We start from the raw sequence: 144,179 nt of genomic DNA on the forward strand, positions 1-144,179 counted from the left end.
AGTATCTGCTGCTGTCTGCTTGCCTGCTAAATTCATTTTGGTGCCACCATTCATTGTACTAAATTTATTCATGAATCTCTGATCCCCGGGAATACACCTTATGATTCTCGGCATTTTTTACACCTTTATCATGAGCTTCAGAGTTGGATTTTTCTAGGCTGAGGGGTTCTGTCAGTTCCTTACAGGGATCCATGTATCTTACCATCCTTATTGCTCTTTTGTGTTGCTTTGTTTCCTCTATGTGTTTTAGTGGAGGGGTAGACTGTGACAGTAGCAAAGTAATCACGAGGCAGGTGAGCTACGAGCTGGTATCGGAGCAGGCAGTGTTCTCTGTTTGGTTCTTTTTCCTGTTGTAACAGTTCACAACTTTTTTCCCCCCAAAGTGGTATTTCATAGAACTATCTAACAGCAAGATCTCTTTCCTAGACAGTTAACTGTCAGATCCGAGCCCATTTTTGTGTATATAGAGTTAAAATTGTTTTTCCTCATGTAAGCTACTATACCTTTATCTACGTTCAATGTCTCCAGCCCTTTCATCTGCCAGTCAGTGCCAGAGGTCTTTCTGCACCTTTACCCAGCTGCTTTTCTTTTTTACTACCTTGGGCAAACGAGTATCATCAGCTGCCTTTGTCACCTCAGTGTTCGTGCTGTTTTCTAAATCGCCTGAGCTATCTAGCATAACTCACTTTTCTTCAGTAGAGTTATGCTAAAAAAGAATTTGATGCATTGGGTGAAACCCTTCTGCGCTGCTGTCAGTGGAGTTTTGTTACTGACTTAAACAGGGTTAGGGCTGGACACGTCAGGCTGAGGTTTTGCCAGCATTTCCTTTATTTGATTTTTAAAAAGATAGAAATGAATGTAAATTGTAATTATTTCTCCTCTTTCTTTTTTTCTTTTTTCCATGGCTAAAAAGTCTTGAACAAGCACAAATTATGTTTCAGAGAATGTAACACACTAGGGGCCTTCGACCTGATTAATAGATACTAATATTTTCTTGGGCTATTCTGCCTTGCACTATGTTATTATCAATAGTTTGCAAAATATCATAATCTTTTTGCCTTTAAGATAGCTAAGGTTTCATTTGTTGCAGTTAGATGGTGGCAAACACTGGTAAATATAAAGTCATTTCAACTATGTAAACTGAACTTACCAAGGTTTGAAAGTTCCTCTTTGTAGTAATACTTAGCACTTATACAGTGTCTTAGATCTTCAACGCAGAGTGCAAACATTCACTAATTAATCTTGACACCCCATAGGTAACCTGGAGTTGCTATTCTTATTTTACACATGAGATGCTAATTTAATATCCCATCCCTGATCAGCTACGGGGCTCTTTGCAGTTCTCAGAGGGAAAAGCTAAAGGCTCCAAATTTCCTTTTTTTTCACACTACCTGTTTTCAAAATTGTCAAAGCCTAAATTCTGTTGCTCCTTCTCACTTCATCACAAGCTGTAAATAAAGACTTTACCTGTTTGGTCGCTTTTGGAAACGTTAGTTTCTTTCTGTTTCTTTTGACAGGATAGGGAGTATGAAACTGTATATGTAATTCAAAGAAGCTGCAGGAGCTTCAGCTATATGGTATGTAACATTCTGTGAAAATGTTACTTTTTTAAAAATTCAGAAAGTGCATAATGACCCATTTTGAAATAGGTGATCACTTGATACTTCCTTTATGCCTTTTTTGGCAAGAACCATAATTTCCCAAATCTGCCTTTCCTTTGTAGTGAGTCATAACTTTGACTAAAATGAATTTCAAAGCTTTTCCAGAGAAAGTTTCCCGATCTTGCTACCACTTAATCTAATATTAACTGCTTTTATGTAACTTTCCTGCTCGTTTATGATTTGAAGTGGCCAAAGTCTACAAGTAGCTTTTCAGTATGCCAGAAGCCCTCTTAATATGAATCAACGTTGTATACGTTTTAAAGCTGCGATTTTAATGCTCCTTTGACATTTCTAGATTCATGCTTTCTGGCAATGAGATGACATGTATTAGTGTGATGAAGAGGAAGACAAAGTAGGAATAATTAATAATTATTGCCGATGAACTCTGAATCCAGGGAGAAGGGTGTTGAGGAAAAAGATTTAGCAGGGGTAGTCATTTGTAATGTGAGCTCTTTCTTTTCCAAATGGCAGGAGACCAGCGTCTTAAGTGGCGCACCATGTATCATTTAAGGGTGAACAAGATTACTTTGCTAGGAGCAATAAACAGCATACATGCTACCTGACTCACAAAATGTGCATGTGGGCTCAGATTTCCAGAGTGATTGCTCAATCGGGGACGCTGCTCAGAAGGCGCATAACCTTAGTCTTCAGGATCAGTTAGTGGACTCTGGCGATGCAGGCTGCTTTCATTATCATGCACAGCTTCAGACACCTGATGTGTGAAGGGCAAGGATAGGTGTCCAAATACCTCACTGCCCCATCTGTCCTGTCTGTTCTGCATCCTACCCAAGAACTTGCTTCTCATTTCTCCACAAAACTGAAACATGTGGTTGTCAAAATTGTCATTTCCCTGTTACACAAAACATGTCATGTGATAGGATCTGATACTCAATTTTGCCTATAGGTGTGTTTCAAGATGGTTTTTCTCTGTTTTATTTCTTGGCGTCCATTAGACCATGATGGTTATAGATAGCTGAGTATTCCTTATGGTGCTGCTACTGATGGTAGAGAGGTGACCTGACGTGCTGTTCTCCATCCTTCTCATCCCAACAGGTAGTGAATTTGACTCCCATTCAGTGACTGGTGTTTGACTTGTGGTGTTCAGCATTTGCATTGCAATCTTTAAATGAGCCAGCAAGCTCTTCTCAGGTGCCTAGTCGCTTCTGATAAAACAAGCATGTTTGTGATGGGTGGCAATGGCAAGCAAAATTGCCCTCTTTGTCCTTTGAGTGCTTCTCAGGCCCAAATGTTTGCCTCTTTAATAGGCACTTCTGGGTCGTGGCTGTTGTATGATGTAGAAGCTGTCAGGAGGAATTCCAGGTAGAAATGAGGCAGACATTCCTAACCAGTCAATCAATTTGAAATTTTCACATTCATTTTATTCTTCAGTTTCTGTTGTCTTGGTCACACACACACACACACAGAGTTGATGTATTTATTCCCTGTACTGTTACTGTCATCTTAAACTGCTCTTTGTCAAAGGCAGTATAGAAATATATATGCTTCAAATTTTGTACAGTAGGTGATCTTGGTATCCTGAATACGTGCAAACATTTCAAAGGAATCCCACTTTAAGAATTGTAATTTAAATTTGCTATTTTTTATTGAGATGAGGGAGACACCCCAATTTAAGGAGAGTTGCCCACAGCGTTTTCCAGATGGCTTTTATATTGTTGACTGTTGTAACAGAGTTATGAGAGCACAGTTATGGTTATGAGAGCAGGATGTCACTCAAGATTATGCAGTTTTTCAGAAACTATCGCAATTCCAGACAAACCAAGTCACTGCTCAGTGCTGCTGGACTGCTGCAGGTTGAGTAGTGTTTAATGCTTAGGCCAGAGTGCAGCTTAGGTAAAGGAAAGTGGCTTTAGCTGCAGTTGAAGAGACCCGAAACCAGCTTGCTAGTAGAAGGCTGGGCTATGTTTTGAGACCTGCTAATGCAGTTCCACTGAGAAGATGTTCAAGATGTAAATGAAGTGATACTCAGATATGTAAATGAGATTGAGATAATTTGTAAATGAGAATCTACATATCATGGGGAGTCAGGGGCTGAACACCTGGGCTGGGTGATGAACTCTTCTATTTGGGCACCTTCCTTCAAAGAAACAATCCTTGTGCATGTGCTCTGTAAACAGCATCTTATTGCATATGCCTAAATATATAGAAGTCAACTGTCCTTGAATGTCTGATTCCTGCCAAGCATAAAGCCAGGACTGACAGGGTATGTGGAAAGGAAAAATGTTGCAATAGGAAGTAAAAGAAGATAAAGCTGCTAAGCCAGTAGGCTGCTGGGATCTTATGTTCTTCCTGAGAGCTTTTTAGAAATCGTGAGTTACAGAGAAGGGGCTAATTTTAGGTCTCTCTAAAGTTTCCTGAAAGTCAAGTAAGTCCTTTCACAGTACAGCTATCTTTAGGGCCAGTGATATCCTCCTTTTGACTCTCCTTTGCACGTGTGTGAAACACTGAGATGGAAGGCACGTTTTGTAGAAGGCTGTCTATCCTTCGTCTTTCATATACCTTGACTGGATTCTTGCTTGAGCCTATGTGCATGTATATTTTTCTAAATTGTTGCTCAAAAACATATACAACCTGAAGCAAAATGGACTGGGAAGGGAAAAAAAAAAACCAAACTTTTTTTTTCCATGGGCCTCTGTTTAAAAAACTTTAAATGAATGCAGTACAGACTTTTTTGTGTCTGACAAGAAGTCAGCTGTGAATTCACTTCAGTAAAGTTAAGTTTTCATGATGAATTGCACTATTGTATAAAGCAATATTAAAAATCAGAAAACCATGTGTGCATTACTTGAATGTGAAAACTACTTCTTTTGCTGTGCAAGCTACTGCCATCCGGAACTTCTGCACAATTTTTTAAAGTCAGATACATGAATAAAATGGCTAAATATCTTTAAAGTCTGATCACATACTTAGGAATTGAATATGGGTTCAGGATTGTCTTCTAATATTTTAGATTTGTTAATGCATAAGATAGAGTTGTCGATGTTCAGAGGACAGTTTTCAATGTGTCTTGCTTGCATGAAGAGAGACGCACTTTTTCCTCCTAGTCTTCTGAAATCTGTTTCGCATTTCTAAAACAAACTGATGTGCTTTTTATTCCTGGGGCATACACAGATGCTACGAATTCAACAATGTCTTTTCTGGCAAGACAGGAGCGTATTAGTCAGAACAAGAGTTTAAAACCTTCAACCCGTAGCTTTCAACCTGCAACCTAATAGCTCTCTTTTGCTGCAAGACCAGGGTATTTGATTCCCTCCCACTGACCGTAACAGTTGAAAGCTTGGTCCTGCTTCCTTTGTGTCACTTCAGATCCATGTCAGACTTCAAATCAAGCTTCACAGCCAGTACAGCCAAAGGAGGCTTTTCATCACAACACCGGAGAAAAAAATAGTGCTCCAATGAGATCAAAACTTGAAAAAGCTTCCGTGTGTGGTCTGGGCAGAGTAGCCAAGCAATCCCGACCAGATCTCCAGCATTACGGTCCATTATTCTCAGCAAATGTTTTCCTGCTGACAAGATGCCCCTTTGCTTCTCTGTGTGTTGTAAACAATTGCTAGTTAATATAGGGTTTAATTACCTCTTCTTTATATTTGGGCACCCATGGGAATAAAAGATCTACTGCATACTTGCAGAAGATATTCTCGTTAGTGTCACCTTAGTGTTATTGATCATTCTGCCATCGGTCTTCTGTAACCTTTGATCCCACCTGTCTGGGCTATAACAGGTTGATAAACCTAAATTGAAAGCACCACCAGCACACAGTCTTATTTTTCCAGCCAAGCTTCTCATAGACTTGAGAGTGAAAAGTTCTTCATCCTCCCTAGCCTTCTGCAAGACTGGGTCCCAAAAGACTTGACTTGACATTCACAAATGCCGTAGATTCACATATTCAAACATAATCTGAGCATTGCTAAAGATGACTAAGTATTGGAAATAATTAAAAATCTCTAATGCAGTAGTGGCATCATTACCTTTTATTGCCATGGAAACTTTTTAATGGCTAGGAGTCCAGACTGACTGGCTGACAGTGGCAGCGGTCTGTTACTGCAATACATCAGCAGTCTCACTCTTGGCACTTGCACACATTATTTGAGTATTTATGGTAGATTTATTTTAGCAAAACTGTAATCTGAGGCTGAAGAGTATAGCAGCTTTGGGTGGCTGGAGACTAAAATTTTTTCGAAGGTTAACTGTGCTGTGCTCATAGTGCACCTGATTACTTTTTGCTTGTTTAGCATGGACTTTGTTAAAAAAAAAACAAACAGGTAATTCTGTGGCCAGTCCCTGTTTGTTTGCAGAGAGGTAGAATGGTCTGCAAGGAAAAAGAAATAATGGCCTCACAAAAACTGCAGGTACATTACATGAACCACACACATTCCCTGGCTTACGTTTCTACGAAAACTCAACAGCTGATATTGGCACTATGGCTACAGAGGTAGTCTAAGTTTCATTTCTCTGAAAACTTTAAAATCCAAATTTGGACTTGACTCCTATAATTTACATTAGACTTCTCTGATATGTTTATTAGCAAGTCTGCAAAATATACACAGGGAGTGTTCACACTTTACACCTGACTCAATATTTATCATACCTTTAGTCTTCTGATATAACGTTCTGTATTTTTCCAAGAAAACTAGATTATTTTTTTTTTACATTTTTTCCCATACATTATTTCTTTGACTCCCGTTTCTCCTTTTTTTTTACTAATGCACAGTTGCCAATTTCCAGAAGTCTTCTCACTATCCTCTGAATGCTGAACTGAAATGATTGGCAGCAAAGGAGTTTGTGATAAAATAGAAATCTCATCTATGATCTTCAAACTGGCACTCCACTGTGGTTAGTCAGATATATACTAGACTGGCTAAAAACCTGGGATGTCAGCAGACATCACTTTTTAGCTGGTTCAAACAAGGAAAGGTTTTTTTATGACTGAGGCATTATACCCTCCATGCACCCCCTCCATGCAGTGGGCGTGCAAGACGCAGGTCAAGCCCTGTGTTGGGTTTTTAATATCTGTGACACTTAAAAACAGCATTTGTGAAACCACGTTCCTCTCCTGATGGGGACTAGAGGTGTGTTTGACAGAAGGCATGAGGAGGAAATAAAGCAGGAGAGAGCTTTTGTTGGTGGGAGTTTGAGGGGAAAGGGTCTACGCCAGGTTTTCGGCTGCAGGACAGTGGCACAGTCTCCATGAAGTCGGTATGAGCACGGCCTTTGATGGTACTGAGTCCCCTGAGTTTCCTATGGGGAGTATAGCTTGCGGGGTGGCTGAGACACACCTGGCAGGGAGGAGGAGAAGGGTTTGATTACATCCAGCATCTAATTTAAGATATTAATGCATTTTCCAATGCAAAAATAATTTTATTATTATTTTACTTAAAATATGTGAAAATGAAAAAGCCTTTTTCAGTAGTGGTTTGTGTGGAATGTACTTGACAGAGGTTAGACTACTCCGGGGAGCTATTTCACCAGCGCCCTGCGCATTACAGGAGCTATCAGCCTTCGGATTATGCACCATGGACTATTCTATGTGCAGCTATTATGCATATATGTAGATATAAAAAGACATCGCCTTGACTTGATAGTTTAGGAATAGTTAATTCTCAGGCATAGAGATGCACTGGAAAAAAAAAATACCTACAGCAAGCACTGCTTGTTTTGTTGAAACACTGCAAGGGCAGGTTTAAAAGCAGATGTTCTAAAATGTGACGAGGTTTCTGAAATCTGGGTAGATAAGACTGTAGTAACATCAATAATAGTTACCTAATATCTTTTGTAAAATGTAATCTGTATATTGCTTGTAATCCAGAATATGTTTCATGATCTTGTGAACATTTCTTAAACAGCCAAAGAACAAACTGCCTACTGGACACTTCTTTCTTCTGACTGATAAGATTTCTAGCATATAGAAGAGATTCTTCTGCAGCCCCTTTGTAAGGACTGGATTTAGGATTACTCTGCCCTGGACATGTGCTGGTGCTCCTGGAGAGTGTCCATGTCTCATCCTTGGGGTGCACAAGACTCCCAGCAGGAGCAAGGCTCTTCCCTGTAGGGACTGCTCCTTTCTTCATGGGCACCTGAATTCACGGCCAGCAGGGGGTTTTTTATGGAATACTCAATTTGTAAGGAAAAAGCGTTTTAAAAAGGCAAATAAAACACAGGGTGAATCATTTTTACCCTGGTTTCCTCAGGACTTTGAAATGCTGGATATCCCCTCTCTACTTGTGATCTGCTCCTCTGCCTCCCCAATGAGATGAATCTGCCTCCTCAGAAGCAGATCCCCAGCTGTATACAACTGTACACAATACGTGACAACATAAACCAATTGGAGAATTCCCCAACAGTGAAATCTGCCTCAAATATCTCCTTCCTCCTGCTTAGCTGTAGGGGAATCATCATGCCCCAGGTAGCTATGCAAGCATACAGATGGGTTTTAGTTATAGAACTAATTAACAATTATATATATGTATGTATTTCCATTTTATAACCAGTGCCACTTGGGTGATTGCCTGTTTGTGTATTGTATCTTTGCAGTAAGGAGGAAAAAAAGAAAAAGGAAGGGGAAGGGGAACATGGGACTCAAGGCTCCTGTATATCAATATTGCACTAATTACTAGTAAAGTAACATCACTAAGCGGTGGGTTCTCCAGCAGTCCCTCAGTATCCAGTACACCAGAGATTTCATTCTTTGTAACTTCTTGATTAATTTCTTAGCATTTTTTTAACTTGTATATTCTTATTGGTGACTTTGAATTTAAAGTACACCTACAGCCAGGATACTAGATGTTGTGGTTTTATTTAATCCTTTTGTCTACGTAGAGTTTATCTGCTTGAAGCATGTTTTTATATTTTTCTAGCTGCAAAATCAATATAGGTATGGCAGAGCAAGCTGTATTCCTTTGTCTAGTGCATAACAGAGCTGGCTGGAGGACAGCAGTCCCTTTTCACAACAGCCTCTGAGATTTTAAAACTTGTTTTCCTTTTGTTTTCTTGTTTTTTAAACTAAAATTACTTTTGAAGTTTTGGAGAAAAAAATGAATTGCTTTAAAGTTCAGTTTGTATGCTTTCCTAATAGTTATGAAAGTTATAGGACAAAAAAGAAAATAAGTCAGCCTGTGATTGATTTACTTCTGCAATACTTTACCAGTGGTAAGCAACTCTCCTCAGATCACAGGCTGCGGTTCATCCAATATATTTTATAACTCAAAGGTCTGTAAGGAGCCAAATAGATTTAATCCAAAAACCTATTCTACAACATGCCATATTATTTCCTCCAATGAATTTCAACTCATTTCTCACAAATTAATCAAAAGAAACTCTTATGATTTTCAGTGTTGATACATGACCCAGTCAAACTGTGCATTGTTTTCAAAAGATACGAGTTTTTTAAAAAAAGGAAAAAAACCAACCTGGCTGGGAGGCATAATGGACTACCATTTGAGTAGGAAGATATTTTAACCTTTTCATTTCACCTTTTTCACCTTCCTTTGATTTGTTCTGCTTTAAATTAACGTATTCTCAAACACAGCAAGTGGTCCTCTCGAAGACAAAAGGGTTTGGGCTTTTTAAAAATTTGATTACAGACCTTCAAATAGATTTTTAGTGGGGGACAAAATAGTAGCTGTATCCTATCATCACCTCTCACCTGAGCCATTCAGTCCCTTGGCAATAGTGATTTTGGGGTAAGAATTTGCAGAGCAGCAGGTTGACTGGCTTTATCTCCTGCTACCTGCTGTCATCTTTTGTTGCATTGGCCTTCATGCTTGCTGTCGCAACACCAGGAAGGAAAGCTTACTATGCAACATGCAGGCAAGCCCTTTGCAGTCACCATTGCCGAAATGTAATCCATGAGCTCCCGGCGTGCAACTGAGATCTGGGGCTCTGGCACAGCAGCACAGCCATGAATTCTGTACATCCATGCAACTTTTCCAAGGAGTCCAAAAATCGCAATATGTTGATGTACTTTTAATACTATTTTGCCTGAATTCACAAGGTTAAAACATCTGCTGTTTCCTTTCAACCTTTGCCAGGGAAGAAAATAAGAGAATTATTGGTTCCTGGGAGTGGAGGAGGAGGGCTGCTGGCTGGCTGTACAGGTCTGTGCAGCCAGAGTGAATTATTCTGCAGGTTATTGAAAATATCTTACTGGGAAATCATTGTTAATGATTGCTGATGGACTTTTGACGAGTCATGAATATATTCTGAATTCAATGCCATGCTGAGACCTTCTTGGTGCAAAACCATGAAAATTGTTCCCGTGGCTCATCACAAGTGATGTATTTGCAGTAGCTGCACAGTGACAGTAATACTACCTGTTCTGAACAAAAGGAAAGCCTCCATTGAGCTCCTGCTTCTCCTTGTCTTCTCACCTCTGCAAAGCAGAGACATTTGCATGAGTAAGTCCATCAGCATATATTATCTGAGGGAGTGAGGGACCCAGGCCTTGTATGTTTAATATTAAAAAAAAATGGGCCTCTGGTTTCTACCTCAGCCTACAGGCTATAGGTGCAAGCCTTTAAGAGCTGTATATTTTTTAATCCCCTGAGCCTTCATCAGTCTGGTGCTGTAGAATGCAGAGAGGAAACTTGGATTTCTTTTTAAAAATTATGTTCTTAATGCTCGACTGGAATAGCACAGTGTAAAGAAACATGGCTAAACACCTTGTTATAGGATGTTTTGTCTCTTCTCAAAGCAAAAGCATGGGCAGTGGAGTGTCTTACAGGAAGGTTTAAGGGATTATTTTTTTTTCATACTTTGTGGGGGATATATGTATGTAATGTTATGATATATTGATTGCAGATAAAGATCAAGATATAATGATTCACAATTTTATAGCCTGCCATAAGCAGAAGACAAGCTTGATGTGCTTGAAGTAGTTTGTGTTGCTAAGGATATATTGTATGGTTGTAGTCCAACTGAGCGATGATCAAGGAATGAATAACTGAAGCTATGTTATTATTCATCAGATAGGATTCCCTTGCCAACCGGAGATAGAAATCATAATTCACAAAGGTTGCCATGTAAGAATTTAGTTTCAGGAATCTAAATAGGCACAAACTGAATCAATAAATGGTTGGTATTCACTGCCTATGAAGAGATACCTTGAATCCAAATTCTTTGAAATATTTTCTCATGCAATAAGATCTTTCTCTTATGTGGGCTCAATTTTACCTGCTGTCTATTGTCCACCTTTCAGCTTAGTTGTGATGATTATGAAGTTGAAGCTTTGTAATGAAACATAATAGAAACTTGAGATCTATAGCGAAAGCTAAGATTAAAGCAGTCAAATGAAAAACTAATTTGAACTTTAAGAAGTTTTCTATGGCTGACTTTCATCCTTCTTGCCATTAGACACCAAACTGATGCCCTAAGGCCTTGTTGGCCTCTTATCCCTTCATAGCTAGGAGAGAGGGGTAAGGAAGTTACCTCCACAAAGTAATTGAGAGCTTGGGTAAGGCAAATTGCCACAAAGGTCTCTGCATCTCCCTGTCTATCCCTCCCACCTCAGATGCTTCAGGGGGTGTTGATATCAAGGAGGGCGGAAGGGCTGTGGTTACTGGTGTGGCCAAGTTCTGTGTGTCACCAATGGCTAAGGAAGCAAGCTACTGCCATAATACTACATATTACTATTTCTTAACCAAATTACATGTTCTGCTTCCACGTTTAACAGATCCTTTCATATTTTCTTCTACAATGTGATCTGGGGACTTAGGATAAACAGAGGGATGTGCTCCTAGCTGCAGAGATGTCATATGCCAAGGGTAAAATTATATTTACAGGAGCTCCTGGGGTGGAAGGGCCAAAGGTTGAGGGAAGTGCGGTGAGCACAACTCAAAATATCCAGGAAAAGACAAGGATAGAACAGGCATATTTTAGGATTTGTCTCTTCTAACAAGCATACTTATCTGTGCAGACTGAACAAGGTTAGGCTGGTGAGATCGTTTGGCACCTTACAGAAACGCATAAGGACAAGCCTATCCACAGGCCAGGGATGAGTTTAGCTCATTCTGTGGTTTTAATTTCATTGCCTGAATCTCAATAAGGAAAGAAAAACCCCAAACCAAGCACTGTAAGTAAGGCAAACCCACACCCCTGTAGTTGCATGTCTTTGCAGCAGTCTAGTGTAGATACTGAAGCAGATCTGCATCTTTGAGCACCTGCCATGGCTGCCAGCCTTGTGCTGAGGACGGCATGAACAGCTGGAAGCCCAGGGATGTGGCTTTCTCCCCTCGATCTGTTGTACTGGTTCCTACACCAGTTAAACCATCCACTGCTGCTGGGTCTGATTCTCCATTGCTGTGTATCTTGTGCAGTCTCTTACTGCTGTGCAGTAACTGTGAATGCTGACCTTCTTGTTTATTATGTGGGTGTAAGAGGCTTTTAAATAAGTAAGCATCATTTCTTTTACCCTTTCCCCAAGTACAGTTTCTCCTGTTCTCTTGCAGTTTACCTCCTCTTGACCAAGAGTAAGAAGAGACTTAGGGTTTTTTTGTTGCAAGCCTACAACTCTCTTGCTCTCCTGCTGTACCCAGCACTCAGCATCTCAGGGACAAGTTGTGCTTTGCATTTATACTTTTTCTGACTTTACTGAATCCAAAGTGTAAGTGGCATTGAAAATCAGCTGCTTCTGGTTAGTTTAGTAATTCTCTTTCAAAGTGAAAACAGATTGTGGATTTACATTCTCCAGACCCCTCCCAAAGTCTGTTTTTTTTTCTCTTTGCCACTGTTGCTGATCAGACCATGATAACTTGTAGGAGAGTTAAAGATGATCTCTATTTTAGTCTACAGCATTTTTCTATTCATCTGAATGAACTTACCAAAGACGGATAGGCCTGATCCTCTTTTACTTGTGTGTGTCTATGGGAATAAATGCTTTGAAGTAAGCAGACTTCCACCGAGGATGAGTTCAGTCCTGCTGGTTTCCTTCCCCATGTGAATGTGCATGTGTGAGAGAATATATATTTATGCTTGTATCTGTAATAAAAACACTTATTTAAATAAGAGAAAGGGGAATGAGTGACAGTAGGTGTTAAGCCCATAAAGTGAGTGACTAGACAAAGGAAGCCCTTTGCAGAAGCCCTGCTGAGCCAGTGCCTGCAGAGCGCGTGCTGCCAAGCAGCACCAGCTGCAGCTGCTTGCTGTGGACCACTGATCCATGGGATGAAGAAGGCTCGAATCAAAGAACAGGAGACAAGCCATGTCCTTTCCCTTTCCACCCCTTTGCTACCCATTAGCCCCCCCCCACTTTCCTCTAACATACATGCAGACATACACACACACACATGATCATCTGTCCTTCTCAGTGTTTCATTTCCAACAAGACTGACAAGGGAAAGAAACCTCTACTGATGTGTTCATTGATAACATATCAGATGGTCATACAGAAACAAAACAAAAATAAAATAACTGAATAACTGAAATAACGAAATTGATAACTAAAAAAAAGATAACTGATAACTGAAATAAGATATATTTCAGGATTTATTTTTTCTGTAATAGTTAGGTGGTCTTTCATGTCCTGAAACACAATAACAAAGAAATATGCAGGTACGTCTTTAGCTGCAATGCTACCTGTGAGTGACTTTCAGGGCAAGAACATTTTGGAACTTGAATTGGTAATTGCTGCTTCAGAGGCAGGTAACTCTGATGGATTATGGCATGACAGAACTATGCAACACTTTGAACACAAGTCTAAGTAAGCTAGGGCATGTATATTGGTCTGTATTTGCTCAATGATAAAGAAAATGTACAGCTCATACTTAATGTACTTTTCAGCCATGCATCTGAAAGTGTTAACAAAGAAAAACATTGTGTAAATGGCCTAATAGCATCTCTGTTTAGGTTTTTGAGCTGTGCAGCACTGCTGGTGGGGAATATATCCTTAGGGCTGTGCATGAGTTGGAATGCTTAGATGCAGTGCAGCTCTGTGTTTCCTCAAAGTTTCAGAGGTGTTTGAACCTGGAAGTGTCTTTTAAAATCAGTTTAAAATGTTACTAGTTTTTTTTCTGATCAGTATTATCAGGATTGTGACTAAACACAGGAGTGTGGTTAAGTAACTTGATTTTTCTATCTTCATGTCTATTGGAGTGGGCTGTGCTACAGTGGTGCTATTTCTGCCTGTTTCAAAAAAAAACAATGAAATGCTGGTTTTAAAAATTTTACTCATAGGACAGAAATTCAGCACATCTAATGGCAGGGTGAGATTTCACTGACTTTACATTGTAATTCTGTGAAGGAGAACGATGAAAATTAAGGCAGGCAAGACAGGCAACCTTAAATTAAAGTTAAAGATTATTCAGAATAAGCTATGCTGGTTTTTGTTGGTCTTCGATTCACATGACGTGAATCTAGTGAAGGTTAGGGTTCAGGGTCAGAGGCGATAATGTTTCTCCAAAGAGTTTTGTCATATTCAGACCACGACTTAAAGCCAGACTCCTCTTGCCACGGACCCGATTTAGGAAGCCTGGGCTGAATTTGTGAGCATGTGAAAGGGGCTTGCATCTGCGCTTCTGCTCTGCAATGCTCAACTTTTCATACTGGACTGGAGAAAAAGGGAGAAAAAAAACCTTAAGTGTTCCTTATCAGCAGAAAAGCAAGTACTGTGTAACATATGGTTCTGTGGGAGACAGTCCCTTAATAACAACCCAGATTTCAAAATTGATATTTGCTTCTGGCAAGAAGTTCAAAAACTGCACTCTAGTGTCTCTAAGTTACTTGTAACACTGGTTTTGGCCATGACTTTCAAGGGCTTTGAAGGACTTTCTAAGCTGTGTCAGGATCCTGAAAAGGAAAAAAAATATATAATTAGTTCATAATCTTCAAACTAAGCCACTTCCTTACATTCCAAGATTTCCCTCATCTTGGAAGAGTGTGATCATGGGAAAGTTGCTATCTTTAAGTTTCTCAGGGATTTTCTAACTAGAGAGAGAGAGATCTTTGTCTTCCATGTTAAAGTGTTTGAGCAAAAATAGTATATCATGGGGAACTTATTATTATGATAAACATTTACAGTTTTTAGAAAATTCGAATCAGTGACTGAATTCATAGCAGTACATATCTTAAGAGAAATGCAAATTATATTTCACTCCTAATATGATGCTTAATTACACTGCTTATCTTCCTTGAAACATTTCACAGTAATGTACATATAAAATGCAATGTCCACTAGAAAGGAAGATTGATCCAGGGAATACTGATGATATCCACTTTAATCAACTATCAAGTACTACTGGATTGTGTCACATTAAGGAGCCACTTGCTCAATGTGCCCCATCCCAGCACGGACTGCTCCTAACTGGCGTGACCTTGCAAGCACCACAAATGGTCTGTCAGCTTATGTCCCCTGCATCATTAAGAACACAAAGGTAATTGTATGTTGCTCTGCAAAGTGTTTGCAGCCACCTCTAGCAGCACAACTGGGGAGGAATAAATCACTTCAGGCTGGTTTCTGAAGTTGCACTGGAGTGACAGGATGCATTTTCATTTTTAGGACACTGTTACTTAAGTATTATTTGGATAACAAATTGACTTAACTCAATTACCTTTAATGAATTCCAGTGCATGTAAGTCATACTTGCCTGAGGAAAAAAAAAAAGCCAATAGTTCTCTAGTTGTGAGAGCTGAGAAGGGATTGATTTCTTTGTCCTATCCAGTGGCCTCCTGGCCCCTTAGTTTTCCCTTTCTCGATAACACTTCTTGACTGGGGCAGCTGTGATGGAGAGTCCCGTGTGCGATAGCCCGGGGCTGAAAGGGCACCCTCCCTCTCTCTGAGGCTCAGCCCCTGGTTAGTTGATGACCCTGGGCAAATTGCCTCGCCTCTTGGAGCCCCACAATTTCTCCCTACAAATTGGAGGCAATAATGCTTTTCTACACTGACTGGTAGACAACAAATCCCTATTTCATTAGCAAGGAGCGCTTAAGAGCTTGCCTCATGCATCTGCATACAGTGGAGTAAATTCTCCCCTCAACATCTATCCACAGCTTCTTCTCATGGTACAGAAGAAAATATGTATGAAATGTCTGGATGAAATAGAGGCTAAACCTAATGTGTTTATAGAGTAGTATTAGAATAAAGGAGAGTGCCTCATGTTTTTCCCGGCACTGTGCAGACTAGTCTATAATGGGTTAGACTGAGGAAAATAAAGTTTGTGGTAACTGTATTGTTCAGTTAAATGTGCCTCCTGTATCTCTCTCAGAGGAGAGAGGCACTCCTTTATGTCATTCATGTTTCTCTAATATGCATACAAATTATACTACAGGTTTTTCTTTTTCACTTCATCCTTGTACTTCAGAAGCGTGTTTGAAGTGCTTTTCTCCTTTGAGAAAAATGTAAGCTCATTTCACTAGATGGCCATGTACATTATTGACAGGTGCCGAAAGTGCAATTCACCCACCAAATAGGCTTCTGCATATCTCTAGTGAAGACCTTTTACAGTTATCTGGCTCAGAAGTTATTCTGGTTTGTATCCTTTTATCCACTGCACTGGGACAAAGATGACAACAGATTTAGTGTGTAAAGCGTTGGTTTTCCACCTCTGGGATTATGGCTCACATCCAACTTGACCCTCTTAAGTGTAATCACTGAAACAGATGGAGATGAGGCTTCGGTGGGCATAAATCTGAACAGTTACAAGGATGGCTTATAGCAATTTGAATTCACTAGACAGAGAAGACAAAATATACATGAGTAATGGGAACCACGTTGAGCACGTTTTTCTGGGGAACACCAGTATGCCCACAGGAAAGAGGAAGGAGTAAAAAGGTTTTCAGAAAACTCACATATTGGGCTGGTGCATGTTTTCAAAGGAACATGGAGCGATGGGTAGGTAACAGGGCTTCCTGTCCTGCATTACAACAACCGAAATCAAAAGGGATTGTACTGAGCCTACGTATGCTTTGCTGTGCGTTGCTTCTGATGATCACAGGGCAGAGGTCTGATTAATAAAACTTAAAGGTACTTGAAAAAGAGAAAAAGGAGTTCAGAACTGAGATACTGAGTGTAGGGAGCAAAAAAGGACATCTTTGATATACTTGAGGCTCTTGGGGCAGCTGCTATTTTTCTCCCTGAAAATTAGCTTTTTGGGAATGTTCAAAGCCTGAATGCTAATGGCTTTGATAAACAGGGTTATCCTTGGATATGTAGAATTATTGCTATTTACTCCACAACTCATCTACCAGTTCCTTATGATCTTTCATGGTTTTTAGTTGAAAGTAAAGTGGTCCAGTCTGTGTAGTTAATTTTTTTTTGCTAGTATCTTTGTGTAGGCCCAGTAGAGAGACTTCTGCAAGTCATCTTTAAAACTGCAAGATCATGTTCTGTGAGGTTTAAGGAGTGCAACTGAGCTTATAAAGGGAGGGGAGGGGAGGGGCTTTAATTTTGCTTTAAATACCTTCAAATACTTGCTACCTGCCTCAGGTAGCATTTTAGGTTTTGTTTAGAGGTTTTTTGTTTTATTTTCCACAGATAGCTTTTTTATTTCCTACCCCAGCCCCAAACTACCACAACTGACTGACTGACTCTGTTTTCAGCTTTTTGGACTTTAATTGCTGGTGTTAGCAATTCACTTTTTTTTTTTAATCCCCTATCTGCACTTTTCTCTTAATCTTTAAATTGTGTTTTGAATGCTGGTGTAATTAGATCAGTAGCTACCAGGTGTGATAAGCTGAAACAGCCATTCAGTCAAGATGAAAAGAACCTAGCTTGGACAGTGTGGGGGGTGATGTGTGTGAGGGTGGTTTGGTTCTTTTTTCCCCAGATATTTTTCAGGTGCACCCTAAGGATAGTATTTTGTTCTTTAATGGTAGTTCCTGAGCCCTCTCATGCATCTGGGGAGCTGGCAGTCTGGCAAAGGTCTCCCGTATGAGGACGTGGTTGAATTCTTGGATTGGCCAACCCAGACAGCTGGGCAGGATGGTGCAGATCTGTAGGCACGGTTACTGTAGGTCCTTACTAGCAGCTTGCAGTTGGTGATGAGAGAGCACTTTGGAAACAGATGGGGAACAAGGATGGGGGACATCAGTGATGGAAAAGAAAAAACAAAAAGCCTTCTTTTTGAAGCACTGTGACATCTATTAGTCCACAAATTGTAGTTTGAGTTATAAAATACATGTAAGAGAACAAGTTATTAGACATTAACCCTCAAGACAGTAACTATCAAGTAAGATAAACAGAAAAAAATCTAAGAGTGAACTTTAATTTAATTTTTTAACATAAGATAGTAACCTTACTTAGAACAGAATTTTGGGACAACTAATTCACCTAAGACTAATACACCTAAAGACTCAGATTTCAGAAGAGTCTAATGCAGTCAGCTGCTTAAAAAGGAATTTATGTGATTGACTTAAAAGAATCCCTTAAAAGCCTTTTGTTAATCCCAGTTTAAAATGTGATGTCACCAATTTGAAACTGTCAGTTTTTCCTTTATTTTTATACAGAAATAGTCTGAGCTTAAAACCACCTGTCTAAACAGCTGGAAAATTCAAAATTGGAATAGATTTGGATAGATCTATAGAATAAATTTTGTTTATTCTATTTATTTGTGTACAGCCAGATTTTCCTATATGTTGGTTTATATGGCTTTACATCTGTAGGCCCACTTTGAGAAATTCATAAGCACTATCCCAAAGAGCACTAGTTTGATCATTAAAATTAGTAGTCTACAATTTAAAGTCTTTTAAGATATGTTTTGTTTCCCGCTGACCCCACTTGTATCTGAAATGAAGAAAAGTTTTCTGAAAGTCATTCACATTGTTCTTAGTTAAGAGAAAACAAACAAATGAGCACACTGCAAGCAATCTGGTGCAATTAATATGAGAGCTGTCAGGGGGGTATATTATAATAAGATGAACTGACAATGCTGTTCAAGGGCTAAACCTACAGTTTCCACTCCAAGGAGGAAAATGACATTTACGCTGATTATAACTTCCTTTTCAATGACAGCCTTCTTTTACGAAAGATGAATTTATTTTGTTTTGTGGGTAGATGAGGAAAAAAACCTGTTCTTTTCCTTGAAGGAGCTGGCTTAGGACTTTAAATTACAATGGCTGAAACATTAGGGAAAAATAGAAAGCTCACAACAAACACCAACCAGCTGCTTCTGCTGTGTATTTCATATGTACAGCTCTATTAGATTGGTTTATTAATACATCTGCAGGTATCTTGCAACAGGGGCCAGATGGCTCAGGAGATGGATAATGGCATAAAAAGGGTTGCAAGTAGCAATCTATTGCAGGTCAGAAATAGCCAAATGATGTTGCCTTCTGACGTCTATTCAGTAACCAGCATGAATGACTCTGAAGAGCAGGTCCCACTCCAGCACCTGGTCCTGTATCACCAAAACTGCCGTGAGTATTTGTCCCATATGAGCAGAAAAAACAAAATGTGTAGAAGTAGTGACAGGTAACTAGGCAAGTGCTGTCTACATGTTAGCGATAATGCTCCTTGGTAGGATGCTGCAGGACATTTGTTTTATTTTGGGGAGTAACAAGAGACCAAGCTCAGCAGGTGACTGTAGGTGGGAGGAAATCAGTGTCCACAGTCGGTTCCTGGGCTCGTACACAGCGGGTTTCCAAAACTGGCATCAAGGGCTACGCTGGAAACCTGCCAAGGGACTGCAGCCTACACTGATTTGTACACACAGTAATATAGTAGGCTGCTTTTTTAAATTTACATGACTGACTCTATGGTCCTGAATTGCATATTGAAGTGCATTCTTAAGGAAACCCTTTTATCTGGGTTTTCTGAAAACCTAGGCAACAAATATTAGGAAAAAATAAGTGCCAGGCTTTGTGCTCGTTCCTCTACTTTTATCTTCTAAAAGTTTAGAAGTAGTTTGTTGTTTTGAATTTATGAGCTATGGAAACTGGTATTATTAGATGACAGCAGGAAAAAATTTGAGAAGTTATGGTACCACAGTCTTAATAAAGCTGGTATAAAATGAGTTATACAGATGCAATACAAACATGATCCTGCTTTCTCTGTTTGATGGGGCCATAAAGAATCACAGTGAGATTCATCATATGATCAAACCTGCAAAAACTCATTTTAATGGTCAGAGCATGCTGTAGGTGTATTTGTCCAGAAACCCCACCTGTGTGTGGATATTACCTTGTCACTCAGGGTAACATGACATAGTTATAATACAATATACGCCTTGTTTCAGATCCCTTGCATCACTCCTGGTTTCAAGCAGCAAAAGTAAAATTAATGGGTCCTGTCTCTCAGACCTCAGGAAGGCAATCCTTTGCCTTTAATCCTTTCAACTGCTTTTGGAATTAAAGGAGTGATACTAACTGTATTATAGGGTTGCACTTGAAGACCTTTTCTGATGTTAGCTAGCCCAGGTGTACCACATAACTCAGGGGACAAATGGTGCATGCGTGTGTGTGTGTAAAGGGTATTAACCACAGCATGAATACAGACTATACACGACTTTGTACCCAGACAAAGGGGGATGTTGCTACCCAACACCGCCCCGTTGTAAGTCTGGGGGTGTGCTTGGAAAAGGTGTTGAGGGTGGTCTAGGGAGGTATCCATGACTCCAAGATAAGCATTTCTCTGATATCTCTGTCTCTTGTAACACTCTAAAGTTATTTGTACATTGTAGCTCAGTTTGTAATAAATCACTCTGATGGCCATTTAGTAGAACAGTGGCCTGTTGCTGTACTTCAAATTCAAATAATTCCCCAGTCTCCCTGCTTTTCAGGGCATCTGTTGAAACTTAAAACTCCTCATCCTCAAATGCTAATGGATATGGCTGTCAAAATAAACACAGAGTCCCTTTCAATCAATTACTGTTTTGGGATTTGTCCACATGCTGGTTCTTGGTGTGTGTTTTTTAATTATTACTTGTTTGTTTGTTAAGCTCTTCCTCATGCTTTGTTGTTGCTAGTCCTGTAGATTATGCTGAAGTTAGAGAATCCTGAAATTTCAAATGGGAGCAGGGACAGGGCTGGATTCTGAGTAAATCCACAATCAAAAGGAAAAGAATGAGCAGCCACAGCTACACATGTGTAATTCTTGAGAATGATTCTGTAAAAGCACATCAGCCTCGCACTGTGAAAGCATAGGAAGCGTGTGTGTGTGTGTGTGTGTGTGCGCGCGCTGATGTACGCTTGTGAAGTCAATGATCTGGTCTTGATGTCAAGCAATAAAGGCCAGATCCTTAACTGGTTTAAATAGATTCACCTCCATAGCTTCGTCAGACATATAGCAGTTTATATTTGCCAAGGATTTGACTCAATATAATAAGTCCAAATAGCTATAAAAATAAAACATGTAGAAACAATAAATAAAAATTAAGACCTGTGTTACATAATTAATTTAAAATCTTCATTATTCCATGGAATGAGATAATTTGACATGAAAATACAACTTTATTACTATAGATAAAAAGGGTGGTTATCAAACTGATTGTTAAGGTGACCAGACAGTAAGAACTATTCAGTGAAACATGAGCTGAAGGACTTGAGGAGGTAAAAACAGTTATTTCAAGTCTAAAATTATACCTGGTAAGAATTCAGGTGGAAGAATCAGATTTGCAGTGTTAAATCTGAATCCAACAAGAATTTGTTTCTACTGTCCAGTGACTTCTAACTTGATCTGCTCAAGCAGATAAGCAATTATCATATCTAAAAATAAATAACTGTTTTGTTTATTTAGCATGCTTTCAGGCTGTCAGAAGTGTTAGGAGTTAGATGTGAAGCAACATCTACCTTAGATAAAATAAGAGAAAGTAGAGCAAGAGGGTCCTTGGCTCAAAGTTAGTATATTTGCCTTTACAAGGTAAGGATCTAATAAAATGCTTTACTAGATTTTAAAAATTTACTTTTTAAAATTCATTTAAAAATTGCTGCAGCTATCCTTCATTCATGCTAGGTGTCCTACCTATAGAGAGTTCTGTAGCTGCCTGTTTAATGTCCTCTGGGTCACAGATGGTCATTTTTTTCTCATCTGATAGCTCCTTTGGGCATGTACTTCAGTTTCCCTTGACTGTTTTTAAGGAAATTCTATTATGTCCTTTAACTTTCCACCTCTCTCTCCTCGCTTGCCATCACTTATCTTCATCACACATCTCTCTTAATTTGCACCAAAATTCACTCTTGCTTTTTGCTATGTATCTCCTCACTGTTCACACATGGTAATGCTTCATTCTTCCACTCATGTGTTACTCGCTCAGTCACTTTTAATGCATGGGACGAAAAAAAGCTTTTCACGCTGCCCGCTGTCAAGTGCATTTAAAGGACTGTATTCATGGCAGAGAGTAAAAACTCTGTCTGGTGGCAATTAAATGCACTAGTGAAGCATAGGAGTTTCCTGACTGCAGGGTCCACATGAGCATAATCCTTCCAAGAGCTGAGAAATTCTTGTCTTTTGCTGGAGCCGTGGGGAGCTGAAAGGCTCTGAACGCTTTGCAGGAGCCCATCATGAAATTTATGGAGAAGCCAAAGAATATTTCATAAGGATGACTTTATGAAATGTTACTCTTGCCTTGTAGGGGCCTGCACGTTTTATGGTGCTGCCTTGTTCAATGCAACACCATTGTCAACATAGGAAGAGCCTTGGCAAAGCATTAGTTAAGAGATAAAAATGGAAAATGCTCTAGTGAGACCTAGATTTTGCTGATTTCTCTGATGCCATGATACAGCAATGGCACTACTCTATGCTTCAGTCATGAATAACCAAAGAAAACTACACATAACCATGGCAGTAGGTGTGCTATAAATGCAGACAGATGTGCTAATAACCTTGCCCCTTCTTTTGGTACATGGGTTGAGATGATTAGTTCTTATGCAAATAGCTGGAATCGCATCTCAAAGTGTGATTTTGTAGTCTGAATTTGTTAATAAGCTAATTGGTATGCATATTAAAAAGGATTCTTAAGGTATTTAACACATATACAATAGATGATTTTCAATCTTTTATCAACTTGGCTGCAATAAAGAAAATCAATTAAATGAAATAAAATGCCATGTTCAGTACTAGGGATTAGTGCTTACAGAGATTTCCTTGCAATAAAACTTTTCTAAGAAGAAAAGCCTAAACTGATAGACTTTGGGGATTTTTTTTTTTGTCTTAACTGTCTTACATATTTTCAGATGTGTTTCAGTTAATTTAAATGTTCCACTTGTGTGTTCCTCTCCCAATCTACTACTGTGTTCACCAAACAAGAAATTCATGTGCTCACCCAGAACAAAATTGTAATCCTTTAAATTACATTGAAATCTTGAAAATGTAAAGAGGCAAATATAAAAGAGGTTTCAATGACATGCAGCATGCTTCTAGTAAATGTGGACCAAGTGCAACAGAATTGGTTCAAATTAACTAGCTCCAAACCAGCAAAATCCTGTTCCACCTTCCTTCCAAAAACTTGCTTAGGATATTCCATGTGAATGAAATGAAGCTGAAACATCATCTTCATCAAAAAATAACCCCATTCTGCTTTCTTCATTCCTCTCTCCCTCAATATACCTTGCTGACTAACAGTGGACAAATAGAGTGCCCAGTGTATTTCTGCACTCAAAATGTTAAATCTCATGATACACTCAATAATATTAATGGTGATGATTGTTCCCTTCTGGGGAGGTAGGAGTTGAAGGAGCCCAGAGGCACCGTGCCATTGTATTTTTTCTGGAGGTCAGGAAAAACAGTTTCTTAGCATAGTTCCTCTATTTCCACTCATTCAGCCATCCACACCAAACAGAAAGATACCCCACATTGGTATCCTTCATACATACAGGGAGGGTTTACACTTAACGTGCACAGACACAGATTTCTGAGCTGTCTTCTGACTTCAGCACCAAGTTTGACCTGTAAATGCAAAAACTGTTTAAACAAGATGGTCCTCAAAAAACAGTTAAGATACCTCAGAAGGATAAATATGCTGCTGGTTTAACAAAAGACTGCAAAAGTTCTGCTGAATGGGAAGGTAGCTGATACTTAAAAAGAAAGATTTGGTAACTAAATTTGCTGCTAAATGTTCCCAGCTGACCGTACGTACTGATTTAGTTCTCCAGTCGAGCCTCACTGAAATTTGTAGCAGTATTTCTGTTGCCTGCAATAGGCTTTCTGTTAGGGGGGGGGGGGGGGGGGGGGCAGAGAGAGAGTGGCCACGCTCAGTGAATGTCCACTAAACTTTCTTTTTTCTTTAGTTAAATGGTGCAGGGGCATGAAGGAACATGCAGGTGCAGGTCCATGCTGGAGCAGCCTGCTGATATTTTCCTCTTGGTAAGTTTGGCTCAACAGTTTCAAGAGTGGATTAAGCTGCTCTGTTGATTTAGCATCCAAAATCTTGTCTATGTTAAAATATTGAACCAAGGTAAGCTAATAGCAATATTAAACTCTCAAAAGGGCCAGCATTCTTTTAAAATGTCTTGGCGGCATAAAAGCCAATCTCCACTGAAGGCAATAGGAGTTTTACTACTGATTTCTCTGGATTTGGGATTAAAATACATATATGTTATTTTATTATATTAAATTATATTAAACCACACATATATATACATTTGGTACCCACAGAATGAGGCTGGATTAACCATCCCAACTGACCAGAGAGTTGCATTTCTAAGAGATGGTTCCATGCCTGAGGGATTCCTATTCAGTACAGTTTATATATATAATATTCAGATTAGAATTGTACTGGAGGAAAGAATAGTGAAACATCGTGATTGTATTGAGGTTGAACAATTATAATACAACCAACCACACTGTTTAAATATTCATTTTTATGAAAGACATTCATTATGCTCTTCATCTGGTAAGTTGCTCTCACTTAAGAATCATTCCAGTGTTCAATCTCTGATAGAACAATGGAAAAAATCATAAAATATTTAAATGCTCTCATTTTGTTTTGGACAGCTTGTATTGACAGTGTATCCCATGCTTCATTTACAACAAAGCTTACAATTTTTGCCACTTAGAGATAGCTGCAGCTCCTCTGAGGCAGAAAGTATTTGCTACTAAGAGTTAAAATGAGAATTGCTGGGAGAGCATAGATTGAAAACTAAAATGCCCTTGACTAGCTTAACATTTTTGAGACTTGCACTGAACCATTATTTTAAGTTATAGGGTAGATAACAACATTTAGACACACTGCATGGCATCCAGCATAACATACAACACCATCCAGCATAATACGTAACACCAGCATAAAAATGGCATGAAATGGGATCCTTGTACATTAAGGCTTTTTAATCTCTTATCTTGCATTTTGTTGTATCTTGTTCAGTGCAGCATCTGCCAATTACTGGAAAACCTAACAGGTACATCAGTAATTTCATGCACTTGCTAAACCACCTATTGTTGAATGTGTGACTGTGCCTTAGACTGAATTGCAGCTAGCATTATTTTTGCTATGTGTCTTAGACACCTGCCCCCCTAGCAAAAAAGCTTCCTTTTGGAAGGGAGCTGTGATGTCAGATATCAGGCTGTGATATCTGGATCACTTTTGTCTTTGTGCTGAAATCCTTTCTGTAAGAACAACACATTATTTGAAGAGAAACTGAAAAAAATATATGTATATTATTGGACAGAGGCTAGCCACAGGAGCTTTGAGGCTTCCTTTTGGATAAGCTCTTCAAATCTGAATTCTTATCTGAATATTTTGAGGAAGGCTGAACTTTTCCAGGCTACATCTGCCTCCATATTCTCTGTAAAGTCTGCCAGGAATATTCTGAATGCAGAGGAGAACCGCAATCACCAGCCACCCTCCATAGCTGCTGAAGACATTGGTCTCAGCTAAAACCCGCCAGCACAGCCTTTAAGATGATGCTGTTTTGGACGTGATGCCGAGAGCTAGCAGGCCTGCAGTGAGTGGGGAGGGGGCTGTGGCTTGGCCCCCACCACCCTGCAGTGCCCAAGGCTGCAGGCAGTGCTGGCTCCCCCTCGAGCCTTACGCTTCAGGGGTGCGGCTGTTGCCCTCTGGCTTCCACCTAACACAACCTCCCCCCTCCGAGCACCTCACGCACACAGCTCCTGGCCATTCACGCCTCTCACAGCCCCTCCAGCCTGCAATGTCCCTGCAGTTGTCACCGCAATCTCATCTTCCAGATGCATCCTCAGGCCCTGTCTAATATCTTAAGGCACAGATGGGGAGTCTCAACACTTTTTCTGTGGATTTATAATGAGCAGAAAAGTTGTAAATGAGTGCAAGATGTATAATGAATTTGACTTCAGCCTTCTCTGCCTTCTGCATGTCACACGTCTTGGGATATAGGCTTTTCAGGGTGGGGCATTGTATTTTTGCCACTGTTTGCATAATGCTTTGGCCAACAGTGCCTTATTGACCTGAAGGTCTAGGTATGGCTGTAACATAAATATAAATAATAATGTAAGCCTCTGAGAAGGTAAGAAGTTGTTTGCCCCTTCCTAAGGGGCAAGAATGGTCAGAGCAAGAATGAAGAGAGCAAGGAATGGTCACAGCTGCTTCAGCTGCATGAACTATTTATCCACAGTGTCAGATAAACAGAGATGAAGGGGCAATTCAGCTTTTGGTGGCCATGGGGATTTTAGTGACAGGAAAAACTTTGTTGACCAAAGCTTTCTTACTCAGAATTTCTTAATGATGCTTTAGGAGCCATTTAACATACACAAACTTAAGATCCTCTCTGTCACTAACCAAATGATAGACAGGGAAAGGATGCTCATTCTGTAGAGATGGAAATGCTTAAGGGATGTTTGTGGAGTACCAAATGCAACATGGTGTTGGACACTTCCTGGGGCTCGAAAGAACTATATGGCAATAACAAATAACAGGAATACTATGCTGAACTTCACTTTGTGAGGTGATATTGACTGAGTATTTCCCAGAAAGAGCTGTTGCAGATAACCTCACAGCATGGAGGATAAGCAGAGTAAAATATGATGGGACCCTACTTTCTGAAATATGTATAGCAGGATGAGGGAACAGAGTAGGACCAGCCACTGGAGGGATGCCTCCATTTTGGGATCGTGCTGTCCACCGAAACCGAAACATGGCAGGATTTTCTGGGAGGGAAGAAGGATCAGCACAGTGGTGAGGGAACATTTGATTATTGGATATTTGCACTGGAGCGTGATGAACAAACCTAACTCATTAGTTTGTCCTGAAACAGAGGGTTGCTTTTTTTTCTTTCACAGATACATTGTCAAGTGTTTTTACAAGCTGCCCGGGTGAATTTTCTTCCCTCCACTAAGCTTTTTTTCTTTCTTTATACACATTACTCATAAATGGGAGAGTACTGCTTATCAAGAGTGCCTTAAAAGCTGACTAGTGAACCCCGCTAATTCTAGATCAATGCACATGGTATCATTTTAATAGGGAGTCTTAGTTGTTTTTACCCAGCCTTTGTGCCAACAACTGCATCTGACAGAATGTTTATAAGAATAATCCATTCCCTGCTTGATACTTTTGCAACACTGACTTATTCAGTAGCAATCATGAAGGATTATTCAAAGCACAGACCATTGGGCAGGATGAAGAACAATGCCTTCACAAATGCAGGGTAATCAATGATTTCTATTTTCTGAGCAAGAATACTTTCAATTGTACTGCAGACAGAATTCCCTCTGGTTGAATAAGTTGCTGAAGTGGAAAATTTGATTTAGCAGCATTTGGTAAGAGTCTCGTAAGTCTCCACTGAGTCATTAGGAGTGGTACAAAAAGTCCGCTTTAGCAGAGAGTTAAATTCTGCCTCCTTCCTGGGTTAATATTGTTGTAAGAGGTTGCAATAACCCTGCAGGTGTTCTCTAACACCCTTCCTCCCCATCCAACACAGAGCAGCCACATGAGCACTTGGTCAAGGGCTCCTGGGGAAAATTGCCCAGGTTTCTAAAATTCCCCAGCTGTAGCTCCAAACTAAACAACCGGGATGCTTAAATATGATGGAACTTGGTTTTATTCTGTTACATAAAGAAGCCCCTAGACTTACTTCACTGATTATCAGCAAGATCAAATTTATGCCTTAAACGTTGTTTGATAAGGGCCAGGTTGACCAGAGATCCAGGAAGCTACGGAGGGCTGATGTCAATTTTACCTATACTTCTTCATTTATTTCTTCAGTACCGTGAACATTATACATGTATATCAAGAGCAAAAGGTTGCTGGATGATGTTCTGTCATGGTTCCTATAGCTTCACTGAGGTATTTCCTAACATGCTAATTATTGTCAGAAAATGCCAACTGATCAACAAGCTCCAAATTTGACCTCACCCAGCCCAAACAGGTGCACAGGACGAGCATTTCCTTGGGAAATGGGAAACCAGTTTTCAAGTTCTCTTACCACTTGACTGAGCCTAAGCTTTCAAGGCCAGCCCCCTGTCTGAATGCTCTTCTGTGAGGGGGGCAGGTCTCTCCTTTTGAGGATGTTCTGCTCTGTATAAAGTAGCTGTTATTTATCTGCCTTGGTGCAAACTTGTGCTGATCCAAACCACTGGCCCATACTGAAGTTACTAGACAGTTTGTTCTCTCTGATTCTTCTTTCACTCACATTTTAGGGGGGAAAAAATAGAAAGATATTACTGTGAAATATTTTGATTGCATCTTGACATAGAAGGCGAGAAAAATATATAATAAAGTACAGGTTGGAAGGGAAAACAATTTCCAGTACATATTTCACTTGGTTATCTTAGAGTTGTCTGGGTGAATTAATATGTACACTTTCTGGTCAAATTAGAAATCTATGACTAACCTGTTGCTAACATTATTATAACATTTCTGGAGGTACAGTGTCATTGGAAAGATGAGTAAATGCGTCCTACAGCTTTTACATCAGCTCAACTGTGGTGGCCCCTTTCTGGGTCCAGCTGGAGTCTGGCACAGAAAGAGAGAGCAGCAAGACGACTCTGCCCTTTCTTCTCTTCCCTCAATGTCACGGTCTGCATTAGCTGACACAGGCTGGGTCCACAACCCCCAGCCTGTGCTCCCCTGAGACAGCACTACACTCACGCTAGCCCCCAAGGCCAGAAGACAAACGAGAGCACCTCAGGAGGAACCTGACTGAGTAATAGCAGTGCCAGCTGGAAAGGTTAAAGGCCACCCACCATTTGCACTGCAGTAGGTTAGCATCACTGGCCTCCCTCAGAGCACAGCCACCAAAAAAAAGCAAAAGCTGACACTTTTAGCCTATTATTTTGAGTTACCAGAATGCTTTAATTGAAGCAGAGCAAGCAAAGCCAATTCAAAACATTATTAACTGTTTGTCTGCGTGGGGGACATCTGGATGGCACACTATCCTCTCGTGAAGGGATACCCAAGCTAGCTCCCTCTGAGCTAGTTCAGGTACTGCGAGTAATATAACCAGACTAGTGTGGCACTCTGCCCAGACTAATTTATCAGTCTTTTCAAAGGCAGGAAGTCTGACAGGTCTGCTTTATTCAGTGCCTCAGTTGTCACTAATGAGCGCTGTGTAACTCGAGCCTCTGAACAGCACAATAATCAATTTAAAACAGCTCTTGCAAGAACTCCTTGAAGTTGAGTTCTCAGCCCTGTTAATGACGCAAGATGAGAGTCCATCTACCTAGACTGGCTGTCTAGATTAAGCTTGCACGGAAACTACAGAAGCACAACGCGAGGTAGAAAACACATCTGCATGGCTGGAAACATACACCCCAGCTTCAGCTTCTCAGGGTCGTTTCAGAAATACCAGGGTTGGCCCACCTGTGCACCTACTAAAAGTCAAAGCTAAGACATCAAGGACTGGGGACAGTGCTCAACTTGTGCTTGAAAAATCCCACCTGCAGTCTGTAATGACCCTATTTAAGCTATTACTGCATTTAAAATTCTTCAGCATGCTGTTAAGTCAGGCCATCAGCAATAGGGCAGCAGAGATGTTAAGCCTCATGGTCTGGCCCTGGCTCTTTGCTTTGACGTTTTTATCAGTTTTTCACTTCTTTTGTGTGTTTAATCTATTTCATTTTCCAAAGCCATCAGCTGTCTACTAAAGTTACTTTCTTTCCAGGCGTTATTACTTTTTTTATTTTGAAATGTTATTGACAGGTATGATGTGGGCAAACTGATACCTAATGCAATAATAAATTAGATACAGCTGAATCCCAGTTTCCTGATATAATCATATTAGAAGAAAGTATTCTGTTATACACATGAGACCCTAATGAAGTCAACACAGCTGCTCATGTGTAAAAACAGCAGAATTTGATCCACTGAGTTCAGCTGGATCTGGCAGCTTTCCAGATTTTCTGAACTGAACTATTCTCGTTTCAGACATCATGGTTACCAGTAGGAGCCAGTAACATTCAAGATCAGAGGGGCACTTCCCAGAGATAGTCCTCTCTAGAGCTGATTAAAATAACATAACCTCCAGAAATATAATATCAACAACTGTATTTACATTCATTGCTTGAGGGGATATTAGTTTACTGTGCATTATATTGTAACATTCAAAATAATATTTATCATAGCCTGAACCAACTCTATGCTCAGAGCCATTTGTAAAAGTCAATGAAAACACATATTAATCTACCAGCTCTATTCTAATGGTTCAGAAACCTGCATCTCCATTCTTGAGCTGTCTTTCCTCTAAACTGAAATTTTAGTTTGTCCCCCTGACATCACTTTTTTCTAGTCTTCATCTTAAACTCAGAAAGACCAAATTGGAATATCTAATCTTTCTCTTCAAGCTCTGCTATGCCATGTCCAGAAGATGGTGACCAATACCTCCCTCCTTCCTCCCATGCTCTTTTTACACCATCTCCATGCACGGCATCCAGGCTATGTCTGCTTCAGAGAAGAGTTTAGGATTTTTTTGTCCCTAAACCACAATAGCAGCTCTAAGATACAATCTTTTTTGCTTCTCTGAATGTCTAATAGGCTCATCTGCTCTGATCGCTTCACATCTCAAGTGCTACAGTATTCTTTTCACCAATTTTGATAAAGGATGTCTTACATGGGCAGCATCTTCCTGAAAATGTCTCCCTTACCTAAGGCTACTTCATTAACTTCTTTCACATCTATCCTCAGATGTGAAAATATACACTTATTTTTCCATAATGCTACAAAAATGTTTAGTCTATTAATGTGGTATTATTCTCATCATCATTTTGGCCATGCATTCTTTGCAGGTTCCTACCTGTTTGTATTTTCTGTGCATTGTATCTTGAAATTTATTTTGACTCCATTCAATAGGATAGAGTGGTTTTATGATGCACTCATACAGTCCCTAGCCTGAAGGGGTTCTAATAACAAGGATTTATAAGCACTGCACAAGTATAAATTACAATGTCAACAGTACCTTTAATCTATATAGAAGGAACAGCAACTATCATTTCAGGGGGTTTTTTTACTGCATACATATTGTCATGCTTGCCACTGCTAAAATAGATATCTAGAACATGGAGCTGCTGAATAGTGTGAGATACTGGAAATGCAGGATGATGAGATAACCTGTGGAAATTATTTTTTAAAAAAAACAAAACAATAATCTTATGACAAAGAATAATCAATACTATGACTCAAGCAAAAGCAACAAGAAACAAATTACTAGTGGTGTTACAAACTTCCACTGTTTTCCTCCACATTTTCATACTACTTGGCAGCCAAAAAGGATGAAACCAATGATAAATTCCACTAAAGTTAGATATTTTGTCTTTAACCAAATGTAGTGGACTCATCATTATAAAAGCTAAACTTCCTGTGACAGATCAGGGAACGGGGGGAAGCAGTTTTGTCCAGGGTATGCCTTGAGTCTGAATTATACAGTAAATTCAACACTAGTATAAGATGGAAAAATGTATCACCACTACTACTATTTGCTGAAAACACATGGGTTCAGTACTTCAAAACATGTAACTCATCCCCACTACTTCTGAAAGACATGCCAGCAGATAACTGCTTTTGGAACTAATACTTTGGCCTTAGAGAAGACCATATTAAAACATACTTTATTTTGTAGGTCTTTCTCAGAATCCTTTTCCTGACAATATGTAAATAAGATGCTAATCGAGAGGTGTGCAGGGAAAACATATTCTGACACGTTGGCACATAGCATTTTCAAGCAATACACAGCACATTTATCATTATGTTAATGTGAGATCCCAAAGGCAGCATTGCCTTTAAGGCATACTTGAGCATGCCAAAGTTTTCCCTTTCGTAGGAGGCAAAATAGAAGATAGATTTGTCATTCATGAAAATGTGAAGATTCCCTGAGTTATGCACAGAAGTCAGAAACCCTAAAATAACATAAAATTTTGCTTTTGTGCAGTGAGATTTTTTCATTTGCAAACCATAAGCAGTTTAGTATCCACATTATTTTCCCCCTTTTAGAGATGGCACAATTGAAGCATAGAGTTTAATGCAGCATTTTTTAAATACTGTTAGTTGGAGTCCCATGCAGTTGGGCTGCTAATGGCGTTAAACACCAGTGGTTTCCTTTTCCTTTTCCTTTCCTTTCGTAACTTATATCTGAAAAGAAGATTGTCTAGATAAACAAGTGAACAAACAACAGTCAAAGAAGACAAGATCAGAGAGAGCTCCTAAAGTGTTTGCCTGAGCCACTTGCTCAAGGTCATACAGCAAGTCAGTGCAAGGGCTGGGAAAAGACTCGTGACTCCTATTTCTCAGCTCATTCCAGCCCTCATGTCAGATAATACTCCCAAAGCTTAAAAGATGTTCCAAATGTCATATGAATCTTCTTTGAAAAGAGATGCAAATCTCAAGGATATGGCTTATGGTAAGGTTCTGAGAATAGCTTTTTCCTGTGAGCTTTATGTGGTGAGATTTAGCTATATTCCTGTATCAGTAAATGTCCCCAAACTTTCAGGTATCCCAAGTTTAATTTGAAGATGTAATTGATAATGACTTAGCCTGTATCTCCCTATGTTTCTCCTTCTACTTCTTGTTGAAAAGCAAGGCACAGAAATAACAATTCAAATATACAAAATTTAAGGTAAAGGAAACCCTTCCAATACAGAACTCAGGGATTTGCTCGTTGAATCCAGGTCCCTACTGCCATAATTAAATATACATAACATGCATAAATACATCAAGAATCATTGTAACATCAGCTAGATGTCTTAGCTTTCTTCTCTCTTTACTAGAAGGCTGCTCCAGAAAATTAACTGTCACTCACAATCCCTAGATCCCAGGCATTTGCAAACTATTAGCTATCCTCAAACCATTCAGCAAAACGCAAACAAATCCCCTCAAACAAAGAACGAGCACTTTGTTCCTCACCTCCAGGGAGAAATTGCACATGACAGGTTCAGAGGACGTACTGGACAAAAGTGCATGGTCCATTTCTATTTTAACCACAGCACCCTGTACCTCTTTGGTATCAGGATGCAGTTTGGTGCTGTTATGAACCACTGCTCTTCCTTCTATTATGTTGCTTAGTGACAACGGGCCCAAGTATCAGAAAGATGTTCTGGATCGTCATGGACAATTACATACCCATCTGCGCCTGCTTACACATTTACGTGATTTTGCTGAGAACATACATGGTGACAAAAACATACCCATTAAGGGGTTCAGATGCCGTAAAAGATAATCAAATTCAAAGTCAGTAAAAACAATAAAAAGCATAAAAACAGCCATATCTTTGTGGCTGTTCATACCTTTAATACCTTAATGTCAATATGAATGTTTCAGGTAAGCTTAATCATGGATCATTTAAATGTGCAGGGTTCAAGTAGGCAACTTTCCCCACAGCGCAGTAAAACTTCACAAAACCAAAATGCTTCTGGTCAGCAGTGCTAAAATCTGGAAATGTTGCTAGTTTTCCTGTGGTCAAGAAAGTTTTTTTGCTTCATCTTATGTAACTTTACTCTGTTTTAATCTTATCTATTTGTGTGTTAAAGGTAGAGAGTGATGGTTTAGAATGGCAAACTTGTCACAGTTAACCAAGCAAGCAAAATCTGCATCTGAGGAATGCAACATTCACCAAGGACTTTGGCTTGGGTTTCTCTCTGTTGCTGGGAACCTTCAATAAAATGGGATGTATTTATGAAACAGAAGAAAAACTACAATTGACATTCAACCCTGTTAAAGCCAAATAGAAAAGGGCACTCTGTTTTAAGAAGTTTATGAGGAATAATGTAAGCATTGAGCAGTGGGAGACCTTAAAAAAGTACAAATAGCCTGGGTAAAGAAGACAGGAATATCTATTAAAAAAAGGAAACCACAAGTTAACAAGATAATTGAAAGCAGAAAATAAATGAAGAATTGTTAGTTGGATGGAAAGCTCACTAACAAAACAAAACAGTAACTGTGACTGACTTTCATTAGTTGTGCTCTTTACTAAAATGAGGCAATTTATATCAGCACTGCTGCCCCAGAGCTAGTTTTGAGCCTTCACTTGCTATTGGCATTAACGGGCACAAGCGGAAAAATCAGAATCTGTATTTCAGGTGCTTCATAGTCTGTGCATTCAGTTCATTTACCTTCATGGCAATCAGGTGAAGCAAACAATTATTTTCCTATTATCCATAATCCTCTTATTTACCAGCCTTTAAGCCAGTGAATTTTTATAAAATTAATTAAATAATAATATAAATATAATATGAGAAATTGAAGTAAGGTTCTTGGGAAGGCAAAACATTAGCAATAGTTCTCCTAGACAGTACTTTCTTTGGAAGCATTGCAGCAGGCATTTTAAAGGACTGGACGAGGCTTTGCTGTGCACATCAGTAAACAAAGGAGGCTGAACATCTGCTGCTGTCTCTGATGGTGCTCAAGTCGCTGTTGTGACAACAGAGAAACCTCCTCCTTATTGTCCCTAGACCTTGCCACCACGCTCAAACTGAACTTGAGGAGAGTACATGTTGTCCTTCACAAATGTTTAGTTGCAGTTCCCTTAAAGGCCTGCTTCCCAAGTTGTAAAACTGACAAGCAAAGGCTTTTCATTAATTAATGAACAATATACCTCTCCTTATCTAACTGCACAGGTAAGTGCCCAACTTCACCAGCGCTAGCTGGGAAGTATTAGCAGCCCAGTCCAAAGGAGCAAAGATTAACTGAGCTTCAGGTGTCAGTGAACAATTCACACTTCTTTCTTCTTTATTGCATTGTATTGTAGATGTTCCCATATTTACAGATGTATAACTAAATGTAAATAATTCAGGAGATAAAAGTATAGGTCAGAAAAGGGTGTCACAAGTTCTCCCTTCTTGTTGCATTACCAGATGCAGGCCCTGACAAGGAAGGAGCCTAGTATAGTAGTATAGCACAGTGCACGTACCCGCCGGTACGGCAACATGAGCATGCCCACAAGCAAACCCACCATCTAAATGGGCAAGGCAGACACAGGTGGGAAAGGTGAGGGCAGTACTGGGGGGCAGTACTGGGAGCTGAACTGCCCAGCTGAAAGGCTGTGCTGCAGGTTAATGACAGAGCCAGGATCCTGAGCCCTGACCACCACGACATCCAGACTCAGGCACACCACTTTCAGAGTCCTTGGCAGAAGTAGCTTTAGGGCTGGCTGGCGGTGATGTCTCTGTGTCACTCACTGTGAGGCTCTGTCTCAGGGCACAGGGGTTAATTGCTGGGAATGTCAAATGAGAAGGGCTAATGATGAGTTCAAAGAAATTTCACTATTGCTACTGAACCGTCTGATTACTTGGGTAACACTATGGGAGTAAAACACTCTAATGCAATCATCATTTTTTTCCAGGGGGTTAATTCTTTTTTATATATTTATATATTTTTATATACAAACACATGCGCACAGATACATTTTCTCATTCTAACAATGCTGGGACATGAAATAAGAAGTCTAGTACTTCTTGTCAGTGCTAACCTGCCAAGATGCTACATCAGCAGCACTAGAAGTGAAGGGCCCCCCAAATGTGTTTTACCTCTTTGTTAGTGCTGACTCGATACTCATCTCCCTTCCTATTATCCAAAACATATATACATTTATAACATGGCTGATACTTCTAGGTCATGTATGTCTAGAACTTTCCTGAATTTTCAGCACTTTTAAGGATTACTTTGTGACATGTTCTTATAAGTAATAATTTTTTTTTCCAACTGCAGCTCTGGTGCCTCCTCTTCATCTGGAACTGTTATCTGACTGCTAATGAGGTAACTGGATGTATCAACGATTGCAACTATTCCTACAGAAATTTTTGTGCAAGTAGTGATTCAGTCTTTTAACATTATTGCTTTAAATGTAACTAAAGAAATAAAACGTTTTTCAAGGAAACATCTGGAACTATGAATAATATCACAAATGTGTCTTTCTGTGTCCACCACAAACACTCAAGTGTAGATTCTTATAATACACTCCAAAATCTATGTGTTTTTCTCTCATATTAAATACCTTTAATTGTTTGCTAGTGAGAGTGCAAAAATAGCCTTTTGCTTTACCTATTCTATTTCAATTAGAAAACTTTTTTTTCATTTTCACATTACTGCATTTCTCAGATTTAATTTATTGCCATGTAATAGGCCAACGTTTAAAAATAGAATGGCATTCAGTCCCAGAACGTATCACAGAAGAGTCTTAGCAAGCAGGAGATGTCTGTTTAATCACTGCTTTGAATTGTTACAGCTACAGCAGGAGAACTATAGGAAGATTTGCCTTAAAAATTAAACCATGGAGAATGTTAGGACTGCCAAAGACCGGCTTTCTAAAGAAAAAAGAAAATTCTGACACTCACAAATAAATCTGTGAATCTGTTCTGTGTGTTTGTAATGGTAATGCTTTCCTGCAGTTGTACAGAGAAGATTTAGGGATTTCATTAAAACCATGATACCCTGATCATGGAGACTCAGATAATTTGTTAGCGCCTTAAGACAGATGTTCAACTTACCTACAGTGCACTCAGGATGCAGCACAGTGTTGCAATACCTTGAACACATACTGTCCTCACAGTCATGATCCACCTCACACTGCTCTGTAACAGAGACTGGAAAACATTGGAAATGGCTACACCAGTAAAGTCTTCTCCTACAGTAAAAGTGAATCCCTTTGTAGTCATTAATGTGGCATTCCTAGTCCAATAGCAGTTCTAAATGTATGGCCAGAGAACTGGCTCACATGATAAAAACACCTGTATTTTAAAACAGAATCAATATTATTCAGTAGCCTGCAGCGGCTACCCTCTGTCCCAAGTAATACATATTCCTAAAGGTGCTCAGATGCTCTAAGCATCTACTCAAGAGGCCCCAATGACTCTGAAAAAGCTGCAAATAATGTGCTTGCTGCCAGACTTCATTTTTCACTGAATTCTGAAATGATTTTGTATCTGAAGGACTTTAGGTATAGCGAAGACTCTTTTTCTTCTGTGTTATACCCATATGAGGACTGTGATAACTATTGGCTTCCTTATCAGAGAAAGAGACCTTTTGAAAGCCTATATAAGCTTCTCAGGATTTACCAGGAGTGCTTTGTGTAGTTTCTCAAAGATCCAGCAGAACACGCAGGATAAAGCTCATTCTCCGGGGAAAGCTAGGAAAGACCTTCTTGCTTTGCACTGCATGCTGGTTTTGTCTTTTTCTTTCTTAAAGTGGCATTAATTTCATTACTAGAAAGTCATCAGGTAGCATATTTATTAATTACACTGTTTATTAGCACATAGGTGTTATCCCTGGGCGAACCTGTGTGTGGCTCTAATAGTTACTACCCAAAAATTCATAGTCCAGGATTAAGTAGAGCAGGCAGCACAGCCATCAGCATAAACCAGCATCCGTCCCTCACTGCTTGCACACTACCAAAGCCAGAAGAGCTTATTCCCAGTAACAAAATTTAAGATACATGATCCATGATGTTGTGCTGGGGCATTTGCTTAGAAGAGGACTACATCAACCCTTACACCCTCATTAACTACCAGGGAATTGTACTTTTGCCTATGCGATGGGTACCCCTGCACAGCACAGTGAAGGATAGACATGTTAAAACAAAAAGACATAGTGAAGCTGCCCCATTGCGGTAAGTACTCGTATACTGTTTGAAGTGTATGAGTTAGTTCATCTATAATATAAATTAATTAACTATTATTATTAATAATAAAATCTGCGGTATTTCTGCATGACATTGTGTTATACTGTCTAGCCAAGAATGCAAAATATTGCTACAACTGAACCAGAATGCTGTAAAGATGGGTGAAAAGCCATCTGCAGCTCCTAATCTACATAAAGATGATGATCTGATGTTGTATTAGCATTTAATTCTCTTGTGAAAATCATGCATCTATCATGTTTTTTTCATGCATAAAAACCGTAGGTTTTTTGATTTAGTCCTAAAGGTGGCATTGCCTTTCCCCATACACACACACCATCCCCTTCACTAGCACCAGTTCTGGCCAACCCTGAACATGCATTATTGCCTCTGGCATGAAATCAGAGGACATAGTTGTATGCACAATAACATATGTGATGACCAGGATAAACTAACAGAAAACTTTGCAAACAAAAAGGTACTGTGGTTTATAGTTAATGATCTGTTGCTGTGACAGCATCTATTTAAACAAAGGTTTTCTTGCTTTAGCTGTAATTCCACTGGTTAATTGGAGGACTTGTGCTTTTTTTTCTTTAAGTATTCACCTCTTCCTTTACAGTGGCTGAAAACTTTGTTGAAACAATTTCTGTGTGAGAAATGCCATTGAACTAAAACCATTTTCTTAAATATATAATACCATTTTTACACCATTGTTTTAGGGGAAAAAAAAAAAGTATTTGCAATAAGTCCAAACATTAATTTGTTCAGCTCTTTTGGAGTATGGATTTTAAACATTTAGGAGTAGGGCCTCATTATGTAGATTCATAGAATGCTTTGGGTTGGAAGGGACCTTTACAGGTCATCTCGTCCAACCCCCCTGCAAGAACAGGGACATCTTTAACTAGACCAGGTTGCTCAGAGCCCCATCCAACCTGACCTTGAACGTCTCCAGGGATGGGGCCTCCACTACCTCTCTGGGCAATCTGTTCCAGTGCCTCACCACCCTCATTGTAAAAAATTTCTTTCTTAAATGCAGTCTAAATCTGCCCTCCCTTAGTTTAAAACCATTGCTCCTTGTCCTGTCACAACAGGCCTTGCTAAAAAGTCTCTTCCCGTCTTTCTTATAGGGCCCCTTTAAGTACTGGAAGGCTGCTACAAGGTCTCCCCGCAGCCTTCTCTTCTCCAGGCTGAACAACCCCAACTCTCTCAGCCTGTCCCCATAGGAGAGGTGCTCCAGCCCTCGGATCATTTTCGTGGCACTCCTCTGGACTCACTCCAACAGCTCCATGGCTTTCCTGTGCTGAGGGCTCCAGAGCTGGATGCAGTACTCCAGGAGAGGTCTCACCAGAGCAGAGTAGAGGGGCAGAATCACCTCCCTCGACCTGCTGGCCATGCTTCTTTTGATGCAGCCCAGGATACAGTTGGCCTTCTGGGCTGCGAGCCCACATTGCTGGCTCATGTCCAGCTTTTCATCCACCAGCACCCCAAGTCCTTTTCCGCAGGGCTGCTCTTGATCACATCATCCCACGGCCTGTATTGAAACCGAGGATTGCCCCGACCCAGGTGTAGGACCCTGTACTTGGCTGTGTTGAACCTCATGAGGTTGTCCAAGACCCTCTGGATGACATCCCGTCCTTCTGGCGTGTCAACTGCACCACTCAGCTTGGTGTCATCTGCAAACTTGCTGAGGGTGCACTCGATCTCACTGTCAATGTCATTGATGAACATATTGAACAGCACTGGTCCCAGTACGGACCCCTGAGGGACACCATTCGTCACTGATCTCCATCTAGACATTGAGCTGTTGACTGCTACCCTCTGGATGCGACCGTGCAACCAATTCCTCATCCACTGAATAGTCCACCCATCAAATCCGTATCTCTCGAATTTAGAGAGAAGGATGTTGTGGGAGACCACGTCAAAGGCTTTACAGAAGATTGTAAGGATACAGTGGAGGAAAAAGATTTACTAGAAATTTTCCCACTGTCAGTGGATGCAGTGTGGCAGGGATACCTTATTTCAGAAGTTGTTGCCTTTGTGAGGAAATATGTATGTGCTCTCTTTGTTTTTAGGAAATATGATTAATGGATCTCTTATAATAGAGGTGAAAAAGTATGCAACGATGCACAGATTTCATTCCTATCTACTTGTATTCAGGAGAATTTTCTGCAGCATGTGTTGCTTCTTAGAAATCTCCTGTAGCATATCCATGCATTCAAGCCACTGAAGGCTTGGATCTCATTTTTGCTATAAAATCCCCATTGTATACCATGACTTTTAAGTCTTTGAGACTGTGCCTGCAAAACAGCTGGGCAGTCTTAAGGAGGTTTAAGGGCTTTAGATTTAGTACTGGAGTATGTGCCCCGGTGGACTTGGGAATGAAAAATGCTGAGCCCAGGCAGTCCCATGGAGCCTTCTGCTGGCACTTGCTCTGAAGCCCCACACTTCAGGCTTTCTCTTATCTCCCACCCTACGGCCAGCAAGGTACTTGAGAAAGGGAATTTTTGGCATTGGAAAGAACTTGGAAATATCATTCTACCTCCTCTGATACCTTCTGAAAAAAAGGGTAAGTCTTTCCTAAATTTGACACAAAGCCAAACCCTTAGCCTTCTTGATGTTGTCAGTGAGTGGAGAGGCAGGGAAAAAGCATGTATTGATTACAGAAGGTTAACCCCAAAGGGACTGTGAAAATGTGTTTTTTCACACAGCTTTAAGAAAAATTGTGTGGGCTGCAGAGATGCTAAAATGTTTTGAAGTTGTAAGCCGTGTCTAATGGCTTTAGTAACATTGCTATGTAAAGTTGGAGCTGCAGAAGTTATCCAGTGTGTATGAACTAGGTGTACATACGAAAGTATGCTCTGTGTGTATGAATTGTGCCCTACGCTATTCAAAAGACTATCTGCTTTTTTCAGTTGTTTAGATACAGGTAATCAAAAAAAAAATCCTCTTATAAAAATGTGGACAGTCTTCTTGTGGAAACAAAGTGGTTTGATATATTGCGTTCGTTCACACACACACTTTTTATCTACGATATAGTTGCAGTATGTATTTTGCCACTCAAAGTGTGTGCACACAGCTTTTTATCTAATCGTGTCTGGAAAAGCTACATTAAAAGTACCACAGGCTTCTGAAGTTCTGTTCAATGTTTTCCAATATCATGTGTAAAAAATGTTCTTGTCTGATACTGGAAGTGATCCCTATCAGTTCTACTTCATAAAACTAGAGCTTTCATTTTCATGCACCTTCACATTCTTCACAACCAGCAGTATTGATATGCCATATAACAGCCTATCTCTAGGATGACTGCAGTAAATAAGTACTACTAAAAATATCACAAAGATTGATCCCTTTTTTCCTGCCCAGTTATCTATGCTCAAATGATTGGATAGTTCCCCTGGGCATAAACACGAATAGCAAAAAAATGCCTTTGAGAACCAGTGTAGAACATTCTGGACAAGAACTGAATTTTGGGGAGAGTTGGGCAAACCTTGACCCAAATTTATACACATTAAATCATTCTCTCCTATGTGAAAAGAGTGCAAGATCAGAACATCTATGGTTATTTAGTCTACCCCGGGTTTTCCCTGGCCAGTTTGCAACAAACTTGGTTTATCACTACCTGAGCGGGCAAGCGGTAGATTCTGACGCAGACTCCACTGGCACCACTACAAACAGGTTTGCAAGCTTATCCTTCAATGTAACGCAGTTTCATTATGCTTCAGATGAGCTGGTCTAATCTGCAATAACCAATCAATAAGCCTATGTGCAGTAGCCTTGATGCGGCAGTTTATGTGAGCTGTTGTACCTGCGTGCACCAGTGTGCTCCGTGCAGCTCTGACACCCTCTTCTCACTGCCCACACATGCAAATAATTCCCAGAAGCATCCAGGACTTTTTAAATGGCTAGTTATAAGCCCCCAGTGCCCAGTAAGCTATGTGAATAGCTTCTGCAGCAATACCATTACTCCTATTGAGTATAGCCTGCTGTGTGAAAAAAAGACATTCAGTCTTGGTGTATAGATTTCAAGTGACTGCATGCATGAATGGTATGGATGTGATAGCACTTACTAGGGATGCATATTTACAATATATGTATGTATAAACATTATCAGGAAAAAAAAAAATACATGCACACCTGCTTGCTAGTGTGAAGACTTCTACAAGTTTGGGACTGAACTATGAGAATTATGAGCATTTTTATTTCATCCTCTTGACTGGGCTTTTCAGATGTACAGAGAAGTGGCTAAGCCACCTGAACTACCCTGTGTCTGAAAAATGGCAGAGGAGAAAAGAAAGAGCCTGGAGAGGAGCTCAGAGGTGAGTTACTTCCAACAGTCCTTCAGCAACATTGACCACCACCTTGTTTCTCACAGCAGCTTTACTCATTTACATGCACCAACAACAGATACCACCCCCTGAAAAAGCAAAAGGATCGCACCGAGTACCTGACTTCTACCCCCCAAGAAAAATACTTGCTCTTTCCATTCAACCAAAGGCACCCAAGCCCAAGGCAACCTAATACCTTTTTTCTTTTTACCATAGGTCTTGGTAGCAGAGGCAACAGACATCTTACCATGCACTTCTTCAAGAAGACAAGAAATTTCCATTAGAAACTTGAGATGGAGGAGCGCTGGGTCTAGAGGATCAGGGTGCAGAGGTGCGGGGGACAGAGGGGTGAGTGGCTTCCCAGGGAGCAGTGTGGGGCTTCTGGGTTCTTCTTTCTCCAAAGAGGGCAAATACAGCAGCAATGCTTTGAGGAAAGCAGAGCATAGGATTAGTGGATTTAGGGCAAACCAACAGAAACAAAAACTGCAGAGATGGACCTTTGCTTAAAATATTGGCAGCATCTTACTTTGGCTTATGTTCCCTTTATTAAGTATCGGCTTTCAGAAAGGAGATGCAGCAGTTTGATAACTTTGGTTTGGTAACAGATCATATAGCACCAATAAAAAGGTAGTGGTGGGGAGGAAACCCATTCCTCCCAAAGCTAAAGCATTCCCAGCTAATGAAAACTGTGACAGAGTCATTACCACCATAGGGGTTCTGATTACATCTGTTGATACAAGATTGATTTTTCTTGGCCCACAGTCAACTGCCATCTCTGCAAACAGTTCACAGCAATACAGCCCGTGGGGGGTTATTTTAGAGCCGCTGACCTAGGCGGCACTGTTTGGTTTACTGTTTTCTCGTGAATGCTCCCAGACATTTTGGTGCCTGTGTAAGTACGGGGCTCGCCAACAGCAGCCAATGCAGGTCATAAAACACTGTAATAGAGGATTTCCATTTCAGCTGTGACTCTGTCCTGAATTCAGGGCGGCTGCCTCTGAAGCACTATACTTAAGGGTGTTTATGATTCAGAAGAAATTTCCAGCCCATACAGTAGCTGCAGCTTTTATCTCTTTGGCTTTGATCTCCTCTGTATTCTCTTAAATGTAATTAAACCTGTCACATCGTTTCCCCCCCTTCTCGCTTTCTCTCTGAAACAAAACATTTATGCACAAATTAGGGACTTTAAACAAAGACAGTTCCAAGGAGTAATAAAATAAATTTGGGACATTTCAGCTCCACCTCATATATCATTTCCCAGCAAACGTGGTGCATTCCATCCTGGCTAACTCCTGAACCAAAACTTTTTATTTCATTTTTCCTAGCACAGTATATTTTACTGCAATTTCTCTTAATGTCTGCCATTGCTAACCTGGAACTGGAAGTGTGAACGTTAATATCCTTCTTATAACACAGCATTAAATGAATTTGACAACACTGGCATCCAACCAAAGCACAAGTCTCACTGACAAACTGCACAAACTCCATCTTGTGGTTTGACCCATTGATTAAACTCATGAAAATTATTTGTAAGGAAACCTTAAATTCATTGAAACTTTCAACAAAGCTGTGCATTATTCAAAGTTTTAACACAGGCTGGGAAGAGTAGGGCTGAGCTTGCCCCCTTAAAACAACTTCATCCAAGCTTAGTGTCTAGGGAGATATGAAGTGCACAATATCACTATGACCCATTCATTTTATTCCCGGCTGTGTATGCAGTTTTGCAAAGCACAAAGAAAAAAAAAAAAACAAGCTACTTTTCAAAGCTGTTTTGCTTTGTCCTGTTAAATCTGAATTCAGACCTCACATTTTTTGTATCTCTAGCAAGGATTCTCCACTTGTTATTAGTAAGATCTTTCCTAGCATCTCTAATTGCAATATCCCATTACATTCCAAGGACTTATGGGTCTATGCTCACAATACTCCCTCCCATCCCATAGCAGCAAAAGTATTACCATCTTACAGATGAAGACCTGAGGCACAAAATTATTACATGATTTACCCACTGTCACAGCAGAATTTTGAAGCGCAGTGAAATTTTATCCCACGCTGAAGGACTGCTTTTACACTGACACTAGTATCCTATGCAATAAGAAGAAAAAAATAGCGTGTTAGGAGAGATGCCTGGTATGATTAGCTCAACTGAATCTAATGGATTACGTGAAAGACTGATGAAACTACTGAATGTACTGTGCTGAGTTTCATTAAAAGTGTACTTGGTTTACAGTAAGCGATGGCTTGCTCAGAAAGACAGAAGCTAAGCTGCTTGTGGTTAACACCATAACAGATGAATCACAAAATGGGATACTTGTTGGGCTGTCCTTTATCTTGCCAGATCATGTGAAGAGTTTCTCTAAAATCTACCTGAACAGGGTGTTGCCAACTTACTAGCCCTGTCCAAGTGACCTGAGCCAGGTGAAGGCAGCCAGGATGTGTTAGACTTGCTGTGCCTGTGCAGTCTGGGTGTGATTGTGTTAGTTCTTGTGCTTCCTGGGACCACTGGGGCAATTGCACGCATCCGAGAGCTTTGAGGCGATTCTGAATGCAGCTATTGCTTAACATCAGTCAAGTGACAAGTCTAGAAACCAGAGATCCTTGATTTAATTAGTTTATCCATGAGAAGATTACAAAATGATCCACTGAGGTTTACAAATACTTACAGGGGAAAAAAAATAGGACACCAGACGTTTCTTCAAGCTAATGAAAGAAGACACTGCAAGATGTTGCCAGTGGACGGGAACGGAAGCTACATAAATTTCAGTGCTTTTAACTGATGCGATTTTTTTCACCTTTAATGCAAGTCTCATGATTTAGGGATTTTTCATAAAGCCTCCAACTGCTGTAATTATTTCATTCCTAGCATCTCTGTTTCCACTAAAAATAAAAATTGATTTCTATCCCTCAATGGCTGCACACAAAACACATTTAAACTATGAACATTGAAGTCTTAAGTACCAGAAGAAGAATGAAAAGATGCCCACACGTTTTTTATGCATGATGTTGGCAATGGGGAAATTAAGGTGGGAATGAAATGCACAACAGTTTTAAGTGAACATGGAAGGTACATAGGAACAGATTGTACAGATGGGTCGCCCCATTACTTGGGGTCTTTAATTTTCATTAATATCTGGAATGAAAGAAAAAAAGTTAACTCAAACTTTTGGACATGCAAATATTAAAGGTGCTTTGGCCTGTGTTGTTCAAAAAGTGTAATTAGATGCCTGTCATTGTTCTTCCTCAACTTTAAAAAAATGCCGCACAATATGAGTGCCAGCACCATGTCCCACTCACAATGCATCCTGGAGAGATACTCTGTCAGCCTCACACTGCAAATATCCCGCAATTCCCCTCTAGTACATTCTCAGAGGATTTGTCACCTTTCAGCCACAGATCTTTGACACTGCTACTTAATAAAAGCTTTAAAAAGAAAAAAGAAAAGAAAACTAAACTAGATGCTCAGAATGAAAGGATAAACAAACAAAACAGAAGCCCAGCATCCTTGAGAATGTGTGACCACTCTGAGTGTTTTACAGATAAATGAAGGCTAGACGAGTGAGCACGCAGCAGTCTTAAAGACAGCACATTCTCTTTTGGGGAAAAAACAAAAGACAAAAGACATATAATCCGGTCCTGTTAGCATACATTGTATAACGTTGTTTTTCGGTCATATCAGACATTATCTGACGTAACAAGATTTGTCAGCAGCTTGATGTGACAGCACAACATGGCTCAACAGAATCTCAAAGGAAGTGATTGTTTTGGATGTGTTTTGTTTAGAAACACAATCTTTTCCCGGGTTCCAGTCTTTGAAATAGTGCCTGGCTGGAGCAGACTCACATTGCTGGAAGACGCAGATATTTTTGCTGTGCTGACAAGAAGATGTTCCTTCTAGACACGCTCTGTAAAGCATGTGGGACTGTCACATGTGTCTCATTAAATGAACTGACATGCTGAGGTAGCAGCATAGGTTATTATTTATAGAGCCCTACTATTTCAGGTATATACATGAGATAGTGCCAAATACTATGCAGGACTATCCATACTTTCCAAAGCTGTAAATTTGGGCACTGAATATATTCATTTTGGAGGCAGAACTGAAAAGGTGAAGAGTAATGAATGAACTATTGTGAACTATTTGTGAATGCCGCCTTAAGGCTCTATTTTGCAGACCACTGCCCATTCATTACATCAAAAACTTGTCCTATTTATCCCATCTAAACTGAAGTTTTCTTGCCCAACGTCCTTGTACTGTACTTGGTCCATTGCTGACATCGCACTCTATGCCAGCAAAACTGATCCAGTAATTACCAAGGACTCATTTGAAGAGAAGCAAGAGCCACGCATAGTTCCTCATTCTCACAGAAAAGCCTTTAGGGCATGCTGCAGAAATAGAGGATAAGGTTCAAAGGATACAAAGAAATATTATTACTTATTACCTTTGATTTATTTGGGTAAAAGATAATGCCAATTCTTCAGTTGTCCAAAGTGGGCCACCATATTTCTAACTATTGTACAAAACAAGTGAGATATCACGTAGGACCTAGGTGGGAGAATATGACTGTCAACTTGCCATGATGTAGTTCTGGAAGGATTATTATCATTTATTAGGGCAGGAAGAATTAAAATAATTGAGATTTATGCCTTCAATCAAATAAGATCTAAATGTAGCCCTTTTTCTTCAGTAACTCAGCGTGACTTAGGAGAGGAAAAGCCCTCTGCAGTGACTGAGGTACGATGTAGACCTATACATTGACAGAAATACCAAATAAGTTTCACAACCTACTTCTGATCACACAAAAAATCAGGTGAAATGCTAACTTCACAGAAAAAAGTTCAAAAGTTATATAGCTTAACCATTTCCTAGTTGACTTATAGATACAAAACACCTTCAAAAGATTGTGAGCAACTGAGAATATGATATGAAAAGTCAGATTCAAACAGTGAGAACCATGTTATACCTGCAGTAAGGGAAAGAAGAAAATGGAACAAAAATTGCAAAATTGAACACATAATATATATTGAATCATCATGGCAGTCAATAATATCTACAAATATGGCATTACCTAGCTGTGCAGACTGGAATGACATAATGAATTGGGAAAAAAGGAAGAAAAAATCCTACAATTAGGAGAGCTATAGCAGCCAAATTTTGTCCGAAAACTTCTCCCATCTCCCTCGACTACTTCTAAAGCTGGCTGAAGAACGCTGGCTATTTTTATAGCTGGCCCAAAGTTGGTAGGAAAACTTCACTCATTTTACTTCAATATTTTTAATTTCACAGCCTTTGGAACAGCTTTTGGGACTTATCCACTTCTTATGAATTAGTGCAGTTGGGATAACAGTCAGCATGTTACGTTGAAGTGTAAAAATAAAACAGCATGAAAATGGGTGTGACAGAAAGGGTCTTAGAAAGCCACCGAGATATGTACAATATGGAGTGTTCAAAAATAGATGAGAGGAGGCCAGGGCCCTAAAACAATACATACACTATGTGCTTCAGCTCAGTTCTTCCATCTTTGCATACTTGTCTCTTGACTGTATTCAGGTATGGTTTATTCCATGTCCTTATTTGTAAATAAAGGAATATCTAAATCAAATGAACCTTCTGTTTCCTATTGCCCTCTGAAGTCCTGAACATCCTCAACACCCACTGGAGCTGAGAAGCCTTTCAAGAGCCTCTCCGTGTACAATAACAGTTATTGAGGTAACTTGCATTGATAATACACAGAAAGTCTTCTTTGTGCAGCCAGCACTGTACCACATACAGTATAAAGGCAGCCATGCCAAATCCTTAATTACATTTGGTGGCTTTTTCTCAAAGGCCTTGAGAAACACTGTATGTCTTATTTGTCAAGAGAGCTCCAATTGTTAGCAAGTCAGATCCATAATTTTTTTATGAGCTTGACGTATTGTTTCTGCTTTCACTGATTAATGAGATAGTGCCCCTTATAGCAGGTCACAAATTGGATTCTGTAAAAGAGGACGTTACAGGTTTACAGCTTTTGGGGGAAAAGAAAGAAAAAGAAAAAGCAAGCAAGTGCAATGCACAATGGGCATTGACCAGCTCTTCCTTTGGGACTCTGTCACTATAGCACCAGGGAACGAATAATCATTTCTCAAAGACTACTGAAATTCTGATCTACGAGGCAGACACATTCAGGGTACTTTCATCAGGGAGCATTTATCCTCACTGAATCTTCCATGCAAACCTCATAAGGTCTTGCTATGTGTCCCACTATATGTAGTGTCCTTGGGAACCGTAAAGAGCTTCCCAGCAGCAGGCTGGCTTTAGGTGCCTCTTCATCACTTCTGAGAAAGGATTACTTCAATGCATTAGTAGTAGCATAACAAGATGGAGAACCTCTTGAAAACACCTCCATTACACAGTATACCATAGCTACTGACAAGGCACATTACCTACATTATATCCATCTGATCTTTCACTACCATGATTTCACTTTTGTGAGCTGTTAAGGTAGGAATTGCTCTTTTCATCTGACATAGTCCAGCAAGTCTACAGAAATGTTTGGTCTTAACTATATGATATGATGGCCAAATATGCTTTCTTTTTAATCACTGTTTGGATGATTTATTTTGTGTACATTCAATCTAATGGGTAAGTACTTTCAAAAGTACACATATTAAGCAGCTCTTGAAAAACCTATACAAAACATGATTCTAAATCTGCTTACAGTACATTAATCAAGTGGCAGAGTAAGCAAATATTGATATGTAATTTAATCTTAAAAACTGTCCAGAAATAAAGACATATGGCTTCAGACAGAGGGTTTCTGTATCTGGCCCTTAGTCCATGATCAAGTACAAAACCCACTGCCTTGTACGGCAGAGAAATTTGACTTTAAGAGTGTGGTGCTTAATCATCTGAACTACAGAGTTGGAAAAATACATCACTAATAGTTTGTAATTAAAGGTGGCATCACTGAGGATGGAGCAGTGCTTCGGGGTAAAGTGACTTAAGAGGAGATAAAAAAGGAAGAGGAAAAAAAGCAGACGCTAATGCCAAAAGCAGCCTCCTGACCAGCACACTGGGTTTGTGCATCCCAGCCAAACACATTTCTAGACAGGCTGGTAATGTTTGCAGTGGGCTTTAGGGTAAGACTGTTAATGGTAGGGTGTTCAACATAACCCCACAAGCCGATCTGAAAACAAAGCTCAGCAACATTAGCAAAATTAACTGCAATAAGTAACTGCAAAGAATGTGCTGCAGGCAGAGAAACATCAACCTCTACTGTGGCAGGAATAAAACACTTAAAAATATCCTATTCCTGCCTAAAAGGAGCCAGTGCTTTAATGATACACCCTGGCTCTGAGTGACCCTGAAATACATCTGCTTTTTCTGCACCTGAGCTCCAGCTGCTCTGCCGTGCCGACCCCTGCACAGGTACAGTGGCTCTTTCCATACGGCTTGTGTGAAAGCTTGTTTAGAAGTGCAACTCCCAACAACATAAATATCTGCTGCAGAAATTCCCCTGCAGCCCCTGGAGAGAACACACTGGTATCCACACTGCTGCCCAAGGAGGACCCATGCTGGAGCAGGTGGATATTCTCTGAAGGAAGAGCTCGTGCTGGAGCAGGTTTATTCTGAAGGACTGCTACCCATGGAGGACCCATGCCAGAGCAGGTGGATATTCCCTGAAGGAAGAGACCACACTGGAGCAGGTTTTTCCTGAAGGACTGCTGCCCATGGAGAACCCACACCAGAGCAGTAGAACAGCGTGAGGAGGAAGGAGCAGCAAAAAGGAGCTATCATGGGCTGACCACAACTGCCCATTCCCCATCCCCCTGCACTGTTTGGCGGGGGGAGGTAGAAGACTGGGAATGAAGGAGTGAAGCTGAGCCTGGAAAAAAGCAGGAGGGGGGTAAGGTGTTGTTTTAGTTTTGCCTTTGGTTCTCACTAGCTAAGTCTATTTTAATTGGCAATAAATTAAATTCATTTTCCCTAAGTTGAGTCTGTTTTGCCCATGATGGTAATTGGTAAGTGTCTATTTCGACTCATGAGCTTTTCAATCATATTTCCTTACCTTACCCTATTGAAGAGGGGGAGTAACAGAGTGGCTGGGTGGGTGTCTGGCTGCTGGCCAAGGTTTACCCACCACACATGCATACTGAAATCATTGTATCCAAGAAAGAATAAGGCTTAAGTTAGAGCCTAGAAATCCAGCTGATGCTACCAGCAACTACAAATGCACGAGGTTCGCCAAATTTCTCAATAAACCTTAAGATAGTTACACAGTTGGAAAAGCAGTTCTGACCAGGTTTTTGGGTAAAGAGATTACAGCCAAACTAGGTCATACCTCCTTTCACCTCCCAAGAAATATAACTGTAAACTGAGTTGAAACTTGTCTTATTTCCTAAAAGAAACAATGATTTGTAGAGAATCCTAATTTTTGCTTTGGTTAAAGATGCCCCTTGAACTGTAACACATAGGATAGGCATGCTCTCCTTTGTCTGGTCAAGGCACTTGTCTGATATTCACATAGGTGAACCACTCATATGTATAATATGGTTTGTTACTTTACTGCAAGCTTAAAAACAATTTACAACCCTCTGAACTCCTGCCTTATCTGACTCCCAATTGATAAATGGCACACAGTGACTTCTGATGTTTACTTAAAATAATTTTATTTCAATACCTGTTACCCTATTGTGAAGGTCAAGACCAAGGTGCATAAATCTTCTAGGGACAGAGAGTGCGTATGCAAAACACTAAGAAGCAATGGTGCTATAGGAAATAAATTCACAATGCAATAATGAGAGATTATACAGTTGAGACCAGTATGATTGATGAGCTTTATCAGAGAAAAATTGCAAAAGCTCTCTGATTTCTTTTAGAAAAGGATTATGGGTATCAAAACCTCAGAATTTATTATTCCGATAGCTATCACGAGAGGTATTTCAAGCATCTTTTAGCACAGTGACAAGAGCCTTCGTATCAGGACAATAGGCATTTCAAAGAGTCAATATGCATTTGGTTTCCTTCATTAGAAGAAAGCCAAATATACACAAATATAAAATATTGGAACAGCAGTACTGGATACGAGTACAAATTAAACACGCTATCCCTTTTCATATGCCACATCCAGGTGAGGACAAAAATCCTTCACTCAAACTAACTTTGCTATTTCTCTACTATGAAGTTCCAAATCTAGGAATGATTTTTCATAGAACCCTTAGGGTCTGCAGGAAACACTATATACAGTTGTCTCGCTAGACAATGCATTTTCTGTCAAGTGTATCCACCAGGCCGTAACAGGAATTGTCTCTGTAGTCTATGTCAGAAGGATGCTTTTCTCTACCAGACTCCTCTGCAAACTAAAACCTTCCTGTGTCTTATTTCAGAGCTGTTGCATTCCCTCATTGCTGTGATTTCTCCTGGCACACACTCTGTCCCATAGTGCTGCTCACCAGTGCTGCTTTGGCAATTGTGTGCATGTGCAAGGCCAGAGAGTCACCTTCCACATACAAAGATTGTAATCATTTCAGGAACTGTGGGTTCCTGAGTGTGTGGAATGGGTGCAAGAAGGCAAAGCCGGCTGCACAGACCCTTGAATAAATTAGAAGAGCCTTAGGGCTCCTAGAGGCAGTTCAAGCAGCAGGAGCTACACACACTCTGCCCCTTGCACTGATGCCCTGTAAAAGTCAGAGCTCAGGATGTCATACTCTCTGGAATGAAAAGTCTTACAATGTCACTGCCCACAACACAAGACACAGTTTCAAAACTGTTCTCTAATTGCACCGTGTCTGGCTCCTGCCTGTCTTCCTTACACTTTGCAGACAAACAGTGGTTTACTTTGAAAAAGCATGCAAAAGGCATGCCTCATTAGAGGCTCAATTCTGCAGCGTGCTCAGGGACTCGGTGCCTCAGAGCAGGTAGTCGGCCGCCTGCAGAACAACCCTCTGTGATGCTATGTGCTAGCCAAAGACGTTAGTGTCATTACGCTCTGTACAAAGTGCATTTGTTGTAATCAAATATGAACCAAAGTTCTGTGCTGCAAATTGGCAATGTTTTCACCTGCAAACTGTAAAGAGAGGCTGCACAAACTGTGAGCCATGGATGAAGGCTTCCTGAAGTCCTTAGAAACCCCCACCCCTTGTTCCCAAAATAACACAAGATGCGAAGCAGCTCTGGCAGAAACAAGGAGAGCAAAAATGAGAAATCAGGTTCCTGAGAATATTGAGGCATCAGTTCTGAATTTGTGTATTTTACAGTGTTAAATATAGCTGAATTTCCTGATTCTCCTTCATGATTTCTTTCTAACCACGCATTCTTGTAAGGATTTCTGATCATCAGTTTACCCTGTCAGTTTCGTTTGAAGTTAATAAGGTATGTCGTGTGGGAACCATAACCTATCTAATCTACTATGCTTCTTTAGCCTGTGAGATACAATACACTGGATTATTACCCATTGACAGGGATCACCATGCAGTGACAAAGGAAATAGGAAGGCAGCAGAAATCAAGACAGGATTTAAAGTAGGTAGATCTGAAAGGTGAAAGGTTGCACCTGGTCTCCAGTATTTCCAGACTGTTGTTTTAAAATGTGTGTAGCTTGTTCATAATTGGAAGCATTGAGATGTCAGTTTTGATTCTGGCTTGTTTTGATGATTGCCAACTATACCGAACATGTTTTTTAAATGGAAAACAAAAGAGAGTGATCATTACTGGCTCATTCACTGGCGCTGGATGTCATTAAATAATTAGCATTTTCCAATCTGCAGAGCTGCAGCATTGACATCTTTTTTTCTAGGTACAGTAAGAGAATCTCAGTAATGCGTGGTTTGTATAATACGTAATGAGTTTGTAGCAAAGCCTCTTCTAGGTCTGCTGTACTGATAAAATGCACCTTAGATGATACAATTGCATCATGCTACATTGCAAAACAGCATCAGTTCATTAACCGGCAATACCTTCCAAACATTTGAATCTTGTTTTACAGGTTGTTTTGGTCCTTTGTAACAAAGAGTTATAAGCTAGAATGAAATAAAAATTGAGATAAATTTTTGCCCCAAATCTGAATTCATATTTTTCTTGTTTTTTAAAGAAAGATCCTAATGAATTTTCTAATCTTGTTTTTCTGATATTATTATTTATTGTTCTGTGATCTTTACATTATTTAAGGATGATATAATAATATATTAATAATTTAGGCCCCTATTCTCCATGTAGTTTTATCTAAAGTGAGTCTAAGCCAATTCCTAATGAACCGTGTTGTTATTTTCTCCGTATTAAGAAATGAAACTGAAATTTCTAAAAGAAACTGATGGCATTTGGTTCCTACGTGCTACAGATGTTAATTGGGATCAAGCTTATGTTGGAGGTTTTGTTTGTTTTTTTCAGCAGCTAGGACTGGCAAGGTTGTTAATGGCAAGGTTGTTAACTGCCTTTAACTAGCAAATTGACTTTACATTCTCTGACATTTTCTTCACCTATTTGTTCCACACTTAATTCAATGGAAATTAATTTGAAAGCGATAGAAGGTAAAGTGTCATTTTCCAGTTGCATCTGATTGTGACTTTTCTCTTTTTAAAGAAGGAGATATTAACTGCCTGTCTCTATACATGCATCTCTTATCTTGACCAAATCAGAAGGACCAGATCTGCCATTGCCTTTCCAGTGCCCCAGGTCCATGGCTGCCTGGTCACCTCCCCACGCAGTTTCGTGGGAAGGGAACGTTCCCCTTCCCATCCTGCTCAGGGAAGCCCACAGCAGTTCTCACCGGCTGCATTAGGCGGACAAACAGCACAAGCATTAATTGCTGTCTACATCCATTTGTGTGCTAAATCTATCTGCTTTCTGTCTTTGGACAAAATTGCATATGAAATCAATAAGCTCAGACAAAATGGCTATAAAAATACAATTCTTTAAGTGGAAGGAAAGTAAATTGCCCATGCTGCTCAGGTAGTTTTGGATTTGTTGCCTGTTTCCATATGAGAGATTTCCTTCCCAATAACTTAAGTCTCAGAAATTATTGTTAGCCAGTGTAAGCCTAAAAGTCTGATGCATTAATCTTTATATATGTTCCCTTCTATTGCCTCTTGCTTTATTTATGGAAATCATTTTCCTGGAGTAATACCATAAGCTATACAACTTGTTTTCATGAGGAACTGAAGTTTTAAAAAATAACTCAAAATAAAACTAGACATGAAATATCATTTGAAAAGCACCACATAACAATTACAAATATTTATTACTTGCTGTAAATATTGCCCCGGTTTCTATGTAGGTGAAGCTTTTTAATACTGCTACAAGCCACTATTTATAACTCTTCTTTATCATTCAGGAGTTTAAAACCTCTCAAGTGCCTCCTCCTTACTTTGAGGATTCACAGGCCACCTGTATCTTTTAACACATCACCCATCTAAACAATAGATTTACATCTCTGAAAATAAACTCAGACTACATGTGAGAGCTTTGCCCACAGCATAGATAGCAGCATTGTTTTTGGATAGAAAAGAATAATCTCAGTTTGTTTATTGCAAAAGTAAAGTAACTAAACTTCACCTGAACAGCAGCAAAATATAATACGAAAAGTCATTATTTACCTCCAGTATCTCATCAGCGATTCTCAAACTGGTTTGATTCTTCAAAACTCACAGTGTGCTCCAAGCTCATATACCAGGGAGCCAGACACTTCATCTTGGAAGAAAAGCATCAGAGGAATAAGTACTGTAGATATCATAGTGTTTACAGAGCCTGGTCCATGAACTAAATAAGGAAGATTATGAAATGTGTGCAAATAAACTGAGCTTGATTTGCATCTGAACTCTAGAGCGGGGTATGCAAATAGCCATCTTTAGGCACTAATGTTGCACCTGCAGGTATAATCAGAAGCACAGTTTCAGGTGTGCAATACCTTTGCTTTTGTATCAATATGTTATTTTAATTTAAAAAAACCTCTAAAACCTGTGAAGAGCTTGATGCTGGGGTACTGGGGGGAAGAGGAAGGAGTGAAGAAATTGTGATTTAGTTGTCATCTGGAAAACTCCCTCTAAACTTTCCTCATTATCTGTCATCCTGTGAAGCATCTCCAAGCCTGTTATTCTGTTCCCATCCACGTTGCTAGCAATTGCACAAGGTAACTATTACTGTAACAGTGCAGTATGGACACCATTTGTATCTCTAAGTGGCATTGTATGCACGTGATGTATTATGTCAAAAATGTATCAGGATATTCTGCAGCTATTTCAGGATTGAAATACTCTAATAGTAAGAGAATATTTTGATCCATTAGATTTACAAATGCTGAAGGATTTGTGCACCTGCTTGACTTAAGCACACAGACCACACTATGAGCAATCTTTTACACTCACAGTCAGGACCGTATGGAAATCCTTGAAAGATCTGTGGTATAAATGATACTCACTTATTCCTCACCCCTGCCTATCCACACTAAAAGGGCACATGCTATTTCCAGAATCAGTTCACTAGACTGCTAATTAAAATACCATTCCCATTAGTGAAACACTGCAAAACTTGAATTTTCTGATTTTTTTTAAATAATGCAAAAAAGTGAGAAATGAGTAAAGCACATAAATTTTCATAAAAGTCACTCAAATCTGATCCATACCCAGCATTTATGAATAGGCTTATAAACAGCCTCAATTCATATTTTTCACAAACAAGTTTAAGCTTTGCTGTGACTGATCAGAAACATGTTTCACTGGCCCCAATCCCTATCTAAACATGCACGTTTCAGTGTTAGATAGCAGCATCAACATACAAATTAATTAGTTCACAAAACACCTCATAAACAGCTCAGAATACGTCTTTTTACTCTTCAGTAACCTTGCCAAATATTTTACAATAGCTTGTTTATTCTTCAGTTGAAAGTTTAGCATTTATTGTCCTGTGTATTACATAAGCCTACTACCCCCAGTTTATGTCATGAAATGGTAGCTAAATACCAGATAGGTCCCCCAGAGATGTAGAAGGTCCATTTTTTGCAGGATTTTAAGAACAAGTTAGACAAAGACCAGGCAGGGATGGCTAACACACAGCCTTTGCAGCAGCTGAACTCGGTATCGCTCTGTTGTTAGCCTGCAGACTGCTAATGGCCTGTGATCTTTAAAATCTGTTTATAAAATAATCGGAATAATAAAAACCACAACCAATCGAATGAACGATTCCTACTTCCACAAGCAACAAATACTTTACACGGAGGAAAATGAAAATATGAAATGTATGCTCCCAGGCCAGTTAGCTTTCCAGATGAGCCTGTAGAAGCTCTCCAGATGAAAGTGTGGCAAGTTTGAGGCTAAACCAGCAGCTCCCATACCCCTGTACGAGAACTATGAACGTTAAGCACACCAGTCCAGCTGGTATGAAGAAACATCTTTTAAAGACAATGCTGGAACATACATCAGAGTTGTAGGGGTAGGAGTTTGCATTTTATTAAGCCGGAGAAAGGAGGAGTGCTAAATATTTCCCAGTGCATATGGCTTCTCGCAGACACTCACCCTGCTGCAGGCACCTGACAAAGCTCAATGGAGAAACCACCTGGGCTGGACAAATGTACATTTTCTGATGTGAATCACTTAAATGTAAAAATCCCAACAAGCAATGCAATCCTGCAGCTGGGTTAATCCTCTCCTGTACCTTGTTTGCTACCCTCCATGACACCCTCAAACCTGGATACACTCCCTCTCCTGACCGACCACCTCTGCTCCCTTTCTCTGTGCCCAGTATCCAGCAGACCCTGTCTACCACTTTGGTGTCCAAGGAAGGAAACCAGCTTGTTTTCTCCAAGCACTTTGTGCACCAGTCCAGGAATACAATATACAACCGCTTGCAAACTACCTAACAGTCACTGAGGGTATGCATGTCTTCATGCGATTCTCAACAGGCAGCATTTTACCACAATCCCATAAAAATACAAACAACAGAGGATTTGATGTTTAAAAGTCTTTACTGAATATTTTTTTTGTTCATTATTCAGTGTTGCCTGCTATCAAATTTGAAACAATTTTGGTTTGGTTTGCACAGCTCCTTGCATGATAGGGCTCTGTTACATGATGAGGATCAATTCCTACATTCTACAGTCATGTAAACAGTAATTAATGACTCGAACAGTTTGTGCTCATCTTTGCAGTGCATTTGGGCTACACAAACATTTTTACAAATGCTGGCAGCTGGCAAAATACTGGTAAATAATGAATAATACAACTTAGTTAATAACAGAAAAACAAACGCATTGGTTTTATTACAAATCAGCTGTTGGTACTTGCAGAAAGCAGTATCTTTCCCCATATTGCTAATTACTTCAAAACATCAAAGGCTTTGAGCACTCTAAATTTCATAGCTTAATTACTCAAATGGAGAGAGATTTGCATTTCAGGTAGACAGACTCACTGGAATTAGACTGCTGTTATCACTTTATTTTGACACCTAATTACAAATAAGTGCTTTAGGTCAGATGACTGGTTGCATCCAAGATCTGCTGACACAGCAGAAGGGCAGTAAAATACGGGCAAAGTCAGTTTAAAGCCATCTTTGAGAGCTCCCACATCTTGGCAAAATTTAGAGTTTTAGATACGCCTGCAATAATCTTCAGGAAGCAATTATTCTAAGCAAAGATTTTGGCATTTCAGCAGCACCCAAGCCACTCCATCTTCTCACCATGCACTTCTACACTCTCTGAATTAGGGCTTGTCCCACTGCCAGACTGCCCTGCCCAGCTGCAGGCATGTACGAGAGCTCTGCAAGTGCAGGGCTCTGCTTGATAACAAGGAAACAAGTATGGGGCAGAAATGTGTTTCTGGGGCATTTTGATCAGGAAATCACAGTACAACAGTGAGTTGGGTTAAAGTATCTATCCCACCTTATGTTTTCCATTTTTAACATGGGGAGTTGGCATAGTCTCCTAGCTAAGGAAAAAAAAAAAGGCGGTTCCAAAGGCAACTTGTAGCCAAATTGCATTTAAAAATTGAGTCCACCCATTGTGTTTAGAGGCACTGCCTTTTAAAGATTAGCTACAATTTCATTTGCATGCTGCAAATTGACAGCCAGCATCCACAGTATGCGAAGTTGCTTAATCTTCCTCTTTAGATGGCAATAACTAGAGCCAGTGGTTAAGCAATGGAAGTTCATTCAAAAGCAACATCTGTTTGCACTTCAGACTTCAAATTGCACAGTTGTGTTTGCTTTTCATCAACAATTTAGTTGTGAAGAGCAGTGGCATTTTGCATAATATTTAAGAATTTGCTTATGTAAAACACAAGAATTACTTGTAAGATTTTGAAAAAAAACTCATATCAAGTCACATTTTCTACATTCTCATCTATATTTAAAATGTATACTTCTAATATTCTTCCACTCCTTGTCTCTTTCTGACCTTTTGTTAGACAACATGTGCTGCTTTGCACATGAAAAGCATTATTTCTGCAAAACTAGTCTTCTTCAGTTCTTTTGGTTTGTGCTGATCCATGGTACACTGGTTTCACTAACTTCTACTACATGGCGCTATAGCATTGATCAAATGATCTGTGCTCATGTGATAATTAGATCCTACAGATTCTGCTTGCTGACTAAAAGACAATTTCTGAGACTATCACTGGATAACTCACTCTTGAGTCCTTATGGCCCAAACAACATAGACTGATATAGTGGCAGTGAGTTTAAAGGAGCTGTGAAAATTATATCAGCTGTGGATCAGGATAGCAACTTCTCATTTTCACCAAGAATACTGAGATTAGAGCAGTGGAGATGCCTAAAGTACAGTGGAGATGAAGGTGGTTCTGAGGAAATTTATACCTGTAACCTGCAGTGGTGATCTGCATGATCCCTCTTGCAGCTTTGCTCATGCTGAAGTAAGGAAGGACAAAACTATAAAAGAAGAAAATAAATTTTGAATTATAACCATTTTTAAAAGTTCTTCAGGCTTTGACCAAGATTTCCAAAGGTGATTAGTGAATTTATGTTTCTCATTGGCCACACAGCAAAAGACCCTGATCTTCAGAGAAGTGCTGAACCACCCAGAATATTTAATATACTACTGTGCGGTCTTGGAAAGCCAGGCCACTCTCTGCATAAAGGTGAAAAACTTAAAAATATCAATTTCATTTGAGTTATACACTCTCCTTTTTCCAGTTGAGTTTTTTTGTTTGTTTGTTTTATGAGACCATTACAGGCTACAGAGAAGGTGCGTGGTGTGGAGCTTCCTTTGTTCACAGCTGTGGGGACATTCCAGCTGCCTGTAGGACTATGACATGGTACAGATTGGGGCTATGTGTGTTAGGTCAATGTCCTTGTACAAAGCTGCAACACTCTCTGGCTGAGTGGCGGAGGAGGGTGAGGACAGGAGCATGCCATGATCTGGTCACATCCCCATCCAGAGCCGAGGCTGTCAAAACCAGGAGAAACAAGAACCAGCAGACACCCTCCATCACCATAAGCAGCCCCGACTCCCTGCGCAGGACTCTCCCAGCCTCAGGCCAAGGCTGTCTGTCCCACGTCTCCCTGACAGCCAGGAGACATCCGTGTATTTTGTGTGTATTTTGCCCTGCAGATCCATGCTTAGAGGGATCTACAGAGTGCAGATACCCTCTCTATAATTTTTTTTATATTGGGGGCAGGGTGTGGCTTTGGGGTATTAGGGATTTTTTAGTTTTCTTTCCGAGGCCACATCATCAAGAACTGGCTAATGAGAACTCAGGAACTATAGAAAACATCTCTCCCCTCAGAGAATTATGCAAGTTTCATGAAATTATCCTTTCTTTCTAAAATCTTGGGTTCAAACCCTGCCTTGCTCAGAAGAATTCAGAGCAAGAACTGGTTAGATAAACTGCTGTGCCTCCTTTCTTCTTCCTAAGTGATAAAAATAAAAATATATGTATTAAAAAAAAAAAAACTAAGACTACAGTTTTCGCTCACTGCAATTAAAAAAACAAACAAACAAAAAACCCACGGTATTTATATTGTTGAATGATCACCTGTCAGGGAAGCAAACAGAGCCCAAGAAGGGTCCATGGGAGTAAAAAAATTTTTCAAATAAGGGGCTTATCGTGTCCTTCCCTTCCGACTTTCCCACATTGCCTTTTCAGAGGAAGAGCTGAGCACAGAAACTGGTGCTTAATTAGGTTTAATTTTTGCTTTGCTCTTGCAGTTCACCTTTAAAAGTTGAGAGCCATTGCTTTTCATAAGGTATGCCAGAAGGTGCTGGAAACAACACTCTATGCAGTCTGTTGCAGATCCTTCCTCAGAGTCAGCAATTGTGCAGCTATCTCTCCACTGCCGTGTCCCTAGGGATTTCTCAAGGACAGGTGGTCTATTTTTCTCTTTACAGTGTCCATATCCATCCTAATTAGTTTCAACCAGGCTATATGGATTAACGAGATCCCCTCAGTAAGAGGCTTTGCAGAAAGGGTGACCTCCCACCCTCCCAAGTTACATGTGTGTGAGCTCAGTTGCAGATATCTGGAGCAGTGTACATGGTAGACCTGCATTCAGAAATGGCACAGGAGACTACTGTAATATTTTCTCTTTAATCTCTAGAAACCAGACACTGAATTTTTCCCTTACACAATTTTATACTGGTATAAATGTCACCAAAATTGACAAAAAAAATTTCCAATATCTCCTGACAGGAGAAAATGTGTCCCTGAATGTACCCTCTGTGGACTTCAAGGTTTTGATGTGCTGCTTGTAATACTCAAATTATCCTGCCTTCTCATTTCCCTATCTAGGTTACCGTATTTAACATGGTGCTATTAATCATATAAACAATATTGACTTTTTTCTGTTGTAATCATTTATTTCAGCCTATCTTCTGGAAGTTTTGACTGTTTTTATAAGAGGCCTATGCTGCTGTGGCAGAAACTAGTTTTGGTTTAATAGGATACCAAAACACGAATGCAGGCAAATTGGAAGCTGTAGGTCTGCAAAGATTTCCAGTGACAATGTTTTAGGAAACTTGATAAAGCTGCATGTGAAGTAGTGTTGTTAGAAGCTGATAAGGATGAAATGCGAAGACAAAAAAGCACAAAGTGGGATTGTTAAATAGAACATACGCGCAGTTCACAAAAAAGGTGACGTTTGAGAGGACGTCAAAACCATGGCCCTGAAGTGAGTTCAGATTTTTGTATTCCACCGTGATTTCTACTTAGTGCTAAGATCAATGGGATTTTACCTTGTCTGTTTTAGAAGTTTCCCGTAACAAAAATGCTGAGTTCTCACTATGCAGCTGATTTTATTATCCTGGCTATTCTGCAGAATAAATCTCCTGAGGACAGATTTTTCTTCCCATTACCAGTCAGGATAACTCCAGGCTTCAGCAAAATGATCCTGGATTGACACCAGTGCCAATCAGATCATGGTATCTTGCCTGAAGGTCACTGTCTTCAGGAAATTTTCTTCTGTTTGTAACAATTTCTATTTTGAATTGCCATTCAGTTTTACCAATTATTAAAAAAAAAATAAATAAATCTTTCTCCTTCCCTTTATTGTTCTTGAAGCTTCTACTCCTTATTCTGTCACCATTATTAAACAAGTCCTCCTTATGCTTTTTAGTAAAGGTACTTAAGTTACAGGGATATGCTTCTTACCTACTTTTGATTAAATAATGCTCAAGTCAAAGCTTACTGAAGACAGAAAAGCTCTCTCTTTGACAAAGTGTATAAAAATTTTATTACTACAAAATACTGCACATATTATGTAAGTTTGCACTGTATTTCCCAGCACTCTTCTTTTACCCCCACCACAGTGGACTGTAACCACATCTGTCTGTTATACTAGATATAATTGAACGTTAGTTTATCTGCATTTTAGCTGTCCTCTTCTGAATCTCATCTAATCTGTTAATTTCAGTTTTGTGATGAGAAGCCCCAACCTGCATACATTTCTGACTGCACTCTTACCGAGGCTGCCAGAAAGCTGTTACTCGGAAAGAAGAAAAAGTTATTTATTTCAGTCACTCATTCTTATCCTTAGCAGGCCAGGCTAAGCTGCACTAGGGACATTTACTTGTGTAGAAGGCTTAGCCAAATGTGGAAACTCATATACCATATTACATCTGTATCATAGATATTACTCCCTAATACACTAAGGATGGCAGACTTGGAGAAATGTTATTTCTTTATAAGACAACTCATTCTTTTTTATATCTATCTTTGTGTTATTTTTGCAACATAACTGTAGAGTCTTTTAACTCTTTCACTCAGTGTACCTCCCACTAAATACACCACAGTGCCATCATCCACTAGTATTCCTTCTAAACCAACAAAGCTGAAGAAATGAGTGACACAGATAATTCAATTGTTAAATATTAATTCTCTTTAAGCAGTCTAAACCAGCCAGTCACCCACGGTCACTCCCAACAGGTCACATCTATCTGATGCTGCACTCCATCCTTGCAACCTCTCTCCTGGTTGTTGGCACACCAACATGCCAGCTTGAAGGTGATCAAGCTACATTTGTCCTACTTTACAGAGACAGTGTTAAGAAAGCAGGAAACAGTGCTGACTGACTTCCCCATCAAGTACCAGTGCTAGGATTCATGGGACACACTGCAGCCAAAGTTTGCCATGAATGAGGGGAAAAAGCACTCTGGAGCAAGTCATGATATTGTAATAACACCTAGTTTGGATGATATAATGCCTTTCATTCAAGTGATACATAGCATTTTACAAGCTAAGTACAAGTACTACTTCACCAGATCGACTGTAACACTTAAGTCATTTAAGAGGGTAAAGTAATGTTGTCAGTAGTTCCTGACAGGAGGTTTTGGGGAGTGACTTAAACTGCCTTTTGAAATGGGATGCAATTAGAGCAAAATATATCAAGAGATATTTGACCAGAACCTGAGCCAAAACAGCCTTAATTTTAAAGAAGATTTGGAAACTAATATCCCCTCTACTCTCCCAGAAGATGTTATTTTACAATGCAGGACAAGAACTTCAAGTGATACATCCATGACAGCAGGCTACAGTATTGCTGGGGAGACAATATACAAAAGTAGTGTGAAATTGGAGTCATACACTTTTTTTCTCCTTCAGAAATACCATCCATTTTGGAAGAAACCATAAAAAAAATGCCCTCTTGCAATGATGCTTTATTCACAGAATATCCTAGGAACCATGCCTGGAGGTACCACTGAAGAAAAATTAAATTTGTTCCTCTGAATAAAAAAGCAACCAAGCTGTAATCACAGCAGTTGCCTTAGTTCATACATTCCAAGATAATTTCTAATACATTGAAAACGCGGTGGCTACAATACCGTTAAGCTCGTGGGTATGTCAACAAGAAATTTTTATAGTAGGTGCACATTTGTACATGCATACATGTGTACCTGTCTACTCACATAAGACAAAAGAGGGGTTTAAGGGAAGGGTATTAAGAAACATGTACTCTTGTTTTTACATTACCAAGATAATATTAAAAGACAAAAATATATAGTTGTTATACACTGGACAACAGAAAAAAAATGGGTATTGCTTTGAGAAGTTCATTGTAAATTCCTGCTTCAAGCTTCTTCTTGCACTCAGTCCAAACTGCCCCATTCCTGTCTCCGCAAGCCTGGGGATAGCCAGCAAACCCCCCACTGAGGGCTCTAGCACAAGTGCCTGACAGCGTGAGAACTCTGCAATAACTTTGACCACTACTTAAAAATATATAGTTATGTCCTGGCAGCATGTACGATGCTGTAAGAAGCTTTTACATGGTGTAACTTAGGTGTTGTAACAAGTTTGCAGGAGGTTTGCAGGTACCTCTGTTGTGATATGCTGCCACTGCAAGTCATCATCAAGACAAGATAACAAAGACTGTATGAAGGTCTTTAAAATTCTGGTGAAAAAGGGCCATGCTATCCTCGAGGTAAAAGCCACCCTGGAGTTAATAACCCTGGATTTCACCTTTAGCTAAAAAAAAAAAAAGTAAAAGCATAACTCTGCCTTTCATTCCCGTTGCTTGACTTTAGATTTTATTTGATTTTAAATGTATGCCTATAATTTGTTGTCTAAGTATAAACTAGATATTGCATATATACTTATTTATGCTGCAATGTAATACAGAGCTGTTGTCTGACACAGCTGATTGAAATCAAATACACCATAAATTTAAAATGTCTGTATTTACTGTGCCAGTTAAGGTGTTTGCATTATGCAGAAGAAATAACAGAAATCATAAACTGTATTTTAAAAGCCATGATACTTTTAACCACGGACGGTATCTGATCCATAAAAGAATAAAACTCCGCTATTTAAACATGAAAGTCCAAATAGTCTTGTTTCTTAACAATCTAGTATTGGTTTCAGTGAAGTCAAGTGTCTATTGGTTTTAATGACTCTTTGACTAGAGACTTTCTTGGGTATTTCAAAAAGTAAAAAAAAAATAAACACAAGCACTTCAAAGGCTGAAAAACAGGTCAAGTCCCCCCAGTTATTTTCTGCTGTATGTCACATCCACATATTTTTTTTCCAATTATTATGGAAAAGGTTTCAAATATGCATCCAACAATTATGAGATACATACATTATACAATGCAACTGTATTCTTTCCTATCACAGACTTAATGCTAAATTAATATCAGGGGAAAACAAAACAAAACAACAAACAAACTAACCAAAAGTAAAACCAAAAGAAAACTTACTAGTCCTGAAATGCGATACGCTTTGTATTAAAAGATTTCTTGAGAAGATGCTGCACACAGAAGATTTCCTAACCACCACAAATGTAACTCTAAAATGAAAGTTAATTTAAATCCATGGACCATCAAAGGGGAAAGAGAAGACAATGTCTCTGTAAACGGCCACTCTCTCCAAGTCATGTGAAATTCCAACAAACATTTATATTCCTAAAGCTACAGAGCTGTTCAAGCTAACCGTGACCTTCCAGATACCTGGGCAACCATACCAAAACCTGAGAAAACACGTTCACCTTTTCTGATACCAGGCTTTGCTGCAAGTTCAAGGGACTGCACAACCCAATATGACTTTGTGCTTTTAAACCTTTTGGTTCCCTCCACATAAGGCACCTGACTCTGAAGACCCAGGAAAATCCCCCAATGCTCTAGCTTCTAGGGTGCTTATGCCTATCAGTGCTAATCATGAGTATAATCTTGAACTCTGACCTGAATTTGAGACCAGGGCCCTTAAGAGGCAGAAATCATATGGGGGATCTTATTCTCCCTGTTCAATGAAATAAATGAAATATCCAATTGAGAAGCTATTGTGTATTTCCCATCTGAAAGCCTAACTCTCATTCACCCATAAAATTGCACAGTAACCAAGATAACACTCCAAATTCCAATGAGAGAGACATACATCCCAGTAGAAGTCTTTTTTTTGTCACATTTCCAGAAATCAACCTTAATAACACCAAACATTTTCAGCTTACTGGCATATTCATTACAAGAATTAAACAAGATCAGCATCCCAACCACAGTTCAAGTGGTTGATGCAGGCTTATAAGAAGTAATGAAAAGTGAAGCCACAGGAAGAAGCATCTCTTTTTATTTTAATTAGGTGAAAATGAAAGATGTACAACAACTCAGTGCATTTCCAGGTCTTCGGGGGCTTGATTGGAAGGCCACCCACTCTAATGATTTCCTTCTGTAATTGCACAAAAAGGAGTTTCCTCCTTATTCATTTGCATCTCTTTCTTGTCCCACTTTTTTCAGTGAGATGATTTAGCACCGGTGTCCACTGAATAAAAAAAAGGCCTGATTAATGTGCAGCAGCTGACGTTATAACATATACATTCATGTTAGTGATGGAAGACCCTCATGTAATTGGATCAGAAATTGAATAAAATAATGAAAAATTTAACACAGCCTTTGTCTTTATACGTTACAGTGGGATGGCTGGGAGGTCAGCAAGCGGGAAACAACTAGGGGCATTTTATATTCTTTTCTGGTAAAAATTTGTTTAACATGGGCCCATGATTAAAAAGAATGTGGTATCCCACTGCGACACAGAGGTACAAGAGAAGGAATAATAAATTGGTGGCATTGACAAGGTGTCATTTATTATCTGCTTTAAAATGTCAGGTCATGTCACTGCACTGAAATATTTTCTCTCTTGATGTGTGTCTTACAAAGCAAGTTCAATGTTTGGCACTTTTCAATTTCAATAAAAGAAAACAGTTTTTAATCTGGAAAGCACAGTAACCAATAGGAAAATAAGGTCAATTCAAGGCTCCTATTTGAACATTTTTTCACAAGCCTCTCAAAAAAGCCTATTCTAAGTGGCCTAGTTCATCATGGAGTCCTGGCTGGCTCTCTGCCCTTTTATTTTTCCTCTTTTTAAAAAAATTAAATATGTTTCTGTGATTTCAATAGCAAAAAGTCAAAAAGAGAGAAACGTTCATTTCTGTAGAACTTGAGTGTTGCAATAAATAAATCAACTTTTCAGTCATGGAAACTATTAAGGTAATATTTCCCAGGCTGATATTAACTACATGCTGGAAATACATGTGGGGAATTAAAATAATTTATGAAATTATATTGATGACAAAATCCATTAAATAAACCAGACATCTCATAGGAGAAGAGAGTGGTTATTATGTTTGTATTTTTTGCATTAGTGGAGAATAAACAGAGATGAGAGAAATCCTCATTGCAAAAGCCTTTTTTTCCCCATAAATCTATCAGAAACATGAAAGCTGGAAAAGTTGGGGAATGGACTGAAAATGACAGAACACAATGCAATTTCAAATTAAGTCACAAATTTTACTCACAGGATGCATTTGTGAAAAATAAATTGAAGACTAAAAATGCTCATCAAGGGTTATGGAAAGAACTGAAGCTTGCTCCTACAAAGTGCTCACAAACACACTTCCTAATGAACCTGAGCATTAGTTACTTCTTTAACCTATTCTCCAAGAAGTACTTTATGTTATTGTTTGGGAAACACGCCAGGAAACCTGACAGGGCTGAGAGTCAGCAGCAGCAGATTAAAACCTAACTCTTTTGATGTTTTTATGAGTAGGTCTAGACTAAAGCACCATGCCTTATGACCTGCCTGGTCCTTGAGACACAAAATAGCTGAGGGTAAGAGTGGAAAAGGAGAGAAAGCACCTTACATACGTACAGGCAGATTTGGAACAGTGGATGACTCTGTTTTGCTGGGGCTGTTGGAGGGCTGGCTATTGCCAGAGCAGTATTAACTGAGTAAGCATCTAGAAAGTGCTGTAGCATTTGAGCCTATGTGCAAGTCTGTCTTTTGCAATGTTTTTCTCTCCTCCATTTGTTTGCACAGCCCTCAATTTCAGGGCAGCATCATTGCACAAGGCTTTGAACCTGCCTTCACAGCCTCAGCAGCAACGTTTGCACTGGTACAAGGGTGTGTTTCCTGAAAACGAAAGGGACAGACTATGAAGATCCCTGGCTTGGCAGGACAGGCATGCAACAAGCCAAAAAAACGAGGGGTGAAAGGGTTTTGCCTGTTCCTTCCCCTGCCCAATTCTTGCTGGATCCTGCTTCCCTAAGTTTTTTTCTAGTTTTTTTTCCTCCATCAGTAAGATACATTCAGCTCATCAGTGCCCAAGTGGATACTAAATCCAGTTTCTTCGAAAGGAAGTTACTTAGTATCTCTGGCCCACTATCTCCACCTGTCATTGTATATTTATCCAGAGGAAAATTTGGAGATACAGCAAGTAGTACCATAGGAATGAAGATTCTAGGGTTGTGACTAGGCTTTATTCTGCTTCTTCTGTACATCAGTAGAAACACAGAATAGCTCCACTGAAATCAGCAGCTGTTCTTGTTTCCTGTCATCCGAATGAAGACCAGATCCTGGTCCAGCAAACCTGTTTCTCCAGTTCAGCCACATCTCAGCATCAGTAATTTTTAGTCTCTCCTTACAACAGCTCCTCTGGATTTATCCTCAGAATTCCAGGAGGAAAACATAGTGGTGGGAGGGTTGAGGAGGAAAACTCAATTTTTAAGGAACAGGGTGAAATTGCATACCAAAAAAAAATTCTATACCAGGTGTGCATTAAAAAATAATAATAATAAACCAATTTGGCCTTGCTTCCTAGGCAATAACTGCTTTCAATGTTAATGGCTAGTTTGTACAACATAATACTGTAAAATCTAATTTATGATCAGCACCTCACAGAGCACACAGCAAGTTCTCTTACATTTTTCACCTTTCTGTAGTCCAGCTAGAATTTTTTTATATCACGTTGAGCTGAATGCCTTGAAGACACTAGAAAAAGCAAGCACCTTGAGTTATGTGGCAATGTTTCACTTCAGCTATTACGGTACAATTGTTTAGACTAGTAGAGTAGTAAATGGCCCAATTGTTTGCAAGGGACTAGGGATAGTCAGGGAGGAGTGATTATTGCTGTTGTCTGCGGTTTAGTAGCTAGCATTTTGATTCGATGCCCAATACAGTTTCATAATTAAAATTTAATTTGTGTGTGAGCTTGCAAGAGAGAAACAGACAGAGAAAATATGCATGCATTGTACAGACGATGGGGAGAGCAATATTTTTCTCTGTGTGTGGACTGGTTCCAGTGAGGGATTCAGGAAGTTTCTAGTGAGGTGGCACAGCAGAGAAGCTCAAGACTGAAAAAACTCTAATCTCTAGGGTTAAGAATCTATTACACTGCATGAAAGATCATCCAAAATATGCGCATAGAGGGCAGGCAGTTACCTAGAACTAGCTACTAGGAAATACTAACCATACAGGTGCTCAAGAAATCTCACCTCTCCAGAGCTTAGGTACCTGCCTTAAGGATGTCAGAGCAATGCCTTCATTCCCTTCAGGATACTGCTCTGGGAATCCATTCCTAAAACTATTAACCTACTCCTTGAACAAACCTACTCTGCTCACTCCTTTTTTACACTCCTGGAGGAAAAGGAGTTGCTTCTATCACTCAGTTTTATTGTAATAATCTAGAAATTGAAGCTACATCCTTTTTTTTCTTTTTTTTGAAGAATGTGTCATGATATTTATATAAGACTTCTGTCATTTAAGTGATGGGATGCTAATACTAAGTTTTCCCACAGGATATATTTCAACAGTCTTATCCCACTTATTGAAATAAGTGCAAGTTTTACCATGAGCAGTATTAGCAAGATCTTACCACTCCTAAACGTAGTGCACCAGGAAACATCTTTTAAATTAAGTAAACCAACAGTAAGATAGTTTACTTTATATTTCAGTGAGAATATTTTACATTACTATTGAAACAGTGAATGTCACAGAAAGGCAGATGACCTACCCTCATCTTAGCAACAGGAAATAAGTTCTTGGCATCACCTGCAAGGAAGCTGTGATGGAGGGAGCTGCTGCCATAGATGTGCATGCTCCACAACTTCCAAAACACGCAGATGCACTCAGACTATCCTTGATAATAGCTCATTCGGCATTAGAAGCAGTAAGATACTGCTTCTCCACTCCTGTAATCATCTGTTGCATGCCCATAAACTCTTTACTTAATAGAAGTTCACTTATAAACTGGAGATCAGTCAGACTTTCCTGCAATATTTTCTGACAGACAAACCATAAGAACTAAAACAATTACAATTTACTGATGTACAGCTATAGCATTGGACATTATTACCTTCCCTTAGATTTATTAGGAGACAAATAACAGGAACACCAGGCTGCAAACTGAATTGCGCAGGCTTCACAGCATACGTGTCTTATCCCGTTCCCCAACACTGACCAGATTATGTCCTAGGGCATGCTCTCTGTGATTCTTTAAGTTCTTAAAAAGATACGTGATTGAGATAATAAAGGGGCTTTGTTTCGGTTTTAATGATAATGGTGATATACACAATTTTTTCCCCTCCTAACTGATTTCAGCTGAATAAGTTACTTTTCTAACATCTCAAACTCCTGTTTCTTTTTTTTTTTTTTTTTAAACTTTAACAAACTTTCTAAGACTGAGAATTAAACAGTGGTCTATGCATCTAGAGGATGCCACTTGCCTGCTTCTACCATTTGCTCAAAGAAGTATTTTTTTAAAAGAATTAACAAGAATGAAAACAAATAGCTATGAACATTGGCAAAAAGGAATAAAAAGGAGTTGTAAACAGAACTGTTGAACAAGTGGCCAAAATTAAAAATTATAGATTTATTTTTTTTTTTGAGAGGAAACACGTCTTTTATACAGATTTCAATTAAATATATTGTTCAGTCCAAACCCAACTATTTAGTTTCTTATTAGGGCTCTTCAGACTACTGAAGTTACATTTTGGCAATTTAAAGTGATTTTGAAACATTTTAGACATTTCATTCCAAAATGGCCAAAATTATGCACTTTGCCTTTCCTAAATTTGTGTTTTCTGCAGAAGTCATTTGCAAATCTAGATGAAATTCCTCCAAAAATTCAATCCCCTGAAATCCTAATACTTAACATATAAAACTGTGCCTGATTGGTTACAAACAGTTTTTTCAGCTTTTCTTTAGTTCTAACAATAAGGTATTTCAAATATTATTGAAAAACGAGGAGGAAAACTTGGATTTGGAAACAAACACATCTAACCCCATAATCTTACTAACATAGCTTCCAAAAGCAACAAAAACATAGTATTTGAACAAACCTGAGATACCTGTTTTCTCAAATTCCTACCGTCAAAATTCCAGAAAAATTTTACCTGAATATGCTATTAGAAACTGGCTATAAAACAGTAACACTATCAGGTGAAAGTAAACAATCTTTTTTTTTCCTTGTAAATAATTTCCGCACCCTTCCTCTCTTAGTCTAGATTTCACAAACAGTAGCATATCTTCTGGTCATTAAAATACACATATTCTTTTCAAAGAAGACACCAAACCTTTGCAGATGATAATCATGTACACAACATTCTAAGTGTTTTAAGAAATATTTTTATACAAATAATTATCCACATTGAAAGCATCAAGCTACAACACACACAAAGGAAAAGTGTTGTAATAAGGTTCTAGCATCATACCTGACAGTTTCAGTCCTAAAGTGTATGAAAGGTATATTAGTTGCATTGACAACGCTGAAATGTGCTCTTATTTTGTAGTATTATCTCTTGATAAAACAAATGCTCTTAAAATACAGCATTTTTTATCCAGATACTGAAATTGGGGCAGATAATAATGCGCACAGTTTCTTATTATTAATGGCCGTGTCCAGTCTATGAATGTACTGACCCTGTCATTTCCATGTTTGCATCTATTTCAAATAGATAACCTGGATCTGGGGGTTTGGTGGCCCTCTCTCCCCTGTTTTCCCTCCTGAAAGAGTTTGCCACAGAGGAGATGCCCCCTCAACCAAACTGGGTCATGGCAGTGACACGGGAGCACTCAAGGAAGCACTCACAAGTGAAGGGAGGCAGGTCTCAGGGAGAAAAACTTGGCATATTGGGAATGTGATGTCTCAACAGAGTACAGAGAGCATTCCAGAATGAAATGCCATAAAAAGAAGTCAAAAAAAGTCTCCTTTTACTGGATCCAGAGCAAGTACCAAAAGATACTGATAAACATTCACGTCTAACTTGGCAATATCCAAATACAGCCTGGTGAAAGTTAAGATGAGTTATTTTTTATTTTTCCTCACCCTCTTAAGTTGCTGATAATCAAGACCAAAAGCAGCTATATTCCATAATTTCATTTTTCAAAACAGAAGCCTACTCTTGAGCAACTTTGGTATTTTCCAAGAATAAAATTCACTTCTGTCAGGCACTGTAAGGCAAAATAATCATTTAAGAATAATGTAATAAACAGCCCTTGAGCTGTACAACATGGGAAAGCTCTTCTTAGTTACATGTTAATTTTTTTTTTTATAATTATCCTTTTTGTTAAAATAAACTAGAGGGCTTGGGTTTTGGCTTTGTCTTTTTTTATGCTAAGAGAAATGACAGAGCTACTACCAACCGGGGCAGAATCCCACCAACTGGAAGATCACAGCCTAAAGGGAAGAAAAAAAAAAAAAAATCACATTTTTGGAACAGATCCAGACAAACTAGTCTGAAGTGAATTCCTTTGTCTTTCATCAGAGCCTAACTGAAGGGCACAGATCATATCTGTCCATAAATTCCTCATACTTTTTATAAGGATACGAAGGACTGACTTTGATCTCATATTAAAATAAATATTCATGAATAATAGTGCTGAATCAATTGAAGAATAACTTGGTCCCAATGACTCTCTTGGTAATCCAGAACCACTCTATTTATTTAAATAAAGTTGTTGCAGTTTAACATTAACACCAAAAAGCTGAGACCTGGGACCACTGGAGCATACCTGCTTAAAAGGTGTCTCATAAGTCAGTGATTAAAGTCTCACAAACACTGGTTTTCCTCCAGAATAATTCCACAGGGTGACATTAAAAAATCTTATTTTGTCCCAGTCTTTGCATAAAAGTCTGATGGCAGCAAGTAAATCACAGCAGGAGGACGGTAATTTAAAGGGAAATGCAGGGGATTGCCAGCAGAAGTGGTTGCACTTCAGTGGATCTCCAAGTGGCTATTGCTACTGTATTAATAGCACAAAGGCAACACAAAGCATACTTGCTGGTGAATGACAAGTACACTAGAGACTCGAAAAACGTCAAAACAAAATGGTAGCAGGATATTTTTCCCTACACACCAAGTGGTGCAGCCCCAGCAGCTGGCCTGCTGAGCGGTCATCTGTAACCAAAAGCGGTGTCTTTCAGCAGATCCCTTAGCCCACAATTTCAACACGTACTGCCTTGTTGGAAAAAGCAATGAAAACCCATCCAACGTTTGCTGCAGCTGGACTGGGTAACAAATATGAGCAGCTATTAAGGAAGGTCGATGAGATGGAAACCCATGCAACCAGAACTGGGGCATGCTGCAAAGAGCCTATAAAAGAACTGAAGCAGCAAGCAGCAATCCCAGGAAGCACGGCACAGGGGATGAAAGCCATTCTGGGTAGTGTTAAACTGCTGGAGAGTGATATCCGAGGGGGATAAGCATTAATGAATCTTTAGACATGGAGGAGTCCAATCGAAAGCTAACTGAATACATCCTGCCAGCTGACAGCAATATCCTACATATCCTGCCACCATGATGAAAACTGTTAGTGTGAGGCCTAAAGAACATTTTCTGCTCAAAGCAGTAAAATCTTAAGTACAGCTGTTTGAGTCCCCAAATTGATAATAAGGTCTAACTGTACCAAAAGCACTCCCAGAAAACACTGGGGCACCTGTGCTTCATGCTGCTGAGCTGGTGGTCCACCAGGCAGGACAACTATTCATCTCATTCTGAATATCCTTATTACTTGCCTTTCAATGACATACATAAAAACACTTTTAAAATACTACAAAATCAAACCACTTTACAATCTACCACTTTACATAAAAGCTAATGAACATCCTAGGGTAATTTGTATTTCTGGTGAGAAAGAGTAAGGAAGAACTATACTGCAGAGGTCCACAACCCCTCCAGACACCATCCCAAAACTCATCAGTGGAAAAGCGTTCAAACAGCTCAGATCCAAGTGTAAGAACAAATGAACTGAAACTAATTCTTGTGCAAAGGGACAGGTCAAGACAGATACAACGCTACTGTGTCTTATTGCCCTAGCCCTTGTGCTAGTCTGACATAGGCAGGTACAATTTAAGCTGAGTGCTGATATCTACAGTCCACTCACATGGATGCCATATAATTTTGCTACCCAGATATTTATAAGGTGAGAAAATGCCCACTTATGAATACAGTCATCCAGAAATTGATTTGCACATACAAAACATGGCAGATGGCACATATATGTATTTCCTGAGCGAGATGAAAAAATACAAAACCAAAACTCAGGAAATGTTATCAGTCAGATCACAGTAGTCTGAATTTTAAAATGACATTTCAAATTTAGCACTCAATTTTCTGCAAGAAGTGGCTTATTTTTTCTTTTAAAAATACATATAAAATTCAAATCAGTTGGTAAGAGAAGTGCCTATTTATTAAAGAGAGAACTCACTTCTTATATGACTAGCATGAAGACCATTCACAATTATGCAAGCTGTCTTGTAAGCATTCATGTTTCAGTTTATAAACCAACCCTGAACTATCTGGGATTAGAAATGAAAGTGTGACAAGAAGAGGATCTCCACTAATGATCTCCATTACAGAAGGCTGCCCTCTGAAAAATCTGAGAAAATATTCATCTGGAATGTCAATCCTATATTTTCGGTTTGCTTCACAAAGGTATCGCTGCTTCCAAAGTCTGACTGGGCAAGGCAAGATATAGCAGCAACAGAGGTAACAGAAATACTTCTTATTTTCTGACAACCAACTCTATGGGGCTTTCCATTCAAGTATTATAATATTTCAATTTCAGATATCTTTGCATAAAATCTTTTACTGACTATGTGAAATACCACTTTAGAATTGTTTGGGCAACAATAGTTTTTATTTGTCCCTTGCCTTTTTTTTAAACAATTTCTGAATTTCTGACTTTTTTGGTTAGTTGTTTGTTTTTTTTTTCAGTCCTGCATTGAAATGAAAATGAAACTTTTACAATATTCAGAAATCAGAACCACAATCTCTCTTCTCTGTTTCTATTGAATGTCAGAGTCCTTTGGTTCAGGGCTTCCCTCTCCCACTTTTCGTCACATGTATAAGAAGTGGCCAGAAATCAACAAAGAGGAAACTAAAGCACACAGAGACTAAACAGTTCTCCAGATATCACTGGGAAAGTCAACTGTGCAGCCAGGAGAAATAATTGATTTCTTAATTCACGCTATGTTGCTTTAATCATTAACAAGTGATGTTCATCCCAAGACCCACGCAAAGCAAAGAATGTGACAACAAAATCTAGCTGAGATATTGTCCATATTTCCATGACAAAGCACTAAATAACACCTGTAAAGTGCAAAGCCGAACAAACTGCAACCGTTTTCATGCAGGGATATGTAGAGTTTGATTTATCATTACCTAACATCTGTTTCTAAGTAAAAAATTAGACTTCATAAAATGTTTACATTCATAAGTAACTTAAAGCAAAATAAATTAGCAAAGTAATGTTAATAACAGTGCAGTTTTAACTAATAGAACATACTAAAGTGTACTGAGGGGAACAAATTACAATAAAACTTTCATGTAAACTTACCCAATGGATAGGAAGAACAATTGTCTTTTATACTTAATGTTTTCTTTTGGATGAAAAATTGTGTAATCCAAGCTTAGATTTTTTTGCCTATGTATCCTTAACTTCAACTTCTGTCTAAAGAAAATAAAGGTTTATTTAGGCTGCAGCCTAGTTTTTCCAGTCTTTTTATAGTTTTCTCTATTGAAAATTTTATTTGAAAAATATTTAGCATTTACAGGTTGTGACTGTACAACAAATCCATGACTCCAACTAGGAATTACAGATCCTGGGGCAGAAACTAACAAAGCTTCACTGAAAGTCCCTGACATGGAGCATTTTGGTATATAGCAGTATTTCTACTTTATGCCTTTTTTTTTTTTTTTTTTTTTGTAATTTTGTCCAAAATCCATGAAATCAGAGAGGAGCTCTAGTGGATGCACATAGTAAAATTTGTCAGCTTGAGATTTATTTCATTTAATTGGAAGGGGTGGGGCAGGGAAAATTCATTTGAAACTAGAATTCAGAGGAAAAATTGCAAATTAGCTCCTGGCTGTCAAAATGCTGCACTCTTTAAAGCTGAAGTAAGTGAACAGTTTCAGGGGAAAAAATAAAAATCATAAGAAAATCTGCCATTTTAATTTCTTATTTTTTCCCCTCTTCAGTCATTCATATACAGTTCTGCTTATAATCTCTCTTTCCAGAAAGGACAGATTGTCCTATTAAAAAGGACACTTCCTCCTTTACTACCAATAGGAATATAATAACATGGCATGGACTCATCCTGAAAGGAAAGAGGCTTTTTTTAGGAGCTCAAAATAAACCAAAGAAATGAAGAAATGAAATTAGGTTCCATTCAGCTTTTTTTTGCTTTTCCTTTTTTAATTAACTTCCTAAATTTTTTTTTAGATTTTTCACTGCAAGCAGCATTTTAAAGTTAAAGGAAAAACAAGCAGATTTCTCTAACATCAAGAGAGAATCATATAAAGGACACTGTGCACCTTTCCAGAGGCACCTGTGCTCAGCAGCCTGAACACAAAATGAGCCAACGTCACTTGGCAAATGGTTTCTTTACTGGCTTTAGCAGAGATCCCTTGGCTCTCGCTGCTGCACTAGGTGTTGTGAATCAGCAATAATGCTGTACTCCTTTTTCTGCAAGTTTTGGTGGTTTATCTTTTCTTCCTTCATAGCAAATGAAGCGCTTTTGAAACAAAGGACACAATCTCTCATCGTGTGTTTGCTGCAGCACTATGGAAAAGGTTAGCCAATTCTAAGCAAAGTGGTTACCCTTTCAAAGGTTTTTTCTAACAGAAACAGACTTTTCTGTAAAATCTGGACAACCTGGGAAAAAATTAAAAAAACCCACCACATTTGAACAGAGAGCAAAAACTAAAACTAGGAGTTTGTCATCAAAGTCTCAATCTCATGGTCATCTGAACCGAATCAAAAAAACCATAATGAGATTTATTTTCCTTAGATAAACCCACCTGTGCACTTCTAAAAACATTTAAAATAGCAGAAAACAACTGTTCCACTGTATCATCATGTCCCTGCCAGCTAGATTAATCTTTGCAGACTAAGACACACTAGCATACATATCATACAAATCCCTCCCCTTTTCCCCCTTAGTATAAGCTAATAAAACTTAAGCAGAGTCATCCAACAAATTGCAGGCCAGCACAGCAGCTGGCTATACTTACACAACTGTTTCAATTTGGCACATCATACTCAGAGTAGGCAATATACAGTCTCTGCATTAATAATGCAACACAATCTTGCAATAGCTGGACCAGCTTTTTTCCTCCTCATTGTTTTTTAGCATCTCAAATTCTCCTGCTTGTTTCAGAGTCTCTTGTGCCTAAACTTGACTTCATTCAAGGATTTTTTTAGGGCACCGTCAAAATCTACCTCCAAAACAGCTGAAGTATATAGCTTCTTTTTTTATGCTAATGAGTTCATTCCCTCCAGAGAAGGTTAACTTATCTACCCAGCAATTCCTTATATTGGTGCTGCAGCTCTAACTCTTACCCTTCCTGATTTCACAGAGTCACAGTGCAAATGCTGTTGCCTTTGCCTTCATGGGGAGTCAAAGGTGTTCCCCCGCCTGCAGGATCCCCTGCACACTGCTGGCAGAGAACTGACTGCAGGGGAAAGCAGTTTCTTCCATCCTTCTCTGTGTTTGTGCATGGCCTGAGAAGCAGGAGGAGGATCACCACGGGCTGTGCTTTGAACCCAAAAAACTGTTTCTGCCCTTTCCAAGGCATTAAAGTAGGATCCCTCCAAAAAAAGAGGAAATATCTGTAAGACCAAATAAAAACCGCAGTATTTTCTCTCTCTATTAACCAAAGCAGAAATTTGCTGCCATAAGTACTACCACTTCCTCAAGCTACTTTGTCACATCCTTTAAAGACTCTGCTCAAGCGTCCCACGTGCTCTTAGCTCCCGTCTTGTAGAGACGACACAAACAGGGACCGTCCCCGCGCAGAGCGCGAAGGTAGGGATCGCTGTCCAAGGTGCTGATGGCCATGAGGAAATACAAACGAGGAGGCGAAATAGTGGAGTCCATGAAGCCTCCGTCGCTCAGGCTCATGTGACAAAGTAACTCCCGCTTTACCCACATAAACTCACAAGCACTGCAACTGAGTTCTTAAAAAACAAGCAGAAAGTGAGGTCTCCAGATATAAGAAAAGGATCAAATTCCATCCCAGCTGGCAGACGATTACTGAAAAAGGGAATTTTTTTTAAAGCAGCTGCAAGCCTAAACAGGATTTACCTGGTAATACAAATGTATCAGAGCTTACTGAGAAAACTGAAGGTAAGTACTGTCTGCTAAGAATATTATCACCTCCACAATATGCCAGCATTACTTGCTATCCCCAGATCAACAGTTTCTTTCCTCTTGTCTTCTCAGAACCCATTTTTAAAAATTCCGAACCCAGGTAACACGCACGTTTTTTCATCCAAAAATTAGGATGAAGGTTCCTAATAGCTGCACACCAAGATCTTGAATTAGGACATGCTTCTGGGGGGGGAAGAACTCCTGAATATTATTTCTTCACCATTTGTAAGAGGTGCTGCTATGCTGTGTATTTTCAAGTTAAAATATGAAACCCTATCAAGATTTCTGGATCTTTAAATTTAACAACAAGATTTTAGATTAATGCCACCGTTGCTTTCAGTAAGAGCTAAATTTCACTCCCTCCCAGTTATATACAAGACTGTTTCAGCTACCACAGAAGTGTTTTTTTTCTTTTTTTAAACTTTTCATTAGCCTACTTTATCATAAAACAGAAGTCATTGACACACCAAAGATCATTGTAATAGGGTTATAATAATGTAAGAACCCCTCAAGACAAACTGCCAAAAGGCAGCAAGCCACCCAGCGATCAAGAACAGCAGCAAGACCTACAAGCAGAAAGGTCATTGTTTTGAGCTATCCTCTCCTTATATAAAACTTCAACTCTCAGCTTCCCAGCCAGATGCCTGCTTTTCTACCATGGTTAGGTTTATTCTATTGTAAAATTCAATTAAACTAAGTCAGCTTCCATCATTCTCAAGGTATAATCTAGACAGCTCCCTCCTGTTCTGGCACTGAGACCTATAGAAATCCATTTTCACTGTGTACGTTTCCTTGACTGAGAACCCGACAAAGAAAGTTTTGCAGAAGTTCAAAATATTGTTATTACTTTGTGGGCTGTGTCATAATTGCTTGAAAGAAAACTCATGACATATTCTACCACTTCATATTTACTATTACATTTTTTCAGTCAAAATGATTACATTCTGCACTGAAACACATAAAAGTTTCTTCACAGACATTCCCTAGATAAAAATAATTTAATGAGGAAAATACTACTGCCCACCTTTTCCTCTAGTGCCCAATTTCACTTTTGTAGAAGAATCTGAAGGAAGAAGTCACCAAATATTTTCAGCAATATTTTTTTCATTTACAGTGAGACACATAGCAATATAATGGAAAACAAGAACTACAAAAAGACCAACATTTGCATCCAATATTCTCTGCTCCAACTGAACAAATCATTTGGTGTTTTCTCTGATACTTTGTACAGAATCCAAATTAGACAACTCTGTTTATTGACCGCTTGACTATCCATATGAAGCCAGAGAACAATCTGCAAGCTATAATGGTCATCTTCCTGTTTGTGTGCATTAATCAGCATCAAAATAGTTTTGCACCAATTACTTTTACCATTATGTTTGCTTACTGAATTTAGCAACTGGAAATACCGTTTTCCTCCATTATATACTTAATTCATTGTAAATCAAGAATGCTCATGTGTTTTATCCTGAAGTTATTTCAATTTACACCAGTAAAACAACAGCAGAATTTAGCTGTCTAACTAATGGCTGCATGGGTTTAGTACTGCATTTGAATGTTACTGCAGGCTTGACGGTGAAGTGTCTTCCTAACAAAAATTATATGAGTTATACTTTGCACAGAGCATAAAGGAAGTATCTTTCACGTGCAGATGCCGACACTTCCTCAGGTCTGCCTCCAATACGAATTCAGTCTGCTCTTCGTAGGTGCTGGACAACCACAGGTCATGAGCAGTGCCCATTTACTGTGACACAGGCTTACTCAGCATAATAATGGATAGCTTGAAAGGCCTTCAAATATGCTCTGTGTGATAATTTTATTAGCTTTATGCATAAAGCTTCAGAAATTTAATTACTGGTCAGGAAAATATAAATACCAATTATAAAACTCGGGGGGGGTATATATACAAGCAGCTAGAATAAGCTGCTAGTTTCACTAACCATGTACTAACATTGCTTCGATTTTAGAAACTTTTGATCTCTTATTTCCCAGAGCTTTCATTATTTCTTGAATTGAGATGGCAGCTACTCACTGTTGCTATCTACTATTTAAGATTGAATATCTCATATTACAAGTGTTCAACTGAAACAAGTTGAAATAAGACCTCTGGGCTGCTGAACCCTCTTGAGGCCCACAAAATAGTAAGATGCACATCACATGAAGCTATTCAGTAAGTCAGCTTTTAAGTAAATAAAAGCAAATACAGCAGTTGTAGAAGAAATAGTAGTAAAAGAGACTAAGTAGATGGCTCTAAAAGAGACTATTTTTTTAACCTACATAAGATTTTGCATAATCTCTTCAGAATATCTTCAGCATGTTTTGAAATATTCTGCTTTTTAAAATGTCACCAATTCAATAATAAATACATGCACACACACAGAGATATATAGGTATTTAATATATACAGGTTTAGGATATTGCTTGGATCTGTAAAGACTGCTTAGTGTGAAATTGATTCAGATTGTTTATACAACGTGGAATAAAACTTTCCATTTTGCTAATAAGAATAAAAAACTAGCCAAGAAAACAATGTATTTCCTTCTCCTCTCCACCAAACTGAACATAGGAGGTAATTCTTTACATTCAGATATTTTCAATCAGATTTGATTCTTTCATTTAAGAGAAAGCAAGTATCAAGCACACCTGGAAACTTAGAGCTTCCAGTTTTATGGATGATTCTTCTTGGTATGCATTACAAAGAAGTACTGGCATGATTTAGCCAACCCATCCATTTTGTAGGACTCTTGCCACCTACCACCTGTAATTTACATAATAGAGCATGTAATTTGAGATGTGCACTTGCTCCTCCCCACATTCATTTTCAGCATGGCACAGTTCACCTGTTAAGTAATAGCAATTCATCACTCTCTGACAAATAGCACAATAAAACTGCTCACCGTGTCTTGCAATGGGAGCCAAATCAAACCAAGAGAAAAAGTCTTGCACTCACGTTTTGGACTAGACACAGACCCATGTAATACCATCACAAATTCAATTACTTTGCACTGTGATTATTAACGACAGAACAATGTAATGAGTCTGAGTGAAGATAAAATTCCTCTGGTTAAGTGAGTCCTTGATGCTGAAATTTCTTTACCAAATTAAAGCACTTTTTCCCCAGGCATTTGGGAGTCTCATTAAAAGCCCATTTAAGCCAATGAGAATCTTCCCATTGACAGACATAAGTTTGAATTAGGTCTTCACTGCATTAAAATTGAAACACGTGGGGGTCAATTTTTAGGAAAAGCAATTTTCTGATACTGGTTTAGAATTGTCTCTGTACCTGTTCACGCATCCAGAACAGATTTGTGTGTTCATATCAAGCAACTACACACAAATGCATATAAAAAAATCTCACTACATACATACATGTAATAATCCAGTCTACAGATATAAATTGTGACAATAGATAATTTTAAATAGGCCTCAGAGTTCTTCCAAAGCCTCTTAGCTCTCATAGGTATGCCCTGAAGCATATGCTTTATTCCTTCCTTTCTCTTATTACTAAGAATCACAAGAATTTTGCACTTAAATTCCCCACCCATAGCTACATAACTTTATCCACAAAGAGCCTACAGCTACATTAAGGAGATGGTTGCCTAAATCCAACTTAATTCCCACTGTGGTGCCCTAATTCCAAAACTGCTTCTCAAAGTCCCCTGTCACTGATCATTTAAGCCTGTACAATCCCTAGACATCTTTGTTTTTGACATTAAAACTTTCCAGGTGCCAGAGGAATTGTGGCTTCCCCAACAAATATTTCTCATTTCCCAGGAGGCTGGACAGGATGCAGTCAACTCCTTTTCCTGAAACTGCTCAACTCTTTCTTAAAACATATATATACGTGTGTGTGTGTGTGTGTGTGTCTCTATTATATGTGTGTGTGTGTGTGTATTTATATATAAAATAAAATCGAGTATTAAGACAGCGAGAGCAAGACTGAATAGGACTATTCAGCCTAAATTAAACCTTAATCTGGAGACTTCTCAATTCCAGTCCCTCCTCTAGCCATTGTTATATATTATTACACAGCATGGGACAAAAAAATCACTCAGATGTTAGAACAGGAATAAAAGTCCTTTTGTCCCAAGCCTCAATAGTTACAGCCCATGGTTATCCAGTAGATTGTAGACATTGTTCTTCTTTGGCCTAATAAACCTTGAATTACATTGAACAGAAGGGAGCAGCTTCAAACCAAAAGTCTGAGTCATTCCCACTCCTACCTCCATCCCAATACCCTACTGGAAATTATGCACAGGCTTTTAATGAGAGAGGATCAACCACTGAAACAAATTACCAGAGGAAGTGATGACAAAATTACAAATTCAGATCAAGATCTGATAACTTTCTGGAAGACAATCTTTAGCAAAAAACCAATATATTTTAGACACACTCAAGGTAGCTGCATGAAAAACATAACTGGCTACCTGAAAGAACTCAAATTGACCCACACAGCCTCAGGGTTCCCTTTTGCTCTTAAGCTCTATGAACTTTAGCATGTAGCATGTGCATTTAGCTAGATGCAGTCAAATCCATGCTGTTTCTAAGACCACTTTCTATATTTATTGCAAAAGTGTTTCAAAAGTCCAAATTACTGCATGAGTTTTTCTGGACTGTATCATGCAGCTAATCAAACCAGATAATCTCATAGGTCCCATTTGGATTAAAATTTCATGCACTGGCTCTTACTTTTATCTGCCAAAGACATTTTTATATCCTGAGCATTTACCTAAAGAAAGTTGAAAGCTGAACATTTGTAATCTAGCTGTTTCTTTACAAATGGCACAGCCAACTTCCTGCTTCCACACAAATGGAAATATCAACTGATCAGAGAAAGGCATCCGAAAAAAGTGATAGATTTTCAATATTCCAAGATTATTTTCAGAAGTTATTCAAACTGGTGGTGCTTTTGGTTTAGCTATATATCTCCTCCTAATGGCAAGTGAACAGCTAAAACCTCTTGCCTCAAGCTGACAATATGCTCTTGCTTTCCCAGATATAAGATCAGTATTTGACTGAAGCTAGTAGACTGTAGTCTGCTATTGAAGTTATAGTCAAAGACAGATCAGCACTGGCTTTGTCTCATAAGAGAGATTTTTACAGCTCCCTTGAAGCCAACTCCATTACATATAATTCACATTTGCACTAAAATTCATAGCCCTTGGAAGAATTTGGATTCACTCGCTGTCCTAAGCATTTGGATCTGATTTGGAATAGCTGAAAGAGGATGTGTTGGCACTCACTTTGGTGCTGTAAATAAAAATTCAAGAGGAAAAGCACCTTTTCCTCTTTCTCCTTTCTTTCTGAAAGTATTCTCTAACCACACAGTACAATGTACATCTTACTTGAATATTATCATAGATAACTGAAACTTGAAAAATGTTGGCAAGTTCTACTCAGGGTATGCAAAAATCTTCAGAGAATTTAGGAAAAAAAAAACAACATAGAAGTAACTAGTTGATTCATTTTGTCTATCAGTTACAGAAAGCAGTGGAGAGAGGAAACCAGTAGAAACTTCAGTATGCCAAATCACATTTGCTGGGTTATTTACAAATAATGTATCACACTCAATAAAACAATTCTGACATAGCAATATCAAGACAAAAAAAAAAAAGGAAGAGATCTCATTTCATCCAAGAGACTAGGTGATCCAAAGTTCTGTTACCCAAGGTTGATAACAGTTACATTCTGCCTGCCAGAAAAATTAGCAGCAAAAAGTGCTCTCTGACAGATCCTGCAAGCCCAAGAAAATATGTCAGGAATGTGGACACACCTTTTTTCAGTCTATTTATACTGTGAAAAAGTCAAATGTAATCTGATAAATAACAAGTTGAAATCTTGCCCAAAACAAGATCGACTTGGATCAGAAATTTTTCTGCAGGTATAATATGGGTTGGATAATTTTCCTGTCTCAAGTGATCTGTCAGTGTACATGTATGAGCAAATGCACAACCTTCTGGTTTGGGTTAGGACTACAGAAACACCTTAAGTCCAGAATCTTTTGACCATAGCTTTGGAAGTCAAAGCTGTATTATTTTACCACAGAGGTTGTTGCTGCATTGGCTTTCTTTATCTGATGAGAAACAGAAAAGCTTCAGATATATAAAAAGCTTTCAGCCTGTTCTAGGAAAATTTCTAACCCAATTTTGTAGCTCTAACATGTCAGAAGACTATACTCAACTCTGCATGGCAGACAAGAGGCAACCTGTAGTCCATTTAAGACCTCAAATGACTGGGGGTGGAGAAGGATGTCTTGGTAACGCTAGAGTATATATTTTCTGGTTCTAGGAGTATTTGAAAGGCACATTTGGTGATCAGGAAAAGGCCCCTAAACCTGGTATAATATTAGATAATCTTCCAAACACCTAAATGCTTATCTAATAACCAAACTGGCATAATATCCATTACTAGCTACTTGTTTTCTTTTTATGAAGGATTTAGGCTTTTGATAGCATCGGACACTAATGCAGTCTAAACTAATACGAACATTTAAAAACTAACATGTTTAACTCCACACTACAAGGCTGTGTTACTTTAATTATTTTTCAAATTTTCAAAATTATTTTTCAAATTTTGAGTTTTCAAATAAATTGATGCAAAACAAGCACACACACCATGCATAGAAAAGCAGTTTGAATTAGTTGTTACCCACCCTCTATAACAGGCATCTATAATAAAAAGAGTTAACAGGTAAAATAGTAAAAGAAAAATCACGCTGCTAGCACATAAATAACACTGTAAGAAGTGTGAGATTTACTTAACTGGCATTGATCAGACAGAACCACAGAGAAGCTGGGTGACCAGAACCAAACCCAACTCAGAGCCATCAAAGATGGGGACAGCTCCCCAACCCTGCTGCTTTTTGTCTGTGTTTCTGCTTATAGGGTGATCTATCCTCTAGGACTGTAAATGCCATGGTACGTCTCCTAGCCCATAGCTTCCTGGAGCAATATTGCCCTTCTCCCCTGGTCCTTGGACATCCCATGTCAAAATGCTGTGAGGAGTGTAATAGAGCACCTTGAACATCCCTCTCACTCATTACCTCTGCACCTCTTGGGACATCTGATTTCCAAATGTCTCCAAAAGCAAGAAATGCAGCCTGCCTTTTACTTTAACCAGGCAAGTAAAATAGAAACAAGGCACCCACAGTGCTATAAAAAAATTTGGACCTTTTCAAATAATTCCATATAAATGGTTTATATATTAAATAATTAATAAATATTTAATTGCACCTTTTTCTTTTCTTTTTTCTTTTTTTTTTTTTTTTTAAGAATTTAACAGGAGAGTAACAGAAATTATAACAGTCTACCTAGAAGCAAGAGTGTGTTAATTTTCTTAGCAGGTATATCCTACTAATGGAATATATTCACAGCATTACCATATCAGCATGTTAATACCATTTGCAGAACTCAATAAGAGTTAATGAGAAAAATAATTATTTGAGAGTGAATGTTGCTTTGGGCTTTATTATTCCTTTCTTATAATTTTGAGCTTCTTTGTTTTGGACTCTGTAGAATGGTAAACTGACTACATCACCAAGTAATTGAATTTCGCTTATTACCCACACACCATAAAGAGCATGCCATGCAGCCAGGACTTACACAATGCTTTTCTCCTCCTTGCTGGATCATTCAAACTCTTTTTGTGGGAATGAGTCAGATCCTGATTACAGGTACTCTTTTGAAATTCAGTGCAAGGTCCATAAATATTGGTAGATATTCTTCATTTTCAAGGGGGTTCTATAATCAAGATAATTTGCCCCATCAACTGCATATTCAAGCAGACTGAAGGCTTGTAGCAGCCTTGAATTAAATAGTAAAAATAATCACATTAAGCCTTGAACTTAATAATAAACTGGTACAGCATTAACATTTTGGTCATTAAACCTGTTTAATTAAATTTAATCGAGCTCTCACATTATTATGACTACAGTAAACTAACTAACCACATTGTCTTGTCCCTCTTCCCCAACCCCCACCAGGAGAAAAGAAGAGAAAGAGGAAGAAGCGGAGAATAAAGAAAAAGAAATAAAAAGTAAAAAGAACAAAGAAAATAAAAAATTCAGTTCAATTTCATCAGAGGTAGACTGATTCAAAAAGTGGTTCAAAAGCACCTCGTATCACAGCTGAGCTTCATGAGATTAGAGAATGAGATCTTTACAGTCAAAGAAGGAAAATATATTACGTCAATTGCCCTAACCTCTGAAATCCCCTGTGAGTGCTAAATAATAACTTCCATTGTATGCTTTTTTGTAACTAACATGGAATTACTTGGTTTTAGGGCATTTTCACACTCCTAGTGGCAAACAAATAATTTAATAATAAATCACAGGAAACAATAAAGAAACTAGCATTTAAATACTTGTTGGACAAGTGTATAAAACATGACTCAGCTGCTTTTTTTTAAAGAGTTTCCCTCTTGTGTATTTGAAATGTGCCTAATTTTATCTTTTGGAAATTCTGCACCACACTAAGTTAGAAATTTCGTTCTCTTTCAGAAACATTCCTAAATTAAAGTGCAAAAGTCAGTCCTTTCTGAAATACAATTTCATTATATAGTATCACTAAGTCAGTATTCACTTTTGCCAACACTGTATAGATTCCCCAATGAAACTACATTTAAAGCCAGAGAACTTACATATCATAGTGCTGAGTTACGACCTTCAATTTTAGTGGCATTTCCACTCAACTAAGTAGACAAGGAAAACTCTGTATGTTAGTAGCTCCACAACTACCCTGACAGGAAGACGACCTGGGCTTTACTTCCTTCCTGGGTTAATTCTTCACACAAAATTATTTACTACCACTAGAAATGCAGTCTGAGCTTCCCCGTTTCCAACCAGGAGCTTAGCAGGGAAGTTGCCAGCAGCAGCACCTATGTGCTTTTCCACAAAAACAAACTGACAGGAAACTGTCAGTTCAACTAAATTTAAGTGTCTGCTTTCCACATTTTTCCATCAAAACAATATCTGGGAAATAAAAATACTTGGATTCAGACATGTCACTGGAGTGTTTCAAAGCAGCTAGAGATGAATTACCCCATACCTTCATTCTTCAGTAGGTGCTAGATGCTTTAAGGAAAGACTGTGATGCCTTCTGGAACATGTAAGTTGGCTGGGGGGGCATAAACAATATAGATAAATGGAGGCATGAGGCACTAAAATAAGAATCCTCTGAGATATCGTGACAGCAATCCCAAATACAAATACTAAAGATTAATATCAGAAAATGAGGGTTTGATTTTTCACCAGAAGTTCAGATTTTTCCAAGGACAGAAAAGCCCAATTTTCAAACAGTTCAAATCATCAAGATTTACAATGTTTAGAATGGATCCTGGCAGATCTCTGTGCAACAAGCTTCACTAGACTTTTCACCTTGCCCAAGTGTTTTAAGGATCTCTGGAGATGTCTCCCAAAGGCCTCGTACTAAGATGCTCATTCAAACCTCAGATTTTTTGTTGTGGTTCATTTGAAGCTCATAAATAGCATACCTTCTGCTACATGCAACTTCACTGAACCACTTCCGATGTTCTTAAAGAAGTTTAAGATTTAGCGTAAAAATTTTCAAAGAGTAAATTCTTTGTATAAAATAAAGATGTGGCTACAATTTCTATCAAAACCTTAATATTTTCTGTCCATTTCAAGATATTATGAAATACCAGACCCTAAATAGTACGGGTTATTTAGCAATTAAGAAAGATTTAAAGCTGGAGAAAAAAAAAAAAAAAAATTTAAAAAAGGTTTGCACAGCTTGAATCTCCCATTTACACTGGAAAAGTTACCATAACATTTTGTTGGCTGCTAAGTATCATTGTCAAAATTGTCAGAGGTGTGGATTGAAAGGCTGTTACCCTAATGAAAATAACATGATTGAAAGCCTTGTCATTCTAGTTAAAAGATAAAGAAAGACTATAATTTTTGCAATCAGTAAATCAAATCTGTACAGAAAAGGGGATAAAGGCTTTTGTTGCAAATATACTGAACCCCTTGAAAAACACAGAACCAATAATAGTCAACAACTGATTCAAACATTTCAATTATCTGTAGAAAACTGCATATTTTGCCAGAGTTCATTTTATGGAAGACAAGGGCCATCACAAAACAATCTAGAATCTATATATACATGCCATCAGATTTAATGAAGCTAACTAATTCCTCTCATAACAGTAGCAACAAACTTGCATTACAAGTGAAAAGTCTTGTTTTCAAACTGCTAAATATCCTGTTCTACTACACAAGCAAGTGTAAGTCTTTTCCTAACTGAAATCAGCTCTTATATTAGATATTTATGTGACTGACTCCTTTCCACTCTACCTTTCTTTTTAGAATACTGGTATGACTAAGATGGGAAAAAACAATGGAGAATCTCAGAAGTGCTACTTGAAATCTTTTTATACAGTGAAGCAAAATGTCACCCTCATAAATATTTATAAGAGAGGATTTCACATTATATGTTCAGCATTGAATGGTGCGTGTTATTCTTATTAATGTTTCATAAACATTTGTACAAAAAACAATATACTTTACTTTGCTTCTAAGTATTAAGTAGAATTATAGCAGCATCTGCTTCCAACAGTTGAGTGCACAAGCTATTCATGCCCTGTCGTAAATTCCATGATGCATTAAGATGCCATTAAACATACCTTCTGTGGTTGTCTCCTCATTTACATACCTTGTAAATCATCAGGTAAAAATCAAGTGAACTGGCGAGTAATCTCCTGCACTCTTCCCTTCTGCCACAGAATCCAGTGCCATCCACATCTTCCCCCATCAGGAGCATCACCTATCAAACCATGAAGTCAATGATGAGAAACTTAATTGCTAAGGGCAATTTGATTTATATTTTTTTAACAAGTCCATTTTCTTAAAGAAACAAAATTTGAAAGCCAAGAAGTACAGGCAAGCCAGAAGGCACGAGCATGGTGGTGTGCCCTTTTTTCCTCAAGGATCCTCATTTGGGAGTCTTACTTCTCTTAAATAAAATAAAAAATTAACTAGAGGAATGAAAAGGAGTTAAAACAAAAGCTTCTTTCTCTTTATGGGGTTTCCCACACACCCACAATCTCTTTAGCATACTTTCCATACTGCCTCTGTACCTGAGAAAAAAAGTGATGGAAAATCTCAGCGTTTGCAGAACTAGAACAAGCCTGGAGGAACATCTTTTTTTCTTGATTTCAGTAACATTCCCTTACTGTTCCATTCCCTCTAACTGCTGAATTAGTTCCTTCAATCCAACTTCTAAGGAGATAGCTGGAAAAGGTTTCCTTTTATGAAAATGTCCAGGCAGTTTCCTGCATTGGCTGGCAGAACAGTTTTGTCAGTGTTGCAGCTGTAACTCCGCTGTCTGCAGACTATATCTCTCACCACTCCAGTAATTCAGCCTCTAATGGTCAGGAGCTTGGAAACACGCACCTGCACCTGGGTACCAGAGTTGGCAAAGCAACGTGCTGCTGGCAGAAAATCCTGTTTGTTTTATTGTTTCCCCTCCAACGTTCAAACATTTCATGCCCTGTAAATTAGTCAGATCAGCTTTCTCTGAACTTAACAATTACTTCCATGCATTTCTCACATGCTTTGCTCTTTCTCTGAAGCCAGATAAAAATGTATACCCTATAGAAACATTGCCCAATATCTTTATTGTGTTGCAGTGACCTTGAAAGGGAACAAGCCTGGTGAACTGCAAGGCCTGAAGTCAGCGACAAAGGAAGGCTGGAGAGGAGGGAGGGAGGGAAGGAGAGAGAGTGGTAAGCAAAACTGAGTGCACATATGCATCCAAGGTGAACTGCAAGACTGCCAGAGGTAACTCATTTATTTCATTTTTAATCTGTCAACTTCCACTGGAAAAATATTTTTTAAACTTAAGAAAAGGAAATAACCCTTTATTTTAGGGTCAGCCTTTCACCTAGCACACACAACTCCCTTGCTATGAGAATGCAGCCCATGGGAGTTCTTAGCATCCTTTCCAAAAGCAACAGCTTCTTAAAATGATCAGATCACAGTTTTTTCCCTCAGGAGGAGAGGGAAAAAAGGGAGGAGGGAAGCTAATAAATAATATGAAGGTTCTTACATTTAGTGACAAACGTTATGAAAACCCCACAGCCCTTTGTAACTGATGCTTCCTTCTTGCCTGTCATCTCTGTTTATATTGTACCTATCAGTCTTTGCAACCCTCAGTCCTTGAACTCCTTCTGAAAGGAATAAAGAGAAGCATCTAACATGTGCTTTATTACCAAACACTGAGACTCTTCTCTTTCTTTAGCCTTTCAAGAAATAGTGGAGGAGGAGGACTGGAAATCTTCTGAAGATTAGAGGAAACAGATGCTGAATTGGGGGTGATAGGTCTGCTATAAACTTGTGGGTTCAGAGAAGAGCCACCAGAGGTGAAATGGGGACAACTCTGCAAACTGAGCCCACCCATGTCAAACAGAGCTTCTGGATGAGAGCCCGTTTCAAGACAGCTCTTCAAACAGGAGGAGGTCAGGTTTGAGTGGATCAGGCACCCTAATGAGCCCAGGTAGACAATGGAAAACCCAGTTTTACAGATATCTCCTGGCATATCAGTCATTTAGAGATGGCTATAATTATTCAGCACTATTAGTAAAAATATTAACTTGAAAGACAGATGAAGACTTTGTCAGCCTTATGATGCTAGTACAGGTATCAGTGACAAGCCAACATCTTTGGGTGCCAGCACAGTTGCAGCAATAGCAACTGCTATTCCCTCTGAGCTGCCATGCAGTTCTGGGTAGACAAGCCGGATAGAGAAGCTTGTTCTCCCACAGGTTATGTTGGGTCACTGTCTCCATGAGGGCAAACCCTGTATTGACCAGTTGGCTGCCTCTGTGCCGCTGCTGAACCTCATCGCCCATTTACTTATCATCTAGAAGCAGATGCTGTTTTCATGCTGCATTCTCACAACACTCAGCTGTTGTCATTATAAATACTTAAACCCTTTTTACATCTTCTTACTCCATTTTTACCAATCTCTCTAAACAGTTTACAGATCAGCCAGCGCTGCCAAAGCTTTTCTGTTACTTTTTCAGTGATTGCTGCTACTGCACCTTTTTATATTTTTCATTTAGGAAAACAGTGAGGTTGTCTGTTGACCCCATTGCTTTTTAACCAGTATTTGCATTGGGAGAAACTGTTTGTGATGCTGAGTGAAAGCGGAACACTGAGGACACTGAAAAATTAGAGCATACATTTGTTGTTTAGAGACTGTGCGGTCACTTCAGCCCCTCCTGTCATTACAGCGTCTCCATGTACTTAGTGTTACAGTCTCATACCGCAACCTCACAGCTCAGAACATTTAAAAATAGATTTGCATCCTAATCTAAATTCAGAGCGCTAGTCTATCTCCATTGAGAAAGTCTTCGGTTTTACTGTTCTATGAAACAATTCTCCCTTTCTAATGTTATAAGCACCTCTAAATATTAATTCATAAGTAGATTAACAATAATCTCTGTATCACTCAGACTAGGTATTTTTAGTCCTAACTGCAAAAGCCAGATCCTGTGATTGCTTACACCTGTGCAGAGTTCAGCCCAATTCAGTCAAAGGCTACAAAGACACAGCAATCTGCCCACATGGCTTTGTTTCCAGCGAACTGATCCAGAAATTACATTACATTTCCAACTCTCTAAGAAAACCACCAATGTGTATAAATAATTAAAAAATCTGTCTAAGAAAAGTGCTCGAGTCATCTTTTTTTTTCTACCTATATTTCACCCAGCACAGTCTGACCATGGTCCATGACTCATGCTCCCATGCACTACCACTGCGTAAATAAGTTATGATTCCTTCAAGCAGTTGGAAAACGTAACTGAATGCAGAAGCACAGCCTAATGTTCAACATCTAAAATCTGTTACTTATTGCCATAAATGCAAACATATATACATATATATATCTACATATATGCATCTATATATCTCTTGGTCTTCCTAACTTCAGAGATTCTTTTTGTGACTGCCTACATGGGTAATTGATAACATAATTGTTCCTTACTTCTGTTTTTTTCTCCAAGAACACTACTACATCTTTTGTGACAGGCATACTGTATCCAGTAAGAGAAAAGAAAAATTTGCTATGATTTCTTTTTTTCCTAGACAAGTAAGCTGAAAAGAATTACTCAAAGGAGGACTGAAATGACTAGTACAAATTTGAAACCAAAACAAAACTTTTTAACTAAGCCAAAATTTAATTTCACTCATATTTTTCCCTGGAGGATTTAGAGTAAATAAAAACATTTTGGAAATGGAAAAACATTTCCATTGCTTTTGTATTTTTTAAAATTTTTTTCCTACTCCCTTTCAGTTTGATATTCAAATAGGAGAGGGAAAAAACTCCTAGAAACAAGAAAGAATTTGTGTACTTATAAAGTTATATTCTTGAGGGAAATGAAACTTTTTCATGAACGTTTCTGCCTCTTGAAAAGGAAAAATATTTTGTCAAGAAAAAAAAAGCAGACAAGTGTTATAAAAGGTACTTCAAGCATATCTCAGTCATATTTATGACTCTGAAATGTGTGCTATCTCAGTACTCCTCCTCTGTTACATTATTCAGCTGCCGACTGTCCTACATTTCATATCCTTTACAGACATTTAACATAAAGTACACTACATTCTGTCATTGAATCTTGCTTTTTTCCTTCGGATTGCCATAACAGCTCTATTTCTTCCCTATTCATCTAGGTATTTGACTAATGCAAGTTACTATACTGTTTAGGAGCGGAGCTCTATATATCTACTACTTTACTTTGCCAATCATTGGATTCACTGAATACCATGGTTTTGCTACACATTTTCCATGGAAAGTCCCTACTAGACATTATGTAAAATCAGTAGATATTCCAAATAACACTTCTCTTCAGTTGTTGTTTTTTGGTTTTTTTTAATTTGGTTTCCTTTCTTTCCCTCTATTGCTTTCAAGCGTCTTCCTACCATTTCCAGTTCTCTCCTTCATGGCACTCACAGTCTTCATGCCAACACAGCTTGACAGGACTGACATATGAACCCTGGGAGGTGCCATCCACTTCTACAGGTAGCCAAAGCCAAGCTGGTTGCATTCAAGAAACCTGTCTTGGTCTGTCTCAACATCCTAGAATGGCTTCCTGTTCCTCTGTCCTTTCTTTTTATACCACCAAAACCAGAAATAATCCTTGTTATAGAATATGCAGAAATACTCTCACCATAAGTTAAACTACACAGAAGCTGTCTTGGGTTTGACTAGACAAACACTGTTTTCTATATCAGACTTGCTTTGTTTATGGCATAAACACAGAGGGTCAAATCTGTCATTTTAATGTGGAAAGCCATTTTGCACAGCACACAGACACACAAACACTTATGGTATGAAATAAATGTTGTAGCCATATGCAGCTTTACTCTCAAAGCAAAAACATCTCCCAAAAGATTACATTCTCAAGTAGCGCGCTGCTGTGATCTGAAATAAAACAGTGTACATATTGTATAATAGAAGCATGATAGCATTCACTTCAGAAGTAAGTAATGTTGGAATAATAATAATAATAATTTGCAAAGTGCTGGCTGCCATTCAAAATTCTCCTGAAACCACTCAAACTGCTTGATTGAATAAACTAACAAACAGCTCCTTTCTTCCTTCTGCTTCCCTCTCTGCCAAAAATAAAAAACAGACAAACACAGTATGGCTAGTGCCTGCATTTCTAATTGATGTCATTCTGACGTAGCCATTTGAATTTTACCAAGTCCAGAGCCCATTTCATAAAAAATATAAATGTTCTCTTAAAGAAAGACCACTTATTATGGTATGGTTTGTGCTAAACTCTTCCCCTACTGGAACCTGGGCTGAACATTAATAACAGATTCTTACTGTCATCTGGGTACAGGTAATGTGATTTATGATTCCTCTAGAAATTCAAAGTGGATAAAACTTTGTTGTAAGTTATATTTTTCATTTATTTCAAATACAATTCTTGAACTTGATGACTGTGTGAGTTTCCTTTCTGCACCTGCTCCAAAATCTTTTAGGAACATTCTGTTTTTAAACCCTATACTACTGCCCTTTTAGTTAGCTATACTGAAAGCAAACCTTTAATAGTACAGGAGAGATAACTTGAAACTAATAAATGGACCAAAAGAAAGTTCATATTTCACCTGATTAGAGTACAAACCTTGGATTGGTGGCTACTGAGATATCAAGCAACCATAGCATAGTCTCAAAGCTACCAGGAAAAATACCTTTCACTATACATAGTCCTAAATCCTGTAAGCAGAAAAAACAGGGGGGAGAAGAAAAACAGCTACAAAGCCTACTGGGAATGAATGCATCTGCTACTTGTTGAATTTTCAAGAAACATGTGTTTCTATTTTCCAAATTATATATCTAACACAGAGCTGGCTTCCACCTCCTGCCAGCTAGTGATTTATTTATTTATTTATTTTAAATTGAGAGGCAGCATGTAGGAGAGAGAATGGTATTTTACTGGATTCTGAAGATTCTGAGGCTCTAATTAAATTTAGATCACCTCTGCTATTTTCAGTCCTAACTGTCCAGATAGCCTTGGTCCTACAAGAAAGGTGTTAGAATACTACTAGCTTGGCCACCAAGTTCATCACGGCTTCATACATCAACATACAAACAACAAAGCTGCAAAAAATTAGAAAATTCTACATTGCTTAAGTCTAATGTTTTCAAAAGGCCTATTAAGGATAACTTACCTGTATTAAGATCCTGCTTTTACACCAATGTATTCTCAACTTACATCTACTACATGCAATTATTTACCAGAGTACTGAGATGTGCAATATTAATGGGTGCAACAGTGACAGTTTGATCCATTCAGCCCAAATATTGCTGTAAGCACTCATGTCTGTCAGCTGCCACCTGCTGTGAGGGACGCTTGAGCCTATGAGATGTCCCCACCAATACACCAACAATCTTGCTCCCCTCTATGCCCCACACAGCTTCAACAGATTCAGAGAGGCTTAAAAGTGGACTTAAAAGTTTTGGTCTTTTCTTCACAGACTTTTTAAAAATTTTATCTGTTTTCTGGCTTTTGTAGTAACAAAACAGAAATAGTCCAGGGATAAGGGAAGAAAATTTTGATGACCTAGGTCTTATGTTAGGTTTGTTTCATTTGCAGACATTCAGAGTTTTCCCAATTAAATGCTGGCTTTAATCATGCCATCCATCCTCAGTTGGCAGACACTAGTAATTTATCAAGATATTTAAATAGATGATGTATTCTGCAGGATATCATAGTCATCTACATATTCAAATGGTGCAACTTGCAGATATTAATGATTTTAATATAAATTTAATTTAATACAAATTTAATATAAATAAATCCCTATTTTTAAAATGTGCTGCTCCTTTTCCCTTCTTTATTAACATAAATTTGAATCTAAGCTGCATCTTAGGTTTATTTCATAAAGCCATATTCTTCCCTGTTTCAATTTGGAGGAATTTTAAAAGAAAACAAAAAAAAATCTCCACCTACACATTAGAGATGGAGTGAAACTTAGTATTTCCCTCCTTTAGTATTTAGCATTTAGTATTTAGCATTTGCTGAAAGCCTAGCAAAAGGACACATGGCTTAGAAGGAAAAAAGCAAAACAAGCCAGTCACAAAAAGAGTTTGTGAGAAATTATATAGGCTATTCCCTATTGTGATCACAACAGAATAATGTTTCCTAAACTGTGTATTCAGAGAGAGTAATGAAGAATGTAATGGTACCTCCTAAAGAAAATAGAAATATCACATTTTTACAGCTTCTTCCACTCCAGAGTCCTGAGCCCCAATTTATTCACATTCTTGTTGAAGCCTGTAACAGCTCTGGAGATGGATTTCATTAACGTGATCTTCATTGCTTCACTTCTCTTTCTAAGTCCTCCCTGCTCATTAGTTCTGAAGAGAGCTAGTGCTTATTAACAGTAGAGCAGTCATATGGTAGATCAATAACCTAATAAGGGCAAAACTTTAAGTGCAGGGGGAGCGCAGAGAAAGGAGGAGAAAAACATTTCACAATGTACATTTGTTCCTCCCCTAGTAACAGATGTGAATCAAAGTCTACTAATGTGAACTGGGAGTTCTGGATCAGGTCCTAAAACCCACCCAAAAATCCCACTGGATTACATGGTTATTTCGGTTCTACATCCTGATGTTCATTTTACCCCTGCTCAGCAGCTGCGGCAATACTGGTAGTTTCTAAGTTTGGATAAATGCAAGTTCCAGTGAAAATCTGTTTTAAGGCCATGATCAGTCATGAAGGGTTGTATACTATAAGAACCTAGTTTACTACCAACTGTTTTCACAAAGAATCAGCTCTGCTGAGGAACTTGGACAAAAGGTCTTTTTTTTTATTTCAGTGGGAATTAGATGCCCCAAGTGAGCTGAGAGCCTGCATCACAGTGCCTGCTAAGCTCCATGGTAATACTATGATTATGATGATAATGGTCCACAATAGCATACACTAGCATATTTTTCTGATCTAATAGGCATCCAAGAAGCAGTTATCAGCCAGGAAAATGGTGCAAGGTTAAACCCTTAAATATCTTTACGTCAAGAGTCTCTGTCTTTCCTGCAACACAGAAAACTTTGATTGCATCCAACCAGCCTCATGAAAATGAATGCAACAGTAGCACGTTAGTGATACCTTTCAACTCACTGGGTTAGGCAATGTAAGTGTGATTTGGGCACAATTCTTATATTTGTTGTCCTTTTCAGCCAGAATAATCAGAAGCCGTATCAGAAGAAACCTTGCGAGCCTCTAAGTAAATGCAGGGAACTCTCCTGCAGCAGCCAGCTTTAATGAGGTATTGCAACACCAACCAGCGCATTTCAAAGGCAAAAATCCAGTGGCTTTCTGAAAAACAACACACAGTCTATGTGCTACAGCCTAACATGCATCAAATAGCTTTTATGTTTTTGTGGAAGGATACAGTTTGACCTAAGCAACCAGAGGTAAATGATTATATGATTTAACAGGCGCTAATGCTTGTTAAAAGCTTTACCTGAGCAGCCAATTTTACACCCACAGCAAACACTTCCTGCATTACTCTAAATACTAATCTTTCCAGGTATCGCTTACTACAAGTTCCCCGTTATTTTTGAGTTAGTTACCTTTCTGCGAGCATCATGCAGTGTTGAAAAAAAAGATATTAGAGTTAGATCATCCTGCTGGTGCAGGATTTTTCCCCATCATACAGTTTACTACAGCTTTATTGAATCCAGCGCCCATGCTGGTGGGCTTCTTGCTGGTCCCTGTGCACAGAGGCTGCTCCTGTCAAAAGAAACTTTTCTCTCGTAATCCATGTAATTCTATCCTCTTCAGCTTCCTCCTCTGAACTTCGCTTTATTACTCTTACAGATTCACCTAAGGGCAGCAGCTCACACTCTACTTAAGTGATTTATTTTTCTTCTAATAGATCTAGATTTTCATGGGATTGTTAAAGCCAGTTTAGTTTTAATCATGACTAACACCTTCAAGTATTTTTTTTAAAAAATGCATCTACTGAATCATTAGAACCATGTGTAATTAGAAATAACTCTGTTTTCAATATACATAGGATTTTTTATTATTTTCTTATTCCTGGAGGAAATGTGCATTAATTCATAATTTTAAAATAAAATTGGGATTATTCTGTTATAAATATCTTTACAAATAAATGGTGGGTTCTTGTTTATGAAATATATCTTCAGGAGTGATATTCTCTTTGCTTTCCTGGCTTGGTGGCAGTCGGATGCACGCAGATGATAAAAATTTATTCTGTTTTTAATATCCACATAATTTTACACTTTATTTTAAATTTATTACATATTAATGAGCCCAAGTATATAAAGCAAATAAGCATTCCATAAAACAAGACAAAATCTAATTGCACAGAAAAGTGGTAACATAAACCAATAAGAAATCATTCAAATTATACTAATTCTACAAATGATTATATTTTTAAAAATGAATACCACGGGGCTATTCTACACTTCATGCTTCCATTCAATGAAATTACATGCCACAGAACAGAGTAACATTGCAATGAATAAGCACCTCTGTGTTTTGGGACAAAGAAACTAACTTCTTGCTTTGTTTTGAAGTGTCTTCAGAAATCTAGCTCTTAAAAATCATATCCTCTGCAATTCCTATGGAGAATGGTTAATCTCCCATATCAAGTTCAGGCATGCAAAAAAAAAAAAAAAATGATCCCCATAAGAAGCACTTCACTTAATTCGCTTTGCTTCGTTCCTCTAGCTTCAAGTCAGTGCAGAACAGTCACACATTATGTGGATCAGACCATTTCAAATTAATGTTGTGCTTTCTGCTGGACTGATACAGAGTTTTCCAAGACTCACGTTCCACTGAGCACTTAACTTCGCCCGTCTATAAAACTGGCACGTTAAAGATTAAATGAAGTACTGAAATCTGGGATGAGCAAAGACCTTTAAATTGGCAAACAGAATTGTCATATGAAACAGAGAAGGTCATTTATTATCTCTCTGCCACAGCTGACCCATCTGCACAATGAGGACACCAAACTACCTCAGCGCAGCGCTGCAAGGCTTTCCATTTATAAGCTTTTTCAAGGTCCCTAAGTATACATGTGGAAACCATCACTACTAAGTCTTATTAAAGGCCAGCCTCTGAACGTACTAAGCAATAATGGAACAATTGTGAATACTACTATGTTTCTTAATAAAGAAAGAAAGCTTTCTTCAAAGTGTAACTGTTTACGATTTATCATTGATCTTTAGAAACTGCTTGTATGCCCAAGAATTCAATTTACGAAGCAATACTTTAAAAGCTAGCCATGGAAGAAGCAAGGGGGCTTTAAATTGACAAAACATTTATTGTCTTGGAAGTCATTAGAGTTGACGTTTATCTTCCTTTCACATGTGTATCTGACAATTCCTTTTGTTATTCTTCCAATGAGCATTTTTCAGTTACAATTTTTCTAAAAGAACTGGATTATAAGTGGAAATGCAGGAGGGGGTCTGCCCTGATGGCCCAGGAGAAAAGTGCTATAGGCTGGCAGGCATGGCCCAGCATTGAGGAAAGTGGTGGCTGAAGTAAAATGGAGTGGGATCAGCTTATGCAAGATTCCTCTTTAACTGTGTTCCTCTCAGGAAAGAAAGCCATTTGAAAAGCTGGAGAATACCCAGCAGTGACACAGGTGGCCAAATAAATTTAAAATTTGTCCAAAAGTTTAATGAATGTAGACTTTAGGAGTTATTAGTGCTTGACTTAGGTCACCCTTTGCCCTTTAAATCTGACCCTTGGCTCAAGTTAAACACACTTAACTTGCCACCTCCCAAAATCCCTCCTCAAAAGTATTTTAATAACTCTCAGGAAAACCTCAGATGGCACACACTTCAGGAGAGAATCTGCATTTGCCAATGAACTATGGACACACATTTCTCTGTGCACTGCAAAACAGACGCAGCAGGGGGATGAGGATAAAAAAACAGAATTAGATTTGCATTCTTTTCTCTCATCTTGCTCTTACTGAATGAAAATTGGAAGAATGGGACTTCATCCAGATCTATCTATAAATACCTTTTTCCCTCCGGGGAGGGCATCTGAAAGCTCTTTAATGACAGAACTTTGTTTCCCAAAATTCCCATCTCTGTACAAACAAAGCACTTAAGTTGGTTTTTCTTTTTTTAAAAAATATATTATTCTTAATGAAAAAAAAAAAAAAAAAAAAAACCAAACAAAATACCACAAACACACAAGCAACCAAAAACCAAACCAAATCCTCCACTAAATACATGTCATTTGTTTAATTGTGGAGACAGAGGGGATAATGATGGAACCTGAAATAAGAAGGGGAAGGAAAACATGAGACATGAGTTAACATTCAGATGCCAGGCTGATTAAAACCCTGGACAAAACACTGCATTTAGAATTTGCTATTTTTGCCCTTATTCAGGGGCAGCAGAGTTATGCCCGCACTCCAAGAAGCTTCAGAAGATCGTTTTGTTTAATAAGCTCAAAGATCCGAGAAAAACATTTGCTGGGAAAAATACCAGAGGAGCTTGGCTTTCAAAGTGATTCAAACACAGCTTTTTACTACAAAGTGTCTTTTCAATTAGGATGCTAGGAATCAGAGGAGGCTAAGATGTAAGGTAATGAGGGCAGGCATGACATGGCAGCCTTAGGGCTCCGTGGGATTTTCCTTCAGCATTTGATTCAGCCCCTTGAAGGAACCTGCAGTGAATCTGATAGCAAGCACTTGCTTCTCTTCCCCCATGCCTGAGCTTTCAGGTCTTGTGTGCTCTGTCATACCTTCGCATCTATTGTGCACACACCACCACAATTATAGAGCTTTTGTTTCCAGGAGTTCGCCAGTTTATTCTTTAAGAAAATAAAATAACTTTAATAACATGAGTCCAGGCCTGTTTCTAGTCACGGGGAGATTAAATGAGGGAGGGAGGGATCATCTGAAAGTCTCTGTGTGTTGAAAACATCAAGTAATGACCTTTATTACTAATGACCTAGGCCCTCCAGCAATGAACCTAGACAACACTGATTAAGACAGAAGCCTGCTGCTTTTTACAGGCATATAAAATAAAAGGAGTCTTTGTGTTAATAGAGAGGGGTATGACACAGTAGGAAATGTAAAAATGAATGAGCTATAAAAAGAAGGGATTTTTCCTCCTCTGTGGAAGACAATAAGAAATTAATCCAGAGATATAAAAGCTTGAATCATAGTTTCGTAAACCATTGCAGAAGCAGATCTTTACAAGGTAACGTTAACTAAATCTCACACTGCAGATTTGCAGAAAGACAGTAGCTTCCTTCCAGGTATGGTATAGAATAGAAACTTATGCTTAACAAAATATCAAACTGCCACCCTCAGAATAAATAACTCATTCTAATTTTCTTTGCATCATATGCTCATTTAAAAAAAAAATTGTAATGAAAGTCTTACCTATTTCTGCTAATAATGTAGCTAAAGCTTCCAAAAGGCCCATCTTGCTTTTGTTATGTGAATACCAAGTCCTTAGGCTGGAACAAAGTCATGAAGGGTCATAGGACACGACTGGTTGTTACAAGACACCTGTTCTGGGAATATGTCTTCAATAGAAAATGTTTTCATCTAATCTATGTCATTCCCAGCACCACACTATAAGAGCACTAATAACACATAAAGCTTTTTATTATTAAATAGTTACAGCTCAAAGCCATCATTAAGAGCCTGAGCATTCATGTTCTCATTTATGACTGGCACTAGACGCAGCAAGAGAAATGTGAAGAGCGTGTTACAGAAACACTTCTGTAGGAAAAGATGTCAGAAGAATATAAAAGCTACAAACAACAGGGAAACTCCAGAAAGATAAGGTAAGTGGATAACAAATGACAGCTAACATCAGAAGGCAAGAGTACTTGCTTGTCCACTACAGTGGATAGTAGTCCACTGTAGTGTAGTCCACTACAGTGCAGTTTGGGGTTTACCAACTGATGAGGAAGAGCAGCACAAACTCTAGTAGTATTATCTGGGTATTTCTAATGCCCAGGATATATGAAATTTGGTAGAGCTCAGGTGATGGTAAATTATGCCTGCCTTCTTCTTTGTTGTATTTGCAATGCAATCAAAATATTTGTTTTGCCCATTGAAGAAAGAGGGGATCCCCACTCTTACCACAAGCAAAGGGATTTCAGTTTGGAAGTTCAGCTTAAATTATCCAAAATTAGGTGAAGTAAAGTCTGAGTCTCAGAAAGCTAACTAAGAGGCAGGGAATTAAAAGAGAGAGACAGAAAGTGGCTGTTTAGCTTATTACTTCTGTTGCCTCAAATTCAAGGAGTAGCAAACAGAAATTGGAATGGAAAGATGGATAAATGCCAGCCTTTGTAAAAGAAGATACATATTTCTGTTGGCATTGAGCTTTAGAGCCGTATTTGTACATATTAATGTCCACCATCCTCTTTCAATCTTGGCCTCACCACAATCTCAACACTGCTTCACACCTTGCAATTGTCCTCTTGATACAGTGGTGATATCTGGAACATCTCCTCATTATGTGTATACACGTAGTGATGTCTGGTTTTAGACTGATGCCATATGACCTGACTGATTTAAAACTAAAGACAAGTTTATCTGTTCATGCCGTTAACCTATTCACTTCTCTCTGAATCCAGCACTTTATCTTGACATCTTCTGTTGACGTAGAGCCTGTAAAGTTAGCTATCATGGGCTAAATTAGGGTTTAAAATACCTTTCGTCAGGACAGACTAAAGAACAGAAAACATTCCTATGCACTCCTACAGTTTGGTGCATACACAGAGTTATCAGTCCCTACACATGATGACCCAGGGAAATGAGCAGACAGCTTTCTTCAGGTGCTAGGCTCTCATCTGGGACATCCTAGGATTGTTTCCAGCAGGGAGGGTAGGACACCTCCCTCCTCATGACCCCTCTGGGGTGTTCAGGTCCAGGGCATGACTTCCAGCAAGTCTCCTAAGCGGTGCAACAGTCAGGATCCCCTTCCCTTGACCCACAGGGGCAATCACATGCTGGTTTTTATCCATCAGACCACTCTTCAGTGCACACAGGCTCATCAGGTGCCCATTGTATCATTATGTGACGTTACTTGGCCACTTTCTCCTTGGACCACTTTTTGATCTGCAGTGTTTCCCCAGGCAAACAGAATGCAGTCTGCAGCAGGCAACCCATCTTCTCCTGGCACCCCAACAACTTTCACACTGATCCTTTAAGGACTTCCTCATTCTCAGTGTTGGCTTGTCAGCTGACCTCAGAGCTGTACATCAAAACTTCACAGATTCCTGTAGTTTCATCTAAAATGCCAGCAGAATTCACAGATCAACCTTCCTGAAGGTCTATGCCTTTGTTATAACAGAGCGGGATTGAAAGCACACTCTGTGTCAAAATTCAGCACAACACCAGTAAGTCTTTCTCCAAGATATTTGTGCATGGCATGAACATGAGCAGCATTAGTCTCCAAGCCTTTGATACCACCTTTTCCAAGAGACAATCCCAATCTTTCAGCACTGAGCTGTGATTTCAATCACACAGTGAGATTGTGATCCTTAAGAAACACGAGTTTCATACATGCTTTATGAATAACCCTGTGCAGACCATGGCACTGCGTTAAAGGTATTTTCCAGACCCACACAGATGATAACTATCTGTATGTCCTCTGCATTATGTCTACAATTTTTGTGAGTCTTTTCTTAGCCAGATTCATCAAGAAAAATTCAGCTTTTGTGGAAATATGCTGGCTCAGTCTTCATATTTGTCTAAATGACTGGTGGCCACTTTAAAAATTAATTTCTACACTATGTATACCACTGAGCTCTGAGACTTATGCTCCAAGTTTTTGTAATTCTTCCTTAGCTCTTTCTTAAAACATTAAAGATGTGTTTGTCTCCCTTCCAGCTCCTGGTTCTACAGCTACTCAGAGATCTTTCATGAATGAGTTTTTTCACTCTAAAATTGCAATTCATGAAAACTAAATGAGTTCATAAGAGTGGGATGACTTGCATTAAATTCTTGGCTTAAAAGTTTCATTTTTATTAAATTTGTTTATATTCACAACAAATTTTTACTTGGCTATTTAAGCTATCTACAGTCTATAAATGGTTGATAACTTGAAAAAAACATTTCACTTCTATTTCAAAATAATATTTTTAGATGTATCTGTACAGAATAATTTATGTAGTCTGCTACTCCAAAAAGTTCAGTGCTTGCTAGCTTTCCTATCCGTTATGCCACAGCCTTCAGAATAGCATGTAGAGCAGCCAAGTGCCAGCCTGCGTGCAGAGCTCTGATAAAAGAGGCTGGGAAATCTCAAGAAGCTCCCAGCAACTGTGGCAGAAAACACCAAAGTGCCAAAAGGAGGAATGAATTCAAGTACAAAGTCCCTGCAAGTTTAAACTCTCAAGAGAGAAGATAAAGCAGTAAGGGCAGAGCAAGTTGTCTGCTGAAATGCTCATAACTGAGCTCAGCCTTTCCTTCTCAGGCTGCTGCTCTGAACAAACACCACCCAGGTTAGAAAACATTGTCATTGTTCAGCTCTCATTACCATCCCAAGCACAGCTGTGCCTCTGCATTTTCTGTATGGGATCATCTTTGTCAAGTACAGTGATGCTACTTGGCAGCTGGGCAATGTGTCTGCCTTCTGGCCAAGGTAAAACCACTAGTTTACAGACTCCCGCAAGTTTTCTCTCTATTAGAGAGTCAGCCCAGACTCTCATGCAGGTATAAATATCCTACTCCCTTCAACCACCTCCTCATTATGTAGAAACATCTGCTGAGCTTAACAGTAACCTGAACTCAGGCGGTCTGGTTCAGCTGGGTGCATAGGACAGGGCTTGGGTTACGCATTCACTCAGTTGATAACGTACTCAGTTTCCAAGGTATTCATAGTGGGGGTGGGCTTCCAGTGGCTTCCCATATTTCTACAGAATATCCAGGACAGACAATTTCTTAAAAATACACAGCTTCTTGCAAAACAAAGCTTAAGATGCACCTAAGTAACTGGACCAATGTAGCACCAGAGGGGATACTCCAGACTGGCTGCACAACTTTGGGCTAATCTAATTTTTGTGATCAGACTAGTTTGCTTTCCACCTGGGATAACTCTAACAATCTGGAGAACGACTTTTAAAGAAAAAAAAATCCTTTTAGAGAGCTTAAACACTTAATTTCCTTTGAAAACAATTATTTGAACTGATGGCCTATTGAAGTCAATGCCATTTGCTGATAATCACTAGCACCCTTAGTTGTAAAAGTCTAATTACATGGTTATTTTAAAGGACTGTTTTTCAAATTATTAAGCCAGATTGATGTACATGAACCACAAATTTGACTGTAAAAGCCTTTATTTCAAAAAAATAGCATCCAAGGCTGGATGAAAGAGTAGAAATTCCTAGAGCAATAAAATATTATAGCTCAATTTAAATAAGGTTTCTACTCAGCTTTTACCCATGCCCACAAAACACTGGAACAGAACACATTTTCTTCCTTATTTTGCAGCTACAAATTCAATGTATGCCTGAGTCATGTTAACATCTATCTCTCCAAAAGCATTAGGACTGAGAACAATTCTACTTTTTGTATACATTAAGAAATTAGAAGTATGCATGGCTGGTTACACAGATGTATTTGTACCTGAGAAATGCAGAAAAATGTAAACAGATGCCAAGAAACGAAGAGATCAAACTCCTAACAGCCTCATCTTCCATCTGAGGTGGTTTTACTGTACTAAGTAATATTCTGGGACATGACAATTTCTAACAAATGTATAAGAGTTTCAGTACAGGGCATCATCTTGCTGGACTAATAGCACAATTAGAAACCCCTACATCTTGCTCAAAAAAATAAAAACCCAAAACAGAATATGTGATTCAGTCTCCGCACAGCTTCTGTGCCATTTCACGGGTGTGTATCTTTCAAGACACTCTGCTAATAAAAAAAGGCAATTCCCTATTTTTATTAACAAATAATTTAAAAAGAGCTATTGGAAGAGTAATATAATCTAGAACTTATTTCTGTTATTTAATCCTAATGAATATTTCTCCTAAAACCAAAAGGACCCTGTTGGTCTCCTCTAGGATACATCATAAGATCTCTGCCCACTATTTCCCCAAAGTTCACCAAATTTTTCCTATGCTTACTGCTGCAATGTTATTGGGTGCAGCTCCCATTAATCATTTGAAATTTGCTGGTTTGTGATGTATGTGATTTAGGATGAACTATCATATATTATTCTGCAGATATATGCAGTATACTGTAAGATTATTACTGACTAGCAGCCTAACTTGAAAACATCTATTAAGTTTAATTAAAGTCATTTTAGCTTAGTTTTTACTACCGGTAGGAGGGAAGCATGTTACACAAAAACTGTTGCTTTATAACTGTGATAATTCAACAGTGATAACACTACTCAATTATAGATTATAACAAAAAAATTATGATAATGCTGGACCAGCATCCCCTGCAAGCTATATTACAGACACACAAAAATTGTGGTTCTTGTCCCAAGCAGTTTGCAACACATGTGTAAGAAAAGAGACCCACACAGTATAACAGGTAAGAGAGCATGGGGAAACAGCTCATAGCAACAGACAGAGGCCACAGCATACCAGCTACCTAACCTTCATTTAACTAAACTGCAATTTTTATTCAATGGAGGAAGCTCTTCAAATGTTACTGCTAGTAAAAATGAAATCCTTTCCTAGGTACATCTTTTTATAAGCAATTTGTTGATTCTCAGTGTTGCAGTATCCAAGCATGCTATTCATTCTGCTTTGTTTCTTGCAAACTGTGGCAATTTTGCAAAACGTATCACAGCTGCAAGTATATCAGTATATAAGTACATGGTAAGAAAAAAAAGCATCCTTTCATAACTGAAAAAGCTATTTTCTCTTTGTTGTCTTTGTTACATTTCATAATCATTAACAAAACCCAAAATTTGTGGTATGCAGCTGGTCTAGCTGCTGGCAGGATCTTTTTTTTTTTTTCATGGGATGGAAGATTCAAGTTTCCTGTTTCTAAAAAGACAAAGTTCACTTTCACTGGATGGGTGAAAAGGGTAGTGATGTTTTTGGCAATGGTTTGATATGAAATCATAATTTCATTCCTTTTATAGATAATCTGAGTAATCTCTTACCAACACCTATCATTTTTCTCCACCTATCACCTTTCTAAATGCTGACAGTTTGGAAAGAGCATTAAAATCAAGCTTGATAACAATGCTCAATATTTCACCTCCCAGTTGAACGCAGTGTAGTCAAGTACTACTATCGCAGGTGAAGAACCATCGCTGTAATTCTAATTAACAGTGACTAAGCCCAACTGTGCTTAGTTCTTGAGGCACAAATACAAGGTTGATGGCTGCAGGGACTACCGTCAGGTAAGATTACTGCTTTTGCCTCAGTGATGTTGCATTACTCAAGTGGTTACCACATTCTGATACAGAAGAACAGGGGATGGCACACACATGGAGACAGAAGCCCCCAACGTGGACAAACTGATCTTCTGCAAACCTGTCCCAAACACGGGCATTTGGTTGCACAGCAGCTTCCCGGCTGTGCTACCATGTTTCCAGGGAGGCTGCCTTCCCCCCTCAAGGGGGAACACAATATTTCACAACCCTTCCTCATCCTCATCCAGCCACTGGTGTGGCTTTGGGAAGGAAGGTGTTTTTTCTTTGGAGGGTCGATGATGATAACCATCAACATGGCAAATCATCTGCCTGTGCTGGAGTAGCAGGCAGGAGACCCTGGCCATTTCATAATCAGCATGAAAGCACTAACAGGCTTCAAGGTGAGCACTCCAGGAGCAGATAGAGAAAGATTTCTGCCCAGTAATGTTGACAAAAGGTCATTTTGTATCAGAAAAAGCTTCTGAGTTGAAAAATTCCCTGCTCCCACCCACCATAACGCTATCCACAGGTGAGCAGTCTTCAAATCTCACTAATCAATCTGCAGTTTCTCCTCTGAGTACAGATTAGGAAGACTCTGCTCTGCCATATTATTCATTTATTTGGGAGATGTAACAGTGCCTAGGAAACAAGAGATACTGTAATTTGATTCTTTTTCCATAGACTGTATTGTGTGCTGTATACAATACTGCATAAATCCTCCACGGAAAACACTAAAATAATAAATAAATTTATTTTCTTTCTCACTGAAACCATATTAACCAAGAAGAATATACGGAAGGAAGCAAGGACTGAAAGTCCTGTAAGAATCTGAGCATGCAGGTAACAGGTTGTGCATCTTACAGTGCAAATGATTCAGGGTTCAGACCTACTGAAATTTAAATAAACACACCACTCCTTTTATTATGGACCTTCAAGGATGCAAATGATTTCTATTTAAAACAATGGCTTTACATGTCAGAACAGATCATTTTGGAACAAGTTCCTTCCTCTGCTAGTAGAAATTCCTATTGCCTTCACCAGTTCAGAGGGTATACTTCAGGTTACGCCCCTCATTACTGGCATGGGAAGTTGGCCCCGTGCCCTGCTTTACAGTCATGTCAGATTCTTAAGGCAAGCCAATAGGAGCAGGTGGAAGCAAAAGTACTATTTATTGGACAGAGCATTCCAAAATTTTGGGGTTCTCGAAAATGTTTTTCTCTTCCTCCCATACCCCCATCAGTGGTCTCACCAAACATTAGTTTCCTGCAAACAAATTACCACTCCTTAGATCTTCAAAACTAGATGGGAATTGTAAGGAAAAGCAGCATATGTTATCGTATTAGTAACACCTCTTAATCAAATCCCAATAGAAACCACAAATATAACATCAACTACAAAAAGTTTGAGTCTAAGTTTTCAGAGGAGATTCAGGAACAGCCTGTCCTTAAGGCTTCCAGTTTCTTTCAACTGCTTCACACATCGTTATCCAAACTTCTTATTTGAACTGCTTGATAATTTTCTTCTGAAACACTTCTCTTTTCATGAGATTTATAAACCAATGTTCTCAGCAAAGGTCTGCTTTACTTTTTCATTTCGCTCATTAGAAAAATGAGAGGCAACATTTCAACTTTTTTTAGACTTTTTTTGCTTTGAACGCAAAGTAATTGGCTTTCCATTACCAAAAATGCAAATAGAACTCAGCTTTCTCTTTTCTGATTAAAAGTTAATTTTACCATTTATCATTTCAAAAGAAATGTTTGTTTTGTCATAAGTATCACAGAAAAATAAACAAAGTCGTTACTTTCCAGTACAGTTCACTTCTTGTTCTTCAGAAGTAACTGATCTATTTCCACAGACAACCTTGAATAACTGGCAGAGATGCTTCATCAGCCCACTCCTGTTATCAAGCTTTTAAGGTAAGAGAGACCTAACACAACCATATTTTCAGTGTATTTTTGGCTAACACTATTCCCTCATTGACTTAATTTTTATTAAGCATAAACCCTGCTACAGGAACTACTTCCATAACTATTTTGTTATATAAAAGAGGAAACAATTAATATTCATGTTTGTTTCAGCTAATGAACAACCCAAACGTGGACTGCATCATACCTTTTTAATCTCTGTGCCAAGCTGAAACAGAGTGAATCGCTAGTTTGTGGAAGAGTAATAAGGAATGGGAGAAGAATATCATACCTATTTCATGCCTTGGATTTAAGAGCAAATATATCATGATATAGCCCATTAATAACAATGTTACAGTTTTAGATTCAGTTTTTGCACTTTCCATGTCACAGATATTATATTCATCTCTTTTTCACTTCCAAATATTAAATATTATTTTACCGAGATGAAACAAGACAGTCCCAATCCTGCATTTGAGAAATGGCCAAAAGTTTTTAAATGTTTCAAATTATATGAAGAAGAAAACTGAATAAGTACATCTTAGAAGGACAAGTAAGAAAGGCCAAACAGTGGCAAAAAAGCACCTACAAAGCAGTTGAGCATCTTCCCGTTAAGGTACTTCCAAGTGAGGTAAACTTACAGGTATGAATCCCACTAAAAAATAAACTCTTTAAAAAAATAACCACACAATGATGCGTCCAGAATATGCCTTCATGCTGGAAAATATCTTGGCACTACATATTAACTAGAGCACAAATAAGGGCATCATTTACCATGAACAGTAATTGAATTTGAAGGTACTAAAAGGCCCTGCACAAGGTATCCGCAGCTATGCGGAACAAGGATGCTTAATCTCCACTCTTCGGAAGTGAAAAAAAGCTGATGTAGGAGAGTATTGCTTCCGTAGATGTCATTCCCCGTGTTCTCCACATCTTTGCCTTTCCCCATTGCCTCACTTGCAAAAAATTTTTCTTCTGCCTTATAGCTCTTTGCCAGGTTAATTTTGTAACATATTCTCTATGTAAAAGTTGCAGTTAATTGATGAACCTTCATCACCACCTTCATAAGTCTACTTTTGTTTCCTCATCATATATGTGTTCTACTCCCAGCACAGGAATCTGAAATGAGGCTGGGTCAGTATTTTTACTCTCTCAAAGATATTTTGCCCTTTTATTTTTTCCTCCTTACTGTAGAACTAATATCTGAAGTTATTTTATCCTTTAAGAGACTTTATCCAGTGTTATGCAGACAGAGAAACAGACTGAAGCATTCTAACTCGTGCTTCTGTACTGTCTTATCTCTTCACTGGTCGGATTTTGGCATCAGAAGTAAGCTGCCCTGCTGGATGCTTATGTAATACGTAGTCAAAGCCAGCAAAGTGCAACAAGGCTGAGTTAACTTAAATAGGCAAAAGATGCAATTGTATCTTGCACACTGCAAGCTGAAACAAAAATGTCAATGAAAAGTCGGAACTAGGAAATTATCACTTACATTTTTCACATGTGTACAGCACTTCTGTCTGTAGATCCCCAAAACACTATGACAACAGACTCAATCCTCCACATGGAAAAACTAAGAGATAAAGAAGCATCCTAAAGCTCAACAACCAAGGATATAGATTTATTCTACCTACCATATTAGAGCATGCTTTAAGTGAACAGGGAGCTTTAAACTGCTTTAAATAAAGCGGCACTGTTTTTCTATGGAAGCATTTTAGTATTAGCAATAAATACAGTACACATTACTTTAAATGCAGAAATATTGGCAATGTGCAAAAAATTGTCTCTATTATAAACAAGGCAACCTGTTTACTGACTCTATTTCTAAACTATAAGTAAGTTGGAAAAGAGGAATTGGCAAAAAAATTCTGAGGTGTCAAATATTTGGCTTGTATGAAGCCAGTGCTATCTAAGTTGGAGACAAACCCTTCCCTCCTCCTGTTCCATCTGAAATAGGTACCGTAGCTACAAGTCACATACCTTTACTGTCTTGGCACAGTTGATCGTTATAACATTTATGATGCAATGAAATAGACCATAAAGTGCAGTAACGTGCTGGGAACAGAAGACACGTTCTTCTTTTGTGATGAGTGCTCTAGAAACAATTGGTCCATGAGCTCAATTGGCCATTTATTTTTATTTTTATCTAACAACAAAGCCTACGTCTCTAAATCTTTTTGATCTGAAGTGCAATAGGATACGCTTGTTATAAGGTCCAATGAGCTCCTCTTGCCCAATAAACTCTCAAGCATTCAAACTCAAAAATACCACCTTGGACTACAACTTACATATATTAACTCATACTGGAAGCTTGGCAGACTTTTAGTGATTGGAGACTGTCAAATATAAGCATGGTTACATTTCTTTACATTTTCTTTATCATGTGAAGAAGTATACACATTCCTGTGGAAAATTAATTTCTCTTAATCATGTATTAATTACCATGACTGAGAGATGTTTTTCTACTGGTACTATAAAGCCTTTTGAATTCTTTATCATATTCCAGCCCAGATTAAGACTGCTGAAGCCCCTTCCCCCTTATTTCATTCCCTTTGGCTCAAAAATTGAGCTAAGAAAATTGTATCCCATTTGTTTACAACTGAAAGGATTTAGACAAGGAGCACTACATTTTTCTAACCAGAGGGTTTGGAAACTAGCAGGGATATAAATCCATGTAAAGTTTACACAAAATTAACTCTAGCTGGTCAAAAATGTTTGTTTCCTTGTGCACATGCTAAGTACATAACTAAAGAAATCTAACAATAAAGGTGACTTCCATAAGGAAAGATAGCTTCACAAAGAGCCACCAGGTCCCTCCAAATTCTTCTGAACTAACAGACCGTTCACAGATCACAAGCCCTAGGCATCCTTCATCTCTTTTACTCTCCACTGAAATGCCTTCTATGTGGAGAACACATATTGGAAGAGCCTTTTGGGGTTTTTTTTCCCCCCTGCTTCTCCTGAATGCCAAGTTCTAATAACTTATGGAATTTCATGTAGTATAATGAGTGTTACTTCACAGATGTCCTGTGTGAACAGGGACGTTAAGTGACTACTATTTCCATTTTATAGTCAAGCTTAAGTGAGGCACAGAGAACCCAAGTAACTTACCAAGGTGAGACAGGAAAGGTGCAGTGCACTTCAGAGACAGACCAGTGCTGTGAAATACATCTCTCCCCTCTCCATGGACCATACCATCTCTCAAACTAATCATCACATATCCTGTGCAAGCCATGGCCATGCTTTTTCTACAGCAAAACTTGCTGGTCAACATTTGAAAGTCTCCAAGATGCACCAAAGACTTTGTAGAAGGTGGATGTGATTAATACTTATTAATTATTACTTTGGGTAACTAACACACAGCTAACTCAGAAAAGTCAATTTCCTTCCCACAAAATATTTCACATTTTGGAAAAAAAAAAGTTTCTTCAGTTGAAACAAAAACTAACTGTGCATATACATACATCCCTTTTTTTAAGGGATATTTTCTGGCTTACCCTCAAGCATCCACTCTCCTCCTCTTCCCTTCTCTAGGGTTTGCCTTTCAAGGTTGCCTGACTCCACGGCCAGCCAGTTCTGGGAGCAGGTGGAGACAGCTCCAGCAGCTTGTGCTGACAGAAGTAGGGACAGCTGGGCAGAATAGCTGGGGCAGGGGGGTGGTGCAGAAGACGAAAAGGAAAAAAAAAAAGGTTCAACTAGCTGTATTAGGAGGCTGAGGTCCAGCACAAAGACCCAGAAGGAGACTCCAGAGTTCCCAACTCAGGAGCCAGCCATGCTGCACTTTCCTCTCTTACAGGCCCTGATTCTGAAAAGGCCTGTGCATGTGCCTAATTCTACCTGCTAGGATTAGATTTGCTGATTTCACTGGGACAAGTCACAGCACAGGAAATTAAATAGAGTCATAAGCATGTTTCATAGCTATTGGTAACACTGGAGAGCTCATAATTACCTCACTATATTCCATTAAACACTTATTTGTAATATACAAATGCAAATAAGCTTATTTTTCTGTAGTATGACAGATCAGTTATGCCCATATTAGTCCCACCTTTTTCCCTTATATTAGGTCATTTTCAAACCATTAGAGAAAGAGAAGCAGCACTGGGCTGTAAAAACAGCTTCCAACACTGACATTCAAAAGCCATGCAGACTTGCAACACAAAAATATTAAAATACTTCACATCATTTTCTCCAAAACAAACTGAAAGAAACAGAATTTTTCTTCTTCTTCATTTCCTTAATTTACTGTTTCATTCTAGTCCTGCCTATGTTGTACAATTACATTGGGCTGGTGGCAAATTATTGCACTCTTAAAATTCCTCATCCTTGAGAAATACAGCTCCAATAACTTGCTTAACAAGTGACACATGGAAATCTACAGAGGTTCCTTTAAGACAAGGTTGTCATTGCTTTATGCTACTTTGCCTGATGGCTGCTAAGGTTCGTCATGATCATCCTGCAAGAGAAGGGACATATAAGCAATATCTTCCTTTGCAGGTTTTAATTACTGAAAGTATATGCAAAGTACAGTGAAGGTATCTCTGACATGCAATATGCAATAACCCTCAACACTAATTAGTACTCCGTTGACTTTGTTTTGCAAATAAAGCAAGAGAGCACTATACATTTCCCACTTTCCTGTCCTCCTCTTTCTTCCTTTCCCTAGGGCTGCAGAATTATCTCACTGAGTAATCACAATTAATTCAGTGTAGCTATAAGCAGAGAATCAACCTCAGGCTAAAGCTGGTGCTTTTCCTGCTGCCTATCTGTATTTTTTTATTATTTTTTACTAAGACATGTGGGTTCATTACCCCTATTTTATAAATGAAGAAAGTGTTGCACAGGGAAGCAAAGTAAGGAAAATAAAGCACACAGTAGGTTAATTAATTCCCAGCCCCTCTGCCACCAAAACTATGATTCTTGTCACACCAAGGTGTGTCACATTGGGCAACAGAATTTAAACTGAGTGTAGGGAGGGTTGGACTGGTTAGAAAGAAACATTTTCTTCATGAGGACATTCAAGCAGTGGCACAGGTTGCCCAGGCAGGCTGCTCCATCCCCAACCTTGCAGGTTTTCAAAACCCAAGAGGATAAATCTCTGAGCAACCTGGCCTGACCCCACAGCTGACACTGCTTTGAGCAGGAGGTTAGACTGGAGATCTCCTGAGGTCCTTTCCAACCTGAGTTATCCTCTGATCGTGTGGGCAGAGGACAGCCATAGAAGTCTGCAGAGGGAAGACAAAGATTAAAGAATCTTTAAGCCAGTTATTTTACATTTTGTAATACTGGACAGAACTGTTGTGATCTGCCCAAATCTTCTATTTTTGCTGGTGGTTGCTGTTGGGGGTGGTTTTTGCACATGTTTGTGTGTGAATTACTGTTAATTTGTGAGCCAGCAGTCCTGAACACTCGTATTTGAGAAACAATACTTGCAAGTGCTCTGCAGAAGCAGTGACAAGTAACTAAAAAAAACCCAACCAACCAAAAAGCCCTATTCAAAAGGATCCATAGGAAAACTAGAAGACAGTTCTTCACTCTGTTTAGGATGATTAGTGTGTTTCTTAGAGTAAAAAAGAAGGAAGAAAGAAGAGTATATTATCTCCTTAAAAATGCTGAATGACACTTCTACTTTTCCCACCTCTTTTCTTAATATATTCCACCATCATATTTTCTAACTACTTTTAAATAGCATTCTGTATGAAATAACAGATAATAAAAAGATATTTTCAAATAATAGAAGTTTCTTTTTGTGGCAATTCTGAGAAACACAAAGACAACGAAATGTCATTAAGGGAAAACTACCAAAGAATAGAGTACAGGAGATGCAATTAAATTCCCTCTCTCTGCTGAAACTCGTAGAACATAAAAAGAAAGAATTTTCATGTTTACTCTTCCTTTTGAAAATCAAATATTCTAGTCACTTCAAATATTGCCCCTTCAAACTCTAGTACAAGAGTTGCCACCAGTACCACTGCTTCCATTTCTAGCATTGCATGATTATTTCAGAGACGAAGGGAGACAATATCTCAGCTTTTGCTGATATGCTGGCCCCGAAACTCCCAGTGAGGGGATTCACTTCAAATTCCCTCCATCCTTCTATAAATAGTGTGCCTGTAAGAGGAGAGGGCAGAGGGACCAACGAAAACCAATATTTCTCAATGAATAATTTACTTCTGTTCCTATTTCCTGTCACCCACCATGTGTCTGCCTTGTCTCTTAAACTAAGCGATTTAGATCAGGGACTTTCTTATACTATGCAGTAACATACAGCACAGCACAACAGGACTTGAATCCCATTTGGGACATATACCTGCCACAGCTAGCCCAAAAAAAAAAAAAAAAAAAAGAAAAGGAAAAAAATAATCAGCTATACAATCACAGCTATAGAGAAAATGTAGGCAGATGAAAGGGAAGCTTTCTCACCATGCAGGTGGTTTTGCAATGGTAAACACAGAAATTTCCATCAGATCATAAGCCATTTGCCCATTGGTTTGTTAGACTGCATAAACAGGGGATCTCCTACACTTTGTCATTTTTAGACATTCTGCTCGGGACCTTACAGAATAAATGCCCAAGTTTGATGAGGCCTCACAAGTACTATAACCAAAGGTTGCTTCAGTGAAGCTATATGAACCACATAGGAAACAGGCTCAGCAGTGCGATGGCAAAGGTTTGATGGTTTTGGATGCTACGTACTGAGGCTACTTATTACAATGCATCGGAGAAGGAATGGAAAAGGGAGAAATACGTGAGAGTGGGATTCAGGTAGAGGGAAAGATGGTGAATTGCTTTGAACTAACATTAGGAAAAGCTGAGGAGAGGGATGAATCCTCACTCGGATTTTGGTTTTAATTCCACAAGAAATTCCCAGCTATGTGCCTGCTCGCAGAGTTCACCCCTTTGCATCCAAAGTGATTTCTTGCAGCCAAAAAGTGTTAGTGGATCTTCTTACCTATCCTTGTAGGAAATACTTCCACATTCTTTGGAAACATATCCTGTTTTCTTCCAGGTGAGTGCTCTAAACAGCAGCAGTACGGGGTCATTCCCTCTCTTTCCTTCTGGCCTAATTAATACACAGGCATCTCACCTTTATCCAAGCACTCTCCCTCCAGATTATTAAGCACGTCACGAATGCAGAGAGGGCAGGCCCAGCTCCACTACAGCCAGCCCAGATCTGCAGACTTACTAGCTAATACAGGCACTGTGTGAGCATAGCTAAACTGCTTGCAGGCATTGACCCAAGTCAGTAAGACCTCTGGACCTAACTCAACGCACGGCAGAGGCAGCTCCAGTACACTGCCTTCCAGAAACTAGACCACAGTCATACGCAGGATGACGCAGAGAGATTTTACATAGACCAAGCCCAGATCTGGGCTGTCTGCCCTTCAGATGAAGCTAAAAAGTCTTGCTGGACCTGTGCCATCCATTGCAGAGTCAGCATGGGAGAATAAAGCACCAGTACACTCCTCAGTCCCTGAATTACCTACAATTCTCTCGGTTATTTTTGCCCTCCATTCTTCCAGATGTTGAAGATCTGCCTATGTTAGATACACAGTCAAAGAGCTTCTCCAGAAGAAATAAAGAAAAGCCTTCCTGAAAATTTCTTGTCTTTTTAGGAGCTAGTGTTTTCTTATGGTTGGGAGAGCTGGGTTCAAATCACTGCTCCAGTATTGGGTGATCAAGGCTTTTAGCCAGTCTTTCACATCCTAAATGAGTGCTCCAGCCATGCTCCAGCAGGATACAGCAGGTATCCCAGTGGTTGGACAGTCCATGCTCCTAAAGATGCGAGTATAACTCCTGACAGGCACAGCCAGAGAATATCTCCCCGGCTACACCATGGATGACGCAGTAAAAAGAAAAACTGGTGTTTGAGACCCTTCAGATGCAAGCACAGAGCTGCCTGCCACCACGAGAACGGGGGTTGTCCTCAATATGCTGAGCAAATGGCTAGGAAATTACATTCCTTCAGGATTTGCTGGCAATGAAGTAAGGCCAAAAATTCAAAGCATCTGAGTTATGGATACAAGGCACCTCACTGCTTTCTTTAGATGTGAAAGTCTACTGTGTAGTTAGGCTTCAGCAAGTAAGATTACTGTCAATGTGTAACAAACTAACTTTTAAGAGAGAGGAGTTTATAAGTGTGATCACAGGAGGAGGGTTACTGAACAGCCAAGCTCTTACTCCAGCTCGGATTCGCACTGCCTCTGCAGCTGTCTACTTCTTATCTATGATTTGTCTGCCTCCAGTTTCTTCACCTGCAAAGGGAAGGTAGTACAGAGGTGCAGGAAAATCAGTACTCAGTTCATACTTGCAAAGCTTTTGCTGAAAATGGACCACTTGCTGTTTCCCAAAATATACACCATTGTGGGGTCTGATCTGAAGTTGTGCCAACAATGCATGTGCAAAAATTAAGTAACTGTGAAGAACTGGTGTGGCTTTACTCAGACGGTGACCATCTAAGCTCAGATTTGTGCAGTCAACGCACCTAACTGCATGCAAGAGAACACTCTGTGTTGTGGAGATCTTCACCAGGTTTCCAGAAGATAATGAACTTACACACAACTGGAACACATTCAGCAGAAGACCAGCAAGATGGTTCCAGGGGTTGAAGCACTTGCCCTGTAAGGAAAGGCTGAGGAAAGCAGATTTGTCCAGGCTGGAGAAGAGGAGGCTTTGGTGGGATATAACAGCAGCCTTCCAATACCTGAATTGCACTAGCCACCTTTCTAACCCCGTCGGTTAAGACTCGCTGCTCATCTAACGTCCAGAGGCAACATTTCACAGAGGAGTAGTGAGATACTGATCCACACAAGCCTCCCCCACTGCTTAATAGGAAAAGACATCATGTCTTCAGGTGTGATGGGGAGAGGCGGAGGTGTCTGCCTTGATCAGCGGCTTCACAACGTCAAAGAGAAGTGGAAGCAGAGAACAAACAAACAGGGCCTCTCACTGAACTTCAGTCTCACACCCATAACACCAAGCACCAAACAAAGACTCTCTTCTTAAGGATGGGGGGGGGGGGGTGGCATCTTGTCATGTTCCTGCTTGTATCATAGAGACATGAAAAGAAACAAATTCTTATGATTTGCTACAGAGATTTTACTTCGTAGACTCCTGGCAAATGTCTCCTCAGTTGGAGGGAAAGAAAAAGAAAAAAAAAATTCTTCAAGTCATCAGCTTGCACACATCTTATTATAGCAGCCTCTCCACTGAAATTCATGCATGCTGATGACAATGCTGGTACACACACATGTCATCTGAGCTGTTTATAGCCACTCTTTCATTTAATGCATCTCATCTGCCAGGTTTTTTTTCAGGTTTTGTCTGCTTTACCATGTTATCATTTAAGTCTTTATCTATAAATCAAACTGATATATAAACCACTTTGTCATCTTTTCTTTTGCAACAGATGTACAGTAAGCAGAGACTGCTTCTGAATAGGAAAAAATGAGAACACAAACACAGGCTGGGATATGCACAGAAATTCCAAAAAAACAAGATGGGTTTTCTTACTGATAACCAATGGTACGGAAGGATGTTTATGAAAAGAATATAAGTGAGGTGAAAAAAATGAGATTATGACATTCTTTAAATGCAAATGTGATTTCTTCCTCTCTATAATCAGGCCAAAGGAGTGCCACATGGAAGAATTAGGGCTGAACTATTTTCAGGAAGCTCCTAGGACACAGATGCTGAAGCGACAGTTCAGTTGCATAAAAAAAGAACCTAAGATAGATTTCTGTTATGTTAATGAGCTTTCATTGACAAGCTCTGATCTTTGCCAACACATTCTGACCACTCCAACCCCCTATCATGACTTCTGTGACACCATTACTACTGAGGAGACCGTAAGTTGTATCTACATTGCTTTTGTTCTCTAATCAGTAACAGAAAATACACAAATTAACCACTGTCCAGTTCAGAAGGCTTCAGAACATCTGACTTAGTGCTGATGGGAAGGGTTTTCTGAACAGTACAGGATGCCATTTTTCTAGGTTTGCTTGCATTCTTGACATAATTAATTGCATTTATTATTAGCAATCCTCTTCTGGAGGCTTCTTTCACCCTGGAGAGTCAAGCTGATCCAAAACAGGAAACACAGATTTCTCCCAGCAAATGGGCAGATGCTAAGGTGCAGTGCTGTAGACAAGGACCTACAGTCCAGTCCATCTGGCTTTGACACGGACAACGTTCAAAGCAAAGGTACACCACACAAGATCAGATATCTCAGTAGATGGCTTGCATGAGCCAATGTATCCTGTACATCCTTATCTCTAAATCATCTTAAGCATTAGGCATGATGTTTAACATCACATTCAGCATTCCTATTAGCCTGAAGCATAATTCTCATTATTCTTGTTATCCACATAAACATCCAAACACCTGAAACTTCCTTAATCTCTTGGTCCCCAAAGACTGTTGTCTTGAGAGCAAACTTCCTCATGAGATTTCAGGTACGTGGGGTTTCTCGTGAATATGGGCAAAAAAAAAAAAAAAATGAAAAGGACCCTTAATCAGTTAAACCTTTAGCCAACCAGATTTAAACTTTGATCAAATGTGAAGACTGCAAAGGTTAATAATTACTTCCTCAAGAATCTTATTTTTAGTTCAATTTTGGAAATGCCTCCAAACACCAAAAAATGTTGGAGAAAGATGGTAGGCATCATTTTATTTTCCATAAAACCCAAATATACTTGTAGAAACCTTCTCCTACCTAAGAAATGACCTTAGTACTGGTAAAAGCAGGTTTTGGAAAACTATGGGGATGAAATTACTTTATACCCCAAATTAAATCTTTATATCATAAACACTGATTAAAAATCAAGAACAGACTGAATATTTTGGGAGGGGAAAAAAAGAAAGAAAGAAAAAAAATACGTCTGTAGCAAAACATAAATTACAAAAGCAAATAGAAGCTATAATTAGCAATTTTCAGCCATAACTCCAGCAATATCCCTGATGACAAATAGTGTAGTCAGCAAAAATCAGAAGTGCTAATTAATTTATCAGCTTTCTTAACTCTAGCAAATTACTTAAAATAGAAAGCAGCATGTGCATTATTATTTGTGCTTTCATGCCTCATCCAAGTTCTAGTCTTCTCTAAGACTATGTGCCAGCCATTGGGAATTTCCAGAAGGCTCTAAAAAAAACCCAAACAAAAAACAAACAAACAAACAAAAAAAGCATCAGCACAGAAGGTTTGAGCCAGATAAGAAAATCATGATAAATGTACAAGATACGACATACAATCAGATCTCCAGTATTCACAAATTTTAATTACGCCACAACTGTGTGACAACTATTGTTAGGCAAATTTCAATATTACAAAACTTCCTTTTAACAAAGCCATGATGGTGACCATCAGTTTAAGCAGGCTTTAAGGCTCCAACCTCTAACAAGTTCTGCATGTCTGAACTTTATCGTCAAATCTAAAGTTACCAAGAATTGCTATTCCCGTCTTGCATAAATTTGTACTGAGGCCATAGGATCGCTAGAAACAAAATGCCTAATTGCTTATCTCCCATCTCCATCTGATAGTTACCACTGTAACTCTTTAAGACCTAAATTAGATACTTAATTCATCTGCTGACACCTTTTGCTCCTCTATGCAGGAAACAATTTAGCTACAGATCTTTGAAAGAATGTAAGACACCTTGAAGTTTTCCACAAAGCAAATAAAAACAAACAAACAAAACCCCACACCTCCTTCTGTAGCTATCAGCTTCATAGGTAAGACAATTTGCCTTGCCTATGGGAAACTCATATTCACATTTGTGTTCCCTTTCAGCCCAGGAACCACAAGGGAAATTCCCTATGTCTGACATGTGGACCACGACTGGTGGAGCAAGTGACAGAATCACAGCTACAGTTTTATATTTTACCCCCAAAATAAAATCCAGTTACCAAGCTCAAAAATTCAGGCAGGGGGAGGGGGTGTCGATGCCCGTATTTGACTGATGAAAATTAGTATCAGATCTAAAAATGCCATTCTGAACTAAAGTTAAATCAGTTGGCATAGTTACACCAAAAGTCTGAGCTTTGACTGTATTCTCCAACAAAAACTTGTCTTCTCTAAGAAATCCTCACCACACCTAAATTATTTCTGTTTAAAGGCTGGTGGCATTGTTTGTTTGTTTGTTTTACACTTAGAATTAAATCAAGAAAATTCTAAGAATTCTGCAAAGTAAATAGGCATAAGGCAATGGCAGAAACAGATTGCTGAATATTGCTGTCCAAGGTTACATCACTGCCTTCTCCCAAGACTATCCTGGAAATCTGATGGTACACTTGGATATTACTGGAGTCTGATAGCAAACTGGTGCTGGAAAAATTGTTTTATAGAGATGTGCTCATTTCAGTATTTTTTACTGAATATTTAAGAATCCTAAATCTAATCTAGAGTTACAAAACAGGTTTAAAATCCAACCTTAAGATAGTTCACCAGGCACAGGAAGGTAGGTCCTTGTCTGTCTGCATTTCTTTCTTTCACTTGAATGGGATTTCTTTCAGAGTCTAAGCAGTGTTCTGGCTAGCTTCAAAACCCACAGTCTGGGCAGCCAACTCATCCTTGCCCATGTGGGCAAGTGAAGAATTCAAACAGTTATCTTAATTTCCTTGCTTTTTCAAACACAGTCTTACGACTGTATGACTTCAGTTTGGTAGTCTTTTCCTCCATAATTAGTTTAAACGCCTTCATATTTCCTTTAAATTAAAAAATTTTGTTCTTGATAGATAGAGCATTCTGAGGTTTTTCAGGTCTCACACTGCATCAATCTAACCAGAAGCAGAAACATTTATCTGGTGTAATTTGCCTCTTCCCTAATTCATTTTAAAATCATTAGTATGCAAGGGGGGAAAAAAAAAAAAATCTTTTTAAGATTTTTTTAATGTTAGTATTTATAAAGTTATGTTTAGTTTTAATCACTTAAAACACTGTACCTAAAGCAAAAGATATTCCAGTTCTGAGTACTGAGAATATTTTTTTTTTTTTTAATTTATTTACAGCTGTTTATGACCACATCAGCACCACAGAAGGCAGAAGCTATTTTTGACATACGGTGCTGCAACTGGGGATGTGAATCTGATTCTGAAATAAGCAATGTAAATGTTTTTCAACCGAAACAATACTATAAACAAAACAGTATTTATTATAAATCTGTTTCTCCAGACAAAGTACTATTTATGCTAAAACAACCCCCAACACCATGCAAAATTTTGTAGTCCAACTGGTGATATGCTATTTTACAGAACAAGAAGCCAATGATTCTAGTCTTGCAGTCAGACCAATTTCTGAATAGTAATCAACAGGTTTGCAGGCTTCCATATATTAGTAATGATACAACAGTTCTAACACCATTTGGTGCTTGCCTCCTATTAATCAAGCTCTCAGGTAATATTTCCAGACACTCTAGACGTGATTCAGATTTTGAATAAAAGCATCTGTCTCAGAGTCCAATTCAACAGATGAATCATGCCTATAATTTTTCCCCAGGTATTAGTGTTCCCCTGAGTGTTTTAAGCACAAAACACTTGCTTCCCAAAATGGAGGCCAAGCTGAATATTCAGGGCTCGGGACATGTTTTAGGTCTTGCTAGAGAACTAGCTGTGAGCACAAGGCAAGGAGACACAGATGGGAGAAATAGCCAGCACAGTAGGAAATCAGGACTCTAGCGCCTGCAGCTATTCAAGCCTGGTATGCAGCAGCAGTCCCTGCTGTACCAACCACCAGCATTGATCTGAATGAGAAAATAGGAGCACGCAGGAACAAGGGGGGAAATGAGAGAGAAAGAGAGAGAGTAACTAGCCTAATAATTACTTGATTACAGAAAGGAAAAATATCACTTAAGAAACAAGATGTCTTCACTAAACTGAGAAAGAGAAGCTTACCAGTGTCTGTAGGATTCAATTAAAATGCTTCAAGCTTTGCTTTCAGACACTGTGAGACGCCTGCTGATAACAGGCTCTTGCTGGACTTTGCTACATCTGGAAATTCTGCATCCAAGCCATGCAATACATGATACTTTTTCTGAGAAGAATGCTTTCTTTTATTTTATTTTCTCAAATCTCCAGAGCACAAGTCAATTAAGACACAATAGCAAGCTTCTCAAACTGAGAGGTCATACTGTAGGGCAACTTACTCCACAGTAGAAGAGATAATCATCTTAAGTACTTTGCAAAGCCTCAAAACAGGCTTCTCTGGCTATCCGAAGATCAATACTAATGTGCCCACCCTCCAGCCAAGCTAAGCATAATTCACTGGAATATGGTTTTACCGTGCAAACATGAAAGGAAAACTTTGTTAGGCTGAAGGGTTTCATTTAGGGACGCAGCTTTCACAGCAGTACAGAAAAAGTGCAGAAATACTACCTTGTATACATCTCGTTCTCTATCATTATTAATCTCTTTGGAAGCTGTATGTATTGGTGTTTTTAATGAAAGACTCACAGAGGAACATCAGACTGAGGTTTCTGGGGTTTTTTTTGCCCCCAGGTCTGCCTCACTTCTATAGGTTTTGTAGCCAATTTTGCCCTTGATTACGTATGCATAACTTTCATGGAAATCAGTCAACAGATTTTGCATATATATATGGCCAAAGGCAAGAGGAAAGGCATTAGTGTTGGATTTTCAGAACTATGCAGTACTGACTCCTTTTCTCCCATTCAAGTCAAAGGGAATTGTACCACTGTCTTCCAGTAAGGAACACAGATACATCAATTGTGAATGCTTAGAAAAATCTCACCCCTAATTTACACATATTGCTGGTAGCATAATCTCAATATCACAACAGGGCAAAGAGACAAAAGTCTTGGGCCTGTTGTCCATCCAGGATACAACTTCGGCACAAAGCTACTGCACTGGTAAAGAAAGCCAGCAGTTGAACGTAAGCATCCAATGTGCAGAGGAGAGAAGTAAGCCTTAGTTCACACAGATTTTCCAATGCATTTTGACTGACAATCCACATAATCTTTTAGAGGAATACTAACCTGCACCATATTTTTCAATACCCTCTCTTTTTCTCAGATGAGGGGTTCTGCGTTAACCCATGTAGACACAACCACTTTGCACCCTCCCAAGAGCTGCATATCTCACACCTTCCCAAGAGCTGCATATCAGTGTCCAACGACAAGCGTAATTGCTGTGCCTGCATATACCCTAAGATAATCTCAAAAAAAAAAAAGCATTGACCCAGTTTCACACTTCATGTTCTTCAGTTCTTCAGTATTTCCTGGAGCACAGGAATCCAAACGCTGTGCAACCTTTTAAATCTGCTATTACTATTTCAAGGTACATAATAATTAAGACCTGTGTGTACTGGGGCTGAACACCTCTAATATTCCAGCTAAGATGTCATCTTCTTTTAACACAACTTTCAGACCCAGTGTGACTTGTAGCTTGAGTTCATTTAAAGAAAATGCCTTTTATTTCTCTCTCTCTTTTTTTTTGTTAAACACACAATTTCCATTAGTTTATAATTCAATATGTTAGTAAAATAAGCTACTTTTTAATTAGGCTCTAATTTAGCCAGGGTCCTTTAACTCACTGATGAGAATTGTTTAGGCCGAGATTATTGTTTACTACAAGTGTTAATGCTTCATTGTCTGCTCTGCTTATAGTTCTCTCTCTTGTACTGAAAGCTGACCCAGTCTGGACACCAATTCTGCAGTTGTTCATTCATCGCTTCTTGTTAACCAGTGAATAGCAGTTTGCTACTCACTGCGATCCAAGCTCCCAAGCCCTTTTGTAACCAGTGACTAATTCCACCATCAATCCCATACTGGCTAATGAAATGTACTTGCCTTTTGGGTGGTACTGTGTCACAAAGCTTTCCTGAAGTCACAATACATTATATCTTTTTCTTTACCCCTGTCAAGTCTCATTGACCATCTCTCCTTCTCGGAGAAGTTAATTGGATATGTGAAGCACGACCTCCCTTTCATTAACCCTCATTGACTCCCTGACCAGTCTGTATCTGCCCAGCTTTTCCCTAACTTTATTTTAATTAGTGGCTTGAATCTTTCCTAATTCAAAGTTTATATATGCACATATGCCATTTTCTCATTTATCCTTTAATTCTTTGCCAACTATAAGCATTACATCACAATGAATTCACAGTCAACTGATAACTGATAAAGACTAGAGGAATCTCGCTTTTTCCTACTCCTACACATAGACACACACTCTCTCCAAAGAAAACAGAAAAAAAAAGTCACTTTTTCTTTAAGCTCTGATATCACCAGTAGAGCTAAAAGAAATCTTATTTATCTTGAATTAGCAGATAACCAATCTATTATTCTCAGTGGGTCACCATTATGATCACAATGTTGGCAGTTAAATTACCTGCTTGGCCAATATCTTTCCCAAGAATTGAAGGTTTTCAAGAGTTCAAATTCTATAGCAAATCAGCAGTTTGTCACATGAGAGGGTCAAAGCTTTAGGGATTAAAGAGAAATCTGTGAGAACCAAGTGGATATATTTTGATTAAACCACACTCTACAGAAGTCTGTTATTACATCAAAGCTAAACTGCTTCATAAAAATCAAGACAACAGTCAAAATTTTATGGGAAAACCAGGAATGGAACAGGAGGGAAAACAGGAAATGTATAACCACAGAGTATTGTAAAATTATTATTTTACAAGAAAAAGGACAATCTTTTTTAAAATTAATTTTCACTTCAATTTCTGTTTACATAATGGAAAATAAAGTCAAATTTGAAACTCTTCTGCCTGCAGTAGAACATTTTAAATAACCTGTAAACATGCACTTGACTACATCCACCACTCCAGTTTTCCATTAGAGAAAATTCTGTATGCAGAAATTTTTTTAGATAGAATGAGACTAAGTTTTTACCTTTCAAAATCCTTCAGAAAATGAAACATCTGTGCTCTAATCAAACTTATCAACAACTGGAAAACCTAATAACGGCAAAGCCCACCAACACCAGCTATTTTATGTCTTGTACTATAAGTATCTGGACCAGTTTGGTTTTTAGAGTCCGACTAGAATTTGACTTCTGCATCTCTATTAAGGCACTTAAATAATGTGGCTTAATTTACTTTAATGCTGTACAACCAGCAAGTCTAATTAGCTTCTGGATCTTGTACTTGTGGAACATAAATCTGAAATTTAGCCAACTTCAGTGCTGTAATAACCAAGTTAGATATTTAATTTTAAGTGTCTATCTTCAGCTTCCTGGATGCAAGGGTATATAGGCTTGCATCACACTTAAAAGCCCTCTAAATTCTACAATTTCATCTGTTTGCTACTGCCCTTTAATATCTTGAGACCCAGTTGACATTTGTACAAGATTTATTGATGTCTTATCCATTCTATAGGATCAATAGGAAAACATCTATAATTCTGGGCTGTGGTTGTAGAAGAAACATTGCAAGTACTGACAGTTTTGATCCAAGGCTTGGATCAAATCTCTCTGTATCCCCAATGCCAATATTCCACAGATCCAGTATTCTTCCAGCCCAGCTCCAAAACTGTTTTTAAAATGAAATATATCAAAAAAATAAATCGACTTGTCCTAAATTATTCATTTGAATCCCAATTATAATACCCCTACCCTGCTCTCCACCAGGATTTTAGATCCTCCTGATGTAAAGAGGTTTCCCGGAACTGGAGTTTTGTTCATTATTGTTTCCACTTAGAAGCAAGATAAAGCCAAAAATCTTTCAGTAAGTTTCACAACTTCCTCTGTTTTCATCACTTACTACTACTTGAAAGTTTAAAGCTGTGTGGAAGAAGTTATCTTCCCAACTACCCAGCAAGACACTTAAAATCATGTTTCTGATTCACTCCTCCAAGCCTCCCTGCCAATTTGCCTAGTGAACATTGATTTTAAGAAGTCATTCTGTTTCATAGAAATATCCACATCCTCTGTCATAAGTTTCCTTTCAGTATTCCCCCACAGGGCCTGCAGTCTCTCCCATCAACCTCTTGCTCCTTATACTTTACATTTGTATAACCATTTATTATTCATATTCACATCCCATGTAATTTTCCTTTCATTTTCAATCTCAGCTTTCTTGATCATTTCCTTACCTTTTTTCTTTTGCCTCCTATACCTTCTCTTTCAGAGCTAACACTTCTGGTTTATCCTAAGGGATTTCTTGGAAATGAGATGTTAGCTCTCAGTGGGATTTTCTTGGCAAAACATTTAAAAAAAAAAAAATAAATTATAGATGTCTTGGCTGCATTTCTCCTGGCCTCGATTTCCTCCTGTATTTCCCTGGCCATCCATATTGATCATTTCTGCCACTTCTTGAATATTTATTTCTTGACTAGATACATATTGTATTTGCTGAGCTTACGGTAATCTGCCTTTGGTACTTTGTACTCATTTCACTTCCCACTGTGTTTTGCTCAGAGGTATGCACAACTACATTGCTGCAGAGAAACATATCACTGTGTTTGCCTACAGAGGCAGAATGACTATAAGTTATCTATCACACAGCAACTGAAAGTACTGAGTTTTGTGCCTGTAATGTCTCGTTCCCAATGACAAGATAGCAAGGGGCCAAATTCTCCATTTCTAATTCCTTGACATGAAACTATATTAGAATATCAATTTTCTATTTTTCAATCTATTGGAGTATGTAGTAGTAATGTATATTGCAGTAGGTAAGGTACTCTGCATACTCTCCCATTCTGTGAGGTACAAAATTTTACCAACCTATACAGTGAGTTTTTACCATAGTCATACTTTTTAAAGAATCATTTTCTTCAGGGGGAAAAAAAAAAGGGGGGGGGGGAAAGCCAAAATTCTCTATAGTGTACCCCATCTGACTACTACACACTATTTTCATTACATATTTATATTCTTACTTTGTGGGAGACCTATTATTTGACCTTCATCTCCTCAAAGGGAGGAAATGCCTCTGTAACATTACATTCTTCAATTCTCCCAGCTGTAGAACTGGTGTGAAGAATTTCCTTGGTATTTCAGGACTGGAATATGGTATCGTTGCAATGCGACTGTGTATTTCACTGTGTTACGTTCAACTCTGTCTAATCTAGAAAAAGAGTATCCAGCTCTCTTTTGAATTTAAGTTCTCTTCAATCTAAGACAACAACCCAGATTATTAACCAGAGCTCCCCACCTAGCACTCCCCAGCTACAGCATTTGCATCAGAGCAGCAGGGAGTACTACGAACCCATACATCTCATCCTGACAGCTGAAAAGAAAACTTTGAAAATACATGAAAAATTCATCTAGTGCATATACTCTGAAGTAGTGTGGGATATCCAAAATGCCTCTGCTCTACATATCATTTGTTATACTTTTCTTATTAGTTGTGTGATGGGTTAAAATAGAGCACTGAATGAACAGAAGGATGTGTAAAAGGGAAAAGTGGGTGCAGGGGGACCATATATATGTGGAAGGATGAATGATGAGTAGAGAGGTGGAGAGAAGAGAAGCACTTGAGTTTGTACAGAATGGAGACAAAATTGATGCTGAAATTGTCTTCAATGCTTCATACAAGCACTAAAAGAGTGAAACTGGCATTTCAATATTTCCCAGAGAGATAAAAAAGCTGTCTGTATTGCACTCACTCCTATTATTTAGGGTCTCATTACTTCACTACTTCTGAAAGCCCCCCTTTTGTTCCTGGTTTGACTCCTGACCAATATGGGGGATTTCTTTACAGAGGGCCGACAGAGAGTGCAGTCTGCAGCCTCATGCATATCACATTATAAGGGCATCAAGTTCTCTCTGTAGACGGCAGTGAACATACCCACATTTGGTGCCTGATGCTGCAAAATGATGAGTACATTGGGGAAGGCGCTGCAGGTTTTGCAGGAAGTTGCAAGGGTTCAGTATCACTCAAGCTTGGGCTTTTTGCCCCTAGGATGCATTTTGACCATCCCTGCTTTTCTCCCAAATGACATGATCATATCAACAGGAAGGGAAGTAAGCCAGGAAGCTTCAGGATCAACTGTCTGCAAGTCAAGGACACTTCACTCTGGGATTTGGTTTTGCACTCTTGCATCATTTCAGCAGATACTGGTGAAGCAGCCATTATAGGCAGTCAATTACAGAAATAATCACAATCAGTTAAAATATATGAAGTGTGCCCACGCCCAAAATAGAATCACTGAACAAATATGTTGGGCTTTGGGGATGTTTTGTTTGGATTTGCCGCCCCCCCTCTTTTTTATTTTTTTCTTCTTTTTTCCACATTTGCATTTACTTTACCCAAGGGCAAGGTTCCTCTGCTCCTTAGAGAAGCAGGCACAGCAGCCAGTGGTTTCCACAGCAGTGATAACACCACATTGTGAAACTCAGGGTTTTCATAATGTAATACCAATATATGTCCTTCAAGTGAGTTACGCTGTCAATTTTACAACAGGAATGTTCTGCATCATCACTATCAAATGATGTAGTACTAAACATCTTTAGAATTGGACAATTTGGAAGGATACAATGTGACTAATGTAACACTATTAAGGATTTCCGTGTTTAAAGAATACCATAAAGGCAACAAAAAGAGAGTTCTCATTTAGACTCAGTGCTGTACTGTATCATTAGCACTTACTTGAAATGAGCACACTCCTGTCCTAAACTTCAAATGCTTCATGGTGGAGTTTTGCTTCACTATAGCTACTAAATGTTTCCCCAGCAAGAAGATAGTCAGGACTTTTTATTTAAGAAAATCCTAATCTCATAGGAACAAAAAGCTAAAAACCCTTCCTGGGGGGAGAGACATTCAGTGGATAAGCCACCAGACTGGAGAATTGGTGAACTTATTTGCTGCCTCCCATTAACCCATGGGCTGAAGGAGGTGGTTTTGCGAGTCTGGCTACAACATGGATGATGCGCCAGCAGCTTTCTGCTATAGTTTGTACAGTAAGAGATAAAAGTGGTAGAGCTAGTGCCAGTTCCGATCCAAAGCAGACACACAGAGTACATCCAAAGTAAACAACTCTTGGTTTGTTAGATGTCGATGTTCTTGCCCCACCAAAAACCCACCTGAAAATAATAATATTAAGAACTGTTACAAAACTGCAAAGCAGACCCAACTTCTGATTTTAGTGTCATCAGTTATGTCCACATTGGCAACCCCCTATCTTCCCCTCAGGGAGAAGGGAAAAAAAAAAAAAAGAGCCTGAGAACAGAGAAATCTGTTTCTTAGGGAATCCATTGAGATCTCTCCTGCTAAGCTGCTTTCAAATATTTTACAGTGAAAATCTTTGCCTGTGCAAATGACCTAGTGAGCCTATTCTCTTGCTAAGTTAACCAAACAGGACTTCAGTACACTATAACTGGGTTTACACTTTTTGCCCAAAGAAGAATTCAGTCTCATATTCTTGTTTCCAGGACATTTAATTTTCATAGGTTGAGAGCAATTTGCAATGCAGTAGGTAGTAGAAGACAGCAAAAAGATAGATATCTACAGAGAGAGCAAGAATGTTTCAGGAACACAAAGTGATCCAAACATACATTCATTTTTATCCTAACCTGGAATTCCTTGGCTTTAATCACTGTGGCCAAAGATGCTTCCCATGTTCCAGTTCCACTGGGAGTAAAGGGCTAAAGGAAAACCTGGTTCCTTTAAAAAAAAAAAAAGTTTAAAAAACCAAATCACTAATAATTGGCTTATGTTTTCATGTTATAAAACATGAAAAAATACTTTTATTTTCCAAAAACTTAATTCCCAAGCAAGTTAAATTTTCTGAATTGGAGGATAGCTTACCAGAACGTATTTTCAGATGCTCGTCATACTTTATTTTATGTATTTTCCCAACAACAGTTTCCTCTAAAAAAGTGTCACTGCTCTTATTGTACACTATACATACACTGGAACTTGCAAACTCATTTAATTAAAAATCATTTAAGATTAACACAATAAATTCTGCTGAACACTGGCTGAGTATTGAAGAATTGTCTCTTCATGGTCATTTTTTATGTGATTGACCAGGCACTGTGCAGCCTTTTAAAATGCTTCCAAAATTATTTCATTTGTGGATCTCAGATAACTTTATAGTAAGATAATTAAAGCTAAGAGTATTCCAAAATAAGGTAAAGACAACAAAATATGCACATTTGATAGGCAGGTACTACGATGCACAGTGCTACTAATAGAGTTAATATTGTCAAGTTACTGGCACAGGTTAGAAATCCTGAAATACAGTCTAAATTTCAATTGCCAGCTCTAGTAATAAATTACAATATGTTCATTTTACCTTCCCAACAGTGACCACAGATATCATTATAAATCACCAATTACGAAAAAAAAAAAAGCACAGCACATCTCTTTATCCATGGAAAAGTCTCTGTTCTTTCTGTTAAAATCAGGAAGCAGTGCTTTTTGTTTTGTTTTTACAGTATTCTTTTTTTTTTTTTTTTTGTACTTTTGAAATGAAACCTTTCAAACAAGATTTTCTGGAATTTAATCTGATGACTGTGCCATGTAACAGTAATGGATGTCATGGCAATCATACCAGTCAACCCAATGACTTGAAGTATAGCCAAAAATTCACATCTTAACCCGATTTTAAACTCTTCAAAGCTTAGAAAGCTAAGAAACTTGTTCTCAATGTTCACTATCAGTTTTTTCCCCTCTCCTTTCACTCCTTATCACAAACTCTTTGAGTTACTCATGTGCATATTTCTGCTCTGAATTTCAGTTTGCTGACAAAGAAAATAATTTCTAAAATAACTGTCACATTCACCCCATCTAAGTCATCCTAATTCTCCCTAACTTGACATGATGTTAACCAGTCATTTTTAAATTTTCTACACCAATCTGAAACAATAAGCACAGGAGAGAGCTCAGCTCATCAGCGTTAGCCCACTGTGTGTATCAGCAGGAGGCATCTTGGCTCACATGGCCACTTTCTGAGATGAGTTTTGGATAAGTGGGATGTAATTGGCGGGGGGGGGAGGGGGAAGACAAGAAATGAGAAAGTATAAGCAGGAAAGTTGGAAGGCTCATTCCCTGCATGCATGCAGATGCACCATCCTCAACACATGGTTTTCTGCAGAAGAACCAATTTTAGACAAGTCCTTGGGCTGTTGCACCCATTCCTAAAGCCGTGCCCGGCTGTGCAACAGCGCTAGGTGTCTGTCACACACTGTAACCGGTAGCGTGGAAAATGACATCTGCAAGCTCATCACGGCGGTCATAGCTCACTGCTACCCCAACTGCGATGGGGCTGGCGCCGCCTGCCCCCCCCACACTCCGGCCAGCTGCCAGCCCTGCCGCAGCCACCCCTCGCAGTGCTGCCATACGCTGCCCTGGCACGGGAACAGGGCACCAAGCCACCCCAGGATGGGCAACGTGTTTGGGCCGCCTGACAGTAGGGCTGAACGGTGCATCAGCCCCCAAGGTTGCTCTGTTGAGTGATGAGATTGGACAGGGTGCCACAGACCCCCCGAGTGCCTCGTCTGTGTCCTTTTAATTGAATGTGGCACCAACAAGGGACCTGCACTTGTGCCGCAGTATCTGGTCCGAGCGAAACAATCGTTTTAAAATAATTGCTGTGGCAGAGGGCTCACGGCCGCCAAGGGTAACCTGCCACATGCTGCTTGAGGGGGAGGCAGAAACACTGCAGTTGGTCATGCACAGCCCTCTCACCCTCCACACCTCTCCTGCCAGCTTCGCCGAGATCAAACACCGCCATGCAACTCTGGTTTGCTTTTTTATTACATTGAATGATTCTAAGGATGCTTTTTGCAGTGTTTTATATTTAGTGAAAAAGACTCCTTTTTTGTTCTTAAAGAACTTTTTGAAACAAAGCCCAAGTGATTCATAACCGTTTGAGTTAAGTGGAAGTGTAGAAACCCAGGGCCACATCCTCAGCATTTGTTCACGGCTTAACACTCACACCCTACCTGCAACCCACAGACAAACCTGAAGCGGCTATAGGTGAGCATAGGCACACCATAAGCTTTTCCAGCCTCTCCAGACTTCCACTGGGCTGAGTGCCCTATTTTGTTTTTTTCCCTTGAACCTTTGAAAAGATCAAATCACTCAATACACGAGATGTCCTTGCCACTGCAACAGAAAAGTCAACAGCACCTGTGTTCAAGAAGTTACTCCTGCATAACAGACCACTGTTAAAAGCTAGAAACAACAGTGGCTAACAGCACAGTATTGACAAGGTTATCAGAAATCTCAAAGACTACTGCTAGAGGCTGGCAAGGAGAAATTAATGTAAAGGGGAAGAGCCTCTTTTGCAACTTTGAAGAATTAAAAGTGTATATATATGTATACACATATATATATACACACATACAGAGTTTGACTGAGAGACATGAGTCCTCTGAGAGGTGATGGCACCCTCACTGCAGGAAGCTCACAAGGAGCCAAGAGAAGATGCTCCCAGGCAGCTGGGAGCTTGATGAGAAAGAGGAGATATTCTCTCACAGAAAAGGGTCCATTTTACCAGAGTGCAAGGCAGAAGACTCCCACACCTCCTGCCTCCCTTCTCTGTGGTGCCAGAGTCTGAAACTCTTAATTTGTTTTCCCCTGTCCTTAGCACTAATTTTTCCTAAATAATGCACATAATGCATGCACTTTTGAAGGAAGAAGCTGACCCTGTAACAGATATGTTTTCAAGCCCTAGGGTCAAATTCTCAAAGTTACTTCTGATATTGCTTCAAAAAGGGTCTCATGTTAATCAACACAGAAGTGTAGCTGAAGATTTTTTCATGAGTTTCCATCAATAATTTAAGTTTTATTATTATTGCTGTTTGGCTTTCCTTGTTTCAATTACTCTGCATTATGGTATGATGTTTTAAGTGCCTCAAGTTATGTTTGCCTAATGTCGAGCCTCAAAACCAAATAAACACATCAATTAAAAACATTGCAACTACCAAAATTACATATATTTTACTTCAGAAAAAAACACCAAATACTAGAAAATTTTTTATACTATATTACATCCTCTAATCCATTTCCTGGGGCTCCAGAACATCTGAATTTTTTTATTATTATTATTTTAGTTCAACAAGCTCTCAATACAGTAATGTACCTGTTCATTTCCTTAACCTGGAACAGAAACAAGTACCCTCACCAAAACCGACAGACATCACTCGCACAACGACTGATAAAGCAGGGTTCCTTTTTAAGTAGTTATGCTCAACTTACAGTCACAAAACTTGATCCTAGTCCAACATAACAAACAATGAAGCACAAGCTTTCAAATCAACAGGCATACATATTTTGGTGGACAGGATATGAGTTGCAGCACCTTGCAGGACAGAGTATACAATAAAGTGATTATATTCTCAATGTGTACTCCATAGACACAGCTTTTTGCTGAAGTTATTAGTTTATACTGTGTGAAAGCAGAAAAAGACAAAATTGTTTTTCTTTGTTCTTGTGCGGTTTCTGACCAAGTGATGTGCATCAAGAGCGATGCATGGTCACAAAAGCAGACCAGAAGAAAATCTGTTCTGAATTCAGGTTTGACTCAAAGAGAGCATCAGATGGACTTGGGGTCTCATCTGAGTAGGCTGAACAGTCTATAAAAGAGAAACAAGGGGGAAGTGTCTTGTGGTTGCTGCATGGGAATGGAAACAAGGGTAGGAGCTCTGAACAAATTTCTCACTGAACCTTCCTACAAGATTAGGCTGGGTTTAGCTCCTCAGTCTTTGAGGTGTGGGATTCAGCCCCACGGGCTTCTGCATGAAGGTTTGAACTAATAGCTGAGGCTGGTGCTTACGCCTCAGGTCCCTTGTCTATGAGGCAAAGACCATCAGAGCTCAAAGTGATTATACAGGTTGGTTGTTTTGTTTGTTTGTTTAAGACTGCCTGTGACTTCCACGTAGAGATTTTAACTCATGCCTTTGCACTGAAGTTTTGTGCACCCTTTTGCACAGTTGCCTATGATACTGGAAGTTTAACAGGAGATTCCTCAAGGAGAAATCCTATGGCAGCCCCTTTCCATCTCCTCTTCCATGGGAGCACTGCACTCTTTCTCCACCTTTACCTAGTTCCTCATCAGAGGACCCTGTACTGATCATAGAAGATACTGCGATGTTGCATCCTAAGGAAAAAAAAAAAAAAAAGAAAATCTAGAACAGAAAACATTTTAAAGAGATTAAAAACTGTCAGTTAGTTTAAAGGAAATGGGAAGATATATAGGTATAGTCATTACCTTGCCTTCCTTTCATATTATTTTTTTCCTAGTCATTTTTTTGGCATCTGCTGAGCCTGTCATGACACAGTCCAATTAAAATTATATATTATCACAGGTATCCTTTTGCTAGTGCCAATGTTCCCACTGGACAAAAGATTCTTCTGATAGCACTGTGTTGCCCACTATTCAGTGTTTTAATTTCCTGACAAATTTATCATGTGTAATTTACGATCAGGGGTGTTCAATCTCACAATAATAAAAGGCAGAGAGCTTGATGTTTTACATACCATTTAATGTATAGACTCTTTTATTTTTATTTAAACTTGTATTAAAACTGCAGATTCCTCTAATGTATTCCTTTCCTGACATGCACACATCTTTGCATTTGGTCCTGTTCAGAAGATGTTATTGGTCTGTTTAAATATACAAATCTAAGAAAATATTTAGTTATTGTTTCAGTGCCAAAAATCCAACTTGTACCTAGTCTCCAACGTGCTGCAGCAACAAATTGAAAGAAAATGCCTGTTTTAAAAGCTTGTAGCTCAAAAGAGATATGCAAGTGTCATAGAAGTAACATTTTCCCCATTTTACAGTGTGATAACAGAAGCAGGCAGATATTAATAAAGCAGGGGAAAAAAAAAAAAGATTAAAGCCATTGTTGTGGTTTAACCCCAGTCAGCAACTAAGCACCACAAAACTGCTCGCTCACCCTTCCCCCTCCCAGTGGGATGGGGGAGAGAATCGCAAAAGCACAAGTAAGAAAACTCGTGGGTTGAGATAAGAACACTTTAATAATTGAAATAAAATAATAATAATAATGATAAATTGTAATGAAAAGGAAAATAACGGGGAGGGGGGGAAGTGATACAACCTCTCACCACCCACTGACCGATGCCCAGCCAGTCCCCGAGCAGCGATCGCTGCTCCCCAGACAGCTCCCCCCAGTTTCTATACTGAGCATGACGCCATATGGTATGGCATAGCCCTTTGGCCAGTTGGGGTCAGCTGTCCTGGCTGTGCCCCCTCCCAGCTTCTTGTGCACCTGGCAGAGCATGGGAACCTGAAAAGTCCTTGACCAGTGTAAATACCACTTAGCAACAACTAAAACATCAGTGTGCTATCAACATTATTCTCATACTCAATTCAAAACACAGCACTATACCAGCTACTAGGAAGAAAATTAATTCTATCCCAGCCAAAACCAGGACAGCCATTTATAAAGTTCCACTGGAAGTTTGTGGGAGAGTGCCAAAAACTTGATAACCAAAGTACATTTCAGTACTTCCACCACAAAGCTCATTTCTCCTTTCGTAAATGTCAAATAGTGTTAGAAAAAGCAGGTGACTTTCACAGTACTTTTTTATTTCTTCCTGACAATCATCTACAGCCAAAATCCTAAATTATATCCCAGTGAATATTTTAGACAATTTAAAGAATTTCCATTCTTCAGAATTTCTTCAGAACTGTTACCTGAAGCTTTAAATATTTTTTTCTTGAATTCTAACAGTGGGCAGCATTTCTGCTTCTCCTTTAACTGAGAAGGATGCTTAGCATGTGGGATAATGCACATTTTGAAACTAGACAGAGGCAAAAGACAATAACGAATCCAAAAGAATCACTATGCGCTCCTGGGATGGTGATTCACAAAGGAAGATGAGAGTTGGTGACTACAGTTCTGAGTATTGTTCTTCTCCAGGCATGGTAAAGTTTAATTTAAAGGCTCTTTAGCAGGAAATTTCCAAACTTACATAAACTATCTGTGCTCCAAGAGGATCTTCCCTTACAGCTTCTAAGCAGTAAGTCTCATCTAAAACAAAAAGGCAACATGCCTGCGATCAACCCCAAAAAACCCAAAGCTGGATTTTGCTTGTCTACATAGAAATATACTGACACGTGCCTGCACACACCTTTATATCAACAGCAAGAAACATCCACATGATGAGTATGTTCTAAGGAATGTAATCTAAAGATGTTAGATCATTATATTCATGCATTTCATTCACCATTAAAGATTTTACAGCCTGATTTGTGAAACACGTTTATTCCACAGCACTCTGCCTTCTAATATTTAAGAAGCTATTTTAAACTTCAGTGTCCATGACTGTATGCAACTTGCATGCTCCTGTTACATAAACTACCAAACCTTGAGTACTCTTCTGTTCCCAGGAAATGTATAAAAGTTACATACATCTGGCTGAATAAAACACATTTAAACACCTTCAGTTTGCCTTTTTGAGGAGCACTTTCCTATTTGACCAGAACAAATGTATAAGTCGCAGGACAGCCACCTGTGATCCAGAGCAGATGTCCACAAGGCTTTGCATCCCCTCAGTCCATCTGCATTTTGTGTTTATATTGGATGACCAGATACTGAACTGAATCCACTACTTCATTTCACATCAGGCATCAAACATTACCAGCTTTCAACTGCTACTGAATTTTGTTTGACATTAGAGGGTAAAGAATACATAAGCCCTTTACCAAACTTCTCAGTCAGTATTCAGTTCTCTGCTTCTCAATTATCCTGATCTCAGCCTACAGATACATGAGGGATCTACATGCCTAGCAAAGCCCGACAGAACCACGTTTTCTCTCTCTTATGGAAAGGATTTTGCAAGCAAGGTGAAAAACAGTTTTAAGTAGTATTTTTACTGATTTTCCATTATAATTTTATGATGCTTATAAATTTATAATTCCATACACAAGCTTATTAAGGTTGAAGGCCCGTAGGAGATTCTTTTTATGAGCAACAATTTTTTTCTCCAAGCCTTGACTGGAATGATTATGAAGGATCCCAAGACATTTAATTCCTACGTGGTAGCAGCTGAGGCTGTCAGCAAACCCTTGTTTTGGACAGCATTCTAATGATAAAAAACCCATACTTCTGGGGGTACCTATCTCTGGGTGCTGACACAGAAAATCCCATTGATGAATCCATAGATTTCCTTTTCTCAGCTCTGTGAGTTCAAGGCCTGATTCTTCTTTCCCATACATCAGCTGTGCACTGGGATACAGAGTTCAGAGTTAGACCATCTGCATGTGATGGTTGCTACTTTTTACAATTTATGTATCAACCTGGACACAAGACTCCGTATTTGGCAATATGCTGTCAAATTAACTGACTCAGCTCAAAAACACAACCTCAGCCCCTCTATGTGTTACCTGGAGTTTAAATATGCCTGTACCTGCAAATATCCTTGTGTGGCTCGTAGGTAAAAGTAGGGGAAATTCTGATGCTCCGTCCCCTGACACAGAAATGTTTTCTGTTTCATTGCACCCACCCCCTGCCCATGGCAACTGCGAGTAGCCTGAAGCCCACTCACCCTCTCACTCCTGTTAGCCTGTTGGGCACAAGACAAGCAACCTGCTTCCAGACCTTCACCAGTCACAGAGTTTGCTTTCTCCAACAGAAAACAAACCAAACTGAAAAACAGTGCAAGTACCTGTGGGTCACTGCAGGCACAGCTGACTCGTGGAACAAGTGCTTTAAAGAAGCAGAGATGCAGGTACACACCACCTGACCACAATTCACGTTCTCACAGCAAACAGCAAAAGCCAAAAAGGCACCTGATGAGACATACGGGAATGACAGGGTCAGAGAAAAGGGAGTTAACAAAGGGAATAAGTGTATGAAATGGAAACTGCAGAGAAGGTTCCATTACACTAAGAAGTGTGTCAACAAGAAGAGCAATTCCAGACTTCCCAGAAGATGCTGGAGATACAAGTCAAAGGGCAGGTGGCTGTAATCCAAGTTGGGAAGTGTTTTGAAAGCGGGGGGGGGGGGGGGGGGGGGGAACATACTGGTCAAGAGATCTGAGAGACCTGTGGCAGAATCAAAAATTACGATGGGAAGGGGAGAAAGTTGAAGAAAAATAGTGGCATAAGTATTAAAAAAAAAAAAACACGAAAGAAACAGAGACATTTTAAAAAGCTAACTTTGGAATTACCATTTATTTTCCTTCCCACTGTAAAGTCTTTCCCAAGCTCCTACTGAGATACTTTGATCTTTTTTACTTTGTTTGCAAGTACCCATATTTATAGTATTTTCTTATCAACATTTTCTTTCTACCATTCCGGTCATCTCTTCTACTATAATTTGCTCTTTCCAGCCAGCCATGAGAGAAACAAATACAAATGAAAGCCAAATAACAACATAACTTTTCTAATTGATTGCCTTCATTCAATTAATTCTAGTCCTCTCCCTTTGTCTCTCCTTCATTCCCTATGTAGAATAACATATCCTTCCCCTCCCCCTATATTTTTTCTTTATTAGCTGCTAGTTTAATTCTAATTACTATTTCTTTGCTTTTTTCAAAAGCCAGAGCCTGCCTCCTAATTTTTGGTCACTCTACCCTTCTTTCTCTTCACAGTCTGCAATACAAACATGCACACATACACATGCTACCTTCTCTCCTTCCCATATATTGCTGCCCCTCCACTAACACACAGCCACCATCTTCATTCTTGCTGCCTCATCCCCATCCAACTCGCCTTCCTGTGTGAATTCAGACATCCTTCCCTTGAAGAGCCATGTCCACAGAGCGAGCCACTCCTCTGCTCTGGGCTCCTGGCCTGAGCATCTCCCCTGCTTGTCTTGAAGCTACATTGCACGGACAAGACAGGTTGAGAGAGGAAGGAGTAGCTGGAAACTCATTAGCCTCCTGACTCTCTTGATCCTAGCTCCTGCCCTTTCCAATATGGAATAAATGGAAGGAGCAGCTGGTAACTGCAGATCACCATGGTGGCTTTGTATTTTCAGAAGGCAAAAATAGCCAAACAGTAAATATGATTTTAGCTCAGAGGAAAAGATTGATTTGTTTTTATTTAGAAGTAAGGGGAGAAGAAGAAACATAACCTAGACTCACTCACATCATTATGAATCTAGATAAGCTCTAGTGTGTTCAGAGAAGTTAATCCAAATGGAGCACAATTCCATTAGGTGTGCAAAAATTCTCCTTTTTGTTAATGTACCCTGTAAGGACTAGGTTATATGTTAGGTGCACTGAAGATGACTACACACGCATTGAGAAACAAGCTTTTGAACATGCAGGATAACAACAGCTGAAACTGCTAACGTTCAGGAGCTGACTTGTGAAACATGGGAGAAAAAAGAGGCAACAAAAGAAACAGCACAATTCTCTCTTGACAACTTCCTGACAGGCTTCCTCAGTTGTGGACAGAGTAATTTCTAGAAAAATTATGTGCTAATTAGCATTTCACTTTTCTTCATCATTGTCAGAAATTTACATATACCAAATATCTACATAATAATGAGAAAGAGCTAATTCCTCTATTACAGGTAATTTTCCAGAGGATCACAAAAGTAATTTATTGCCTACTGTGAAAAATATATGGTGGTGGTGACAGCTAGTTGCTTTCCCACCTTCTTCTTCATCTACACACAATTTTCCTTCTACTTGCAGCTTGGTGTTGCACATAATTCATATGCCTTTCACATCAGTCATGTAAGAAAAAATGGTGTAATAAGGCCAGCTAGCTAGACCTCCTGTGAGATTTCCCCAGTACTGCACCCAGTTCCCCCAAAACAGACGGCTGCTCTCCCTCCCTTCTCAGTGTGCCAGACCTTGCATCAGTACCTAATTTGTGGTAGGAATTACAGGCATGGAAAAGATTTCACAAGAATGAAGCTGGCTTGAACAGATTTTTCTCCTCCTTCCCAACATAAGTTTTTAGCCCCTCCAAACTTCTGGCTGCTGAAATGTCACATTATTAATTTACTCTTTTGCAATTTTAGAAGACAAAATAGGTAGTAGGACAGAGAAGAAATATGAGGCCATAACCACAATGTCCTTACTCTACTACTACACACAGTTGGTCCTTTTATCCTGGTCCTTCTTAAAACTGCTTGCATTACGCAAAATCTACTTGTGGGAGTGGGAGAGAAAGTGCCATCCTGCCTGCAGAAAGCTTTACTAAAATTCAGCCTGAGTGCCAGGTGGGGAGCTTGGGGGAAGATGATGGGGAGATTACTCAGGAATGAATTTATTTTTCTTAGAGAGGACTTTGATTTTTAATGTTGACAAATCTAACTTTTCCTCTTTTTATCTTTTTAATATTTTTTTCAGTTATAATATACTGGTTGTTTTTAATTAAATGTCACATTGCATTGAATTCCTGATTCTCACAGACTTCTTTTACAGGGCCATGCTACTTGTCTGTGAACACACCATATTAATCATATCGCATAGCACCACAGACTAAACACAAATGCTGAGATTCCCAAATGTGATTGATTTGGGCCACCAGAAGCTAGCAAACAGTGTACGCCCAGATCTCCTGCAATGTTCTGAAAATCTCTGCAAACCATTCTAAAGCCCAGCTATAACTTAAATATATAAAATGCTATATATATATAGGCTGCTATGCAGATAGGTAGGAAGTGAATCAAGTCTGGTTAGAAATAATAAGCAAAGACAAAGTAATGAGGCAGAATGGCTTATAGGAGCACCAGGAGCTGCCCAGGAACAAGAAGCACTTAGTACTGGCATGAGGCAGAGACAAAATAAATTTTTTCTCTTTAGCACTGGTATCCTTCACCTGGATAAGAAGGCAAAAAAGTGTAAATAAAAAAAGACATCAGAATAACAAATAACTGCAGAGAGTCACTCCGGACCTATTCTGAAACAACAGAATACACTTTAAAAAGCAGTAAAACCAATAAAAATCCAGTCATCTTGAAAAAGGAGAGTCTTCGCTGCAATAAAGGCAGTCAATAAAGAAGCTCTCTCATTTAAACATCAAATGCACATTGTTTTGCAACACCTGTTATTCAGCCATAATAGCTTTCTTAACCTGTCAAAGTGTTTAAGCTGAGGAAAAGAAATGGGCTTCCAGCTGTGCACTTCGGTGGAGAAAGCCTGTGCGAAGCGATATTAGTTTAATGAAATGTGTACAGATTGTAATTGTGGTAATAAGAGGGCAATTCCCTGAGGGGCAGTAGGAAGGTGGTGAGTGCAGTCAAGCAGAAAACAGAAGCTGCAGACTGGAGAGAGAGACTGATATCCTACCTACAGACCCTCGCTCTCCAAACTGCTTGCTGACTGCGCAGACCTACCACATCTCCTCCCTGGCAAGCCCCAGGACTGCCCCATGCCGCATCCTCACCCATCTCCCAAGAGTACTTCCCGGAGAACAGATCAAAGAGTCTGGCTCTCAACAGCGGAGCCTGCTGGTATCTGTAACACAGGCTCATAAATACATGTGGATATGGAAAAGCAGGACAAAAGAAAAAAAAATCAGCACTGGAGTATGCTGGTGTGTCTTCCCCTGCTCCGCTCTGTTAACCTGAGACTCTGCAGTGCCCAGGCATGTAAGCTACAAGGCATGTTTTCCTGGGAAAAGAAATTGTCAGAGTCCTGGAAAAATGAGAAACAGCACTTAGGGAGGAGATGAGGAAAGAGGAACATCAGATAACATATGGACATTTCCCTTGAGTTTCTTAAAAGAAGGACGAACAGTGTTGCTTCAGCTTGCTTGACCGTGCAAGCACAACAAACCCAGCCATACCAGGCAGATTCCTACATGAAACCTGCCAACGCTCAAGTGCATCCCAGGGTTAGTCTAAGAGAAAATGTCAAAACCAGCAACACTCATCACAGCAAGTACTGTTTACAAGAGCTTCTGAGCTATGAAGTCTTTATCAGCTGAGCCTGCTGTAGTAATTTGACAGTGTAATTCAATAAACCCATCCTCACAGTAGTTTAGTCAGCCTAGTGCGTGTCACAGAGATGCACCAGCTTCCAGGAGTATTTTCGTAAGGAAACACCTCTCTCTGTCTCTCCAGCCTGTGAATAGCTCAGCAGCAGCAAGAGCTAAGGCAGAGAGGCAGAAGCAAAGACTGACTTCCTTTTCATAAATGTGGAGGTATTTGGGAAATATGGGCAAAAGAAGACAGCTTATCTCCTTCCAGAATACAGAGATAAACTGTAACTAGAGAAGACTTGAAGAAAGGGGCAGGGGGAGGAAGGCAGGAAAGGTGTTTGGTGGAAAGCTCTGGGACCCAGGCTATTTCAGCTTTCCCATCAGCGCAGCACTTCATGTGGGCAGGGAAAAGGACCAAGGACCTGGGAAAGCTGCTGCAGGACTGGAAGAAATGTTTTTGGAACAACAGAAAGAGGATGACTGGAAGGCCAGGAGGGTCTGAAGAGGCACCAGGGCAGAGATGGAAAGAGACCAAAGACAGACTAACTCTCAAGACCCCAGACTGCTCCTGGCTATACCATGGGCTTGTAAATACACATGTACATGTACAAAAGGAGAAACAAATTAATAAAATGATGCTTCATGGAACTCTAGAGTGCCTTTCACTCTGGGGACAGTATTTGATAACCTCCAGAGCGCCCTTCCTAACTAAATTATTCCAAATTTCTATATAAATACTGGGCAGCAAAGGGGGGGTGGGGAAGAGCAGAGTTGGAGACAGAAAACAGCAGCAATGAAATCAAGGAAGAATTAAATGGTCATAAGAAAGGAAGAACTAATTATAAAAAGGTTAAAATAAAGGTATGAGAGAAAAGGGGGGGAAAAAATTTAAGGCATTTTAAACTGAAAAAACGTGTGCACCAAAACCAAAATCATGGCCCAGAAAAGCATCAAAACAAAGGAAGAGGTAGAAAATGGGAAGTATTTTATTTTACAGGCATAAATGAAGGAGCTGAAAAGAGGAGAAGGAAAAGTATCTGTCAAGCTAAAGGAAAGTCCAAGTTAAATGCTGTGTTTGGACTTGAGGGTGGGGAGAATTTTCAGCCAGGGTCATGTTTCAGGAATATAAAAATAACTATTCATCCAGTTTCTCCTAGCAGTAACAAGTACTATGCTGCCTTCCTATTCTTAAAATTGTCTTATTTACCAGTGATATACAAGGAAAAAAAAAAATCCACAGCTTTATTAGGTGATTTGCAGAATAATGGTTTTTTCAACATGGGGAACTTGCCAATGAGCACTGTAATGTTGTCAATCAGAAAAGCAGCTGAAAAACATAGTTTGGAAAGTAAACACTCCTCTGAAAAGGTAAAGCTCATCCGACTGGTGAAACCCATCCTGCCTAACACTGCTCAGAGCACTACTGACACCCTTTTACAGAAAATGTATCTGCAATATACAGTAGGGAGAGTACTTCCTACAGCTGCTGCAGGCGAGCACAAATAGATATTGCAAACAGCGAGGGAATCTCAGCTATTCATTTTAGATACAATCGGAAGGTTAACAAGGGCTATCATTGTTTCAGACCTTTGCTTTTGCAGCTCTGCAACACATACTTCTGCTCATTTTTACACAGGAACAAGCCAGAGCTTCCTGTCGCTATTTAGTGACATTAGCAAGCTGTGGACCTCTGACAGCACCTAAGGGAAGCTCATGAGCTTTTTAGTTCATTTTCCTGATTGTAAGGAATAGCTCGCAACGTGATGGCTGTAATTAGTTAGGACAATGTTGAGAGTATGGCAACAAAGTTCATCAGACTCAGAGCAACTACAGTTGCCCACAGATAAATGTATGCCACTGATACAGATTTTACAGAGCTTTCTACATGCCTTCAAAACTTCTTCAGCTACAACAGCTCTTGATCCAGGCTAACTTGGGTGACACAGCTAGCAAAACATACAGTGTG

Source organism: Ciconia boyciana, chromosome 5 (assembly GCF_034638445.1).
Source record: "Ciconia boyciana chromosome 5, ASM3463844v1, whole genome shotgun sequence".
NCBI classification, from domain to species: domain Eukaryota; kingdom Metazoa; phylum Chordata; class Aves; order Ciconiiformes; family Ciconiidae; genus Ciconia; species Ciconia boyciana.